This window comes from Giraffa tippelskirchi, chromosome 9, assembly GCF_054371585.1.
Source record: "Giraffa tippelskirchi isolate mGirTip1 chromosome 9, T2T-mGirTip1v1.2.pri, whole genome shotgun sequence".
In the NCBI taxonomy this organism is placed as follows: domain Eukaryota; kingdom Metazoa; phylum Chordata; class Mammalia; order Artiodactyla; family Giraffidae; genus Giraffa; species Giraffa tippelskirchi.
This window is the reverse complement of record NC_137283.1, coordinates 127,824,970-127,969,148: the sequence shown is the minus strand read 5'-3', so window position 1 is coordinate 127,969,148 and position 144,179 is coordinate 127,824,970. Positions and strand designations below refer to the sequence as shown.

Sequence of the window (144,179 nt, the reverse complement as noted above, 5' to 3'; positions counted from 1 at the left end):
CGCCCCCAATCCTACCCAGCATTAGGGTCTTTTCCAATGACTCAACCCTTCGCATGAGGTGGCCAAAGTATTGGAGCTTCAGCTTCAACATCAGACCTTCCAATGAACACCCAGGATTGATCTCTTTTAGGATGGATTGATTGGATCTCCTTGCAGTCCAAGGGACTCTCAAGAGTCTTCTCCAACACCACAGTTCAAAAGCATCAATTCTGCGGCGCTCAGCTTTCTTCACTGTCCAACTCTCACATCCATACATGACCACTGGAAAAACCATAGTCTTGACTAGACGGACTTTTGTTGGCAAAGTAATGTCTCTGCTTTTAAACATGCTATCTAGGTTGGCCATAACCTTCCTTCGAAGGAGTAAGCGTCTTTTAATTTCATGGCTGCAGTCACCATCAGCAGTGATTCTGGAGCCCAAAAAAGTAAAGTCTGACACTGTTTCCACTGTTTCCCCATCTATTTCCCATGGAGTGATGGGACCAGATGCCATGATCTTAGTTTTCTGAACGTTGAGCTTTAAGCCAACTTTTTCACTCTCCTCGGCGCAGAAGCGAGGCGGCTGCGACGGCTCGGCGCAGAAGCGAGGCGGCTGCGACGGCTCGGCGCAGAAGCGAGGCGCCTGCGACGGCTCGGCGCAGAAGCGAGGCGCCTGCGACGGCTCGGCGCAGAAGCGAGGCGCCTGCGACGGCTCGGCGCAGAAGCGTGGCCGAGAGGAGCTAGGCCGGGCCGGGGGCCGGGGGCGGCAACCGAGAGGGGCTAGGCCGGGCCGGGGGCCGGGGCGGCGGCCGAGAGGGGCTAGGCCGGGCCGGGGGCTGGGGGCCGGGGGTGGCGGCCGACAGAGGCTAGGCCGGGCCGGGGGCTGGGGCCCGGGGGCCGGGGGCGGCGGCAGACAGGGCCTACGCCGGGCCGGGGGCCAGAGGCTGGGGGCGGCGGCCGACAGGGGCTAGGGCGGGCCGGGGCCCGGGAGCTGGGGGCGGCGGCCAACAGGCTCTAGGCCGGGCCAGGGGCCGGGAGCTGGGGGCGGCGACCGAGAGGGCCTAGGCCGGGCCGGGGGCCGGGGGCGGCGGCCGACAGGGGCTAGGTCGGGCCGGGGGCTGGGGGCAGCGGCTGACAGGGCCTAGGCCGGGCCGGGGGCTGGGGGCCGAGGGCCGGGGGCGGCAGTCGAGAGGGGCTAGGCCAGGCCGGGGGCTGGGGCCGGCGGCAGCGGTGGCGGCGGCAAGAGGAATTACCCAAGGCCCAAGGTAAGAGAAATCCAAGTAAGACGGTAAGTGTTGCGAGAGGGCATCAGAGGGCAGACACATAAAACTACAGAAAACTAGCTAATCTGATCACACGGACCACAGCCTTGTCTATCTCAATGAAACTAAGCCATGCCGTGTGGGGCCACCCAAGATGGATGGGTCATGGTGGAGAGGTCTGACAGATTGTGGTCCACTGGAGAAGGGCATGGCAAACCACTTCAGTATTCTTGCCTTGAGAACCCCATGAACAGTATGAAAAGGCAAAAGGATAGGACACTGAAAGATGAACTCCCCAGGTCAGTAGGTGCCCAATATGCTACTGGAGATCAGTGGAGAAATAACTCCAGAAAGAATGATGGGATGGAGCCAAAGCAAAAACAATACCCAACTGTGGATGTGACTGGTGATAGACGCAAAGTCCGATGCTGTAAAGAGCAATATTGCATAGGAACCTGGAATGTTAGGTTCATGAATCAAGGCAAACTGGAAGTGGTCAAACAGGAGATGGCAAGAGTGAACGTTGACATTCTAGGAATCAGCGAACTAAGATGGACTGGAATGGGTGAATTTAACTCAGATGACCATTATATCTACTACTGTGGGCAAGAATCCCTTAGAAGAAATGGAGTAGCCATCATGGTCAACAAAAGAGTCCGAAATGCAGTACTTGGATGCAATCTCAAAAACGACAGAATGATCTCTGTTCGCTTCCAAGGCAAACCATTCAATATCACGGTAATCCAAGTCTACGCCCCGACCAGTAACGCCAAAGAAGCTGAAGTTGAACGATTCTATGAAGACCTACAAGACCTTCTAGAACTAACACCCAAAAAAAAAAAAAAAAGATTCAGTTATAGGCACCCAGCAAAAGGACGCCTGCGCCTCTGCCCTCCGTTTCCACATTAGTTTTTCTTTCAGGGGACCCCATTCTTTTTTTTTTTTAATTGGAGTATAGTTTCTTTACAATGTTGCATTAGTTTCTACTGTACAGCAAACCAAATCAGCTATATGTACACATATAACCCCTCTTTTTTAATTTCCTTCCTATTTAGGACACCATAGAACTTTGAGTAGGACTTTCCTGTAGCTCAAATGGTAAAGAATCTGCCTGCAATGCAGGAGACCAGGGTTTGATCCCCGGGTCAGGAAGATCCTCTGGAGAAGGGAATCGCAATCCACTCCAGTATTCTTGCCTGGAGAATCGCATGGATAGAGGAGGCTGGTGGGCTACAGTCCGTGGGGTCGCAAAGAGTCGGACATGACTGAGCAACTAACACACACACACTGAGCTTTGAGTAGAGTTCCCTGTGCTATACAGTTTGTTCCCATTAGTTAACTATTTTATACATGGTATCAATAGTGATGGGGCTTATCAGATGGTATTAGTGGTAAAGAGTCCACCTGCCAATGCAGGAAACTGAAAACAGACATCAGTTTGATCCCTGCGTTGGGAAGATCCCCTGGAGGAGGACATGGCAGCCCACTCCAGTATTCTTGCCTGGAGAATCCCTTGGACAGAGGAGCCTGGCAGGCTACAGTCCATAGCGTTGCAAAGAGTTGAACACAACTGAAGCAACTTAGCATGCATGCACACATAAATAGTGTATATATGTCAATCCCAATCTCCCAGTCCACTCCCCCTTCCCCCTTCCCGCTGCCCTTGGTATTCATACATTTTGTTCTCTATGTCTGGGACTCCATTCTTTTTCCTTTATGCAAGTCTCTTCTGTACCTCACAGAATATGATTGCTGGTGGATCCTAAACCTCATATGTCAGAGCTTCCATTACCATAAGTGATTTTTCTCAAGTTCCAAGGGCAAAAAGGTCCAGAAGTATGCTGGCCTGACTTTGGTCATATCCTTACCCTGGATCAACTGTGACAAGTTACATAATGACCCTCTTAATAGATGCCCACATCCTGATCCCCAGAACCTGCCTTACAGGGATCTTGCAGTTGAGACTAAGTTAAGGATCTGGAAAGGATTGTCTTGGATTATCTGTGTGAGTCCAATACAATCACAAGGGTCCTTATAATAAGGAGGCAAGAGAATCAGAGAGAAACAAAGAAAGAGAGAGATGTAAAGGCAGAAGCAGAGGTCATAGAGGAGAGAAGATGCTATACTGCTGGCTTTGAAGATGGAGGAAGGGGCCACAAGTTAAGAAATGTAGACAGCCTCTGGAGGCCAGAAAAGGCAAGGAAATGCATTTTCCCCCTGAGCTTCCAGAAGGCATGCAGGTTTGCTGGCACCAGTTTTATCCCAGTGGAACAATTTTGGATTTCTGACCTCCAGAACTGTATAATAATAAATGTGGTTGGTTTTAAGCCAATATGTTTGTGATACTACCTATAGCAGCCATAGGAAATTAATATACCAATCAAATATGGCCAGGGAATGGGCTGAGCTTGAGTCCCACTTGAGTCAGATCCTGCCTCACATTGATTTCCTATGACCAATATCACCCATTAATAGTATCTGCGTTCTAGGCTACATTATAGAGCTGACAGATGTGGAATTGTTTAAGCTATTAAACTCCCTTGAGGACCCTCAACATCTAAGATTTCTTTAGGGTAACATGACCAGTTGGTAAATTAAAGGTAAAGATTCTAATATATTGACTTTCCGAGCAATTTATATATATATATATATGTATGTATTCTAAAAGAACTACTTTGTATAACATACATAAAGATATAACAGTGTAAGATTTAATTCTCTAAATTCTCTATTCAATCATTATCATTAAATGACTGCCATGTACCAGACACTATCCACCCAGGTGCTGGTGATTATAAACAAAAATTTATATGTGAACAAAATATAAGTGATCTCTGGGACTTCTATAATGGTCCAGTGATTAAGGCTCTGCACTTCCACTGCAGGGGACTCGAGTTCGATCCCTGGTTAGAAAACTAAGATCCAGCATGCCTCATGGCATGACCAAAGAGGAAAAGAACAATAATAATAAATAAATTATATATATATATATATATATACACATATAACTGAGCTCTGCTTTCACAGTGTGTATTTTGAATAGGAGCGATAAATACTAAAGAAAGTCAAATAAATATGTAATTAAAATGTAATTATAAATTATAATAATGTTCTGGCAGCAAAGAAGAGACAAATTATGAAGTAAAATTTAGAGAGAATAGAATTTAACTGGGAAACAAGTCAGAAAAATTTAGAGTTTTTATCTCCTCAGATTTCAAGGTAGAAAAAAAATCCATCAGAAGTAAAAGTGATTTAGCCACACTGACATCTTTCATTCTTAGGTAAATGTAACATATTTCCTGAATAAAGGCTCACTCTGAATTTTGGACATACACCTTCTTCTTTACATTCTTCTTTTATTTATTCCAAATAACCCATTAAGGATTGCTGGCAACTTCCTGTGGAAACTTATCTTGGGCTTTCCAGTGAGCCAGTCTTTAAGACAGAAATATATTCATCTAAAAGGAAAAATTCTCTCTAAATGTATTTAAACACAGAATCTGTGTGTGCTGAAAGGTAGCAAGTAAGATAAATTTGGAAAAAGCTTTGGCTGTATTTCTACCCTGGATATTGTTACAAAAGATATACTGTTTACTTCCTCCCTGCTTTCTCTCAAAATGAACATTTGGGCTAAAGTTTTTATTTTTACTTTGTAAAATTCCTTTTCATAGTTTACCAAGAAGCCATTTACACTTGGGATTGGATGGCAAAAATTAAGGCTGTGGAGAGGGTAAAGAGACCAGGAATCTTCCTGATTTTGTGGGTAGATTCTTGCTATCCAGTGACTTCTAAAAATCAGCACTGCTTCTTCAAAGGTGAGACTGTCCTCCTCACCTGCTGTCAGTGGACTGCTGATCACAGTCACAGGCCTGCCTCTCAGCGAACTGGGCTCTGTCCCAGAAAGGAGTTTGATCAAGATCACAGGAGTCAAAAAAGCCACAGTTACTAAGACATCTGAAACAATTTGGAAGATGCTATTGGTTCCTTATTCACTACAAATTGTTTAATCTCCTTAATCTTCTTTAAAAGGACAAAAAGAAATCATACACACACACACACACACACACAAACAGACACACAAAATCGTGGATTACAGCACAAGCAGAGTTTAAACAACAAACCAGATCTTATAATGAGGGCAGGTTCTGGGGCCAAGTTACTCAAGGTATGAATTTGTGAATTAAACTGTAGAATCTCAGATCTTGGTTAATGAAACCATCATCATTATAATCACAGTTATGAGTGATTTCTGAGGGCCGGAATCCAGACTAAATAGTTAATATACATCAGATTACCATAATTACTTCTCACAGTGACTCTGAAAGATAAAAACCTTAATCCTCATTTTACAAATAAGTGAAATGACACTTAGAAAACTAGAAACAGTAGAGCCAACATTCAAACCCAGACCAAACTTTCCACATCTCAGGATCCTCTCTGACTGCATATCAGTATTGTTTTAATTGCTAATTGACTTTAAAAGCTCAACCTAAATAAACAATAGTACATGATTTTCTAATTTTGGAATTGTTAAGCCTTAAAGCACTGTTCTGGGCTTCCCAGGTGGCTCAGTGGTAAAGAATCCACCTGCCAGGGCAGGAGACATAGGTTCCGATCGCTGGGTTGGTAAGATCCTCTGGAGAAGGAAATGGCAACCCACTCCAGTATTGCCTGGGAAATCCCATGGACAGAGGAGCTTGGCAAGCTACAGTCCATGGGGTTGCAAAAGAGTCAGACATGACTTAGTAGCTAAACAACATTAAGTACTGTTTTGAATGCATCCAAACAGTTTGCCTTCATTAACTCTACATATATAAGTCTGTCAGTTTAGATCCCAGCAATAATTTAATATTGTATTTCAAAGAACAGTTTTTTTTTTTCTTTTGAAATTTTTATTTTGTATTGAGGTATAACCGATTAACAATGTTGTGATAGTTTTAGGTGAACAGTGAAAGGACTCAACCATACATATATATGTATCATTCCCAAAGAAAAGTTCTTTAACCTACTGATTTACTACATCTTTCATCTAATGTGTATGTCAGTTCTGTTTTTTTTAAACTAATGCTGGATTTCTCAAACTGATGTTCATTGTGAAGAAAAGACATTCTTCAGAGAAAATCATTTACCTATTAACATTATTAAACGCTCATCTTGTGGAGAAATCTATTACAAAAATGCAGTCGTTCAGATATACTGGGTTATATTGTGGCAACAAATTAATCTTGAATTCTTGGTTGCTTGCTTAGCATAATGAAGATGTATTTCTTGCTCATCCTACATGTCCATCACAGGTCAGCAAGTATCTCTGCTCCATTCAAGGACCCAGGTTGCCCAAGACCCTACCAAATTTAGGCACTCCATATGGAACACATAACTTCCTCAATTAGAAAAGAAGAGAGGCTGAAAATTATACATAGGCTGCTTATTCCTTCACTCTGAAGATCTCTTTGGCTCCCATTTCACTGGCCAAAACTAGTCACATAGGCTCACAAACCATAAAGAGGCTGAGAAATGGAGGAGGACAAATGAAACATTAGGTGAGCATTACTATTTCTCCCACAATAACATAATAATTTTTTTGTCCTTCATTCATCTTTCTTGTCTTTTTTTATTGAAGGATAATTGCTTTATTTCTTATCTTTTGAGAACAGCATAAATTATTGGTCAAGCTGCACAAACTCAAATAGAAATCCTTTTTAAATCATATTGTTTTGCCTTTTGTGCTCAAATAGATCTGTATCTATTTGAACTAGCTTAAGAAGAATATGAAAAAAAAAGAGTGGTTTCTTGATGTGCCCACTAACAATTTCCATTGAGACAAAATAGGCCTCTGCAATGCCCCTCCCTGCTTTCTATTTTTACCCTTGTGATCTGATAGCACTTTATCAGCTACCATCTGATAGCTCAGATGGTAAGGAACCCACCTGCAATGCAAGAGACTTGGGTCGGGAAGATCTGCTGGAGAAGTGAATGGTACCAATTCCAGTCTTCTTGCCTGGAGCATTCCATGGACACAGGAGCCTGGTGGACTACAAAGAGTTAGATACAACTGAGTGCCTAACACTTTCACTTTTTCTATGATTTGGATACATGGTCCCACTACAAACAGAGATTAACATTCTCTTACACACAGATTACATGCCTATTCCAATAGTCCAATATTGGCTTTAAGATAGAATCAAACTTTCTATCACATGACTTCCCAAAACAAAACTAGAGAACAAGTATTCTCAAATCAAAGTCTTTATTTTTCTTCAATATCATCCAACCTTAAATGAGTTTGTAATTTAAAACACTATAAATCCATTTATCAATATCTTACAACCAGTTTAACTTAATACTTCCATCTGAATATCATATTTCTTAAAGGTATACATTTTCTGAGTCCTTTACTGAAATAGTTTTATGGCCAAGGTCAACGATTAATTATAGCTGCTCTAAAGTCTTTCTGGAATGAAATGATTGTGTATGTGGTCAGGGTAAAGAACTTTGAGAGCTCATTTGTCTGTGTTTTCGCCCTCAGCAAATATTGCTTCTTGAGAAGAATCTTGCCATGCCTAAAGATGCTGCCATAGCCATCTCTGTGCCAAAGTGAGATGACTACTTTATCAGACCCCTGCATTGTGATCCCAGCCAGTTTGGTGTGAAAAGCTAAGGCTTGTATCTCTGCACACTGAATACTCATTTGATAACTTTGAGTGAAGCCCCTCTGGGAGATTCGCAGAAATGAGAGAACTCTAAAGACAGTAACAAATACTTTGCCGGTTAGGAGGTTTCTAATTCTGTGCTTTCAACAAAATTGAAGGAGCACCTAATCAAGCTGTCAGTTGCCCTATTTTTAGCACAGAACTTAAAAGAAGTTTTAAAAATTGAGTAATATTGCCACAATAAAACTTCTTCCATTCCCATTACTTACAGGAATAAAAATTTCTCACAGGTTACATCATTAAAATTTTTTTGAAAATTGAGTAGAATTGATACTGCAAATTCCATCTTATTCTAATGATAAGTAATAGCTATCCATGAAAGTGAAACTGATGGTCGCTCAGTCGTATCCAACTCTTTGAGACCCATGGACTGTAGCCTGCTAGGCTCCTCTGTCCATGGAATTCTCCAAGCAAGAATACTGATGTGGGTTGCCATTCCCTTCTCCAGGAGTCTTCCTGACCCAGGGATCAAGTCTAGGTCTCCTGCATTGCAGGCAGATTCTTCACCCTCTGAGCTACCAGGGAATTATCCATTGATGCATGTAAAATGTGAGTAGTACGAGTCACATCATAGTACTTCTGTGAACAGTAAATAAACTAAAACAAAAATGCCGTAGACCATGAGTCACAAAAAATCACACTAATACACATAAGCTATTATTATTTTTATCATAATTACCCTTGTACTTGGCATAGAAGTAACAATCATATGAATTATAGCTGTTTCCCCATGCATTTCTAAAATGTTTAGAAATGCCTTAGTCTCTTCATCTATAAAATGTGGGTAATAACAGTACCCTCTTCATGAGGTTGCTGTGACAAGTAATGAACCCAGTTCACATAAAACAGACAATGCCAGGCACCAAAAGACTATCCTATCCATATTAGCTATTAATATTATTCTCCCTACACTTGGCATGCATGCTAAGTCACTTGAGTTGTGTCCCACTCTTTGTGGCAGCATGGACTACAGCCTGCCAGGCTCCTCTGTCCATGGGATTCTCCAGGCAATAATGCTGAAGTGAGTTGCCATGCCCTCCTCCAGGGGATCTTCCCAAGCCAGGGATTGAACCCGTGTCTCCTACAGCTTCTGCACTGCAGGTTGATTCTTAACTGCGGAGCCACTGGGGAAAATCAATAATGCAGACATGTTAGCACAAGCCTATCGTTCCTGCATGGTCCCATACTGCTTTTTCAGCTTTTTTTCTGTTAGGATCCAGCATGAAGTTATTCTGGGAGACTCTTACTTACTTTTCCTCACATTCCCTGCATTTCCTATTTTCTGTTTCTCTATTTTGTTCAGTTTATTATTTTCCTGAAACGCTCCTGCTTTGTATGTCTGGTGCTGGTGTTTATGTTTCTGCTGCTTTGTTATAGGTGCATGCTAAAATAATTGCAGACTGGGTTCCTGCAACCTCATCAAGGACAAGGAAGTTTGATAAAAATGGTGGAAAATTTGAACAAGTCCTACTGACTAGAGTCACAAGACAAGATTGTGCCAATGGCTCTGTGCATGCCTGGCAACTGTGAAAAAACCCTTCCCAGGCAACTTCCCTGGGAGATGTCCTAGGGACCCATCTACACCTTATGTTTTGTCTACCCCAGATCTATGACCTCAGCTATCCTGGAAAAAGTGTAATTTGGCACAACTCCATAGTTCTTGGCCAAAACTAAGTCTTAGGTTTTTAAAAAAGTAATATAATTTTATAATCCCACAGCCTTACCTCCGAAATCTAAAAATCTCTTAAAACTGAAATCTTATTCATTACCCTGTTGGCAGTAAAACCCGACCCAACTCAGACTCATTTGGCAGTAAATCCTGGCCCAAACTGAGGAGATCATTTACAATCTTTATTCTACTTTGTGTGAATATTTATATATTCCTGAGAAATGTCAGAGTGCTAGATTACTTGATTATGAGTTGCTTTCCTAAACTTTCTATATATGTATATAAATAATTATAATATGTATATAAAGAATATATATTATATGTAATTATTATATTATTTTTATATCTATCTATCTGGCCTCTGGTGGAGTTTGGGAAAATAGCTTATAATAGAGTAATCAAGCACTTCAGTATTTCTCAGCAAAACATGTATCTGTGTATATATACATAGATAGATAGATGTAATTTTTCTAAAATTAATACTTCAAAAAAATCTCTGAATTCTGAAACAGACTTGTGTCCAAGGGTTGCAGATGTGGGTTTGTGAACTTGAACAGATGTAAAAACACCTGTCATATACAGTCTTCCTTCCACTATGCATTTGACCAGGGTTGAAGCTGTGTGTAGAAACATTGTAAATGAGTAATAATGGGCATTGTACCATTAATTTCCATGTACCATTTCCTGTTTACTAGCAACTTCTTAGAATCTCCTTCACTTACAGTCTTAGGGAAATTCTGGTAAGCTTGTTTGACTTTTCTGGAGATAATACGCATCCTAAGTTGTGTATTATCACATGAAAAGTTATGCTTTTCATATGTCTGCTTCTTCACCCAGATGTTAAAGCTGTACTCCTTTTATCTCCCAAGACTTTTACTGGTGCCCTCAGAATTGGACTGAAGCGGGTTTCTGAGTCACCTCTTTAGGGGCATCTCAGTGTCCTTTCTTCTAGCAGACATAACAGGCTGATTCCAATATTTGTATTTTTTTCTCCCTTGTTCCTCTAGTTCAAAATTCCTAGAACCCTGTTCTCATAATTTGCCATCAATGGTATTGTCATTTTCTTCTTTTCTATTTCCAGTTCTCTCCTTTCCTAAATTACTCCAAAAATAATCATTCACCTATTTTGGAAATAAACTTTTCATGATTACTAAAATGCATACAAAAATAAAATTAAGTAGATTACAATTTCATATAAAGAGAACTTGCGTTTAGGGAGGGACTGCTGGCTTTACCATCTTTGAATATAATTTCCAGCCATTACTTTCCGTGCGGACAACCTGGGGTTCTCTATATGCACACCATGAGCCTGTTTGCGCACGCGTCCTCGGACGTGTCCGACTCTGCGGCCCTATGGACTATAACGTAGCCCGCTAGGCTCCTCTGTCCATGGGGTGTCCTAGGCAAGAGTATTAGAGTGGATTGCCATTTTCTTCTCCAGGGGGTCTTCCCCACCCAGGGATTGAACCCGCGTCTCTTGCATCTCCTGCATTGCCGGCAGATACTTCATCACTAGAGCCACCTGGGAAGCCCTCATACATGCACCATAGTCACAGTAATTCAAGGGATAATGTGACTTTTCCCAAAAGATGAGAGTGACAATTTGTGTTTCCAGCTAATAAATAGTTTAATAACTCAAGCAGTTTCTCTCTTGCACATGCCCTCACACCCAGTTTAAACTGTTGACTGGGAATTCCCTGGCCTTCCAATGGTTAGGACTGTGTGCTTTCACTGATGGGGCCCAGGTTCGACCCCTGGTTGGGGAACTAAGATCTCGCAAGTCACACTGTATGGTCAGGGTGAGGAGTGGGGAAGACAAAAAAACTGAAACTAATTTAATGGTTCAGTCTGATCATCCAGAAGTTTCTCTCCATCACACTTTTGAAGAAGCCATTGCTGCAGATTCTGGTTTTGCTGTGGTAGATGGTTCCAATCATAAGCATCAGACTCTGCTTGTTGAAGTTTATACTTGTTCAGCTAGACACACACCAAGTAAAAAATCTCTAGTTCTGTGCATGTGACAGTAATAAGGATACAAGATGATTGTTCCACAAGACTTGCAGAGCAAGTTGGTGATCTGTACAAACTATAAAAGCATGGCCCAGCAGAGGAAGATGTGAGACCCTTAACTCCTGAGGTAACATTAAGGACTTCTCTGTCATTTGTGAATAGTTCTGTTCTCTCAGCAATACTCTCTCAAGTAAGTAACAATCAGGGTCTCTTTGTCACTGGCATTTTATGATCAGACCCAGCTCCAGCTCATACATCATGACGCATAAGAGGTAAGAAGCTGCAGTTTATGTTCATCATAATACATTCCTGTAGACTAAAAGTCAATATCCCACTTGACATTCAGAAAATGTCCTCATGAGCCAGCCATGAACAAATACCATAGACTGTGGGGCTTACACAGCAGAAATTTATTTTCTCAGTTCTGAGGCTGGAAGTCTTAGATCAGGGTGCTATCATGGTCAGATCCTGGTGAGGATTCCATTCCTGGCTTGCAGATGGTCACCTTCTTGCTATATTCCAACATGGTGGAGAGAAAGAGAGAGCAAACTCTGGCATCTCTTCCTAAAGATTACTAACCCCTTCTTGAGGATCCCATCTTGATGACCTCATCTAAACTATAAAGAAGGCTGAGTACTGAAGAATTAATGCTTTTGAACAGTGGTGCTGGAGAAGACTTTTGAAAGTCCCTTGGACTGCAAGGAGATCAAATCAGTCAATCCTAACAGAAACAGAAGATATTAAGAAAAGGTGGCAAGAATACACAGAAGAACTATACAAAAAAGATCTTCATGACCCAGATAACCACAGTGGTGTGATCATTAACCCAGAGCCAGACATTCTGGAATGTGAAGTCAAGTGGGTCTTAGGAAGCATCACTATGAACAAAACTAGTGGAGGTGATGGAATTCCAGTTGAGCTATTTCAAATTCTAAAAGATGATGCTGTGAAAGTGTTGTACTCAATATGCCAGCAAATTTAAAAAACTCAGGAGTGGGCACAGGACTGGAAACGGTCAGTTTTCATTCCAATCCCAAAGAAAGGCAATGCTAAAGAATGCTCAAACTACAGCACAATTACACTCATCTCACACGCTAGTAAAGTAATACTCAAAATTCTCCAAGCCAGGCTTCAATAGTATGTGAACTGTGAACATCCAGATGTTCAAGCTAGATTTAGAAAAGGCAGAGGAACCAGAGATCAAATTGCCAACATCCACTGGATCATCAAAAAAGCAAGAGAGTTCCAAAAAAATATCTGCTTTTGCTTTATTGATTACGCCAAAGCCTTTGACTGTGTTGATCACAACAAACTGAGGAAAATTCTTCAAGATATGGTAATACCAGATCACCTGACCTGCCTCCTGAGAAATCTGTATGCAGGTCAAGGAGCAACAGTTAGAACTGGACATGGAACAACACACTCCTTCCAAATCAGGAAAGGAGTACTTCAAGGCTGTATATTGTCACCCTGCTTATTTAACTTACATGCAGAGTACATCATGCAAAATGCCATGCTGGATGAAGCACAAGCTGGAATCAAGATTGCTGGAAGAAATATCAATAACCTCAGATACACAGATGACACCACCCTTATGGCAGAAAGTGAAGAAGAACTAAAGAAAAGAGCTTCTTGATGAAAGTGAAAGAGGAGAGTGAAAAAGTTGGCTTATAACTCAATATTCAGAAAACTAAGATCATGGCCTCTGGTCCCATCACTTCATGACAAATAGATGGGGAAATAATGGAAACAGTGAGAGACTTTATTTTGGGGGGCTCCAAAATCACTGCAGATGGTGACTGCAGCCATGAAATTAAGACGCTTGCTCCTTGGAAGAAAAGTTATGACCAACCTAGACAGCATATTAAAAAGCAGAGACTACTTTACCAACAAAGGTCTGTCTAGTCAAAGCTATGGTTTTTCCTGTAGTCATATATGGATGTGAGAGTTGGACTATAAAGAAAGCTGAGCACCAAAGAATTGATGCTTTTGAACTGCGGTGTTGGAGAAGACTCTTGAGAGTCCCTTGGTCTGCAAGGAGATCCAACCAGTCTATCCTAAAGGAAATCAATCCTGAATATTCATTGGAAGGACTGACACTAAAGCTGAAATTCCAGTACTTTGGCCACCTGATGCAAAGAACTGACTCATGGGAAAAGGCTCTGATGCTGGGAAAGATTGAAGGCAGGAGGAGAAAGGGATGACAGAGGATGAGATGGTTGGATGGCATCACCAACTCAATGGACATGAGTTTGGGTGAGCTCAGGGAGTTGGTGATGGACAGGGATGCCTGGCGTGCTTCAATCCATGAGGTCGCAAATAGTCGGACATGACTGAGTGACTGAACTAACTAATCCTAAAGGAAGTCAACCCTGAATATTCACTGGAAGGACTGATATTGAAACTGAAGCTCCAGTACTTTGACCACCTGTTGAGAAGAGACCCTGATGCTGGAAAAGATTGAGGGCAAGAGGATGAGATGGTTAGATGGCATCACCGACTCAACATGTGATTGAGCAAACTTAGGGAGATAGTGAAGGACAGGGAAGCCTGGCGTGCTGCAGTCCATGGGCTCACAGAATCAGATTTGACTGAGCGACTGAACAACAACAAAACCTAATTACCTCCCAAGGATTCTATTTCCGAATACCATGACAATAGAAGTTAGGGCTTAAATGTATTAATTTCTGGGGGTGGGGGAGGAGGTGACACAATTCAGTCCATGACAGTTTCATAATGTTTTTTCTGAGCAAATAATGGAATAGTTATGCAGAGGTTAAGCTCCGTGGGAAAAGCATGTGGAAGGGGTGATGTGGCAATAGAGGTTTAAGTGCAAGATCTTCATCATGAACTTCATGCACGCACACACAAACACACAGACACACATGATTTCACAAGATGGCATGTGGGAAATTTCCCCAAACGGTAGTGCATGGTCTTAACATAAGCAGAAATTTGCTCTCCTATTTGTTTCTAGAGGGGAAATTTATGGGCTTCTCTGGTAGCTCAGACTGTAAAGAATCCACCTGCAATGCAGGAAACCCTGGTTCAATTCCTGGGTTGGGATGTTCCCCTGGAGAAAGGATAGACTACCCACTCCAGCATTCTTGGGCTTCTCTGGTGGCTCAGATGATAAAGAATCCATCTGCAATGCAGGAGACCTGGGCTGGATTCTTGTGTTGGGAAGATCCCCTGAAGGAGGACATGGCAACCCACTCCAGTATTCTTGCCTGGAGAATCCCCTTGGACAGAGGAGCCCGGCGGGCTACACATCATGGGATCACAAAGAGTCGGACACAACTGAGCGACTAAGCACAGCACAGAGAAGTTTATATTTCAGAATAATTTTTGGTGGGTTTTTTTTTTGACATTCCACCTGAAGACTAGCCAGAGAAAGAAAAGTAAAGAGCAATCATTCTCCCCTGGCCATTTTGCCTGCTGAAGGGAAGTTTCTTCATATATCTACATCCACAACTGAGCCTTTATAAAGAACACTTCTTAGCCCATTATGGGATTGAACCAGTTAAGGGGAAAAGGAGTTGTTGTCGTTTATTATTAGTTCTTAATTCTTTTTCAGTTTCTGCATGTATCCAGGCTATAGTGATTGTTTACTTTAGAGGGGATTCCAGAAATAAAAGATTATCCTTTTGAAGACCTGTTCCTTCCCTGCTTGGTTTTTGTGTTTTGTGTTTGTTTAATTTTTACTAATAACCAATATGTTTCTGGAGAAGGAAATGGCAACCCACTCCAGTATTCTTGCTGGGAAATCCCATGGACAGAAGAGCCTGGCAGGTTACAGTCCATGGGGTCACAAAAGAGTTGCACATGACTTAGCAACAAAAGCAACAGCAATATGTCTTTGCCTTCCACCCAAGTCCTTTCTCCCCCATGAATCATATTTCATTCCATTCTGAATTTTTCCTTTTTCTGGTTCTTAAAACATGCATTGTATGGGCTGCACAATCACTTCCTCAATAGTTCCTTAAGGTGATCACATATAACATTTAGTAAATATTTGATATTCTATATAAATATTTTTAGTCTATTAATTGGGCTTCCCTGGTGGCTCAGGTGGTGGGGCTTCCCAGGTGGTGTTAGTGATAAAGAACCTGCCTACCAATGCAGGAGACATAAGAAACACAGGGTTCGATCCCTGGGTCAGGAAGATCCCCTGGAGGAGGGCACAGCAACCCATACCACTATTCTTGCCTAGACAAAGGACAGAGGAGCCTGGTGGGCTATAGTCCACAGGGTCACAAAGAGTTGGACACAATTGAGGCAACTTATCATGCATACATGGTGGCTCAGTGGTAAAGAATCCACCTCCTAATGCAGAAGATGTGGGTTTGAACCCTGGTGCAGGAAGATCCCCTAGAGAAGGAAATGGCTCCCACTACAGGACTCTTGTCTGGAAAATCTCTTAGAGGAACATGGCAAAGGCTACTGTCCACGGAGTCACAAACAGTAGAACATGACTTAGTGACTGAGCACAAGCACACAAGAGTCTATTAATTATCTGTTTCCTTAAAAAGAGAGAGCTATCAGGAGAGACAGCAAGCTGTGTGCCATAGAGCTTCTTCTGGAAACCTCTTCATGGTTTATGCCATTAGGCAATGGTTTTCATTCACAGCTCTCAGGCAGGAATGAAGGGAGGTCAGGGCAGAGTGGAACTCATTTATCAAGTATTCTTTCCAATCTCTCTGCCTTATACTTGGTCCTGGAGATTCAAATTTAAAAGCAAGGAAACAATTGATCAAAAAGAAGAAGTTGCTGCCTTAAGAATTCCTCGATTCTGGTTAGGATTCTGTGCTTTCACAGCTGAGGGTCTGAGTTCAATTCCTGATCAGAGAAATACAATCTACATGGCGCGAAAGAGAAAAAAAAAAAAAAGGAAATTGCTACCTTGTTTCTCTGGTTCCATTGTCCTTGGGACATTAGGGGGCATTGGCAGCCTAACATCCATCCCATAGTACTGCTGGGAAAGGGTTAAGGAAGCAGAAGAACACAGAGGGGACCACACCCTGAACTATTTCGTATTTTAAAACCTCATTTGGGTGCAGATTATGGTGATTTGATTCAGTACCAAAGGCAGTTTAATAATTATTGAAGGACTTACTAAAAAGAATGCATTTGAGAAACAGGATTTAGTGATCAATTTAAATAATTATTTTTAAATCAATCATAAAATTATGTTTGTCCTATGTTTGTCCTGCAGGTTTCTCCAATTTTTGGCTCACACAACAACTTACCCTATCAATGACATTTTTTTCCCTACAGAAATCCATTAACAATTTTTATCTGTAAAGTGCAATTTTGATCATTTGATTGCTGTGAAAAGCAGTGATTTGCTTTCAGCAAAGGTGACATTTTGCCCCTAATCAAGTAAGAGAATAACTGTGCGTGGAGCTGTTATCTTGGTGCTAAACAATGGAGTCTGTGCATCCCAAACAAAGAACGTATTTGCAAGTTGTTGATTTCAGGAGAGATTTAGAGGAGGAAGTTAATACTTTCTTGCTAAATTCTATATCACCATAATATTTTGAATTAATTGCAAATTAATGCAAAGGTTTGTATGAATGAAAATTATAGACAAAGAGGTACAGGAAAATAAATTTAGCTGCTGAAGATATATGTGTTATAAAGCTTTTTATTAAGAAATGATTAATATTACATTCCTCTCCCAATATTTTCTACATTCTTAGTTCTGCTACTCAACTATGTTACAAGAGGAATTTATTACGTTCATTGTATTCCCATTAATCTTTTAAAAAATAAATACTGTATTGCTTTTCATTTTATTTCTCCGCTATTGTTTTTCCACTAGGCAATGATTTTTACCAGGAGGCTGAAATCAATAAACATTTAACAAGTACTATACATAGGTTTATCATCAATCAAAAACCCCAAGGACCTAACACAGCACTTATTAAAATTGAGTTGGATTTCATCCTTGCTGTTGCATTTTGTGAAACCTCTTTTACAGGTTCTGGTTTATTTTACTGAGAAAATCATGCAATTCTCAATAATAATTGACAAAAGATTAAAGGAAATGTAATTCAGAAAAAAATAATTTACTGCACATAGCTGGAACATGAAAATTTGGAACCCTTTTCTTCCACTCTCATTCTGCTTTGGTAATATAGTAGAGAAGGATATTTTGAGACTACTTTGGCTTTACCTAGTTTTTGCATAGAAAACCTCTACTTAAAAGGAGATCAGAGATAGAGTGCTTCCCAGGAAGACATAACCAAACTGATATTTTTGAGGAAAAGCTGCTTAAAATAACATGAAGTTGTCTTTGGTTATTTGATTATACTGTCTACCCTTAAGCCAAGAAACTAAAATGGGACAAGCCAAAAACTTAAAGATCAAATTATTAAAATGGTGGCAGAACTTTAGAATTAGAGTGTGGCATTAATTGTTGTTAGGAGTAGAAAGGAAAATACATAGTTAATACTAAGGAAAGCTGAAAATATGGGTACAGATGGACCTATAGAGAAAAGAGTCTAGCTAGCAATGAGAGGTCCTGGTATTGAAAACCAGACAACTCCAGATGTAACGATGCAGAGATGACAGAAATGAGCTGTCAGGCCAGGACCTCAAACTTTTCATGCATTGGTTTCCTGGTATAATCCTCCGTCATTTGGTTACTTATTCCTTTATTGCAGCCCATCACAGTCCAACCTTCAGTATTTCTTTGGGTCCTGGAACCCACTTGCTGGTTTTTCCCACCTACCAGGAAGAATTTATGGCTGAATGTTTACCAAAGAATAATTCTCACTTCTATTAACACAGCACAGCATCACCAGTGCTAGGAGCACACTCTTCCACTTCAAGAAACTTACAGCCAGTATTTTTACACATTATCTTTGCCAAATGGAACTCAGTATTGTTTGAAACAGCTGTGTTGTCTGTACATGCATGTATATGGTTATAAACGACACTTCATGGGGAATGTTTTGATAGTTAAGAAAAGGAAAAGAAAGGAAAGGTGGGAAGGTGTAAACATTTTGTGGAAAATAAAGTTTAGTAATTAGAAATAAGTCTCTGCAAGAAACTGGGAATTTTGTAAGACTAATCATAAAATCTCTGGGCTTACAAACCCTTGTAATCAATCTATCCTCCCAAAAAAAGTTCTCAGAGGGCTGTCACTCCCTTTTCTCCCACCATTTGATTTATAAATTAGACTCAGGGGTATTTTGTTGAAAATGTCCAACAAACCAAAAGAAGATAAGGCCCATTTAAAATTTGTATACTACCAGGTGTAAAATATATAGTTAGTGGGAACCTGCTACAAAGCACAAGAATCTCAGCTTGGTGCTTGGTGATGACCTAGATGGCTGGGATGAAGGGGATGTGGGAGGGAGGTCCAAGAGGGAAGGGAAATATGTATACATATAGCTGACTCACTTCATTGTACCGCAGAAACTAACAAGCATTGTAAAGCAACTATATTCTGATAAAAAAAAAAGAATATTTTCAGTTTATGAAAATGCAGGGACTCATTAGAAAAGACTCTGATGCTGGGAAAGATTGACGGCAGAGGAGAAAGGGATGACAGAGGATGAGTTGGATGGATGGCATCACCAACTCGACAGACTTGAGTTTGAGCAAGCTCCAGGGGTTGGTGAAGGACAGGGAAGCCTGGCATGCTGCAGTCCTCAGGGTTGCAAAGAGCTGGACATGACTGAGTGACAGAACAACTAGTCAGTTCAGAGATTTCTCAGCTTCTCAAAGGCTAATATTACTTTTGCAGACCATGTTACAATTTGAATGCATGGTAATCTATAAAACAGGAGAAGAAAAATCAGGGAAAGAACCATCACTCCAAGCTTTAGTTAATATTCCTTTAGAATAGGGTGATTTTTCAGAGCCTTAAATGCTTGCAACTGAAAACAGCTTTATGAATAAGAATAAGGTAAATTCTTAGCAGATCAATACCTTGTTTTCAAGGAGCCGAGGTCTCATTCTATGTAACTATGGAAATCAGATTACACAGGAAGACAATCTTTCCCAGAGAGAGCTGGTTACAGGTGAACCTTCTAATACTGCTAGTGAAATTAAAATTCCAAATCCAGCTATGTTGATTGAATTCAACACACTCTACTGGGCATATGCCTCCTTGTAGTAAGCTTTATTTTAGTAAACGGAAACAAAGTACAAATACTCTGATTGAAAGGCTTGTTTTGGCTTCTGAGTATAATGCCGCTGAACAATGTGAAAACATCCTCTGCATCAAGAATCTGGTATTAACATCCTTTACATCCAGCAGTAACACTTAGCAATTGGTTTTGATAAATTGTTTTCTAAGCCAAATCACTGTTATATTTTCTAACATCTCCAGGCTCCTCTCTCCATGGGGTTCTCTAGGCAAGAATTCTGGAGTGGGTTGCCATTTCCTTTTCCAAGGGATCTTCCAGACCCAAGGGTCAAACAGGGATCTCCTGAAACTCCTGCCTTGGTAGGCAAATTTTTCCACTACTGAGTGGGAAGCCCATTTTGTCTTAGGTATCTCTGTTTTACAAATTTCAAGTTGTTGATTCTATACTAAAATTAATCAGTTTAAAGTCTATCTTCCATCTTTTTAGGACATTAGCACTTGTGTTAGTTTCCTGTGACTACAGTAATAAATGACCACAGACTTAGTAGCTTAGAACAATACAGATTTGTTATCTCACAGTTCAGGAGGTCAGAAGTCCTAAAGGAGTCTTACTGCTAAAGTCAAGGTTTTGGCAAGGCTACATTCCTTCTAAAGGCTCTAGAAGAGAATCCATTTTCTTGCCTTTTTCAGTTTCTAGAGGCTGTTGCTCCCTTTCATCTTGAAAGCCAGCAATGGCTAATCAAGTCTTTCTCACAGTGAATCATTCTGACCTCCATACGTTATGACCAACCTAGACAGTATATTAAAAAGCAGAGACATTTCTTTACCAACAAAGGTCCGTCTAGTCAAAGCTATGGTTTTTCCAGTAGTCATGTGTGGATAACAGAGTTGGAAAGCTGAGAGCCGAAGAATTGATGTTTTTGAACTGTGGTGTTGGAGAAGACTCTTGAGAGTCCCTTGGACTGCAAGGAGATTCAACCAGTCCATCTTAAAGGAAATCAGTCCTGAATATTCATTGAAAGGACTAATGCTGAAGCTGAAACTCCAATACTTTGGCCACCTGACGCGAAGAACTGACTCGTTTAAAAAGACCCTGATGCTGGGAATGATTGAAGTGGGTAGGAGAAGGGGATGACAGAGGATGAGATGGTTGGATGGTATCACCAACTTGATGGACATGAGTTTGAGTAGGCTCTGGGAGTTGGTGATGGACAGGGAAGCCTGGCGTGCTGCAGTCCATGGGGTTGCAAAGAGTCAGACAAGCCTGAGTGACTGAACTAGACTGAACTGACCTCCATATTCATTTGTATAATTTTTTCAGATTCCACATTTATGTGATATCATGTGATATTTGTTTCTGACACTTCACTTAGCATGTTAATCTCTAGGTCCATCCATGTTGCTGCAAATTCTTTTTTATGGCTGAGTAGTGTTCCCTATACATATATATGTGCATATGGATAGATATAGCTACACACATGATATATATGTATGAGAAGCAAAAGTTGCTCAGTCGTGTCAGACCCTTTGCGACCCCATGGACTATACAGTCCATGGAATACTCTAGGCCAGAATACTGGAGTGGGTAGCCGTTCCCTTCTCCAGGGGATCTTCCCAACCCAGGAGTCGAACCCAGGTCTCCCACATTGCAGGCGGATTCTTTACCAGCTGAGCCACAAGGGAACCTCAATATATATGTATGGAGTTTTCATACATATATGTTAACTATGTTCTCCATAGTGGCTACACCAATTTACAGTCCCACCAACAGTGTAGGAAGGTCCCTTTTATCCACATCCTCTCCAGCATTTATTGTTTACTATTATTAACTTCAATTTTTTGGAATAGTTTGAGAAGTATAGTATAAGTTCTTTATATATTTGGTAGAATTCCACAGTGAAGCCCTCTACTCTTGGAATTTTGCGTGTGATGATTTTTTAAAATTATAGATTCTGTTTCACTTCTAGCAATTGGTCTGTTCAATTTGTCTGTTTCTTCTTTTTTAAAAAATTTGAGTAGAGTTGATTTACAATGTCAGGTTAGTTTCAGCTATAAGCAGCATTATTCAATTATATGTATAAATGTATTAATTCTTTTTCAGATTCTTTTCTCATTTAGGTTATTACAGAATACTGAGTAGGGTTTCCTGTGCTATACAGCAGGTCCTTGTTGGTTATTTGTTTTATATATAGTAGTGTGTGTATGTTAATTCCAAGCTCCTAATTTATCCTTCTCCCCCACTTCCCCTTTGGTAACTATAAGCTTGTTTTCAAAATCTGAGTCTGTTTCTGTTTTTTAATGAGTTCATTTGTATCACTTTTTAAAAAAAATTAGATTCCACATGTAAGTGATATTATTGTGTGCTTCTTCTTGACTCAGTCTTGGCAAGCTGCATATTTCTAGAAATTTGCCCATTTCTTCTAAGCTCTCCAATTTATTGGCATATAACTGTTCCTCTTATGATTTGTTATATTTTATAGTATTGTTTTTTATTTCTCGTCTTTCATTTCTTATTTTGTTTATTCAATTAAATGAGACTCAATTTTAAGCAATTATTATGCTGTGTAATATTAGTAAGAAATTCCATGAATATACCATGCTTGAAACTGTTTAGTAACTTAGATGTTAAAATATCCCCTTAAGGGGAAAACTTATTCTCTTACATCAGTAAAGGAATATTAAGAGTGAGCTAATGTTTCTTTCTCATTTGATATTTCTGCTGATAGGCTTTCTGGTATATCATTTCTGTTTTGTATTAGTGAGAGGTGGCAAATGGCTTGATTTCTAGTAAGAATTACTTATTTTATATAAAATATTTAGTGAACCAAGGAGGCAACTTCTTTTAACTTTGCTTCAGGAAGCCCAAGTCTTGCTGTTACTTACATTCCACTGTAGGATTTCCTTCTTTAGTGCTCTGCCCTATTTCAAGTACAGAAAGTAACACAACACTTACAAGCACTCAACTGTCTACAGCTTTGGTGCATCATTTAGAAAGTAAGAATCATTTTTTACTGAGTGCTGACTGGCACAACACAGCAGAGGAGTAAAGCCGAAAAGAGAAACCAGGAGAAACTTATGTGTTCTCTATGCTTGGGTTTCCTGTCAAACGAGTAAAAGCAGGAATTATAAAATGAATCGAATGTGCTTCAAATAAACTTTCAAGATTAAAGTCAAAACATCAGGTTTTAACTTCCAAGTGATTGATATGTATCACTCCTCGCAGAATTATTAGAAACTACTGTGTACATATTTATTTGAGGTTGTAGATCTATAACTATCAAAACTAGTTTTTTGACAAACAAGATGTTGGAGTATTTTGTATTGTTAATTTACTCGAGCTATATATATATATATATATATATAACTCAAAAGTTTACTTTTTAAGGGTAACCAATCACCATTACTATCCTGTATAAAGTTTTTGCACTAAGAATTTTCCGTTACTCCAAATACTTTCCCTTTAAAACACAGCACACCTAAAGTCCCCAGTTGTGTTAAAGATGACTGCATACACGTGCCTTGTAGCGTGTCATGCAGGATGCCCAGAATATCTGTAATGATGACCTTTGTGAATTGAAGCCTAAGCCCTCCATTTCCACCTCTGAACTCAAAAAGCCATTTTTTGGTACAATTATTTTGGAAAATAACTTCCTTTGACACACTTGCCACTGTTAAGTTTCTATTTGGGGTGGGGGGGTGCATATCTTCTCAGATCCCCAAAATTTGAACTTGTGTCTTAGTTGCTCTTGATGTTGAGAGATTACTATTTTTTTTTGTTTTGTTTCGCTTCCAGTGACATAACATGCTTCTATTATATTGGATCTTTGATCTCTTTAGAAACCCCCTTCGGGCTACTAAATATTTTTCTAAGTTTTGGCCATCAGCTTTCTCATTGTATCCTCTACTTTGGCCATCTCATCCATTTTCATGGCTTTAATTTTTATTTTAATTTTTATAAACCTGACTCCCAAATCAATATCTCCAAACTGAACTTTTCTCTTCACACATCCACCTGCCTGATAGACAGCATCACCTAGATGTTGTGCTGGCATCTCCATCCCAAAATGAACCCATCAAGATCCCCTCCCACACTTGCTCTCACCCAGGTTAAGCTTTCTCTTGCTTTCTTATTTCTGTTCAGGGTATTACTGTCCTTTCAAGTTTTGGCTTCCAAACCTTGAGTTCAGCTTTGACCTTTTGCTTCCCCTCTCCTGTCTGTCCCACAGCTGTTCAGACTTGCCTACGAAATCTTTCCATCACTTCTCTTCTCCCTTCCCAATGTTGTGTCCCAGCAGCTCTCATAAATCTCTCCTAGGAAAAAGTTTCTTAAGTATCCTCTTTGCCTTCTGTCTCTCCTATTTTGTCCTAAAGATTTCCAGCTAGAGCTGCTCTTGTAAAGGACAACTCTGATTTTAAGGCAACGCAAAGTGTCTCAATGGTAAAGAATCTGATACAATGCAGGAGACACGTGGAAGATGTGGGTTCGATTCCTGGGTCAGGAAGATCTCCTGGAGGTCAGTGGCAACATACTCCAGTATTCTTGCCTCGGAAATTCCATGGACAGAGAAGCTTGGCAGGCTATAGTCCAAGGGGTCGCAAAAGGGTCAGACAAGACTTAGCAACTAAACAACAACATCAGATCTGAGCCCCCAAATCTGGAGTAAGCTAAGGGTGGAGGATTAGTTAAGCCACTTTATCTTTAATTCACGAGTTCTTATTTGTATTGTGGATAATAATAATTTCTATAAGCTATCATTATAGTTGCAATTACATGAAAATATGCACATAAGATGATTTTCCCTGGCATTTTTGGTCTTCCCAGGTGGTACAGTGATAAAGAATCCACCTAACAATGCAAAAGATGCAGGAGACAGAGCTTTGATCCCTGGATTGGGAAGATCCCCTAGAGAAGAAAATGGCAACTCACTCCAGGAATTCTTGCCTGGCATTTTATTATTAATAGCACTCAGTAGATGGTAAGTTATTATTATCATGTCACTTTGCTGGTCAAAATTGTCAATAGACTGGCAGTCCAGTGGTTAGGACTCTATGCTGTCACTGCCAGTGGAGCTTGGATCCCTGGTCAGAGAAGTAAGATTTCTCAAGCCGTGAGGTGTGGTCAAACAAAAAATAGTCAATGGTGCTGTAATAGTCACAGCTCTAATCTACCTTTCTAGTGCTGAATCCCACTTACTGGACCTTCACAAACTATTTTCAGTTGTACGTGCTGAACTGTTCTCTACATGTTTCATTTACCTAATATGTTTTTTAGTTTCTCGTTTGTCTCACGGCTGTTTATTTAATTTCCCCGATCTGAATCAACATTCTGTTAATTATAACTGATTTATATACTTTTCACAGTGAAGTTAAGTAAAAGGGGATATTATTAATTCAGCCATGGGAGTCAATCAGGGACTACAAGGATGTCAGGCTTCATGGAAAGTACCCCCTTGGTCACTGGCTTTTTGGGACCCCATGGGCTCCACTTCTTTCTACACGTCAGCTTCATTTCCTGCCCAGCAAGTTGGCTTTCTTTGCCTCTTTTTCTACCTGCAGGAACTCACCTCACGGATGTATGCCTCACTATTTCCATCCACTCAGTTTCACACACAGATCAAATGACTCTGCATTCCAACTGCAAATTTCTGAGTCAAAGAGTCATCACAATCCAATCAGGTACAGCATGAGGGCAGATTGCCTCAAACAATCCAAGTGGCCAGGGCCCATTCTGTGTATGCCAGGCAGTTCTCACAGCAAATCCATTCAGGGTAAGATGTTCCAAAGACAGTTTATATCTCAGAAAATAAGATCATTAGGGTATGAGTAGTGAGTTCTTATCTTTACATTTTCTCATGATTCTTACAAATTGTGACATCCATAGACCCTTTCAATAAATGCTTGTAGAAAGATCTGAAATTTTCTATTGTGAGTTCGCTAAAAGCAATACCAATATTAAGAGTAAAGTTAAATTTATAATTTACTTAGTCTGCACAGAAAGATATAGACTTGAATGGGAGCTCCAAGACCTCATAATGCAATGGAAATTTTTGCCAAAAAGTGAAGGCCATATGAAAAGAGGCTCAGTGTCACCAATTATTAGAGAAGGCAAATCAAAACCACAATGAAGTATCACCTCACACTTGTCAGAATAGTCATCATCAAAAAGCCAACAAATAACAAATGCTGGAGAAGGTTTTGGGAAAAGGGAACCCCCCCTTTGGTGGGGATGTAAATTGGTACAGCCACTATGGAAAACAATGGAACTTCCTTCCAAAAACTTAAAGAAGAACTATCATATGATCCAACAATTCCATTCCTGAGTATACATCTTGAAAAGGAGAAAATTCTAATTTGAAAAGATACATGTATCCCTATGTTCATAGCAGCACTATTTACCATAGCCAAGACACAGAGCAACCCAAATGCTCATTAATAGATGACTGGCTTAAGATGTGGTATGAATACACACACACATACACAGGCGCACACACACAATGGAATGTTACTCAGCCATAAAAAAGAATGAAATGTTGCCATTTGCAGCAACATGGATGGACCTAGAGAATATTATATTTAGTAAAGTAAGTCAGACAAAGACAAATACTATATGATATCTCTCATATGTGGCATCTAAAAAATAATACAAATGAATGTATATACAAACCAGAAACAGACTCACAGACTTATGGTTACCAAACGTGGGGAGAACAACTGAGAGACACAAAATTAACATATACAAACTACCATAAGTAGAACAGATAAGTAACAAGGATTTATTGTTATCACACAGGGAAGTATACCCAAAATCTTGTTACAACCTATGCTGCTGCTAAGTCGCTTCAGTTGTGTCCGACTCTGTGTGACCCCATAGACGGCAGCCCACCAGGCTCCCCCATCCCTGGGATTTTCCAGGCAAGAGTACTGGAGTGGGCTGCCATTGCCTTCTCCGGTTACAACCTATAATGGAATATAATTTGAAAAAATACTGAATGCTTGTGCTATACAACTGAAACTAACACAATATTGTCAATTGACTATACTTCAACTTGAAAAAAGATGCTCAATTTGACCCAAAGTTTAACAAATGCTCATCAAAATATGGTAATATTTTTAAATGATGAGATAGTTTTAAAGTCTTGACAAAACATAGTTCTACTAAGGATTCCTTGAAAATGGGTTCTTTCCAACACCTTTCTAAAGTGTTGATGGGACTGTACCTGGTCCAACATTTTGGAAGCACAATTTAGCAACATCTGACTAAATTAAAATCACAATTTATTTTGATTTAACAATTCTTCATTGGGGAAATTATCCCATTCATATTTACCTATTCAAATAATCAAATATATGCATAAGGAAGGTCACTGCAGCATTTTTATATTTAAAAAAAAATAAAAAATAACCTAATTGCCCATCAGATAAATGATCAATTAAATTACCTTCATTTATACCATGGACTATCATATGCCCATTAAAAAGAATGCGATATGGAAAACTTGTAAATATATTATTGAGAGAAAAAAGCAAAATGGAAAACCATCCAACTAAGTGGCATGAATAGATTTGTTAAGAAAATAAGAGTGGTAATAAGCATACATTGCTTACATATACAGAAGAAAATTCTTTTTTTTTTTTTTTGACCACTGCATGGCTTGCAGGATCTTAGTTCTCCAACCAGGGATTGAACCTCAGTTCCTGGCAGTGAGAGTGTGGAGTTCTAAACACTGGATCACCAGGGAAAATAAAGTTTTAAGACTAAGTAAACCATTGCTGGTCCCATCACTTCATGGCAAATAGATGGGGAAACAGTGGAAACAGTGTCAGGCTTTATTTTTTGGGGCTCCAAAATCACTGCTGATGGTGGTTGCAGCCATGAAATTAAAAGACACTTACTCCTTGGAAGGAAGGTTATGACCAACCTAGATAGCACATTTAAAAGCAGAGACATTGCTTTGCCAACAAAGGTCTGTCTAATCAAGGCTATGGTTTTTCCAGTGGTCATGTGTGGATGTGAGAGTTGGACAGTAAAGAGAGCTGAGCAGCGAAGAATTGATGCTTTTGAACTGTGGGGTTGGAGAAGACTCTTGAGAGTCCCTTGGACTCCAAGGAGATCCAACCAGTCCATCCTAAAGGAGCTCAGTTCTGGGTGTTCATTGGAAGGACTGATGTTGAAGCTGAAACTCCAATACTTTGGCCACCTCATGCGAAGGGTTGACTCATTGGAAAAGTCCCTAATGCTGGGAAGGATTGGGGGCAGGAGGAGAAGGGGACGACAGAGGATGAGATGGTTGGATGGCATCACCGACTCAATGGACATGGGTTTGGGTAAACTCTGGGAGTTGGTGATGGACAGGGAGGCCTGGCGTGCTGCGATTCATGGGGTCGCAAAGAGTCGGACACAACTGAGCGACTGAACTGAACTGAACTGAAACCATTGCTGAGCCAAGTAACAGGGTGGGACTTGATCTTGGAGGTCAGGAATGGAGGAAGATGTTTATTTTTTATCATATCTTTATTTGCTGTTTGAAAATTTTATGCAAACACAAATTATATCTATAATTTTAAAATTAATGACACCTAATTAACAATTATAGGAAGTCTCAGAACCATGGATATTTGGAATTTACAAATCAAATTTAAGTCTTTCTTCCCTGTCCACTTACCCTTATATGTATAAAAAGATGCATTTTAATAAGACTGATAAATATAGGGAAATTTTTGAACTCTCTTCTCCTACCCCTTCACACCACTTCTCATAGGGCTGTTAAGAAGTAATTGTGTTCTTCTCCTTAACAAAAAGCTTTTCTGGGGATGCATGAGGAAGAGGTTCAAAAATGCATGTTTATTAAAAAACACACCTCCCACAAGCTTCACATTGAACTAGGAGCTTAGGAGTTAAGTGATTTACAAAACAAAGACTTTGAATAATAGGATGATTAGAGTAAATTTAGAGGAGTTGGCTATAACTTTTTTGAAACCGTGATTTGTGCCCACTGATGGGTGGGGCAAGAAAGAGGTTATTTAGGCTTTTTTTCTTTTTTACAAAATAGGTAAAATGGCCATGACTCAGAGGGAAGGAGGGGAAGGTAGAAATTCGGTAACTCTAGGTCTGGAACCTTATTATTTGAAGGATCCCGAAGTAATGGTTAGAAATGCAGATTTCTAGAGCCCAACTTCAGTCTACTTAATCTGACTTTCTAGAGGTGTGGCCTGAGAACTTGCATTTAAGTCAAAAATTTCAAGTGAATTTATGCACACTAAAGTTTTAGAGGTTCTCCTGTAAGATAATTCAGATACTGAAGAATAAACCCTATCGGGAGTCAGAGGTAATCTTCTTACATTTATTTTTCTCTTTAGAATTCTAGGAAGGTGGTAAGGTCCCATATCAAGCATTGCACTAGATGACAGTGAGTAAACTCATGGTGAAGAAATTGAGAAAAGGTTTGATTATGTTAAACAATTGGACTGGAAATTTAGAATCTCTTGAGCAGATGATTAAAAAAAACAATATTGTGACAAAATGTAAGAGCAAAGACAAAATTAAATTAGATCTAAAGCACAATTTGTGAAAGAGAAAGCTAGAGCCTGCGTTTTTGCAGTTCATCTGATATAGTGTAACAACTGAACATCTATCTTGCCATCTTTCGACTCTACTTGCCATAACTTTTGATTATAGATAATTTGGTTGATAAAACACGGATTCCCCAAAATATTTGAAAGGCAGCTGTAAATAGGTTCCTGGAGGTGTGCTGTGATAAGTCGCTCAGTTGTGCCTGACTCTTTGCGACCCCATGGACTGTAGCCTGCCAGGCTCCTCTGTCTATGGGGATTCCCCAGGCAAGTATACAGGAATGGGTTGCCATACCCTCTTTGAGGGGATCTTCCCAACCCAGTGATTGAACCCAGGTCTTCCGCATTGCAGGCAGATTCTTTACCATCTGGAGAAGAGCATGACAACCCACTCCAATATTCTTACCTCAGTTCAGTTCAGTTCAGTTTCTTAGTCGTGTCCGACTCTTTGTGACTCCATGGACTGCAGCACGCCAGGCCTCCCTGTCCTTCACCAACACCCGGAGCTTGCTCAAACTCATATACATCAAGTCGGTGATGCCATCCAACCATCTCATCCTCTGTCATCCCCTTCTCCTCCTGCCTTCAGTCTTTCCCAGCATCAGAGTCTTTTCAAATGAGTCAGTTCTTTACATCAGGTGGCCAAAGTATTGGAGCTTCAGCTTCAGCATCAGTCCTTCCAATGAATATTCAGGACTGATTTACTTTAAGATGGACTGGTTGGATCTCCTTGCAGTCCAAGGGACTCTCAAGAGTCTTCTCCAACACCACAGTTCAAAAGCGGCAATTCTTCAGTGCTCGGCTTTCTTTACAGTCCAACTCTCGCATCCATACATGACTACTGGAAAAACCATAGCTTTGACTAGATGGACCTATGTTGGTAAAATAATGTCTCTGCTTTTTAACATGCTGTCTAGGTTGGTCATAACTTTTCTTCCAAGGAGCAAGTATCTTTTAATTTCATGGCTGCAGTCACCATCTTCAGTGATTTTGGAGCCTCCAAAAATAAAGTCTCTCACTGTTTCCCCATCTATTTGTCATGAAGTGATGGGACTGGATGCCATGATGGTAGTTTTCTGAATATTGAGTTTTAAGCTAACTTTTCCACTCTCCTCTTTCACTTTCATCAAGAGGCTCTTTAGCTCTTCTTCATTTTATTTTTTATTTTATGTTTTTTGTTTTTTTTGTTGTTTGTTTGTTTTGACAGGAAATAGAATTTATTGGTGAGTATGATTAAGGAGGGGACAATGCTGATGCTCATGACTGCAGGGCCTGCCATTTGTCCAAGGGACCACGATTAGGGGTGTATTTGACCCCACAGCCATTTGGGATGAGTCGCTTTTCTGCCACCATGTTTTCAAATTCATCTGTGTTGAACTTGATAAATCCCCACTTCTTGGAGATGTGGATCTTCTGGCAGCCAGGGAACTTGAACTTGGCCCGGCAGAGGGCTTCAATCACATGCTCCTTGTTCTGCAGCTTGGTGCGGATGGACGTTATGACCTGGCCAGTGTGGACCCTGGCCACTGTGCCCAGGGGCTTTCCAAAGGCACCGCGCATACCTGTCTGGAGTCTATCAGCTCCAGCGTAAGACAACATCTTGTTGATGCAGATGACATGGAAGGGGTGGAGCCACACTCGGATGTGAAAACATCTTTGCCACAGCTTTTCACCATGTACTTGTTGGCACAAATATGGGCAGCCTCCAGGGCTTCAGAGGAGAGCTGCTCATACTCATCTGACACCATGCGGCCACAGAGTGGGAACCCATCCACTCTGGCCTTTCTTATGCCCCAAGTCGAAGATGAGGATCTTAGCATCAGGGACACCTCAACAGAAGAGGGACTTTGCGTTCAGCTTGTTCTTACAATACCAGTAACACTGGGCAGGGCAGTGGCCCATGGCGATACCAGGATCTTCAGTGGCTTGGCCGAAGGGAAAGAGCTCTTCTTCACTTTCTGCCATAAGGGTGGCGTCATATCCGTATCTGAGGTTATTGATATTTCTCCTGGAAATCTTGATTCCAGCTAATGCCTCATCCAGCCCAGCATTTCTCATGATGTACTCTGCATATAAGTTAAATAAGCAGGGTGACAATATACAGCCTTGATGTACTCCTTTCCCTATTTAGAACCAGTGTGTTGTTCCATGTCCAGTTCTAACTGTTTCGTCTTGACCTGCATAAACATTTCTCAGGAGGCAGGTTAGGTGGTCTGGTATTTCCATCTCTTTAAGAATTTTCCAGTTTGTTGTGATCCACACAGTCAAAGGCTTTGGTATAGTCAATAAAGCAGAGGTAGATGTTTTTCTGGAACTCTCTTGCTTTTTCGATGATCCAACAGATGTTGGCAATTTGATCTCTGGTTCCTCTGCCTTTTCTAAAGCCAGCTTGAACATCTGGAAGTTCTCGGTTCATGTACTGTTGAAGCCTGGCTTGGAGAATTTTGAGCATTACTTGACTAGTATGTGAGATGAGTGCAATTGTGTGGTAGTTTGAGCATTTTTTGGCATTGCCTTTCTTTGGGATTGGGATGAAAACTGACCTTTTCCAGTCGTGTGCCCACTGCTGAGTTTTCCAACTTTGCTGGCATATTGAGTGCAGCCCTTTCACAGCATCATCTTTTAGGATTTGAAATAGCTCAACTGGAATTCCATCACCTCCACTAGCTTTGTTCATAGTGATGCTTCCTAAGGCCCACTTGACTTCGCATTCCAGGATGTCTGGCTCTAGGTGAGTGATCACATCATCACAATGTGGTTATCTGGGTCATGAAGACCTTTTTTGTACAGTTCTTCTGTGTATTCTTGCCACCTCTTCTTAATATCTTCTGTTTCTGTTAGGTCTATACCATTTCTGTCCTTTATTGTGTCCATCTTTGCATGAAATGTTCCCTTGGTATCTCTAATTTTCTTGAAGAGATCTCTTCTAGTCTTCCCCATTCTATTATTTTCCTCTATTCTGTGCATTGATCACTGAGGAAGGCTTTTTTTTCTCCTTGCTATTCTTTGGAACTCTGGATTTAAGTGGGTATATCTTTCCTTTTCTCCTTTGCCTTTCACTTCTCTTCTCTCAGCTATTTGTAAGGCCTCCTCAGAGAACCATTTTGCCTTTTTGCCTTTCTTTTTCTTGGGAATGGTCGTGATCACTGCCTCTGGTACAATGCCATGAACCCCCATCCAAAGTTCTTCAGGGACTCTGTCTATCAGATCGAATCCCTTGAATCTATTTGTCACTTCCACTGTATAATGATAAGGGATTTTGTTTAGGTCATATCTGAATGCCTAGATAATCCTATTCTTGCCTAGAGAATGGACAGAGGAGCCTGGTGGGCTATAGTCCATAGGGTTGCAAAGAGCTGGACACGACTGAAGCAACTTAGCACACACACAGTGTTTAGAGAGGATCATTACTCACTCTGTAAAGTCTAGGATATTTTTGATAATATAAGGATAAGTATAGATCCATTATCTATGACTGCCCAAAACAAATTGAATTGAATTTAGTTCAACGGGCATTTATTGACTACTCATTTTCACCTTGAAATGTGTCAAGGAGTATTAGAGAAGGGAGACACAATCTCTACCCCCAAAGGGCTTACAGGCTCATGAGCATAGACTGTAATAAAAGGCAAGATAAGGGATTTCAAATCAAAATGTAGTAAATAATAGATTGAAGCTACAGAAGTTTTGAAGGGTGGTTATTTCTGTATGGAAAGCGGGGGTGAGGGGAGGGGGGCAGCATGTGAGCTAAGGGAAAGCAGAACAAATCAGTCAACTCTATTTTGGTGACAGATATATTCAGACTTTACTCCACTACCAAGAGAAAGGAAGATTTATCAGAGGAGCCCTGATTACAGAGGGTGTGGTCAAGAGAGTGAGGATGTGGAGAGAGGAATCATGAGTAAATGAACATTTTTGTAAAGGTGTGATAGAGGGTAAGCACCTAGTGGGACTGATCTGGTCCAGTGTATGAACTGAATACTAAACACGTTATTATTATTATTGACGTTATTATTATTATTGTTTTTGTTGTTATATTGAAGAATGTACCTGTACAAATCACAGAAATCAGCAAAACTCCCTAGAAGCTGATGTTCTAAAATAGTAAAAGAAACCTGTGCATTTCCAAGCTCATCACACTTTGACAGTCCTGTTTTTAAAAATCCAGATACCACAAAAGTGATATTATTTGATGGATTTCCAATGAAGTAAAGGAAATGCAATGACTAATACTTAGAAATAAGAAAAAGGCCCTTTTTATATTGCTTTTCTAAAAGGCAATTTCTATATTTCTTCTCCGGACAGAGTCTGTGAATCAACACAAGCATTCCCTGAGACAGCATAGGCCACATTTATGATTTCAAGATTTTATTTTGCTTTATCTTGCAATGCTTTTCACCTAGGTTAGTATGTTTGAATACTTGAGGCTCTATTAAAAGTATTTTTCCTTAGAATGCTATTACTCGTTCTCACCTGCACTTGGCTTTTCCTCAGGGAGAGAAAGACAAACCCAAATAGGCAATACAAATATCCCTCTTCACTTAACTACTTTTTCGTTTAAATATATCCCCTGGAGAGGGAATGGCTACCCACTCCAGCATTCTTGCCTGGAGAATCCCATGGACAGAGGAGCCTGGTGGGCTACAGTTCATGGGGTCGCAAAGAGTCTGACAGGACTGAGCAACTAACACTTTCACTTTTTCACTTTCATTTAAATATATATATTTTCTTTCTGGGAAGAATTAAAGGACTCGAAGTCATCCTTTTAAATGCGGGTGCAGCGTTTCCGGTGCCTTTGGCATCATTTCAGTATGTGGCACAGCACCTGCCTCTTGTTTTCAACTTTGGACTCCATTCTTTGCTCGTCTCATGAAAAATGTTTTCCTCGGCAAAGTGTGGTGTGTTTTTAACCGATTCCAATAGACCTTCAACCCAGGCTCCTTCTTTGTGTCTGCAGACAATGAGTGATTCCCAGACTCCGGGCGGCGTGGGGTGGGGAGCGGGGGGATACTTTCTACCGGACCGATCCCCAGACAGACTCCGTCCCTCACCTCAGAGATTCAGAAGGCGGCCTGTCTGGGGCCTGGCGGCCCAGCCCCTCGGAGAAGAGCAGGTAGAGCCCGCCCGAGACCCAGCAGCCGTGCCCGCGTCGGGGCCTCCGCACGACAGACTCTAGCATCCCCGCCGCTCCCTTGAGAGGCTCCAGCATCCCTCGGCCTGGAGGTCCCAGGCGGCCGCGACTCCTGAGCCAGGATCCACAGTGGTTCCGCGGCCTCGATCCGCAGGGCTGGGTGGAAGAGCCGCGCCGGCGCCAGATGTCAGGGCTGCGGCTGCTATGCGCTGGCCTCCAGGCAGCGAGCGCCCAGCCGCGCCCCGGGAGCCCAGCCCCGCCCGAGTGGGGACCCGAGGACGCGGCTAGCCGAGCGGATCGGAGGCAACCTCAGCCCGGCTCCAGCCCCATGCACCTTCCCGGTCGCCCCAGGAGAAAGCCTGGGCAGGGAGAAAGGGTGGCGGGAGGGCGGCGAGCCCTCCGCCCTCTGCGGCCCGCGGGCTCTCCCAGAGAGCCGGGGTTGCTCTGCGCCCTGGGGGCCTCTGCCCTAAGCCATCCGCCGCGCCCGCCGCAGCCCGGGCGCGGCCTTCTGGCTCTGTTAGCAGGCACAGCCCCGCGCCCTTCCGGCTCCCAGGCTCTGCTATTTCAAGAATTTTAGGAGGAAAAATGTGCACTGGCGAGGTGCGGGGCCCACTCAGCCTGGGAAACTCGTGAAGCAGGCTGGCAGGAGCGGCCTGGATGAAGTGACCGCTGTCCCCTAAGGGTCTCCCCAGCTTTGCTGATCGCAGGGGTGGAGTGGGGGCTTTTTCTGTCTCCCAAATTTACTCTGAAATCGAGTCTCTTGGGAGTGAAGGTCCACATGATTATATCACGTCCATAGCAGTCGCGCTGTGTCCTATATGTGTACCGGGTACTCGCGACGCAGACACTGAGGTCCCCAGAGACACTGCGTCTCTTGGCCCCAGGGCTTATGCTTGTTTTCCGGATGGAACAGGCCTCCGAATTTCCCCAGGAACGTCTCAGTAAGTAGGGGTGTGTGTGCGTGTGTGTGCAATGATTCCCATGACCTGACAGGTGTGTTATTAATATAAGACCAAATAGACTTAAGTGCAATAATACATTGTGTACTTGTAGATACACCTTTTTAAATAGATAATGAAATTTCTGCGATCTTGAAGATCAACTTGTCAAAGCATAGTATTTCCACTACTCCTTTAGTTAAAAAACCTGCACTTCTGTAGAGATTCGAAGGACAAGTCTAGCTAGCACTTTTGGAGTTCCAAATTGAATCTACATTCATTCTCATAATAGAACAATTGTCAGAGGAACTGCCATTGCAGGTCACTCTTCCTCAAAACTGTAAGCTGCCTCGAGGCAGGGATAGTTTTCATTCACCTTTGATACTCCCCTGCTTAAAAGTACTCAATAAATGATTGTTAAATGATTACACCACTCGCTCCAATCGTTACATTTTCTATAAATTCTAAAGGAGGAATGTAGAAAGGGGGCGGTGGCGATGAAAGATACCAAATAAAAGTGAACGACTTAGTAGTCCAAGCTGAGGCACATTTGCAAGACAGTGATAATGCTTAGAATCAATTTGTTAATCAAATCTTTTTGGTTTTAGGGCTATCATGGGCAGGAAGTGGAAACGATTGACATTCTCCGGCTTTTTTTTGAAACCAATAAGTGGATACATGTCTTCTGGATATATTTTGCTTTCTTTTTTCCTTTTTTTTTTTCCCTTTCTTTCTATATATTAGGTGTGGTGTAAGCCATTATACTTGAAAATATGCCTTGCTGGCCTTTGACACCTTAGATGTTTTGGATTTACTGGTGGCTAATCTCGTATTTCTCATTTTTTATATTTTCACTGGCATCCTAGGATAACATACATTGGAGAAATCTGGTTTAGATACCTAAAATACTTCACTTGGGAACTTGAGCTACAAATACTAAAATCCATTGCTGCTGCTGCTGCTAAGTCGCTTTTGTCGTGTCCGACTCTGTGCGACCCCACAGACGGCAGCCCACCAGGCTCCTTCGTCCCTGGGATTCTCCAGGCAAGAATATTGGAGTGGGTTGCCATTTCCTTCTCCAGTGCATGAAAGTGAAAAGAGAAAGTGAAGTCGCTCAGTCGTGTCTGACTCTTCACGACCCCATGGGCTGTAGCCTACCAGGCTCCTCCGTCCATGGGGTTTCCCAGGCAAGAGTACTGGAGTGGGGTGCCATTGCCTTCTCCAACTAAAATCCATTAGCTACCTTAATTGTTGGTTTTTAGCTCTCAATGATACTTTTGTATCTTTGTTCCTTAGCCTTTGAGTGTACTCCACAGACTCTTCTATTCATAAATATTTGAAGAACCTGTGTTGTTAATAGGTAATATCAGCACACACATGCTGTATTATTATTTAGCTGATAATCGTTTTCATAAAGGGTTCATTTTGTGCCCACTCATATAATGGCAGTTAAACACTGCCATCACTGATGCATTACAAAACATTCATTCTGGACAACATATTGACTAGAACGTTTTCTACTAATACTAGAAATCTCTAGATACCTCATCACTATCATTGTTTCTGATTTTCTGTAGACCAGTTGTAAGGAAGATAAGCCTTTTGTCTTATTTTAGACTACTAAAAAATATTTGTTTTAGTCTGAACTTTAGGCTTAAGCACTTGAATTTTTGTATTACTTTCACTGTTTTTGTTCAAGTGCCAAGTATCCATTCTTTTCAGGTTGTAAATAAAATATGGTTCAGAATACCATCTCTATTTACAGCGCCAGGAAAAAATGCTGTTAAACGCATAACTCTAGATAACCTTGTTCTTTTATTTTAGCAATTTTACCTCCGTTGTGATTTTTAATGAAGTGCTTATTGCTGTCTTTTTTTTCTTGACCTACTTTCAAGAGCTTTCATATACAACGTGTTTTCAGTGGTGGTGATTTCTGTAGTGTGTAGGAGAGTCTTAAATCGCGGTGGAACAGATTAGCTGGCTATCATTGATTCCAGAAATGTCTTCGTGGTTTCAAATCACCTGGTTCCAACGTCCACAATTTCAGTCTGAAATCTTTTAAGCTCTGCTTTTCAAGGGTTTGCTCCGTTCTCCAGACTGAGGACTGACTGGACTTCATTCTGCTGTGATCCATCCAATTGTTATTTTTCTTTGTTGCCTCCAGCCCCTAGAGATTGTATTTCCAAGGGAGAGGCGTTCTTGGGGCTGCAGAGGAGAGTGGGACGAGATCTGGTACCTTAGGCAGTAGGAGGAGATCCCTCCTCCCCATCCCGGTAAGAAGTTGGGGACAATTTTGACAGTTCAGAGTCTCGCTTTGGCTCTCGGGCTTGTGGTCCATGGGTAGGTTTTACCTGCTCCCACTTCCCCTGCCTCTGGCCTGCCTTCGGGCCAATCGCAAATGTAGCCCTTACCCCACCCCACCCCACCCAGAGCGCTCCCTCACCCGTTCTCTTGGGGAACTGGGGCATGTGTCCGTAGAAGACTTCGGGGACTGGGGAAAGCCACCCCGGGATCCGGACGCTCGAAAGGGCAGCCCCTCCCTAGGCTTTTCCCCGCGTCGCGGCGCCCACGTGACCGAGAACAGGCCTCCACCGGCCCGCCCCTTTCGTCCGCTGCTGCCCACTTCCCGCTCGCGGTAAGTAAACCGCGGTTTTCCGCACCGCCCAACCCCGCCCTCCTCCTTTCCCCTTCCCTTCACCTCCCTCGGGCTCCCTCGCGTCACTCTACCCGCCCCCCATCCTCCCCACCGGGCCCTTTGTACGTGCTCGGCGGCGTGCGAGCGCGCCCGGCACGTGACCTCGCCGAACGTGGCATTGTGTTATCACGTGACCCAGGTGCGTACGCGACGGAGCGGGGTGTGAAGATGGCGGACGAAGAGGCCGAGCAGGAGAGGTTGAGTCGCGGCGGAGGCGGCTGCGCCGCGGAGCTGCAGCGCCTAGGCGAGCGGCTCCAGGAGTTGGAGCGGCAGCTGCGGGAGAGCCGGGTGCCGGCCGTGGAGGCGGCCACGGAGTACTGTCAGCAGCTGTGCCAGGTGAGGGCGCCTGGGGTCCCCTCCCCCTTTCCCTCTGCTAGAGGGGGAAGAGGGCGAGCGAGCGCCTGGCGGCCGAGCGCGGTGGTCGGCGCTGCCTTGGCATCGTCGGCGCCGCCGCCCGGGCGGGAGCGGCGAGTACCAGGAAGGCGCCTTTGTGTGGCTGCCGTTGTGGCGGTTGTTGTCGGCTGCTCCCGGCTGGGGGAAGGGAGTTGTGGTCAGGATGGAAAATCCCCCCTCCCCTTTCCTTCCCCGAGCTCGGGACTGCGCGGTCCCCGAGACCGAGAGATGCAGACTGCGAGGTCTGCAGACCTCCCCGCTGTGGGAGAGGGTAAGCGAGGAATGGAGGCCAGGTTCGCTTCCTCCTCTTATTGTGCACTGGGGATTACCGCGCCCCGCGCCTCTGCGCCCCTGCTTCCCACTCCGACGGGCCTGCGCCCCCACTGGTTTGATTCCTTTGCCTCCGCTAGCTTGCTTTCATCCGTCCCGCCCCCCGGTCCCGTTCTCGCTGTCTCCCGGCCTTTGTTGTTCGAGTTTCGCCTTAGGACTGAAGAGGCCTTTGTTGATGTTCCTAGGAGCAGTCCCCGCCGACCCCTTCTAGCCGGCAAGACGTTCGGGGGTAGGGGGGCGGAGGTTGTCCCCTCCTGCCTTTACTTGCTAGGAGCCCCGCTTCCATGGTAAAGGTTGCTTTACTCGGCAGAGGGAAGCTGTGTGTGTATCCTAGGGTCGAATGTCCCTGTGGGGTGGCTTCTCCAGAGTCCGCTTCTCTTTTGCTTTCACCCTTGGAGGAGTGTGTTTTCCTCTCTGCCCTTCCTCCCCCTTCTACTCACCCCCCTATTACTTGGAGCCGCCCCTGTTTGGCCTCCCGCTGGAACGGAGAAGATTATGTGGACCCGTGTTCAGGTCAGTTTCAGGCCTTACTCTCCTGTTTTTGCAACAAGGACACTGCTTTCCAGTAACTGCGTTCTAACCAGGATATGGAATGTTAATAGCACTGTTTGTTTGATAGAAATCGGGGAGTTTGTGTCTACATTTGGATTTGATTACATACCCTCTAGTTAAGTTTGAAATTTCGAGGTGCTGCTGCTGGCTATGGTGAAGATTTTGGTTAGATTATCTTCTTGAGGAAGCAAAAGAATTTATACAGGTTGCATTTCGAGTTGGCTTGTGAACATATTATAGAGAAGTTGTTTCGGAAAGATACTGAACTTAAGGTGGAACAATGGTGGGCCGTTTTAGCATATCAGTCGATCACATTTTCACTTAATTTTTAGCCTCCACGTTCTGAAATCTTTACAAGATCAGGGATACTTGATCCCGTACTCAAAATTCTCCATTGTTGTTTGCACCTTATTGTCACAGATTATTTGATAGTGGTTCATTTTCTTGAAACAAGCAAACCAAAAACAAATTTGTGAAACCGCAAGGTGACTTTCTGGGAATAAATGCAATGTGAAAGCCACCCACTTAAGGTAATATAGGTCTGGTGAATACCTATGGCATAATTAGAGATTATGTCATTCCTTTGAATCCTAGGTTTAAAGAATTGTTGAAATTTACTAATCTCACTATCCTGACTGTAACCACTCATTCTTAATTGGCCTTGTAGATATTAAAGTTTATCTTAGATTTTTTTTTTAAAGCCACAAAACTTTAGTAAGATACGGATAAAAGGAGCTCTTTCATTTATAAGTGAAGTTAAGCTTTTTAGTCCGCGAAAAGTGTATCTCTGCTGAAAGACATTTTTCAGGTAGCAGTTTCCACTGATGGATTTAAGGCTGATTACTGTAAATACTCTTGACCAGCTGTCATTATAAGCAGAATTAATAATTCTGGGAAAGTAAAATCTCATACAGGTTGGGCTTCATCTGGAGGGTGTGCAACATAGATAGTTGTCACTTTAAAATGATCTTTAAGGTATGAAGCAGTCTTCCTTTTTGTCAGCATGAAAGAAATTTCCTGTATCAGTTTTGAGTGTTTAGTCTTACAACATGTACATTGTTTTTACTGACCATTGCTACTTGAAATAGTAATGAAACAAATGCTGGGCTTGTGAATTTCAAAAATAATGAAGTATTGCAGGCACTAAAATCCCACAATAATGTAACTGCATTTAAAAGTGATCTCCATTATTTGAATATGAGGATGTATCTAATGTTTCAGATCCGCTATAGAACATTTTCTATATGTGTGTGTGTATATATATTTGGTTACCTATTTGGTCTTGCCAGATGGGAGGTAACTGGAAACAATTGTTTCTTTAAAATTGTATCATAGCCATTGTTACTCAAGTTTCAGATAGGAATTGAGCAGAGCAATGGTTAACAATTACAGAATTTATTAGAGTAGTCTAAAAACAGTGCTAGAAATACTAGGAGCTAGAAATTACATCTGCCTTTATTATTTAGCTTTTTCTATCTGAGGTTTCCTTGTAAAACTGGGATATTCACATGCTTCAGGAAGGCAAAGATGAATAAATATTTGTCAGAGTTGGTGTGTTTCAGAGTTAACATTCTGTAAGTGTTGATGCTTAGTGCTTGTGTAATCCTCATGGTTGCATTTATTTTAAAATATGACTTAGTTTATTACCTCAACAAAACGTGAATTTCTGGAGAATGTAGTGAAACCAACAGAAATGAAGTTGCTTACTCTTTTCTGTTCTAGATTTTTCTTTCTTTTTGAATGAGGTATAGGAGAGTAACAGATTTCTTGAGCTCTGAGAAGTAAAATAGAAATGAAAAATGTTTAACTTTTTCTTATTATTAACAGTATTGTTTTGCTCTTTATATTGGGCTGCTTCCTGGAAGCATGCCCCACTTTTACGTGAGCATTTGCTTTAAGCTTAAAAGTAAAAGGAGGGGAAGGTGGTAGAGGATGGGCACGTGCGAGTGTCTGTAAAGAAAAATCAGATTTCTTTGTAAGCTAGTTGTAATCTGGATAATGCTTACTTTTTTAAAAACCAAATTAGAATAAAAATACCTGTATCATCATATATAAAAACTGATTGTAGCTGGGACTTGGGACTCTTTATTGTATTAGACTAGACCAACATTCACTCACTCATTCAGCATTGTTATTGAGTACCTGCACCGTGGACGAGGCAACCATGAGTGTGGTCCTTGGCCACAAGGATTCTACAGTCTCTGGAGAAAGATAGACAAATAATTGCAGCAAAGTGTGATTTATATCTATTATACGGAACACTGTTTATTTGGAAGTTTCAGCAGGGACATTCCAGTAGAAGAATTGTTCTGAAAGGATTTTAAAATGATTGTTCATTTAAAAACTTATGCTGTTGTAATAGTTGAAGAATGAGTTGTTGGAGCATGGTGTTTGTTGACAGCTTTATATACTGGACTGGATGACTGCTTGATGAATGAGTAATGACTGTTTTTTGGTTATTATCAAAACTGACAACCATTTTATTTATTTTTAAAAAAATTTTATTTATTTGGCTGTGCCAGGTTCAGTTGTGACACGAGATCTTCAATCTTCGTTGCTACATGTGGGATACTTAGTTGTGGCATGCAGGATCTAGTTCTTGAATTGGGAGTGTGGAATCTTAGCCAGCGGACCACCAGGGAAGTCCCTAATAATTATTTTAAAAGGTGGAATTGTTGTTGTGGAAGTTCAGTTGCATATCATACACACACACACACCCCCCTCATACCTTTGTTCATACCATAATTCATATAAGCAGTGCTTCTCAAGTAGGCATAGTGCTTTTTCCCACTGCATTTCTCTCTTCAAGGATATTTGGAAATATGTGGGGTCAGTTGTTTGGTTATTCCAGTGACTGGGGTTGTGATAACTGGCATTTAGTGCTCATGGGCCATGGATGCTGCATTTTCTGAAGTCACCAGGATGGTTGCATACCATTGAAATGTACCACTCTGCCTGAAGACCCGCTGTGCCCTTTTGAGAAACAGTGGCAAGAAAGAAAAGGAATATATTAGTGTTTTTTGTTGTTACGTTCTTTTTACATTAATATAGGTATATTGGGCTTCCCTGCTGGCTCAGACAATAAAGAAACCACCTGCAGTGCTGGAGACCTGGATTTGATCCCTGGGTTGGGAAGATCCCCTGAAGGAGGGCATGGCAACCCACTCCAGTATTCTTGCTTGTAGAATTCCCCGTGGACAGAGGAGCCTGGCAGGCTACAGTCCATGGGGTCCCAGAGTCAGATACGACTGAGCAACTAGGCACATAGGTATATTAAGAAATGTAGTTAATCTGGAACAGATCCAGGCCAGTGCTTTTTGACCATTGTGTAAATGCACACTGAACTTCAGTGCACATTGAACTTGAGCATTTCTACTTTCTTAGCAGAAATTACAAACAATTACTTAAACAATTACTCAAACAATTCACTTTTACTAGGTTAAAAAGGGTGGCAAATTCAGCATAGTTGACCTGATTAAAGCAGAGATTTGACCTTTTGATATCACTGAAATTCTGTTATTATAAGATACAGGAGACTCTAGTAAAGGAATAAGATTAAGATTTAAGTATCACTTTAGGTACATCCTTGGCGGTCCAGTGGTTAGATCCGTGCTTCCACTGCAGGGGGCGTGAGTGTCAATCCCTGGTCCCAGGTGAGCTAGGATCTCACATGCCAAGTGACAAAGCATCGTTCCCGCCCCACCCCACCTCCCAAAACAGAAAAGATTTAAATGGCACTTCAAGATGACAGTTGGAGAGAGTCAGAAGGCTGTTTATCACTAACATACTTGCTTTATTTTTTATTCTTTTTAAATTGAAAATGTGGTATGTTAAAATGATTTTTTAAATGAGAAACACTGAAAACTCGCTCTCCTTCCCACCCTAGGTGTCCAGTCACCTTCCACAAAGACAGTCCCTTAATAGTATTTTATGGATCTTCCCAGAAATGCCATTTACTCTTATAAGAAAAAATTTTTAAATGAGCACATAGTGTACAGTGCATCTTTGTTTCACCAAAAAAAAAGATATCTGAGACCATTTTGTAGCTGCACGTGTAAACTTGTGGCTTTCTGTTTTAAATTGTATATTGATTCTAGTCTGTGTCTTAATCAGTTAATTGTTGGCAATTATTTAGAAGAATATTTTAATTTCATGTGCAGTAGTTTAAGTAGAATTCAAAATAGGTAGTAAGCACATCAGCCTGGGGTATCAGAAGGCTTTATTGAAGAGGTGGAATTTGACTTAAGCCTTAATGCCTTTATTAACTATGTTTAGTGCCTTATTGGTGTAAGAAACAAAAATGAAATTAAAACTTGAGAGCTACTAAGTTAAAATTGTGCAGTTACAATGTATCTTTGTATATATTTCTTTCATCTATTTGATACAAGTTGATTCTTTTGTCTGCATGTTTTGCTTCTTTTTAATTGTAGTGGCAAGAATTTTGAAAATTCTTAAACATTCTCCTTGAGAAACTAGACTTGATTGTTAGAGACTATCTTAAGTTAATTTCTAGGTCACTTCAAATCAGAAAAAAAGATGGCTTACTTGTTAATTAGTGATAATTACTTTAGGTATTGAGGGAGTAATAAGTCATTTAAACTTCAAAAGTTTAGGTAATGCTCAGGGGAAATAATTTAAGTGTTCATAATTAGAATGATTGCGTGCTAGAGACATTAAATTCTGCTTTCCAGAATATACTTTTACCAGTTTTAGCAAAGGAAAGCTTTACCAAATTTTGCTTGTCTCCTTCTTAACACTTCTTGGTCCTAATTTAAAATGGGGGAAGGGAAGATGTGTTCTGTAATTGCCATTCATAATATTTTATATTAGTAACCTGCAAAACCAAGGATTTTTGAAAATACATGGTCTTAACTGTGAAACTGCTGCTGTACTTATTTTCCTTGAGATTCTGTCAAAGTTGAGAAATTACCTTATTTTTCTCAACTCCCACACATAAATTCAGTTCATAAAATTAACCAACCGATATGTGAGTAGCCTTGCTTCTAAAATGGAAAGTTTACTTATTATTAATGTGTTTGTCAGATACCCTGTGTAACTTTTAACTATGTATTTTCCAGGAGAGTATCTTAATTCATTGTTTCTCTTTTAGCCTTTAGAGTTTCACAGTGCACCTCATTAGAAAAAATGTTACCTTTCCCACCTTACCTATATTTAGCCAAGATTTGTTAAAATTCAATCAATTACATATATATTTTAAAATTTATTTTAAACAAATATTTAAATTCCTCTTATGTGGGAGCACTGAGAGCTATGGAGACTTGTAGCATAGAGTTTACAAAGTCTGGCACATATATTCATAGTTAGGCAAGTAATACTCAGTTCAGTTCAGTCGCTCAGTTGTGTCCGACTCTTTGCTACCCCATGAATCGCAGCACACCAGGCCTCCCTGTCCATCACCAACTCTTGGAGTTTACCCAAACCCATGTCCATCGAGTTAGTGATGCCATCCAACCATCTCATCCTCTGTCGTCCCCTTCTCCTCCTGCCCCCAATCCATCCCAGCATTAGGGTCTTTTCCAATGAGTCAACTCTTCGCACGAGGTGGCCAAAGTATTGGAGTTTCAGCTTCAACATCAGTCCTTCCAATGAACACCCAGGACTGATCTCCTTTAGGATGGACTGGTTGGATCTCCTTGCAGTCCAAGGGACTCTCAAGAGTCTTCTCCAACACCACAGTTCAAAAGCATCAATTCTGCGGCGCTCAGCTTTCTTCACCATCCAACTCTCACATCCATACATGACCCCTGGAAAAACCATAGCCTTGACTAGACGGACCTTTGTTGGCAAAGTAATGTCTCTGCTTTTAAATGTGCTATCTAGGTTGGTCATAACCTTCCTTCCAAGGAGTAAGCGTCTTTTAATTTCATGGCTGCGGTCACCATCAGCAGTGATTTTGGAGCCCAAAAAAATAAAGTCTGACACTGTTTCCACTGTTTCCCCATCTATTTCCCATGAAGTGGTGGGACCAGATACTATTAGATAGTAAAGTACTGGTGATAGAGTAAATGGAGTGTGAATTAAGAAAACTAGAGCATTTTGAAATTACTTAAATCAGCTAAAAATTGAACAGGAAAGGAAAACACTGTTTACATTGGGTCTTAAATGAGGGTAACTAATGTTAGAAGTATGGGAATAAACCTCAGAGAACTGGAACAACTTTTCAAACTGGCATCTTGGAGAAAACGTCAGGGACTGAGATGAAAAATAGGATAGAAAAGGTAGATTAGAACCAGCTTAAGGGTGTAAGATCCAAACCAAGGAATTTTAACTAATCTTGTAAGAGTAGATGATACATGCTTACCATTTCCTGAAGCCTTGCACTTCCAAGTTTGAGGTCCTGGCATATTTAGAAGTTCAGAATCTTCCAGCCTTTGTTTTTTCTTGAAATATCCTGTATCAGTTAATGCCAGGTAACTACTCAACCACAGTGGCTCTAAAAGAGTAGCCCTTTTTTATTACTGTTATCAAGTTTATGGGTCTGATGGATAGTTCTGCAGTCAGCTGATTGGTTGTCTGAACTGAATGATCCCAGATGATCCCACTCATGTCTTGTGGTTGGTGGTTTGGTTGAGGAGCCCCAGTTAAGTTGACTCGTCTCTGCTCTGCTCTTACCCTCTACCCTCTAGTGAGGTAGCCTGAATTTCTTCCCTTTACAGTAAGAATGCCAGTTCCCTCTAACAGCTGCTTTCCAAGCTACTGCTTGTGTCGTGACCCATTGGCTCAACAAGTAGTCAAAATGGGGCTCTTTATGGGTATAGGGAGATGTGATTCTTCAGGGACCAATTTTATAACAATCTATGACATATCCCGATTGTGTAATCACTCACCTAGAGCCAGACATCCTGGAATGTGAAGTCAAGTGGACCTTAGGAAGCATCACTACAAACAAAGCTAGTGGAAGGGATGGAATTCCAGTTGAGCTATTTCAAATCCTAAAAGATGATGCTGTGAAAGGGCTGCACTCAGTATGCCAGCAAACTGGCATACTGGAAAACTCAGCAGTGGCCACCAGGACTGGAAAAGGTCAGTTTTCTTTCCAATCCCAAAGAAAGGCAATGCCAAAAAATGTTCAAACTACCACACAATTGCACTCATCTCACACACTAGCAAAGTGATGCTCAAAATTCTCCAAGCCAGGCTTCAACACTAACTATGTGAACCATGAACTTCCAGATGTTCAAGCTGGTTTTAGAATAGGCAGAGGAACCAGAGATCAAATTGCAAATATCTGTTGGATCATCAAAAAAACTAGAGAGTTCAAGAAAAAACATCTATTTCTGCTTTATTGACTATGCCAAAGCTTTTGACTGTGTGGATCACAATAAACTGTGGAAAATTCTTTAAGAAATGGGAATACCAGATCACCTGACCTGCCTCCTGAGAAATGTTTATGCAGGTCAAGAAGCAACAGTTAGAACTGGACATAGATCAACAGGTTCCAAATCGGGAAAGGAGTACGTCAAGGCTGTATATTGTCACCCTGCTTATTTAACTTATATGCAGAGCACATCATGAGAAATGCTGGACTGGATAAAGCGCAAGCTGGAATCAAGATTGCAGGGAGAAATATCAGTAACCTTAGATGTGCAGATGACACCACCCTTATGGCAGAAAGCAAAGAAGAACTAAAGAAAAGAGCTTCTTGATGAAAGTGAAAGAGGAGAGTGAAAAAGTTGGCTTAAAACTCAGTATTCAGAAAACTAAGATCATGGCATCTGGCCCCATCACTTCATGGCAAATAGATGGGGAAACAGTGACAGATTTTATTTTGGGGGGCTCCAAAATCACTGCAGATGGTGATTGTAGCCATGAAAAGACACTTGCTCCTTGGAAGAAAAGTTATGACCAACCTAGACAGCGTACTAAAAAACAGAGACATTACTTTGCCAACAAAGGTCCATCTAGTCAAAGCTATGGTTTTTCCAGTAGTCATGTATGGATGTGAGAGTTGAACTATAAAGAAAGCTGAGTGCCGAAGAATTGATGCTTTTAAACTGTGGTGTTGGAGAAGACTCTTGAGAGTCCCTTGGACAGCAAGGAGATCAGCCAGTCCATCCGAAAGGAACTCAGTTCTGAATGTTCACTGGAACGACTGATGCTGAAGCTGAAACTCCAGTACTTTGGCCACCTGAGGTGAAGAACTGACTCATTTGAAAAAAGCCTGATGCTGGGAAAGATTGAAGGCAGGAGGAGAAGGGGATGACAGAGGATGAGATGGTTGGATGGCATCACTGACTCAGTGGACATGAATTTTAGTAAACTCCAGGTGTTGGTAATGGACAGGGAAGCCTGGTGTACTGCAGTCCATGGGGTCGCAAAGAGTTGGACATAACTGAGTGACTGAACTGAACTGAATGACATATGGCACTTGCATTTATTCTCCACTGCAATTCTGGGCACTTTTATGGGTCAGATTTTTATTTTTCTTCTCTGTAGCCCCACCTCTGCTTTCTTCTCACATATATTCTGCAATTTTCAAAGATATTCAAAGATAATTAGATTTTCAAAGCATATCTAATTGCCCCTTTTCTCTCTGGTTGGCAAAAGGCATTTCATTCCTGCTTTCTAATCTCAGTCTCCAAATAGAAAGGCATCCCACCCCATCATTGGACCTTTGGAAGATTTATGAAACAATCTCTTATTTCCCATGGTTCTTTACCTTAATGTTAAACCTAGTCTGTATTTCGGAGAAGGCAATGGCACCCCACTCCAGTACTCTTGCCTGGAAAACCCCATGGATGGAGGAGCCTGGTGGGCTGCAGTCCATGGGGTCGCTAGGAGTCGGAGACGACTGAGCGACTTCACTTTCACTTTTCACTTCCATGCATTGGAGAAGGAAATGGCAACCCACTCCAGTGTTCTTGCCTGGAGAATCCCAGGGACGGGGGAGCCTGTTGGGCTGCTGTCTATGGGGTCACGCAGAGTCGGACACGACTGAAGCAACTTAGCAGCAGCAGTCTGTATTTAGTGTTTTGTGTTGTCTCTCTGCCTTACACAATTTTAATAATAATATAGTTCTTGTCCTAATGTTTGAACTTATTTTTTCTTAACTGATAAATTTCTTTTAACCTGTCATTCAGTTTGTGAAATTCTCCCAACATCCTGCTTTTAACCTTCTGCCTCAGTGACAGTCCAGGACTCATGACAGTTTTTCTCAAGTTTGTGTTTGCAGAAACTTAAGAGTCGGTAGATTTTAGAGTTACTCAGCTCAGAGTAAGATGTAACTTTTTTTACTTCACCACTTAGTTGTCCACTGAAACAAGATTATCAGACAGAAATACTTACCTTTACTATGTGTGATGTATTCTATATTCATCTATTATTTTTTGAAAGCTGCTGTTGATTTTGTGATCCATTAATACATCATAATCAACAAATTGGAAAACACTACTTTCAGGAAATTACTGGGCACAATTCACTAATAAGCACAAACCCAGGTAGTCCTTTGTTGTAAGGTGGCCTTCTAGTCTAGTTGATTCAGAACATGCATACATTTTTATTTATGAGGAGCTTCAAAATTAAAATATAATTTTAAATTTCTTATAATGAATGCTAAAAACCCAGCATATGTCCAGGGAATTGGTTTGAGAAATGCTGGTACATAGGATCAAATCCACATTGAAGCTTTAGCCCAGTGATTTCCATGCTTTGTTACTACTTTTTTTCATACTTGCACTATTCAGCAGAAATTTTCTGCTCCATCTAAATTGTTCATTCCTCATTTTACTGCTTTTGTGACTTTGTTCAAAGGAGCAGTGTTATGCAGTGAAAAGTCAGATGTCTTTGAGTTCAAATAGGAGGTCTCCAACAATCCACACAAGGTTTTAGCTCATACTTTGTCTGGGGTGAGGGTGAAGCTCGGAGTTAGAGACTAGACTGAACAGATTGAAGAGGGAAAGAATTAATGTTCAAAGCAGGCACTATTAGATGCTTTACTAACAGTGAATTGTTTAATCTGAAGACCTATGAGGTCATAGGATTAACAGTTGTTTAGTCTGTTTAAATGTCTGTTTACCCAAATTGCCTCTTAAGATCTCATCTTTGCTATATAATGCTTTTTCAGTATGACATTGATTTATCAGAAAATGTTCAGTGTTATCAGACATTTGTTTAGAAAGACTGAGCTATGTGGTTAAATGGTCAAAATGAAACAATTCTTTAAAACATGAATTTCAAATATATGATAATGTATTCGTGTGGAAGATTTGGCATCCTTATTGATGCCTGACATATAGGCAATGTTACAGTGTGTGTTCAGGTACCTAGTCATGTCCACCTCTGCAACCCCATGGACTGCAGCACGCCAGGCCTCCCTTTCACCTCATCATCTCCAGAAGTTTGGTAGGCAATGTTATTTATGTTCTAAGTTTATCACTCCTAGCTACAAGCTTTATTTACCTTTTTTTCTTTTTTTTTACTATTATTTATTTATTTGGCTGGGTCGGGTCTTAGTTGTAGCATGTGGGATCTTAGGGCATTTGGGCTCAGTAGCTGTCATGCGGCCTTCATTGCTCTGGGGCATGTAGGATCCTAGATTGAATCTGAGTCTCCTGCATTAGAAGTGCAGAGTGTTAACCACTGGGCTGCTAGGGAAGTCCCCGATTTTACATTTAGAGAGAGGTAATCTAAATTTAAAAATAATAATTAATTGATTTGGTTGTCATCCCAATTAGTTTTGGGGTGTGTTTTTTTTTTTTTTTTTTGGCCTCTTAGCTGCCTGACCAGGGATTGAACCCACATGCCCCAGTCGGTAGCCCCTCCCACCCTGCTATGAAAGTGCCGAACCCTGACCACTGGACTGCCAGGGAACTCCCCTAATCAATTCTGTAGAGCTACTGGAAAGCTAGCATAACCCAATGTTTAAATTAAGTCCTGTAGTAATTTTGACTTACCAAAGTTAATGAAGCAGATATTTGTGATTTTGAGAAAATTTATTTCCAGTAAATCAGGATGATGGTGTTTGCTTCTTCTTTTAGATGAGCCGCCATTGTCAAAAGCAGGCATTTAGAATTTTTATTTGTATAAAATAAATAGCTTACATTTTGTGTTTTCTAGATAAACATTTGTTCATATTCTTGATCATTTCCTAATTTCTGTAAATATAAGAAATCCCATTTAACATAAAAAACTTGAAAACATCATTATACACTTAATTCAAAAGCATGAGTATTTTTGTCAGTTTATATTCTGAAAAGTGTAGATTTTTATCTTCTGAACAAAACTTGCACAAGATGATATTTCAAAAGAATAAAACAAGCTTAATAAAATACCTATTAAAAATTAATGGGCTTTCCAATTGGCTCAGTGGTAAAGAATCCACTGGTCAGTGCTGGAGAGGCAGATTCAATCCCTGGGTTGGGAAGATCCCCTCAGTTGTTGTTCAGTCGCTCATTCATGTCTGACTCTTTGTGACCCCATGATCTGCAGCATGGCAGGCTTCCCTGTTCTTCACCAGCTCCCAGAGGTTGCTCAAACTAATGTCCATTGAGTCAGTGATGCCATTGAACCATCTCGTCCTCTGTTGTTCCCTTCTCCTCCTGCTTTCTATCTTTCCCAGCATCAGGGTCTTTTCCAATGAGTTGAGTCTTCACATCAGGTGCCCAAAGTATTGGAGCTTCAGCCTCAGCATCCATCCCTCCAGTGAATATTCAGGATTGATTTCCTTTAGGATTGACTGGTTTGATCTCCTTGCAGTCTAAGGGACTCTCAAGTGTCTCCTCCAACACCACAGTTCAAAAGTACCAATTCTTTGGCACTCAGCTTTCTTTATGGTCCAACTCTCACATCCATACATGACTACTGGAAAAACCATAACTTTGACTAGACAGACCTTTGTTGCTCCCCTGAGTAGGAAGTGGCAACTCACTACAGTTGCCTGGAGAATTCTTGCCTGGAGAATCCCCATGGACAGAGGAGCCTGGCACGCTACAGTCCATGGGGTTGCAAAGAGTTGGACACGAGTGAGCACGAACATGACTTACTTAAAATTGATGCTTAAGAGGTTTGTGTCTGTAACTTGCCATGACTTATCCACAACATATTTATATAACTGTAGTTTGAATCTTTATAGGGAAAAATTTTTTTTAAACTGCCAGACTAAAATGGGATATTGCAGATAGCATAATAGTGTGAATAAAATTTACATCCTCAAACAAATTGATCATGAAGTTCATCATCAGCATGAAGATATTTTATAGGGAGAGTATCTGAGTGCTTGTAGGGAGAGTATCTGAGTGTTTGTCATAAACTACTGCTTCTTTGTAATTCAGGATTAACCCTAGTAGTATGTAAAATTGAATATGTTGGCAAGAAATGAGTCAGACTTAATATATTTAGTATTGTGACCTGTTTAGTATTTCTGAAAAGGCAACCTGATATTGTACATGCTGCCTAAAGAGAAATTATTAACACCCAAATAGACCTTTGAGGATTTACCTATCTTGAATAAAAACATTTGTAGTGTTTGGTACTCCCCTCCCCCCAGGATCATCTTTTGTTTTACTTGATAGAAAAATCTACCCTCTAGATTCTTTCACATATACCTTGCTTGACAGCCCATTATATACTGTGAATTAAAGTATTGGAATTCTAAGGATGTTGATTTTAATTTTCATAAAAATTGTTTATTGTGACCCTTGACATGCTACCTGTGGCTTCCCTGTTTCTTCATCCTTGAAATTGAGATGCTACAGACTTTTGTTGGTTGTTACAAGAATTGATCAAAAGTATGATTATGTAAAGTGATTGTTGTCATATAAAGTAACATTTTCATTTACACTTAGAGACTACTTTGGAAACACCTTTGATGTTTTATATATGATAATGATCTAGCATAATTTTCTTGCATTAATACTATCATTTTCAAGTCATCTATTATCACTCTGAAAAATAGCATTAGATTACTGATTTGCCAACTTGGTTGAAGCCTACATTTTAGAGAACGCAGGATTAGATTTTATAATAACTTATGAAAGATCTTTTTGTCTTTGGAGAAGAGGTACATATTACTCAATGTGTGTGAATATGCCAGGAGATTATTGGCTTTGCAGTTAAAATCTTTCCTTTGTCCAAAATTGTAAAACTGAGATTTGAGAGGCTGGGATGAGAGAATCTAGTATTACCTGGTAACCAAAAGTATAGATTTTGAACTATGATTTGAATTCCAGCTCTCTTACTTCTGTGGGACTTCAAGCTTGGTTTTGTACCTGTGTCCTCATCTCTAGACTAGAAGAAGAATATCTGCCTTAAAGCTGCTGTGATTAAGATATAATATATGTTGGGCGCTTTGCATATCATGATGCTGAAAGCACACAGCAAACGTTAGCTATTATTAATAATAAATTTACAAGGACGAGATCTGAAACTTTCCCTCATGAAAATATTTTTCTGTCACCAAGTCAGGTCTGACTCTTTGCGACCCCATAAGAGAATATTAATCTTATTAAAATACTGTTTAGCTTCTGCTCTAGTGGTTTTCAAACTTAAAAAAAAAAGAAATGAGGGAACTCCCTTTTCCTTCCCCTCCCCCTGCAAAGTCTGACTTGAAATCTTGATGAGTAAAACAGAAAAGTTACAGCGGCAGAACAGTTTGGTAAGTATCAGACTAATGTAGAAAATTAATAACACTGTTGCCAGAGGTTGTAAAGGGAGTTCAAGCATTGTTCTCTTCAGATGTTATTTTCTTCTCAGATGGTTCTTTTTTCTTTCCCTTCATTCTACTGCTGCTCTACACTCTCCCAAAAGAGAATGAATGATCTTGTCTTAGAGGCAATAACAAAGCCATCAATGAAGTAATATATTGTATTTAATTTTTCCACACTAAATAAACTCATTTTTTGGTACTTCAGATTTAAAATGTATTTACTTCTCTAGAAGCATGGCACTGATGTAAATATGTCTAAATAGGAAAACTGTATCTTATCAAAGAAACAGGAAATGTTAATAGTGAAACTAACACATGAAACAGTCCCACAAGTATACTCAGTGTTTATGTTTAATTCTTTCTGAAAATTTATTGAGAGGACCTAGACCATCTTATATATTCCCTCAAATTTCATGTTTTTCTCTAAATCATTTCTTTTCTTCCTTGGGTTTGCAAAGAAGTGACTGTTACCTGGCAAGTGGATCTTTTTTTCTGTGGCCTTCTCAGAGAACCTTTCCACTAACCCTAATCCTTGCTCCAGACTGGATAGTCTTTTCACCTGTGCATCTTTGCAGAGAACCTTTCCACTTTCCTATTCCTTTACATTTTTCTTTCCATCACTTCTCTCCTTTAGCTTATAGAGATGTGTGTGTCTTTCCTGTCTTGTTGCTTTGTTGATCATGTCTTCAGATTTTCTTCCTTTTTTCTGATCCCTTCTCTCCACATATGAGATGTCTCCTATCCTAAAAAAAATTTTTTTTTTTTATTTTTAACTGGAGGGTAATTGCTTTATAATGTTGCGTTGGTTTCTGCCATACAACAGTGCGTATTAGCCATAAGCGTGTATGTATGTGTGTATATATATATATATAAAAATATAACCCCTCCCTCTTGAGCCTCCCCCGCCACCTCCCCGCACCCACCACCATCCCATCCCTCTAGGTCATCACAGAGTGCTGGGCGGGGCTCCCTGTGTTATATAGAAGATTCCCACTAGCTATCTGCTTTGTACCTTGTAATGTATGTATGTCAATGCCACTTGATTCTCATCTCACTCTCTCATTCCCCTGCTGTGTCCACAAGTCCATTCTCTATGTTTGTGTCTCTATTCCTGCCCTGCAAATAGGTTCATCAGTAGCATTTTAAAATGTTTTTCTTTAACTCTTGTTTTCTAGTTTTTCTTGCCAGACTTCTTTGGAAAAGTACCCCATATGTTGTCTTTTGAAAATGCTCTTTTGAAGGTCATTTGCTTGGCAATACTTTATTAAAGTTAATACTTTATTAACTTTAGGCCCAAGTAGCAATCCAGCAACTTAGACTATTTCATATGGCTGCACATTGTGTTTAATAAAATTTAATTGTCAACATTTTAAAAATCATAAGCTTTCATGTTGAAATGAGAGTGTTTGATTTCTCCTGGAAAATCAGAAAATTGGGTAATATTGGACTCATTCATGGCTACAAGCTGAAGTGATGCTTGCTCAGCCTCTGTTAGCATTTAAAAATGTTTGACCCCATCTTGTTACTCTCCCTTCAATTTATTTACACTGCTCTTCCGATTCTCCTACCTTTGTGACTGCTCCTTAGTTGTCTTCACTGACTTTTCTTTTCACCTGCTGGAAATGTGTGGTCATTATTAGCTAATATTAATAAATTAGTATTTAAGAGGACTAGACCCAACATTTCTGAAAATTTTTGTGGCATTTCTTCAGTGTTCTTTCCTTCCTTTCACTCTTCATTGGTGACCCTCAACCATTTTTCCCACCTCCTCATCATGCCTGAGACAGGACACTAATCAGAAGGTGGCTTGTGAGCCCTGGTTGATAATCCGTGCTTTACATACATGCTCATCTTCAGCAGGTGTCCACTCTGACAGCATCCCCTGTCACTCTGGATGCGATTTCCAGGGGGTCCCTTCTCTTAAGCCTTGCCACTCTTCTTAGCTCTTGCTTTCTGTTCCCAACCACCTGTGGAACCCTTCCTCATGGGAGTTCAGTAGGTACTTTTTTCTGTTATTTTCATTTTTATTTATTTATTTATTTTTGGCAGTGCTCAGTCTTTGCTGCAGCACTGGCTTTTCTCTAGTTGCAAAGAATGGGGGCTTCTCTCTAGTTGCGGTGCTCGGGCTTCTCATTGTGGTGGCTTCTCTTGTTGCAGAGCATGGGCTCTGGGGTGCCTGAGCTTCAATAGTTGTGGCTCCCACACTCGGAGCACAGGCTCAGTAGTTGTGGTGCACGGGCTTAGTTGCTCCTTGGCATGTGGGATCTATCCTGATCAGGGATTGAACCCAGGTCTCCCGCATTGGCAGGTGGATTCTTTATCACTGAGCCACCAGGGAGGCCCCAAGTAGATATTTCTAATTAAACAAGTCTGAAGTTGAACCCATCCATGCTCCTCTCCACTCCCCCACCCCCTACCAAAAGAAAGACGGATGGTATTGGTGTCACTACTCCCCTCCCCCTCAAACTTAGGTTTTGAAACCTTGAGTCATTTTTAGCTCCTCCTTTCACCTCCGCAGCCCAGTCACTGAGTTCTGTCAATTTTATACATGCACCGTTTTTTGTATCCTTCTCTGGTTATGTCTGATATACTATTAGTAACCACTTAGTTTATTATAACAAAAAAAACCCAACAGAGGTTTTTTTCATGAAGGTACTTTTCTGCCCATTTACTTCGCTAATCTGTCTTCTGCATTATCACTAAGATTATGTTATCCTTTCAAAGCATGGATATCATATTTATAAAGACTTTTAGAAGGGTAACACAGTGTGGAAGAGTTCAGACACCGTGAATTGAAATCCCAGCTCCACTGTTTACTGGCTACGGGCTCAGTTTCTTAACCTGTTAAATGAGGAGAGTTGTATTGTGAGGTAACTGAGGCATCAGCACAGCACTCATCACATTAATAAGCACCACATAAAAAGCTCTTCCATGAAAAATAAAATTCAAGCTCATTAGCCTTGCACTCAAGGACTGTCATGACCTGGCACCTAGCATGCCAGCCTGACTGATTGGCAGCCATATCTCTTATTTATTTTTTAGGTAAAGCCTGAAGAGTTTATAGTCTGTTCTTGTACTACAGTTTACATAGCTTCCCTCACCTCTGTGCTTTGGCTTTAGCTTTCCCCTTTAGTGTATCCTTCTTTTATCAACTCCATTTCTCCATATTTTTTCTCTTCAATCTGATCAGATTGTTAGTTATTATTACATTTTTTCATGGGGCTTTCCTGTACTTCTAAATGGATTTAATGATATATTCCCTATCCTTTTTTAATGAAATGTGTGTGCTTTTCTGACTTTTTATCATAGTTTTTCCATATTAAGATTGTGGTTGTCTCTTCATCCTCTCCCCAAATTGGAGCTCCTTAAAAGCAGGGGCCATGCCTTATTTTACTGAAGCAGAAGTGGTTAAATCTGTTGAATGATTGTCTCCTCTTTTTTTTCTTGAATAGGTTGGTTTAAATTGTGGGTTGAATTTTGTGCTTCATTACCTACTGAAATTAGGTTTCTTCGACCACTCTTGTTTCATCTCAATTCTGACGTTAGTTTTCTATGTTCAAGGCAAGGGTTCAATTTGATCAAATGTTTTTATAAAGCAAACTTGAGTGTATGATGAGTAGTAGCTGTCTTAATATCCTGCATTTATTAAGTGCTGATTGTGTGCAAGGCACTGGTGTCTGTGTGTGTATGTGTGAGAGAGAGACAGATGGCGTGAAGCACTGAGAGAGATGGACTCGTAATTCTCAGTCATCCTCTTAGGTGGGTGGCTACTATCCCTATTTATATGTGAGACTGCTGAGGCACAGATAAGTAAAGTAACTTGCCCAAGTCAATAAATCATTTAATTAAAAAAAAAAAGCAAAACCCAAACAAAGTTAAACATTTTTTTTTCTTTTTGGGTATTAAAATTTGTTTTACATACAAAGAGAGCTTACAATAATAACCTTAAATTATTTGAAACTAAACTTCAGGAAAGCAGAGCAATGAATATAGGTATTTATTGTGATCAAATTTGAGTAATAGTCTTACTTAAGAATGTCTTGATTTCTTTGTTTAGCAGTAGTGGGAATTTCATTAGTTTTGAATTTCTTTGAGTAATGTTCCAAATTGGGAAAGGAGTATGTCAAGGTTGTATATCGTCACCCTGCTTATTTAACTTATATGCAGAGTACATATGCGAAATGCTGGGCTGGATGAAGCACAAGCTGGAATCAAGATTACAGGGAGAAATATCAGTAACCTCAGATATACAGATGACACCACCCTAATGGCAGACAGCGAAGAGGAACTAAAGAGCCTCTTGTTGAAGGTGAAAGAGGAGAGGGAAAAAGCTGGCTTAAAACTCAACATTCAAAAAATGAAGATCATGGCATCCGGTCCCATCACTTCGTGGCAAATAGATGGGGAAACAGTGGAAACAGGGAGAGACTTATTTTCTTGGGCTCCAAAATCACAGCAGATGGTGGCTGCAGCCATGAAATTAAAAGACGCTTACTCCTTGGAAGAAAAGCTGTGACCAACCTAGACAGCATATTCAAAAGCAGAGACATTACGTTGCCAACAAAGGTCCGTCTAGTCAAAGCTGTGGTTTTTGCAGTAGTCATGTATGGATGTGAGGGTTGGACCGTAAAGAAGGCTGAGTGCCGAAGAATTGATGCTTTTGAACTGTGGTGTTGGAGGAGACTCTTGAGAATCCTTTGGACTGCAAGGAGATCAAACCAGTCATTCCTAAAGGAAATCAATCCTGAATATTCATTGGAAGGACTGACGCTGAAGCTGAAGCTCCAATACTTTGGGCACCTGACGTAAAGAGCTGACTTAATGGAAAAGACTCTGATGCTGGGAAAGATTGAAGGCAGGAAGAAAAGGGGATGACAGAGGACGAGATGGTTGAATGGCATCACCAACTCAGTGGACACAAGTTTGAGCAACCTCTGGAAGATGGTGAAGGACAGGGAAGCCTGGCATGCTGCAGTCCTTGGGATCTCTCAACAACAATTTATAGGTCTTTTAAGGGTATAATCAATACATATTTATAAATTACAATGAGGGCAACTTGTTGAAGAAATCTGTTTCTAATTGCCTAATATAACTAAGATCAATTCTTTATTGGATTAAAAAAAAAAAAACTGCGTTTGTGTTGTGTTTGGCCTCTTTATATGGTGCAAAGAAGTACCTGAAGTCCATGGGGAAAAGTAGGTCATCAGTAGTCTTTAAAGCTGCTTTTAGTTGGGTATCCCGTGAACATTTGAATATGAAACCTCAGTATAGGGATGTCTCATTATAAACTTCACACATGTGCATGCATATTACTTCAGCTTATATTGCTATTTGAATCTGTTTATTAAGTAATAAAGTTTGTATTTTAGATAGCTTTCATAGGAAAAGTTTTTTCCCTCTCCTGTACTGTATTTTATACTCTGTTTGGAAACCACTGGTTTATAGTGCTACAAGTAGCTGATGTTTCTGAGATACATTGTTAAATAACTGCTGGGTTTATTTTCCCCATTTTCATAGTGTACTGGAGAAGTGACAGTAGTGACCCAATCAGATTTTGTTTTTCATTCTGCCTTTTAGTCACGTTTAATATAATGTGTATTTCCAGTTTATTGTTTCTGTCATGCTTTGCCCTTTATGAAGATCCTGAGCATTGAGTGTGCCTGTTATATCAGATTCCCTCTCAGCTCTGAATCAACTTGCTCTGATATTGGAGCTTGGTTGTTTAAGTGTTTCTCCATTGAGTGATATTAAGTTTGTCAGTAGAGGATCTGAAGGGACTTTACACAAAGAGGGGCTTCTTGTTTCTTGCTGCTGCTGCATGACCATGAGTGGCACAGATATAGGGACATCCAGTGGTTCTCTGCCCCAGCTAAGTGCTCAGAGTGGACAGAGTCTTGTTGAGCTCACAGCCCCAGCCCCAAATTTGTGACCACCTCTCCAAGGCAATGGCAACCCACTCCAGTACTCTTGCCTGGAAAATCCCATGGACAAAGGAGCCTGGTAGGCTGCAGTCCATGGGGTTGCTAAGAGTTGGACATGACTGAGCGACTTCACTTTCACTTTTCACTTTCATGCATTGGAGAAGGAAATGGCAACCCACTCTGATGTTCTTGCCTGGAGAATCCCAGGGACGGGGGAGCCTGGTGGGCTGCCATCTGTGGGGTCACTCAGGGTCGGACACAACTGAAACGACTTAGCAGCAGCAGCAGCTCCGTGTCCTGACACGGACATTGCACACGCCAGCTCCAGTACCCCACCTTTCGCTGTGTGGCTGCTTGCTCCATAGGTTGTTTCCCGTGACCCTCTCCTTGCAGATGCTGCTGGCAAGCAGGTTCTCACCTCCCAGCCACTTAGGCCCAGGAAACCCAACCTGACAGACTTCTTTACCATCCAGTAGGGTGCAACCATATCTTCTCCAACAAAGTTCAAGCCCTAGCTTTGAGTGGAAGGGCCTTCTACCTGGTTTGTTTTTTTGCTTCTGGTACTGTCTCAGCTCTTGAGTATTTTTTTAGAGTGCTCTTGATCTGTATTTCTCCCTGTTATGATCATTCTTTATGTGAAACTTTCCCTGTTCAAATCCCCAGTTTTTTGGTTTGACCCTGTTGCAGTGGGCTAAAATGAGGTAAATTACATACTAAACGTAAAAACTGTATGCAGATTAGTATCAGTACTTTCCGCCTCATACACTTTGCATATTTGGCTCATCAGCTAGTTCATGGAAACTGGCTTTGGTATTAAAGGAATATATATATATATACCATTTTTGTAAATTCAATTTTTCATTCTGGTAGGATTATAATTATGTAGGAGTGGTCCTGAAAAGTCATTGTTCCCCAAAGTTGTTTAGATGAGGGAATGGAGCAATTGCGTGTGTTTTCATAGTTTAATATCTCATACTTTAAACAATCAGGAAGCGTCAAATGAGAACTTTTCAGTCTTACAAAGTTATTAGCATATTTATTGCTCAAAAAATTTCCACCTGGTCAGTTTTTGGAATAAATTAGCAAATGACAGGCAGGAGTTATCTTTAAAAAAAATTCCCCAAGTAGGAGGTTGGGTTAAGAAAAAAGCACACCCACACTCCCAGAGGATGTGGCACTGGTGAGGCAGGGAGACAGAAATGTTATTTTGACTAACTTAGTAGTAGTAGTAACTTCTTAAATGGTTTATTTGTAGACCTCTAAATTTGATTCTGTTTAACATTTTCATATTTGAGGTCTCTTGTGGATGTTTAAAATCAGTAGCTTTGCTAATTTTAAGAGTCGTCTCATATCTTTAGTAACACCACATACCTGCAGTTATTGCTATACAGTTGACTAAAATACTATATTACTAAATACTACATTCATTCCCAGGAATTTTTCTCAATTCACTGGTTACTGGATTTCTGACTTCACTATGGTTGTGTGAACCCTAGTTCCAGCTTTTCTTTGAAGCTTAAAATGGATGAAGATAATGTTTCCAGAAGTTGAAGAAGAAAATAATAAAAATAATAGATTATTGATTCTGTAGCCAATAATTTTGTGGTATCCAATAGCCCTTACACTGGCATGAAAGTAACGAATCTACATAGTGTATTAAATAAATTATGTATTTTTAATTAATAAAAGGACACCAGAATCTGATTTGTGTTTAACTTCACTATTTGTGGCAACTTTGGTAGAGAGATTATTGAAGCTGATAATCCTGACTTTGTAGATGATTATTTTCCCAGTGGAACATTTATCCAGTTAGTATTTTAAGTAAAATTTTAAAAGCAAATGACATTTCCTGTGAAGGAGCCCATTAAAAAAAAAAAAAAACCTAGCTTATAATTACTGTGTACACCGTGAGTGCTTTTGAAAAGGAAAAATGTATTTTTTAATAAAGTTACAAGTAGAAATTTTTCTCCCTGCAGTGGAAAGAAGGGTACTTTATGTAAGTCTTTAAGTCTTTGACATATGAGATTGATTCAGTAAGGGTGTGATGTACTTGAGAAAGAGTATAATTACAAAGAGATGAGTCTAATCATCTTAAAGAAAAATAGAATTCTTTGCAATAGTAAAAGTAATCGGGAGGAAAATAATTTTGTAGTGTGTGTGTGTGTATTAGTCACTCAGTCGTGTCCAGCTCTTTGTGACCCCCTGAGAAGGAGCCCACCAGGCTTCTCTATCCATGGATTTTTCCAGGCAAGAATACTGTAGTGGGTTGCCATTTCCTTCTCCAGGGGATCTTCCAACCCAGGGATTGAACCCAGGTCTCCTGCATTGCAGGCAGATTGTTTACTGTCTGAGCCACCAGGGAAGCCCAATTTATAGTATGTATTACTATTAAATACATTTTTTTCTTGTTGGTTGTCTTCTGCAAGAAAATATAACATGAAATTGATGTGGCATATGTTGTATCTTACTAAAATAAAATTCAAGTATATTATACAGTGTTGTAACTTAAAAGTTGTATTTTTTAAAAGCTTCCTTTGGTTGACGCAGTATGGCAGTTAACACAGTAATTTTAATTTTCTTCGTGTACTCTTTGTATTCTTTTAGAACTTTAAGCATACTTTTCTGGAGGTGAATTCCCAGGCTAATCACAAGTCTTTTTATTCACAGAGTAAGCCTTAATATTATTTTGTATTCTAGGAACAGGATGCCATGGAGGAAAGAAGGGTTTCCTACTATTTTTCTGAATATTAGGCAAGCTTACTCTGCAGTTTAGAATTAATAGTTGTGGGTGTTTTTTTGTTTTTTTTTTGAAAAGGTGGGGAGGTTCCTTAAAACTTCATTTCTTCTCCTTTCCCCTGCCCTTTTTTCCCAAGTAGTCACTGTTTTCATATTTCTGAGTCCCACTTTGCATCCTCACTCACACCCCCTATTGCATCAGTGTTGGAGAATCCAACTACCTGTTAAGGAAGATCTAGACTAATTTATGATGTCTTAAGTAGATAAAATATTGAGTAGATAAAAAAAATATGGATAATTTGGGGAAGGGTAAGTTGGAATAGAAGAGTCTTCAAAGAGAAAAACCACTCTATTGCTGTTACCTGAGTGCAACCTTTTTTTTTTTTTTAAGGAGTTGTTTCTGTACTCCTAAAGTCATAGTTTCTCTGAAAACTTGAACTCAAAACATTTCCCTAACTACTCTTGTTACATTACAGCAAGTGTTCATGGGGTAGATGAATAGGAAGATGGGAGCCTTAGGTATAGTATGGATCTGTATGTTCAGGATTCCAGTTATGTCATCATCACTTTAATCTTTTCCAGTTATGTGGGCAAATAAGTTACCTTCTTTTTCCCTTTTTCACTTAAGTGACTTTGTGTTGAATTTCTAATCCTAATAAGAATATAATCCAGATTTTAAGGGGAAATTAAGTACAAAAATGTAACAAGTTGTCGGTCCTCTCTGACATAAAACATACAATAATCATGGGTTCAGATAAATTATGATATGTGTCAGTGAACTTTAAAGAAAAAAATCACTTTGTCCAATAACTCACTTGACTACACCTCTGGATTGCAAGGCCTTGGCACTTAATACTGGAAAATATACATGTCCTTAGCCGGATCTTTAGCTGATGGCCTGTTGAGTGAACCTATTTTGTGGACAAATGTTTGATATTTACTGATGACCTAATGTAGTTTGGTGCTTCTGTGTTAAAACTGCTTTTATTACGTAACTGTTTGTGCTGGCGGTGAGAACACTGAATGCCTGTAAATACCAGGAATGTGAAATAAATGAATCGCTTGGGTAGGGAAAGAGCACTGAAGAACCAGAAAGCTCCTCCATGATTCCTCAGGTGCTCCCTTCTTGGTTATTACTGCCATGGGGAGTTCTGGACCCATTATTGCTAGATCTTCTGGTTTTTCCAAGAACTAGAAATCATATGTGAATTGTCCCAATTTTGAAATATTGGCACCTAACTCAAAATGTCTGGGAGGATCCCCAAAACACATTGTGTCAGCCAAATAAAACATGTCTGGAAAATTTAAATTTATTCCTGGATATTTTGAGCAGTCTACAGTTTGCCAGAAACAGTACATGGAAAAACTCCTCCCCCAGAGTGAGATTTGGTTATGATTCCATCACTGTTAATGTGTTTCCCTTCTTCATTTGCATCTCTGAGAATAGTACTCTCCTGAAGGCATCTGGAAAGAGGTGTGTACAAATGGCTAATATGGTGGGAGGAAGGAAACAAGTCAGTCTGCTTTGGCACCTTCTTTAGAATAGAGAGCTCCTGAGGTAACGAGTCCTGTTGGCAGATACCTAAGAAATCTCTTAGCATCCTTCAAGTCTTGTATTTCTGCTATAGGACTCTATGCATTGTTTAATTTATCCTGAGGCCTGACAGATTTTTAACCAGTATTCTAAGTTTCAGGAACTGTTTAAACGTTGTGTATATCCAAGGGTGATTGTATATCATTGGAAAGACAGAGGAGAGCAAATCAGATAATATTAGCTTGCAACCCTGTTAATTTGGTTTGGGTGATTATTTTAAGAGTTAAAAATATACCTCTGTTAAAATTAGGTTTTAGAATGTCAGTATTCTTATGTAATTTTTTTGCATTATCTAAGAAGAATTCTTAAGTTTAGAATTAGCTGTATTAGCTTTTGTAACAAATAGCCAAATACTAAGTTTGAAAATTAAAGAAAGATTTTAACAAGTAAATAATCTTTTAAAAATAAATTTCTTTTTTTTAAAAAGTATTTATTTATTTGGCTGCATTGGGCTCAGTAGTTGCAGTGTGGGCTTAGTTGCTCCAAGGCGTGTGGAATCTTAGTTCCCCAACCAGGGATTGAACTTGCATCCCCTGCACTGCAACGCAGATTCTTAGCCACGGGACCATCAGGGAAGTCCCTAAAAATAAATTTCTTGTTAGGATAGTTTTAGATTTACAAAAACATTGTGAAGACAGGACAGTGAATTCCCATTTACCCCATGACCTGTTTCCCACATTAGTCACATCTTGCATTTGTGTAGTAAGTTTGTTATAGTTAATGAACCTATATTGATACAGTATCACTAACTGAAGTCATACTTTATTTGCATTTTTAGCTTTTTATCTTAATGTTTATTGTTGTTTCAGAATCCCATCTAGAACACTTTACACTTAGTTGTCATATCTCCTTAGGTTTCTTTGTGCTGTAATAAACTTTCAGACTTCTTGTATTTGATGACCTTAAGTTTTGAGCAGTTCAGTTCAGTCGCTCAGTCATGTCTGACTCTTTGCGACCCCGCGGAGTGCAGCACGCCAGGCCTCCCTATCCATCACCAACTCCCAGAGTTTACCCAAATTCATGTCCATTGAGTCGCTGATGCCATCGAACCATCTCATCCTCTGTCGTCCCCTTTTTCTCCTGCCTTCAATCTTTCCCAGCATCAGGGTCTTTTCCAATGAGTCAGTTCATCTCATCAGGTGGCCAGAGTATTGGAGTTTCAGCTTCAACATCAGTCCTTCCAGTGAACACTCAGGACTGATCCCCTTTCGGATGGACTGGTTGGATCTCCTTGCAGTCCAAGGGACTCTCAAGAGTCTTCTCCAACACCACAGTTCAAAAGCATCAATTCTGCGGCACTCAGCTTTCTTTATAGTCCAACTCTCACATCCATACATGACCACTGGAAAAACCATAGCCTTGACTAGACGGACCTTTGTTGGCAAAATAATGTCTCTCTTTTTTAATATGCTGTCTAGGTTGCTCATAATTTTCCTTCCAAGGAGTAAACGTCTTTTAATTTCCTGGCCGCAGTCACCATCTGGGGTGATTTTGGAGCCCCGAAAAGTATAAAGTCAGCCACTGTTTCCCCATCTATTTGCCACGAAGTGATGGGACCAGATGCCATGATCTTAGTTTTCTGAATGTTGAGCTTTAAGCCAACTTTTTCACTCTCCTCTTTGACTTTCATCAAGAGTCTCTTTAGTTCTTCTTCACTTTCTGCCATAAGGGTGGTGTCATCTGCAAATCTAAGGTTACTTATATTTCTCCCAGCAATCTTGATTCCAGCTCGTGAACTTCATCCAGTCCAGCATTTCTCATGATGTACTCTGCATATATGTTAAATAAGCAGGGTGACAATATACAGCCTTCGCGTACTCCTTTCCCGATTTGGAACCAGTCTGCTGTTCCATGTCCAATTCTAACTGTTGCTTCCTGACCTACGTACAGATTTCTCAAGAGACAAGGTCAGGTGGTCTGGTATTTCCATCTCTTTCAGAATTTTCCACAGTTTGTTGTGATCTACACAGTCAAAGGCTTTGGCATAGTCATTAAAGCAGAAATAGATGTTTTTCTGGAACTCTCTTGCTTTTTTGATGATCCAGTGGATGTTGGCAGTTTGATCTCTGGTTCCTCTTCTTTTTCTAAAACCAACTTGAACATCTGGAAGTTCACGGTTCATGTACTGTTAAAGCCTGGCTTGGAGAATTTTGAGCATTACTTTATTAGCATGTGAGATGAGTGCAATTGTGTGGTAGTTTGAGCATTCTTTGGCATTGCCTTTCTTTGGGATTGGAATGAAAACTGACCTTTTCCAGTCCTGTGCCCACTGCTGAATTTTCCAAATTTGCTGTCATATTGAGTGCAGCCCTTTCACAGCATCGACTTCTAGGAATTGAAATAGCTCAACTGGAATTCCATCACCTCCACTAGCTTTGTTTATAATGATGCTTCCTAAGGCCCACTTGACTTCACATTCCAGGATGTCTGGGACTAAGTGAGTGTGAGTGATCACGCCATCGTGATTATCTGGGTCGTGAAGATCTTTTTTGTACAGTTCTGTGTATTCTTGCCACTGCTTCTTATCTTCTGCTTCTGTTTTGAGAAGTGCTGGTGAGGTATTGTGAAAATCTCTCAATTGGAATTTGCGTAATGATTTTTTTCTTGATTAGACTGAAGTTACAGTTTTTTTGGCAGGAAGACCAAGCATGTAAAGTGCTGTTGTCATCACAGTCATGTTACAGGTACATATTAACGATATGATCTAACACTTTGATGTTGACCTTGATTACCTGGCTCAGTAGTGTTTGTAGGCTTCTCCAATGTAATGTCACTCTTTTTTTCACCCTTCCCATGATGTACTCTTTGGAAGGAAATCACTATGGTTAAGATGTGGGAAGGTAGGTTCTACCTCGATTGTGCTGTCTGGATAAATTATTTGTAGTTTTTTTTTAAAGAAATTAATAACCTTTTATAGTCATTTAAAAATATTTATTTTTGGTTACTTAGAGCATGGGCTCTAAGTTCATGGGCTTCAGTAGTTGTGGCTGGAGGACTCTAGAGGGAGGGCTTAGAAGTTGTGGCACATGGGGTTAGTTGCTCTGCAGCATGTGGGATCTTCCCTGATCAGAGATTTGAATCTGTGTTGCCTGCATTGGTAGGCAGATTCTTATCCACTGTACCACCAGGGAAGTCCTTGTAATTTTTTTATAATGGTAAGTTTGTCTCTTTTGCCACATTTATTTACATCAATATGGATTCATGGCTATGTTTTATACCTTGGGTTATAATTTAATACTATTGTACTTTGTTGCTCAAATTGTTCCAGTTTGGGGCATTGGCAGCTCTTTCATTTGACTCATGTGTCCCTTTGGATTACTTCCTCTCCCTACCATTTCTGTGTGTCTGTGTGTTAGCACAATAAGTCTTTCTATCTAGAAAAAAAATTGTTTTTAAATAGAGGTTAAGTTTTAAACGCAGGTAATCTTCCTATTTTTACTCTCTTGCTAACCCTAAAACTCCATAGTAACTAGCAAAATTCCGCTATTATGATTATGCCCTATTCTCGGCTTTCTTTATTCTGGTACTTTCACAGGCATTGGTGAATATTATCTTGGAAGTGAATATTGTCAAGATAGAAAATCCTAGAAGATTTTGAAGTTCTTGAAGCAGTGAAAAATGCCTATGCTTGCTACAGGAAAATTTAGCAGAAAAAGGAGTTCTTAGGCCCATGAATATATTTTTTAAGAATAGTGCAGAAAAATTCCTTCAAAGAAATATTTAAATATCTAAAAAACATCTTTGAAACATATATTTATTTTACTTTTGATCAACTTTAATAGTTTTTGGTGATGTAAAACTCATTTCCAGGGATTGGACCCTAATATATAATCTGTCTGTAGAGTTTGATTTATTAGGAGCCAGTGAAGTCATTGTTTGGAGTGAGGTTACTCACTGATGGTAATTAGTCATAGAAATGTAGTAGTCATTAGCATCCTCTGAAAGTCGGTTCTAACACGGTTATCTATGTAGTTGAACCATTCTTTAAGTCAGATAAAATGCTTCTGTGTTCCTAGTTTTTCTTAGCTCTCCAGTACATAATATTAATAGTCTCTTTCCATTTTTTAACTACTCCCTTTAAGTTAAAAATGACATCCTTGTTATTTAAAAATCTGAGCAATGCAAAAGTGTCATCCTCCCTATCCTGTTCTACTCTTCACTCCAGAGATAACTAGTTACAAAATTGTATCTTTGTAGACATTTTCCTATGCATTCATTTAAATGTAATTCTTTATATGTTTCTATTTAAATAGTGAGATAAGATAATAAATATTGTTCTGTGCTGTACATTTTTTTTCACCTAATAATATATACTGATCATTTCATGTCAGTAAATTCAAAACTACTTCATTCTTTTTAAATAAAACATTTTATAATGAGCACATCCTATAATTCAGGGCTTCCCTGGTGATTCAGACGGTAAAGCATCTGGCTGCAATGCAGGAAGACCTGGGTTCGATCCCTGGGTCGGGAAGATCCCCTGGAGAAGGAAATAGCAACCCACTCCAGTATTCTTGCTTGGAGAATCCCATGGACAGAGGAGCCTGGTGGGCTACAGTCTGTGGGGTCACAAAGAGTCAGACACGAGTGAGTGACTTCACTATACCTATACCATAATTTATTAAACAATCTATTACTGACATTTAAGTTTTATAATTTTTGTCATTTTGCAAAGTGAAATGGTGGCTCCTTGCTGCTTTTAGTCTTATATTCCTGACAGCTGGGTTGGTATGAAAATTTCTTTTTCATAGACTATGCTTTCGAATGGAGAAGCCTTTCAGAAGGTTTTATTTTCCATCTCTGATTCAAGGTTATAAAGGAGCTACAGCTGAAATGGTTTTCAGATAGTTTCTGTTTTAGGAGTATTTTTTTAAATCTTTGTATCAGGTGCCTCTGAATTGATAGTTAATATTTTCTGGAAAAAATATGATTTCAAACCATTAATGTTTTAAGCAATGTTAAATATATTGATCAGTATTTCCCATTAGTTTCAAATTGATTCTATGACTATGATGCGTTAAAATCAGGAAATTCAAACAGCTAGAGATCTATGTCTTATATGATGCTGATCTGTTTAAAATTTAAATTCTAAAATAATTAAGTCATATTACATAGTACACATTGTCTTTGTGCTTCATGTTCAGTCATTTAAAAATATCAAAATAAGGACTAATTGTAGTTGGGAAACGGATGATGCTTAATATAGGTTATTATATGATACAGAATACTTGAATGTGTTAGAAGGGCTTGAGAAAGTTATTCATTCTCTCTAAATTCACCAATCCTTATTTGAAACCACTGAAGCCAGATGTGATTCAGAATTCAAAATTTTATGACTTTTCAAAAAGTTATATGATACATGTACTGTGTTTTACACAATACCTTCAGAGGGGCTTTGAGTTGCCCATAGACCCATAGCAGGATATATGAATATTCTCAGTAAGTGGGATAAAAGCTGTGAAGTATTTCATTTCTTTTTATTTTTTTATGGGATAATATTCAACTATATGGATATAATACATTTTATTTGCCCATCCACTCCATCTAATGGACATTTGACTTGTTGCCAGTTAGTGTTGCTATGAACATTCATATACATTTCTTTCTGTCAACATGTTTATATTTGTTGGGGTCCTTTGCAAGTAGAATTGCTGGTTTAGATAGTGAATTTATGTTTACCGTTTTATGAAACTGCCAGATTATTTGTCACAAGTGGTTGTATGTACCATTTTACATTCTTCACAGCACAGCATGAGGGTTCTAGTATCTCTAGATTCTCACCAAAACTAGGTATTGTCTGTCTTTAATTACAGCTATTCTAGTGGATTTATAGTGGTATCTTGTGGTTTAATTTGCATTTCCCTAGTGACTAACGATATTAAACATCATTTCACGTGCTTTTTAAGTCATTTGTTAATCTTTGGTGGACTGACCATGTAAAACTTTTGCCCATTTATTTTGGGAGGGGGTGGTCATTTTTCTTTTTATTATAGAGTTGTAATAGTTCTTTATGTATTCTGGATACAAGTCCTGTATCAGGTACGTTATTTGCAAAAATTTTCTCCCAGCCTAAGCCTTGTCTTTTCATTTTCTTTCTTTTTTTTTTTTAATAAATGCTTTCAATTTTTTCCAGGTCTCTTGAGGTGCAATTAATAAATAAAATTGTATTTATTTAGGGTGTGCATGATGATGATTTGATATACATACACATTATGAAATTATTACAGTCAAATTAATTTAGCCTATCCATCACCTCACATAGTTACCATGTTTATGTGTGTGTGTGTGGTGAGAACACTGGGATTTACTGTCAGAGCAAATTTGAAATTAACTCTAGTCACTGTACTGTACATTAGATTCTTAAAGCCTGTTTTAACTGAATGTTTGTATCCTTGGGTCACATTTCTACATTTCTTCCCACACTCTAGTCTCTGGCAGTCACCATTCTACTCTCTGCTTCTACGATTTTGACTTAATTTTTTTTTTTTTAATTCTGTGTATCAGTGAGATCATATAGTGTCTGGTTTTCTGTCTGGCTTATTTCACTTTGCATAATGTCCTCTAGGTTCATCCAAGATGTAGCAAATAACAGGATTTTTTTTTTTTCTTTTTTTGTGACTGAATAGTCTATTGTGTATATATACAACATTTTCATTATTTGTCAGTAGACAATTGAGCTGTTTCCATATTTTGGCGATTGTGAAAAATGCTGCATGAACATGGGGTTCCAGATATCTTTTCAAGATACTAATTTAGTTTCTTTGGGTATATATTCATGAAGTAGAATTGCTGGATCATACAGTAGTTCCATTTTTAATTTTTTGAGGATCCTCCATACTGTTTTCCATAATGGTTGTACACTTTACACTCCCACCAACAGTTCACAAGGGTTCCCTTTCCTCCATATCTTCTCCAGTACTAATTTCGTCTTTTTGATGACAGATACCCTAAGAGATCTGAGTTGATACTTTGTCATGGTTTTGATTTGCATTTCCCTGATGATTAGCAAAAAGAAGATAAGGAGGACTACATCAAACTAAAAGGCTTCTGTACAGCAAAGGAGGTTTTTTCCTACATTTTATTCTAGAAGATCTACAGTCTCCAGTCTTCCTTACTTTTACCTCTGCAGTCTATTTTGAGTTAATTTTTATGAGTGGTTTAAGATAGAGGTTTAGATTTGAAGAATTGATCACTTTTTAAGCTGGACTTTCTGCTGTAATATTTCATGTTCTACTAAAGTAGGTGTATTAGTTCATTTGACCTGCTATAAGCTAAATAACATACAAACTTGGATGGCTTAAAAGCAATAGAAGTTCATTTCTCACAGTTCTGGGGGCTGGGGAGTCCAAGATCAAGGCACAAACAGAATCTGGTCTGGTGACAGCCCACTTTCTAGTTCATAGACAACACTTTTTCACTTTGAGCCACATAATAGAAGAGGCAGGGGAGCTTTCTAGGACCTCTTCTATAACAGCACTAACCAGATGTATTTTGTGTTTTTAGAATATAATTCTCAGCGTTAGAAATATTGTGGAGACAAAACTGCAGTCACAAATGTCATTTTTAGGGTATATTTCCTGTATGCAAAAAGAGTTATATAGTGTTGTAAGAGTTAATTGGATGGAATCTAAAAACACTTCCTTTCTAGGTTATGTGCTAGACATTGTTACTTAATCTCTGTTACATCAAGTTTCTTAGGAAATTAAAGAGTCACTTATGGGCATTGTGTCTCAGCTGGTAAAGAATCTGCCTGCGATGCAGGAGACCTGGGTTCGATCCCTGTGTTGGGAAGATTCCCTGGAGAAGGAAAAGGCTACCCACTCCAGTATTCTGGCCTGGAGAATTCCAAGGACTGTTTAGTCCATGGGGTCGCAAAGAGCTGGACACGTCTGGGCCACTTTCACTTTCATGGGCTTTGTGAACAGGTTAGTGTCAAACATTTTCATATTAGTCTAAAATTGAGACTCTCTACACCAAGGAACTCATTTGACTGCTATTGTAAACCTTGCTTATGTTATTTGTTCGTTTGCTAAGTCTTGTGTCCAACTCTGCAACCCCGTGAACTGTAGCAAAGCAGGCTTCTCTGTCCTCTGCCATCTACGAGTTTCCTCCAATTCATGTCCGTTGAGTTGGTTATGCTATCTAACCATCTCATCCTTTGCCACCACCTTCTCCTTTTGCTTTCAGTCATTCCCAGCATCAGGGTCTTTTCCAGTGAGTCACCTCTTCACATCAGGTGGCCAAAGTATTGGAGCTTCTGCTTCAACATCAGTCCTTCCAGTGAATATTCAGGATTGATTTCCTTTAGGATTGACTGGCTTGATCTCTAGCAGTCCAAGAGACTCTCAAGAGTCTTCTCCAGCTCCACAATTCAAAAGCATCAATTCTTATCAGCCTTCTTTATGGTCCATCTCTCACATCCATGCATGGCTACTGGAAAAACCATAGCTTTGACTGTATGGATCTTTATTGGGAAAGGAATGTCTCTGCTTTTTGATATGCTCTCTAGGTTTATCATAGCTTTCCTTCCAAGGAGCCAAGTGTCTTTTACTTTCATGGCTGCTCTCACTGTCCACAGTGACTTTGGAGCCCAAGAAAATAAAGTCTGTCACTGCTTCCACTTTTTCCTCTTCTATTTGCCTTGAAGTGATGGGACGAGATGCTGTGATCTTTGGTTTTCGAATGTTGAGTTTCACAGCTTTTACATGCTCCTCTTTGACCTTCATCAAGAGGCTCTTTTGTTCCTCTTTGCTTTTTGCCATTAGAGTGGTGTCATCTGTGTGTCTGTTGTTGTTCAGTCCCTCAGTTGTGTGCAACTCTGTGACCCCATGGACTGCAGCAGGCCAGGCTTCCCTGTCCTTCACCATTTCCCAGAGCTTGCTCAAACTTATATTGGTTGAGTCAGTGATGCCATCCAACCATCTCGTCTTAAGTCATCCCCTTCTCCTCCTGCCTTTAGTCTTTCCCAGCATCAGGGTCTTTTCCACTGAGTCGGCTCTTTCCATCAGGTGGCCAAAGTATTTGGAGTTTCAGCTTCAGCATCAGTCCTTCCAGTGAATATTCAGGATTGATTTCTTTTAGGATTGACTGGTTTGATCTCCTTGCAGTCCAAGGGACTCTAGAGTCTTCTCCAACACCACAGTTCAAAAGCATCAATTCTTTGGTGCTCAGCTTTCTTTATAGTCCAACTGTCACATCCATACATGACTACTGGAGAAACTGTAGCTTTGACTGGAGGGATCTTTGTTGGCAAAGTGATGTCTCTGCTTTTTGGTAATGCTGTCTAGGTTGGTCATAGCTTTTCTTCCAAGGAGCGTCTTTTAATTTCATGGCTGCAGTCACCATCTGCAGTGATTTTTGAGCCCCCAAAAATAAACCTGCATATCTGAGGTTGATATTTCTCCCGGCAATCTTGATTCCAGCATGTGATTCATCCAGCCTGGCATTTTGTATGATGTACTCTGCATGGAAGTTAAATAAGCAGGGTGACAATATATAGCCTTGTCATACTCCTTTCCCAGTTTTGAACCAGTAATTTGTTCCATGTCTGGTTGTAATTGTTGCTTCTTGACCTGCCTGCCGGTTTCTCAGGAGACAGGTTAAGTGATCTGGTATTCCCATCTCTTTAAGGATTTTCCACGGTTTGTGTGATCCACACAGTCAATTTAGTGTAGTTGGTGAAGCAGGAGTAGATGTTTTTCTAGAATTCTCTTGCTTTTTCTATATTCCAGCAAATGTTGGCAATTTGATCCCTGCCTCTTCAAAACCCAGCTTGTACATCTGGAAGTTCTCTGTTCACATATTTCTAAAGCCTTGCTTGAAGGATTTTGAACATTATCTTGCCAGCATGTGAAGTGAGCACCTTTGTATGGTAGTTTGAACATTCTTTGGCATTGCCCTTCTCTAGGATTGGAAGGATATATTGGGATGGCTAAAAGAGTTTTCCATAAGATGGTATGGTAAAACCAAACTTTTTGGCCAAGCCAATACTATTAGAACTAGAGGAATGAATGGGCCACACCGTGGCAAGGTAGGGAATAGAAAATTTGGGGGTTGCAATGTTCGTACCATGAAAATGCTGCAAGGAATTAGGCCTTGGATTCTTGGAAATATTGTAAAGTGAGTGTTTATAGCATCCATATTAGAAATTATTTAGGATTTAAAGCTGTCAGAAGCTCAGGTTCTGAATGGTTACTTCACCTCCTAGAATGAGTGTATGGGCATGTGAATTATGTGAAGTTCATAATTGATTTTCTTTGAAAATGCTGAAGTGCTACTGAAATAGCTACAAGAGTGGGCCATTTGTCAAGGACAGTCGACTGTGGTATTGGGAAACAACTATCTGCACCAGAATAATATGGAAGTAAAATTATGAAATAATCTTGGATTTCATCAGAAGTAAGAGAGACTCATTCAGTTCTCACTGTTTAGGAGAAAGATGATACAAAAATAGCACCAGCACTAAGGGACAAGCTCCAACCTGAGATGCTGAGGAAGACTTGGGAGTTGCCAATTGATGCAGATAAGTGTCAGTCGATTCTTTGAAGTCAGACTTCTGACTAGCTTGGTAGTTGGGAATAACTTCCTTTATCAGTTCTATTCACAGGAACTTTTTATTATGGATATGTTAATATGTATTCCTGGGAATATGGGTTTCAAATACTTCTTGCCAGTTGTAGCTTTTTATTTTATGTGGGGTTTTGGTGACTAAATACTAAGTTCTAGTGGAACTATAGCTGTCAGCATCTTCCTTTATGGTTGTGTGTTTTGCGTCTTGTTTAAGAAATCCTTCATTGTCCTTTGAAATACTCTCAAGATCTTGAGATCTTCTCCTCCTGTATTCCTAATGTTTTGAAGTATTGCTTTTCACATTTAGATTTTTAGATATTTAATCCATTTGGAATATAATTCTGTTATATACTGAGAATTGTAATTTTTTTCTCCTGAGGAGCTGGTTGTTTCAGCATTATCTGTGGAATGGTCTGTGTATTTCTCACTGATTACTAATGGCACATCTGCTATATACCCAAATTTCCATATATGCTTAACTCTGTTAAAGCGCTCTAGTTCTCCTCTGTCATCTGTACCTGTATGGATATCATGCGCTCTCAATTTCCATCCCTTTAAGATGTCTTGCTATCTGATTAGGGGATATAATCCCACCTGGCTCTTTCAGAATTGGTTTGGCATTTTGTTTGAATTTTAGAATCAACTTGTCAGGTTATATGAAAAATCCTTATGGGGAATTTCTTCTGCATTCCTTTTACTTTTTATATTAAATTTGGGACATATTGCTATTTAAAAATTTTGTCTTCTGATATTCATGAATGCAGTATCTCCGTTTATGCAGGCCTTCTTTTATGTCTTTAAATGAAGTTTAATAATTTTTCCTGGAAAGATCTTATATATTTTGTTAGATTTATTCTTAAGTACCTCATGAGTTTAGTTACTGTGAATGGTGTCTTTTTAACAGATATTTGCTACTTGCTTGTTTGCGAATAGAGTTGATTTTTTTTTTTTATCAGTTTTATATCCTCCAACTAATCTGAATGCTCTTGGACTTCTTATGTATGCATTTTCTGCAGTAATGACATTTTTGTTTTTCCTTTTCAGTCTTTATTATGTTCATTTATTTTTCTCATTGCTCTGATGAGGCCTACAGAGTTGAGTAGAAGCAGTGATAGCAGGCGTTTGTTTTGTTTCTGACTTTAAAGAGAAATGCTGTTAACATTTCACCCTTAAGTATGAGGTTTACCCTGGCTTTTTTACTAAATACATTTTATCAAGTTAAAGAGCTCTCCTTCTATTCATCGTTTCAGAAAGGTTTTGTATTATTCTTTACCTTGAATGGGTTGTATTTTTATCCTGTCCTTTTTTGGTAGTTATTGAGATAATCATATAGGTTCCCTTTAAATCTATTACTGTGATAAATTAGTTTAAAATTAGAGAAATGTGTTTACTGTATTGGAAAGATAAATCCTCCTGAGTCCAAAATACATTTAAAGAATACATTGCAGTCCTTCTGTTTCCTTTCTTGAACAATTCAGTCCTTGATTCCTTATGTACAGGAGAGCAAAGTAGGTGTCTGTGGTGGGAGCAGGGTGTTGCATTGGCCCAGGGTGAGTGTCACACCCCAGGTTGGGTGAGTAGCAGCTCTGTGGGGCAGGAGTCACAGCCCAGTTAGGGTGAGGAGGACTCCACAGGGAGTTTGCAGGGGTGGCTGCATGTGGGGGTTTAGAGTTCAAGTAAGATGAGTATAGGTGGGGAAGGGCAGAGCAGCCTGGTTTGGGGCTTCACAAGGGGGGCATTTCCACATAGGGGCAACCTGGCAGGGAATATCAGTGTCCAAGAAGAGGGAGAAGGAAGAACGTCGTGGATACACAGCCAGTTGCAGCATGCTGAGCCCGAGTAGTGATGAGGGCAGGCCCTAAATTAATCAAGTGACCAACATAAACATCATCCGTAGTGGGACAGATTGAAATCATGTGTTGCTTGATAGGATCCAGTGGGCAGAAATCATCATGCTTCTGTGGTAGTTCTGCCAAAATGCATAACATGGGTATAATTATGAGAAAACACTGAATCCAATTTGACAGCTTTTCCACAAGAAGAACTGGCCTCTAATCTTTGATAGTGTAAGGGTCCTAAATGAGTCTTTAAGATTCCACTTAGGACTTAGAGATTGAAGGGACCATGCCAACTAAATGCATAGCATGGTTCTGAACTACATCCTTTTCCGTCCAAGATGACATCAGAATAATTGGCACACTTGAGTGGTGTCTGAGAGTTAAATGGTAGTAGTGTACTACTGTTTATTTCCTGATTCTCATGGTCTTACTCTGATCATGTAGGAAGTCCTTGTGTATAGGAAATACACATCAAATACTCGAAAGCCATGGAGCACCAGGTTGGCAACTTATTCCCAAATAGTTCTGGAAAAAAACTTCTTTGTACTGTGTTTTCAACTTTCTATAACTTTGTGATTGTTTCAAAATTTTTTTTTTTTTTTTTTAATTTTTGAGAGTTTATTGCAGGATTTGGTTGGGTAATCAGTTCAGTTCAGTTGCTCAGTCGTGTCCGACTCTTTGCGACCCCATGAACTGCAGCACGCCAGGCCTCCCTGTCCATTACTAACTCCCTGAGTCCACCCAAATCCATGTCCATCGAGTCGATGATGCCATCCAGCCATCTCATCCTCTGTCGTCCCCTTCTCCTCCTGCCTTCAGTCTTTCCCAGCATCAGGGTCTTTTCCAATGAGTCAGTTCTTCGCATCAGGTGGCCAAAGTATTGGAGTTTCAGCTTCACCATCTGTCCTTCCAATGAATATTCAGGACTGATTTCCTTTAGGATGGACTCGTTGGATCTCCTTGCAGTCCAGAGGACTCTCACGAGTCTTCTCCAACACCACAGTTCAAAAGCATCAATTCTTCGGCACTCAGCTTTCTTTATAGTCCACCTCTCACATCCATACATGACCACTGGAAAAACCATAGCCTTGACTAGGCGGACGTTTGGGTAGTATTTGGGATTTTAAAATCTGTTTACTAAGTGCGATTGGTCTGTGATTTTCCTTTCTCATATCATATTTATCCAGTTTTTAAGTTTATAGCCTCAAACAATATTTTGGGGAACTTTTATTCCCTCCTTTTTTCCCTTCCTTTCTTCCAAAGGTTTCTTTAATAGACAGTCTGTTTCTTAAAGGATCAGTTCCTGGATTTTCCTATAGAAAACCAACTTGATTCTTTTTTAAAAAAATGGATTCAGTTTCTTTAGTGAGTAAAGGACTTTATTGTTGAGATAGTTTTAGTAACTTTTTCTAAAACACCTCCCGTTTCATTCAGATCTTTAAGCTGTTTCATTAAAAAACAAATAGTTTAAAAAAAGATTGTTAAAGCTGTTTCAAATAAGAAATAACAGTGTATTAAGATTTAAAAAAAAAACCTATATTCTATAGTTTTGGTCCCTTTCTCATTCCTAAGTCTATTTATTTGTACCTTCTCTTTTTTTCTTGATTATTTTTGCCTGAGGATTTTTTTTTTTAAGTCTTTTCAGATGACCATTGTTTGGTTTTGTTGATCCTCTCTGTTGTATTTTTATTTTCTATTTCTTATATGTCTGCTCTTATTTTTTATTACTTTAAAATTTTTATCTTTTCTTTGAATTTATTCTCTTTTTCTAACTTAACTACTTAGTTGTTTTGACAACATTCTGTGTAATAACCACAAAACCCTAGTCTCATAGTGACTGTATATTGCTCATTTATCTGAAGTCAGGGCAGGGTTGGCTAGGCGATCTGCTGGCCTTGGCTGGAGTCATTAAACACAGGTTTAAGGTTGACTGGATGTCAGCTGATAGAGGGTGGTCTCAACTAGAGCAGCAGGGATGACATCGTCTCATCTTCCTGGGAAGAGCAGGCTAATTTGGACACACCTCCTTTTGATGGTAGAAGCATACAAAGGAGCAAGATTCTTAAACTCATACATAACCTACTATCACTTCTGCCACATTCTGTCAAAACAAGTCACATGGGGTAGGAAAATATTCTCTGCCATTCTGAGAAGTATTCCAAAGTCATGTGGAAAAGTGTGAATACAAAGAGTGAGGAATTCAGTCTGCCACACTTGCCATCCCCAATATTTTGCTTTTCCAAGCTTTTTATTATAGAAGAAGTACAAGGATAGTACACTGAATACCCAGTGTTAGCATTCTGCTGTATGTATTTTGTCTCATGCTTTAATTCTCTTTTTTTCCCCTAAATTCCTTAGAGTTAGGCATCATGACATTGCCCTCTTGTGTTCATCTCTTAAGTCCAAAAAATGCAATCATAGTAAATTTAACACTGACACAATAATATTGTCTGATTACAATATATGTTCCGATTTCCCTGTCTCAATAATATTCTCTGACTTTTCATTTTGTCTTTTTCTAATGCAGCCAGTTTAGCTTTATCACAGTGTAAGTATTACTGCCAATCACTTTGGTGTGCACAATTGCACAACAAAAATCACAAGGCTTATGGGGAAAATGGGGTTAAAGGTACAACACTCAAAACTTCATCAGTGTCACCCATGGAGTCTTGTAAGAACTGCAGTACAATTTTATATCTATTTAGTGGTTAAGATGTACATAACTAAGATAAATGCGGTGCTTTACCTTGAAAAAGACCTATACTTTGTAGAAGTGGGTGTCAGAAGGGTTGCAGTTTGTGAGTTAAGGTGAGGTGGTGGGAAGACAGTTCTCTGAAATTGGACAGGAAGTTGAAACCATGTGTGGATAGATATGGCTCATCACACACCTGGCGAACTGACATAGCTGGTGCATGTTTGAGTTGTCTGCATTTTCTGTTTTCCTACACAGCTTAGTTCAGCCGGGTGTAGTTTTCTGGTTTCACCTAATGTTTCTCACTAAAAAATCACACATAGGCAAATAGAAAATTAATGTTTTGCTCATACTGTGTTGGAACAAATTTGCGTTTTTTTAAGCTGTAGCATAACTTAAAGTACAAACATTTGCATCTATAAATTTCCCTCTTAAGATTGCTTTAGCTGCATCCTGCAGATTTTTATATATTTTGGCTATAATTCAAATCTGAATAGTCTCTGATTTCTATTATGATTTCTTCCACCCATGATTTAGAAATACACACAAAGGAGGGAGGGATAAATTTGGAATTCAGGATTAACATGTACACACTCCTATATTTTAAATAGATAACCAACAAGGACCTAGCACGAGGAACTCTTCTCAATATTCTGTAATAACCTAAATGGGAAAAGAATTTGAAAAAAGAGTAGATAGCATGTATAACTGAATCACTTTACTGTACACCTGAAACCTAACACAGCTTTGTTACTCAACTGTACTCCAATATAAAATAAAAATTCTTTAAAAAAAAAATGTGCTTAAAAATTTTTCAAATTTGTAGTTTTCTTTGTAGGGGTATCTTGTTAATATTTTCTAGCTTTATTGCTTTGTGTTCAAAGAATGTGAAATGTATAATATTCTTTGTCATTTTTGTGACTGTGGCCTAGTGTGGAGTCAGTCTTTGTAAATGTTTTGCATTTTTAAAGAATGTGCATTCTCTAATTGCTGAGTACAGGTTAATGTACTTAAATTACCTTATTTTCTTAGCTGAAGATTCTATGTTTATCTCACTAGTTCAATCCAGACTCTCCCTCAATTGTATAAATCTCCTCTCGGCTTATTCAGGCACGTTAGGTAGTCTGTTAAGTTCATCTTGAGGAAATTTGTCATAGAGTCATCTGATATGTGGTAGTTATTTTTCAGGCCCATTGTCTTCTTGGGATGTTTCTTCTTTACCTCTCTCCTGTTTCCCTTTTTCCTAGATGTCATTTTCATTTCCTTCCTTGGTTTATCTCCCCTCATTTTGATGAAATTCTCTCTTCAGTAGCATTGTGAAAAAAATATGCCTACAAGTTGAACTTTTTGAGAACTTGCATGTCTGAAAATGACTCTTCTGTCTTAATACTTGTGGTAGTTGGGCAGAAATGATTCCCCTTCAGTTTTTAATGGAGTGCTTCGTTTTCCTTTGGCTCCAGTGTTGCTATTGAGAAGTCTGCTCTGCCCCCAGTCTTGTCTGAAGCCGCTTTTGAGCCTCTCTGTCTTTGAGTGCCAGAATTTTATGAAGTAGTTCCTTGATACAGGTCTAATTTAAGTGATTGTGCTGCGCACTCAGTGGGTCTTTCAATTCTTAGAATTTGTATCCTTGGATTCTAGGAAATTAACTCGAATTAGTCCTTTGATTTCTTCCCCTCCATTTTTCTCCTCTAATTTCTGGAATTCTTGTTGTTGATATTGAGATCTGTAGCGCTCTTCTCCAGATCTTCTTATCTTTTCTTTCCTATGCCTTTTAATTTCTGGGTAAATTTCTTCAACTTATCTTCCAACTCTTTGATTGAGGTTTTCATTTCTGCTATTATATTTTTAATTTAAATCTTTTTTCTATAAATATTCCTTTATGATATGGTATTATTATTCGTAGGTCTAATACATTTTGTGACCCCTAGATATTAATGATAATTTCTTGGAATTTTGTCTTCTTGTATACTGCAAGTTTCCTTTTAAACTAATTTGTTTTGACCTCTTGAGTGGTCCTTGGCTACCATTGTTTAAAGGTGTGTAAGTGTGTGTACATGTGTGCTCAGTCATGTCCAACTCTGCAACACCATGGACTGTAGCCCACTAGGCTCCTCTGTCCATGGGATTTTCTAGGCAGGAATAATGGAGTGGGTTCCCATTTCCTTCTCCAGGAATCTTCCTAACCAGGGAAAATTGCATTGGCAGGTAAATTCTTTCCACTGAGTCACCTGGGAAGCCCCATTTAAAGATATACTACCAAAACACCGACTGAGAACTCCAAGCCCATGAGTGGGATTTGTTGTGACCTTCACCATAAGGGGATTCAGCTGTTTTCTTTTCATGGTGGAAGACTTCGTTTCAGAATCTTTAGGTCTTTTCTCTTGAATTTCCTGAGAATGACTCAGCTAAGGAGGTTTTGGCAATTTTGACGAGAAAGGAACTCAAGAAGGGAAGTTGTCTCTATAGTCAGTATTTGGAAAACTTAGCAGTGGCCACAGGACTGGAAAAGGTCAGTTTTCATTCCAGTCCCAAAGAATAGCAATGCCAAAGAGTGCTTAAACTACCACACAGTTGCACTCATCTCACACGCTAGTAAAGTAATGCTCAAAATTCTCCAAGCCAGGCTTCAACAGTACGTGAACCGTGAACTGCCACATCTTCAAGCTGGATTTAGAAAAGGCAGAGGAACCAGAGATCAAATTGCCAACATCCACTGGATTATCGAGAAAGCAAGAGAGTTCCAGAAAAACATTATTTCTGCTTTATTGACTACACCAAAGCCTTTGATTGTATGGATCACAACAAACTGTGGAAACTTTTGAAAGAGATGGGAATACCAGACCACCTGACCTACCTCTTGAGAAACCTGTATGCAGGTCAGGAAGCAACAGTTAGAACTGGACGTGAAACAACAGACTGGTTCCAAATAGGGAAAAGAGTATGTCAAGGCTGCATATTGCCACCCTGCTTATTTAACTTATATGCGGAGTACATCGTGAGAAACGCTGGGCTGGAGGAAGCACAAGCTTGGAATCAAGATTGCCGGGAGAAATATCAATAACCTCAGATATGCAGATGACACCACCCTTATTGGCAGAAAGTGAAGAAGAACTAAAGAGCCTCTTGATGAAAGTGAAAGAGGAGAGTGAAAAAGTTGGCTTAAAACTCAACATTCAGAAAACTAAGATCATGGCATCTGGTTCCATCACTTCATGGCAAATAGATGGGGAAACAGTGGAAACAGTTACCGACTTTATATTTGGGGGCTCTAAAATCACTGCAGGTGGTGACTGCAGCCATGAAATTAAAAGATGCTTGCTCCTTCGAAGAAAAGTTATGACCAACCTAGACAGCATATTAAAAAGCAGAGACATTACTTTGCCAACAAAAGTCCATCTAGTCAAGGCTGTGGTTTTTCCAGTAGTCATGTATGGATGTGAGATGGACTATAAAGAAAGCTGAGTGGCGAAGAATTGATGCTTTTGAACAGTGGTGTTGGAGAAGACTCTTGAAGTCCCATGGACTGCAAGGAGATACAACCAGTCCATCCCAAAGGAAATCAGTCCTGAATATTCATTGGAAGGACTGATGCTGAAGCTGAAACTCCAAATACTTTGGCCACCTGATGCGAAAAACGGACTCATTTGAAAAGATGTTGATGCTGGGAAAGATTGAAGACAGGAGGAGAAGGGGACGACAGAGGATGAGATGGTTGGATGGCATCACCGACTCAATGGCCATGAGTTTGAGTAGGCTCCCGGAGTTGGTGATGGACAGGGAAGCCTGGCATGCTGCAGTCCATGGGGTTGCAAAGAGTCGGACACGACTGAGCGACTGAACTGAACTGAACTAAATGCTCCCCTCATCTCATGCAGGTATCTTTTTTTCCCTCTACTTCACTCTAGAATAAATACTGGGGATTGTGGTGGTGCCCAGCTTGGGTCACCTAACTGTAGAGAGGGATGCTGAAATCAGGGTCGAGCTGCCTACACAGTCCTGTCATTCTCAGTCTCACCTTTGCCCCATTGTCAGAGGCACCAAATGCTCTGGTTTTTGAGCCCTTTGATGATTCCGAAAATTAGCTTTTTACCTAAAGCCTGCTTACGTAGGAGTCATTTTTCTCAGAGTGCCAATCTTCCATATGCTTTCCATTGTTTAAAATTTTGTTTCTCTTTCCCCTATTCCTGTTTTCTTAGTCCTTGTGAGTTTATGTAACTTAAATTACTCTTGGTTTAGTGAGGTTTGAAGGGAGGAAAGTACAAATTGTATGTGTCTAGATCCACCGTTTTCACACAAAACCTTAAAGTAACGTTAGCAGTTTTGAAATTCTGAAAGAGTATCACTCACACTCAGGCTCAGTGGGTACAAAAAAGTGAAAACCCTGTTAGTTATTTCACTTCTGTCCAGTGGAGTTTTTCTGGAGGTTACGTGATGTGTGATATTGCTGCAGATTAAATGTAGAGATAGATATGAGACTCCTCCTCTTTTCTATTAAGTCAAACATTGAAGAGATTTGAAAAATGTAAAAAATGCCACTCTTCTAATTTTTGAAAAAATTTTTTCATTAAAATTACCGTATTGATAGTAACATAGGATGAATTTCTTGTTATTTTAAATCCATTTATAAGTATATAATTAAACATCTCAGTTTTCATTTCTAATTCTCACGTGGTGAAAATCATTAGTTACAGCCTCCATGAACAAACACTTTGGACTTCTCAGTAATTTTTAAGAAAGTAAAGGGTTATGAGGTCAAAACTTTTGAAAGCATCCACTCTAGAGAATCATAGATGTAAACTGAAATTGGACCATGCATGTAACAGTATAAACATATCCAACACTCCAGTCTTACCTTTACATAGGACAATAGTGTAATTTAATCCTCATGCTCATTAGATTGAACACTCCTGTGGTTTTGTTCCTCTTTTGTTTTTCCTCCTAATAATCTTGAGAGGAACTAAAGGAAGCTTCTGGAAGTTACAATCTATACTGTCTATATCCCTGTAGATATTCCAGTCTCTGCTGATTTAGATAATAATAAATCAGCTTAGCCATAATATTAAATGTGCATTTTTATTCCCAAGGGAACAAAATTGGTTCTCAGGGAGTAAAAAGATTTAGATTTATAATAGTTTGTGGTCCATAAACAGATACATAGTACATTTGTGGTATTACGATTTCACTGGGGGTGGGGGCCAGTTAGGAAAAAAAGTCAAGTCTCCATAGGAGCAGATGAGAATGAAAAAGAGGTTGAGAAACACTGTTTAAGAGATCCTGCTGTAATATGACCCTTTAACCTTTCTTTTGCTTGTATTTCTTTCTCAGATCCCAGGCTTGCTACCTAATACACACTATAGAACTGAGGTGATGACAACAGTTTACTTGTGGGAATCCAATAGGTCCCTTCAAGAGGGAGACAGCTAGGTGAGGATTCCAGCAACCAGAGAACTTAAGTGCCTCAGCTTCAACCAGTTGTTGCAGTGCTGGAATATTTCCAAATTGTCCAAATTTAAAAAAAGTTAGAAATCCAAATTCTCTGTAAACTTATGATTTCTAAATGTTAGAGACTAAAATAATTTTTAAGCAATATGCCCACCAGTCAAAACCTCTGTGAATCACCAGTTTAGGGACTCCCCCCATCCCCACTAGTGTAGTCTCTTTTGGCGTGATGGAGTCTGTCTCCTAAGTGTGACTCCTTTATTTATTGAATTCTAAACTCAGAGCCATTTTGCTCCTGCTTGAGTAACTTCAGTGATAGATCCACCTGTCCCAGGAGGCCAACCTGTTCAGTTTTTGCTTAATTCTGTTGCATGGTCAGTCTGATAGGAACCAGAGATTTATCTTAAAACTTTAACCCAGTGGTTCCTTTATCCTGTGAGACCACAAAGAATAAGACTAGAACTCTTGTTTTGTGCGACAAGTCTTCAGATTTGTTACTTTGGCTCTGAATCGGCACTTTATTTTTCTGGAAATGTAGAGCATAGTATTTGAGAATTTGGGCTCTGAAGTCAGACTATTAAGGTTTGAATCTCCTCTCTGTGTCTAGTTCTGTGATCTTAGGACTTATTTATTTTATACCTTTGTCCATTTTAATGTCAGCATATGACTGTAATTTATCTAATTGGTAATAGGTATTACATGTAAAACTTGAAGAACAGTGTCTAGTGTATAGTAAATATTCAGTATATGTTGTTTGTTGTCCACATTTAAGCATCTCATCCTTAGTTTCATCAGTCATTCTTCAAGCGGTGCTATGCTTAGTTGTTCAGTTGTGTCTGACTCTTTGCAACCCTATGGACTGTAGCCCCCCAGGCTCTTCTGTCCGTGGGGATTCTCCAGGCAAGAATATTGGAGTAGATTCCCATGCCCTCCTCCAGGGGATCTTCCCAACCCAGGGGTCGAACCCAGGTCTCCCACATTTCAGGCGGACTCTTTACTGTCTGAGCCACCAAGGAAGCCATTCTTCATAGACCACAGGTTTAAATTTGCTTACTAAACTTAGTTTATAGTTTACTAATTAATAGAAGCAGTCTAGTGCCTTGTAGGAAGACTTATAGATTTCTTTTCCTGTCTGTTCTATACTATCTCCTCCCATATGCCTCTCCAAACCAGTTCACGATGACTTTTATCTTTGTTCATTTCTGTATGTATATATAAATATAAAAGCACCACACACAGACTTACTCATTCTTGAACACAAGATCATTGGAGGGACAACCAAAGTGTGAGGCTTAGGCCCTCCCCACTTTCTGATAGAACCCTGATGTTGCTCACACATTTTTATTTTAAAATAGGAACCTTGGAGAGTGCCATTTGATTGGTTTAAAAGTCAACCATGGAGTTCCTTTATACTGTGTGATTTTTTTTAACTTTTTATTTTGCATTGGAGTATAGCAGATTAACAATGTTGTGATAGTTTCAGGTGGACAGCAAAGGGACTCAATTGTACGTATACGTGTATCCATTTTCTCTCAATGGCTGTGTGGTTTTTGGCATACGCATGTAATGAAATTCTGGTCGTTGAGACCTGAGGAAAAATTTACTGATAGAATTGGGCTTGTGGTATCTGGAAAAGGTTTCTTTGTTCCTTAAAAAGATGCACATGAAGCGGTGGTCTCATCTTCTGGTTATTGCTGAGACCTAGAGATTGGGTGGTGGAGAAGGCAATGGCACCCCAGTACTCTTGCCTGGAAAATCCCATGGAGAGAGGAGCCTGGTAGGCTGCAGTCCATGGGGTCGCTAAGAGTCGGACATGAGTGAGCGACTTCCCTTTCACTTTTCACTTTCATGCATTGGAGAAGGAAATGGCAACCCACTCCAATGTTCTTGCCTGGAGAATCCCAGGGACAGGGGAGCCTGGTGGGCTGCCGTCTATGGGGTCGCACAGAGTCGGACACGACTGAAGTGACTTAGCAGCAGCAGCAGCAGCAGAGATTGGGTTGGGAGTACCACCTGAGAGGATGGCAGAGTGAAGGCAGAGATGGGTCCTTGGAGACATTGTTGAGCTGCTAAACTAACCAGTCCCGCAACCTGTCCTTCTTCTTAATTTCTTATTATGTGGGAAACCTTTAATACTGATTCTGCTGCTTTGAGTTGGATTTTCTTACTTTCACCTGAAATATGGCTGGAAAATTGGATAAAATAGTCCATAACCTCATAAAGTTAGGAGGAATAATTGAAATAATAAAATAATCTACAGATTTATGGTTCTGTGACATTGCCACAAACAGTATGTGTAATGGACAGATTTCATAGAGAGTGAGTCTACCTGGCTTTGCTAGTTACTAATTCAGTTAAATGTTTGAATTGCAGATCACTCAACTTCATAAAACAAAATTAAGTGATCTTTAAGATCTATTCTGAGTCTGCGCAAAGAATATGAGTGATTATTCTGGAATTCCTGCCTGAAACGGAAGGTTTTGTATAGATTAAGGCAGTAGATATAAATAACTTTTTTAGTTGAAGAAAGCATAATTTATTAGCCAGTCATGTTGGGAATGCTTCCAGTTCCACAGTGGTTCTACTAATTTTAGTGTCTTGAGAGACAAGGGAAGCTCTACTATCAGTACACTAACGAGTTTGAATATCAACTGATAGTTTTGTAAAAATAGATATTTGTGTTTTAACCCAACTGTGAAACTTATTCCCCTGTAAGTGTCAATACGAGCGTGTCGTTAGTTTTCTTTTTCATACCGTCTCTTCATCTGCTGTGATCCTTTTCTTCTACCCTTTCCCCAGTTATTAATACACTTAGTTCCAGACCATTAAGCAGCCACCTAAGAGCTCTCTGCTTTTCACCAGAATCTGCTTTCTCTCTCTCTTTCTTCATCTATAAATGAGGTGAAAGTGTATAATTTTTAAGGTGCTTTATGGTTCTAGCATTCTGTGATTTGTCAGTTATTTTTCTCATCAGTTCAGACCCTGTTATACCTAAAATAACTCATCTTTGGTAATAACTAAAGTTAAGAAATTTTTCACCTGAGGACAGTAGAACTCAGTTATGCAAAGGAAAAAAGGTAATATATAAGTACCCTGTGCAGAGCCAGATACATCAAGAAATGTAGAGCCTGGGCAAAATGTGTATATATATATATAGACATAGATATATAGTTTTTTAAGGGTTTTTTTGGAAGAGGATTGATTGGGAGACAAGAAAAGGAAGAAACTTATAATTTCAAAACTTTTGGGAAGTCAGTACATTATTTTCTTTTCCAGGAAACGTTAAAGCTATTAGAAGATTGATTCATTACTGTAAGAGAACTAATAGGAGAAACCTAAGTGTTTGATCAAACCCATATTAAGATTTGCCAGGCATGAAATTCCCTAGACATCTAAACTTTTTTCAGAAAAAGGAAAATAATATTTAATGATCTTCAGTAGAGAGACTGGTGCTAGGTGAAGTAAGAATTATATGCATTAGTTCAGTTTAGTTGCTCAGTCGTGTCTGACTCTTTGCAACCCCATAGACTGCAGCACTCCCGGCCTCCCTGTCCATTACCAACTCCCAGAGTTTACTCAAACTCTTGTCCATTGAGTCGGTGATGCCTTCCAACCATCTCATCCTCTGTCATCCCCTTCGCCTCCTGCCTTCAATCTTTCCCAGCACCAAGGTCTTTTCCAATGAGTCAGTTCATCATATCAGGTGGCCAAAGTATTGGAGTTTCAGCTTCAGTCGTCCAATGAATCAGTCCTTCCAGTGAATATTCAGGACTGATCTCCTTTAGGATGGACTGGTTGGATCTCCTTGCAGTCCAAGGGACTCTCAGGAGTCTTCTCCAACACACAGTTCAAAAGCATCAATTCTTCTGTGCCAGTTTCTTCCATTTCTTCTGTAGGATAAACAGCATTTTATTTTTCCTTTTAATAATTTTGATGAGGTGAAATATTTGAACTCTTTACTTCATTAAGGAAGGAAGAGTGTTCTTTTAAAAAATAAGCACTTAAAAAAAATAAAAAATAAGCACTTTATTATAAAAATTTCTTGAACTTATAATTATTCTTAAAGTCTTTAATAGTGATTTTATGTATGTTGAACATCTTTAGATTGATTTTTTTAATGATAAAACTTGTCATAAAACTAATATGCAAATAATATTTTTAAAACTGAAAATACTTCATGTCTTTTCTGGCCATAATGTGATTTATTTATTGTTAGATGTTGAATTTTATGTTCCTTGCATGAAAAATAGAAAACATAAATATTTGAAATTCTTCACTGCATGCCTGCTCAGATATAACTTGCCGACACATCTCCTTTTTAAAATAACTTTTAAATCTCAGAAATTTGGGGGTGAAAGATGGCATTTTGACTCGGAAAGATAGAAGAGAATGCGTACACTATTTAAAACCAGACTTCATGAAATGATGCTATTTTTGGATGAATTAACACTATTATTTTCTCCTACAAAGAGCTGCTCGTTTATTGCTTTACTACTTTTAATATGTTAATCAGTATAAACTGCTTTTTGTTTTTACAAAATAAAGTTATTTTTCAAAATTTCCTAGGGAGGAAAGAAAAACAAAAAACAGTTGACTTGTCAATCTGTATTTTGATTTACATTGAATACTTTTTATTATTCCTTCCAAACAGACACTCCTTGAATATGCAGAGAAATGGAAAACTTCAGAAGATCCTTTACCTTTATTGGAGGTATACACAGTGGCTATCCAAAGTTACGTTAAAGCCCGACCTTATCTTACCTCTGAATGTGAAAATGTAGCTTTGGTTCTGGAGCGCTTGGCATTGTGAGTAAACTTTTGAGTAAATAAAAAACTTAGATTAAGCTTTTTGTTTTAACTCTGCATCTCAGGTCTTATGATAGTTTAATTTTAAATAGATTAGTTATGGAGAGTCTACTGATAATGTTAGAATTATTTATCTTATTTTACTTTAAATTTTAATAATTATTTGTATCCTTACAATTTTTTGTTTTTTTAGAAGCTGTGTTGAACTTTTGCTGTGTCTGCCTGTTGAATTATCTGATAAGCAGTGGGGGCAATTTCAGACACTGGTGCAGGTGAGAATATTTACCTACTAGATTTAACATAGGTATATTTTATGGTGATTTTCTTTATTCTGAATAAATTATTTAGTTAAAATTTAAAAGATTTAAGTGATGACAAACATTAATTGCTGTTCTTCTTAACAGTGATGACTTGCACATAGTCAGTACTCAGGATATTTATTAAATGAATATATACACTTAAGTAGATTGATTGAATATTGCACAGTTCTTTAAAATCAAATAATTAGAACTTTGCCACAGCAGTAAGAGAACACAAAAGAAAATGCCCTCATTTGTGTTTAGAAACAGTGTAATCACTGAAAATTGTGGTGTGCTTTATAAGAATTTAACATACCTCATTTAATCCTTATGAAAACTTTGTGGGGGTAGGTATATTTTTCCCATTTTAAAGGTGAGGAAACTGAGGCTCAATTCTACAGTATTTATTGGCCGATACTTAAACAGCTAATATCAGAGTAGTAATATGAACCAAGATTCTTTATTCCATAGCCCATACTTTTTCTCTTATATCTGAAAACACATGCTTTATCTCTTTTACTTAGTGCTGTTATTCTGATTATAAAAGTACTACATAGTTTAGCACTTAGTTGTTTTGGAATATTTCAAGAATATTAAATTTTGTTTAAGCACTAGATTGTGCTGGATATATTATAGCTTCAAGTAAATTTTGATTAATTGGTTAGTTTAAAAGAATGTTCCTGCCAGCTAATCTCAGAAAGTATAGTTGTCTCTCTATTCCTCTAGCCAGAGTTCTTAAAATACCTTTTGGCCTTATGTTTTTCCATAGAAGAAATATTAAAAGTAGATTAGTCTCAGATTTTAGAAGCATGTGAAATAAACTATAGTTAGGCAGAAAAGTCAACTTTTCTATTTTAATATTAAACATTAAAATCTATGTCGAGTGCAAAATTCTTGAAGATAGGATTCATGTCTTTATACCATAGGATTTCACATAGTATTTTACACATAGTAGATACTTAATAACTGTTGGAAGTGTCTTGTCCTGTTTGTCACATTGCAACTAACTTTTTGATCATGCAGTTGCTACTTCAGCATATCAATAACTTGTGTCTCAGGTTTTTTTCCCCAGCAAGTGGTTATTTTTAGGTAAATGATTGTTTCAGAACTATTTTCATAGTTTGGTACTCACATACACTCTACCACAGAATTAATTAAGTAGATAGTTTATATGCAAATATAATACTGAATTCCTCATACTAATTTTGTTTGTCAACATCAGGTAAACTTTGAAACTTTCTTTTTGAAACAATAGCACTGCTTGATACTTTTTCATGTGGGTTAATAAGAAGGAAATAACTAAATCCCAGTATGGTAGCTCTCAGCAGTTGCTCAAAAAAAAAAAATCTTAAGGCACTTGAACTTGTTTCAGTGAGATTTTTATGGTTTTGAGGAATAGATTTTTAATACAAACATAGCATGAGCTTTAAGAGTTTCCATGACATTTTGCTTTCATTTCAGAGCTTCTTCGGGCTTATTTTATACCAGCTTAACTACATTTATTTTATTTTGCCTGTGTTTTAACTAAACATTTCTCTACCCCACTAGAGGATAAGCCCCATATTCGCAGGGACTAGCTGCTCTTCCCTGGTACTTTGCCCACAGAAATTCTCAGTAAACATTTTCTGAATTGAATTAAAATTGTTGGTCTTTTGTGGCCTGAAAAATACGCCAGTTGCACGAACACTTGGAAACAAGTAAGCAAGGTTCAGTGTCAGCTTTAATAGAATATTGCTAAGACTATGCAGTCTTACAAATGTATGAAAAGTCATACATATAGTTGTTTTCATAAGTCCCTTTTATTGAAATACGTGTATAGAAGTTGTCATTTAGGCATTGATGTAAATTTGTCATCTGTTAATGGTAGAAGTTTTTTGGAAAATTTTTTTACTAACAGAGGATATAAAATGTATAAATAAGGTCTTTCATGCTATGGATATTCTGATAGCTTCCTCGAGAAATAACTTTGCTGTTGGTTTAGATCTTGGGGAAAAATAATATGAACTTATTTCTAGAAATATATTTTATTTATTTAAAATTTATAATTAGTAAAATTCTTATTCTTGAGATTCATCTTTAAAAGTCAGAAGGATGCAGCACTTTGTAATGTGACATGAAAATTTTAAGATTAAAGTCTTATTTTTCAGAAGTTTAGTATTATATTTAAAGGCTGATAAGCTTGCTTTTGAAAATCTGTTGTAATTCTTTGGATGTTTATTTAATATTTATAGGTAGCTCATGAAAAGCTGATGGAGAATGGCAGCTGTGAATTGCATTTTTTAGCTACTCTAGCTCAAGAGACTGGGGTGTGGAAAAACCCGGTACTGTGCACTATTCTTTCCCAGGAACCATTGGATAAGGATAAAGGTAAATTTTCTAGAGAGAAGAGAGAAAGAAAAAAGAATCATTAGACTAGAGAAAATAAGTACTTAAAATTGTTTTGATATAATCCCAGAATATTTCAGGAAGGACCATTTTATTTAAATTTTATATGAGGTGCTTGAGGCCCTTCACCTTTTTTTTAATTGGGGGAAGATGTATTTATAGGATTATGTAATCTTAGGGTAACAGAGAAACTCAGTTTTTTTCTCAACATTATTTCATCAGAGGAATCCCCTCTGTAACATCCTGACAGGTGGCAATCGAGCTTATATTTGATAACTTATTTGACAGATGAAGAAGCAAAAGTAGGGTAGTGAAATGATTTTTCTCAAAATAGGTAAGAAATTAATGCTAGTAACTCGAAAGTCTTCTATCTCTAAGATTAGTACTCTTTCTCAACCATTTTGTTTTCAGACTTATTTTATCCTGCTTTGTTATTATTATATGAGCTTGGGCAATAAAGATCCCAGTTAAACTCAAACTGACAGGTATCCTACTAGAAGTAGATGGCTAAATCACTAATATGTATAACACTTAATGTTCAGAGTTCAAAAACTGTATGTGCTGTGAAGAAGAGCGCATATTATTATCTTTGGTATTTTCTTGAGATTATTTAGGAAAGTGCTCAGATTTCACCCTTAGTTTTCCCAAGGTATTTAACTAGAGAAATAAATAAGCTTCTTCCATTGTTTATTGTCGCTTTTCTTGTTGGTTGATGGCAAAGCTTAGGCATTTTGCTATGTGGTAGCAATTTCTGAAGGCTCTGAGAAAGGAATAAATTCATGTTTGTTAACTCTTTTGGTACTTTGATATTTACCAAAAGACTTCTCAGCTAATCTCCAAACTTCTCATCTAGCTGATTGTTCCTACCTGACTCCTCTCTTAACATTTCCCCACCTTTCTGGATAGTTTTAGCAATGTTATCTGTTTCTTGGCTTTCACTGAAAGTTTATTGTATTACTGCCCTTTGTGTATTTTCACAGATTAGTTACATTATTCTTAGACCTTAGAGAAATAGATCCTCCTCATTTAAAATAATAAGAACAACATTTAAAGGTTGAGAGTCTTAGGGGCTTTTTGCCTTTGGTGTTTTATTTTTTTATACCCAGTATATTACCACCACTATGTTTTTATTTCTATAATTAAATTCTACTTTTTACTCTTCTCAGCTTTAGAAATATTGGATATATTAATAATAATACCAAATTACATTGTATAGTTATTGCAGTTTGAAATGTGCTTTTACATTCATGGTTTCTTTTAATCTTCACAATGATCCTGTGGAAAAGTAGGATCTCTTTTTGTCCCTGTTTTACAGGTGAGAAAATACAGGCTCAGAAAGATGAGTTGTCTTTTCTGTATCACATTGCCAGTGATGTGAAGTAGAGCTGGGAATCGAAGTGAGGTCCCCAGCTCTGTCCTTTTTATACTATGCCATGTTACACCCAGCCTAATAAAATAAAATCACAACTAGCTTAAATAAAGATTTAACTCCTTTTTTCTGTTGTCAGTTTCTGAAGAGCATCTTTGCCAAACTCACACATTATCCTAATGCAGAAAAAATAGAACCTTTACCTTAGCAGAGATTTAAAATTTACCTTAAAAGAATATGTGCTCAGTGTCCTTTCTTGTTTCAATGTGCCTAACATTGTTTCTGTAACAAATGTCTTTGCCCATCTTTGTGCTACTTTATTTCATGATCCTCACCTGGCATAGCTACTGGAATAATTTGGGTTATGAAGCAAGAGAAGTTCCTGCAGTAGCAGATAGACTGTAGGTAGCCAGATTTTAATATGACTCGTGAAATAACCAGAGAGATGTTACATGACTGAGAGACTGTGCAGCTGTAATCTTTATTTGGCCCATTATTTAGACTATTTCTCTGACAGGAGTTACTCTGTGGGTGATCACATAGCTCGAAGTATATGTTGAAGTAATTAACATTTTACACATACACTAATTTATTTACATTTTCAAATTGGGCAATTGTACAGCATGTGGAACTTTCAGCTTTTTATATGATATATCCAAACCCTCGGTTTAACCTACACTGGCCTATGGCAAATTTGATAAGAAGAGCTAGAGCTCTGCCAGTAATAGGTACACTGTAATAGGCTATGTTCGTTAGTTTGTTTATAGCAAAGCGTTTGAAGTTTTGATGTAGTATTTGAACAATGGATAATCGACTTAATTCTAATTTATTTAAAATAACTAATTTTTATTGACCAATTTTAGAACTGCTAAAGCCAGGTGGCTCAGTGGTAAAGAATCCACCTGCAGTGCAGGAGATCTGGGTTTGATTTCTGGTTCGAGACGATCCCCTAGAGAAGGGAATGGCAACCCACTCCAGTATTCTTGCCTGGAGAATCCCCATGGACAGAGGAGGCTGGCAGCCTGTAGTTTGTGGGATTGCAGTGTTGGTTGTGACAGCACATATGCAAAGCCCAGCTAAAGCAAAAAATGTCCTTTGATTTAGGGATTGAGGGTGTATGGGACTCAATTAAAAATAATGGTCTCACTTTAAGGTTTTAGCATCCTAGAATAATGTAACTCTAATAATTAAACCAATGTAATTCAAGTAGATGTCCTTTGAATATCACAGGAACTTTTAGGCTTACATGTTACTTGTGCCTTTCTTTAGTTATCATTTCAGAATTGGAAAGGGGTCGCACAGAGTCGGACACGACTGAAGCGACTTAGCAGCAGCAGCATGATCTACTTGTCACAATTAATAAACCAATATCAGTACTTTGCTATTAACTAAAGTCTATACCTTATTCACATTTCCCTGGTTTTTACCTAATATCCTCTTTCTGTTCCAGGATCCCATCCAGGATATCACATTACATTTAGTCGTCATGTCTCCTTAGATTCCTCTTGGCTGTGATAGTATTTTCAGACTTTCCTTGTTTTTGATGATCTTGGCATTTTTGAAGAGTATTGTAGAATTTCCCTCAGTTGGAATCTGTCTGATGTTGCTCGCATGAATAGCACTTGGCTTATGGGTTTAGGGGAGGAAGATCACTGAGGTATGGTGCCATTGTCATCATATCAAAGGTACCTATAATCAACATGACTTCTTCACTGTTGGTGTTAACCTTGGTCACTTGGCTGAGGTAATGTGTTTTTCAGGTTTTTCCACTGTGAAATTACTCTCTTTCCACCTTTCCATGCTGTACTCTTTGGAAAGAAGTTACCATATGCAGCCCACACTTACGAGTTGGAGAATTAAGCTCTACCTCCTTGAGGAGGCAGTATCTACACAGATTGCTTGGAGTTCTCCACAGGCAATTTGTTGTTTCTTTTTTAAAGATTACTTATTTTTTGGCTGTGGTAGGTCTTTGTTATATGTGCTGCCAAAGCAAGCACTGTGGTGGGTCTTCATTACTGCACTCGGGCTTTCTCTTAGTTACGGTGAGTGGGGGCTACTGTTTGTTGTGATGTGTGGGCTTCTCATTTCTGTGGCTTCTCTTGTTGCAGACCACTGGCTGTAGGCTTGCCAGCTCCAGTAGTTGCGGTGCTGGGCTCAGTAGTTGCGGCTCATGGGCTCTAGAGTACTGGTTCAGTAGTTGTGGCACCTGGACTTAATTGTGGGATCTTCCCAGACCAAAGATCGAACTGGAATTGCTTGCATTGCAAGGCAGATTCTTAACCACTGTACCACCAAGGAAGCCCGAGATTATCTATTTGTTTAAAAAGAATGGACTCACTGATATTTACTTTATGCTTTGGTGATAATCCAACACTATTTTGGTGATAATCCAACACTATTTTGTTGATCAAATTATTCAGCTTTGGCCACTGGGAACTCTTCAAGTTAACTTCTCTGTCCCTTTGACATGTCCCCATGGTTGTGGGTTATGTTTTTATTTGAGTACTTCCTTGTTTTCTTTTCTACAAGATGCTCCAGGTTTATTCTGCGTGTTTCTTGCCCCAATCCTAGAATCAGCTGTTTCTCCACAGAACCTTAGTTCCTTTTGTTGGAGAATAGCGTTAGGAACCAAGCCCTGGTGACTGGTTGTGCTGATTGCTGCTGAGGTGTCACTGCCTCCAGGAACTCTCAGCAGACAGAGTAAAAAATATATGTAGGTATAATTAATCTGTGTATGTACACATATTTATAAATGTTTGTATATGTAACCAGTTGTATCTATAGTAAACTAAATGTGAGAGTTTATACAGATGTCTCCAACTCTAGTCTATAGCACCTGGATCATTCTGACCTTCTCTTGCTTATCTATAACCTGTCATTTCAAAAGAATGTCATAAAATTAGAATCATACAGTATGTAGCGTTTCAGACTTGCTTCTTTTACCGCAGACCATCCATATATTACTTAATCATCCATATATTACTGCTTACTTACTCCTAGTATATGTATGGTGATTTCAGAATTGATAACCTGTACCCTTGTGAAAAACAACTTTTATCAGTGTACACAGTTCCTCTTTCCATATTCGTACTGACTCCTCTCATCCCAAGTTAGGTGAGCAGCCCGTTCTCCCATCTCTTTCAGTGAAGTTCTTTCATTACATTTACAAGACAGAATCCTTTGCCATATTTGACAGTCTGTCCTGGGCTTCACAATCTCCTAAATCATATTTTCAAATTTGCCTACCTTTGGAGTCCTTCTTCATGCCGTAAAGTTGTTTGGGTTTTGACCAATGCATATTGTTCTGTACCCTCCAATATAGTATCACACAGGACCGTTTCATTGCCCTACAAAAGGTTAACTGCGCTTCACCTATTCAGCCCTCTCCTGAACAGATGGCAACTACTTATCCACGTTTGTAGACTTTTCAGTCTGCCTTTGTTCATTTAACAATATGCACGTAACATTTATCTATGGATTAGAGTGACTTAATAGCTCATTCAAAAAAAGTTGCTGTATTCCATTGTAAGAATGTACCACAGTTTATCCATTCACCTATTAAAAGACATCTTGTTTTCTACCAGTTTTTGGCATTTATGACTATAACTGCTGTAAATATTTGCATACAAGTTTTTGTGGATAAATTTTCAGATCAGTTGGGTAAATACCTAGGAGAAAGAATGCTAGGTCATATGGTTAAGAGTATATTTTGCTTTGTGAGAAGCTGCGAAACTATACCATTCTGCATGCTGTTCTAGATTCTCACTGGTAGTTGGTTTTATCTATTTTGGGAATTTTAGCCATTCTAATAGGTGTGTCATGATATCCCATTGCTTTAATTTGTGTTTCTGTACAGACAGATGATACCGAACATCTTTTCACATGAATATTTGCCATCTGTTTATCTTCTTGGGAGAAGGATCTGTTTATATTTTTTGCTTTTTAGTTGAATTTTTTTTTTTAATTTTTTACTGGCATATAGTTGATTTACAGTGTTGTGTTTCTGCTATACAGGAAAGTGAATCATTCATACATATACATATAGCCACCTTTTTTAGCTTCTGTTCCCATGTAGGTCATTAGAGAGCATTGAGTAGAGTTCCCTGTGCTATACAGTAGGTTCTTTTTAACTTATCTATTTTATGTGTAATAGAGTGTATATGTCTATCCCAGTCTCCCAGTTTATCTTCCCGTCTTCCCCCTTGGTAACTGTAAGTTTGTCTTCTACATCTGTGACTATTCCAGTTTTGTAAATAGGTTTATTTGTACTCTATTTTTTTAGATTCCACATATAAGCAATATCATGATTTGTCTTTCTCTGACTTACTCAGTATGCCAATCTCTAGGTCATCCACTATTCCTTTTTGTTGTTTTAGTTTGATACAGGTCCTTTAGCAGATAGGAGTTTGGCAAATATTTTCATTTACTCTGTGGCTTGTTGTTTTTCTTTACGGTGCCTTGCAGAGGGCAGAAGTTTTAAATTTTAATAAAGTCCAACTTATTTTTTTTTCTTTCATAGATTGTGCTTTTGTTGTTTTATCTAAAAATACCAAACCCAAGATCATATAGATTTTTCTCCTCTTATCTCCTGGACCCTGGAAAAGGAAATGGCAACACACTCCAATGTTCTTGCCTCGAAAACCCCATGGGCAGAGAAGCCTGGCAGGCTACAGTCCATGGGGTTGCAAAGAGTCGGACACGACTAAGCGACTTTGCTTTACTTTATCTCCTGGAAGCATCATTTTAATAGTTTTGCGTTATATATTTTGGTCTGTGATACATTTTGAGATAATTTTTGTAGAAGTGTAACCTAATTTATGTTCGGTGAATCTTTTTTGGTTCTTAACAGTCACTTTTTTTTCCTGAACACTCACAAGTCATATTTTTAATGTATTAATTTTAAGACTTTTAGGAATATATTTATTCCTCTAGTCTACAGTTTGCAAAATGTACCTCAAATCCCATTTTGAAAATTATATTTTCCCATCTGTTTCCATTTGCTCCATTTTTCTATCTTTTTCAGTCTGAAGGTTATTATCAGACCCACCATTCTCTCTGTCATCATAAATAATGAGTAATCAAACCCAAAGAGCAGAGACCCTTCTCAAGAGGTTACCCACCTCCACCAATTTGATTATATTCAGCTTATTTATGGCACGCTTGTTGTTTAGTTGCTACATTCTTTCCGACACTTTTTTGACCCCATGGACTATACAATGCCAGGTGCCTCTGTCCATGGGATTTCCCTGGCAAGAATACTAGAGTGAGTTGCCATTTACTTTTCTGGGAGATTGCATCACAAGCAGATTCTTTAACACTGAGCCACCAGGGCAGTCCAGTTGGTAAGCTAAGGGTCATCTTTTTAATAACAGTTTGCATAGGTTAGTACCAGGTGCTGACATTCATGGTGTATGCATCCTTGGTCCTGAGCATGCTGTTTTTTCTTTTTTTGTATATGTCATTTTTGTAAAAGCGAAACTCTGAAAGAGCTCCCTACTAACAGTTACACTGAATTCCTTCAGCCCTTTCCCTTCTATTTTGGAATAATTTGCAATTGCATAAATTGTATTTTTATCAGCTTGCCAGTTCTTTGTTCAATCCTAAGCCCTGTGGTTCATTTTTTTGTTTTTTGAACTCCTTGGTTTTCAAAGGAAATTTCTAAAGCTTAAGATTTTCCACAGTACTTGTAAATCCTTCAGAGCTTTGTGAGAAAATAAGTCTTTATTTCAGTAATAAACTTTGCATTTTAAAATAAACAGGAAAAACATGCTGCTTGGTTTACCAGATATTAGCATACCTACGATGTAATAATATTTTAAAGGAAGAGATGGGAGGAGAGAACAGATGAAATGAGGCCAGATCTGATTACATGCAGCTGAATTTGTTTTCGGATAGAAATCTCTAGTTCTTTGACTTGTTGAAACTTTTCTTGTATTTTTTATGGGCCTGTGTATATCTTCACCTGTATATTCTATGTATAGAATACCAAAATGGGTGATTCTGAAACCTACACTTAAATATGTTGACAGTTTTTTTGAGTGTTAAAACATTTCTTATACAAAGTCACTAAAAAGAACATCTTGTAGATTATACATTAAGTAAGCTTAAGAAATACAGTTCTCCTACCATTTCTATTTGGTTATCTTTTTTTTTTAGTTAAGAAAATGTTTTTGCCTTCTCTTTCTTTTGCTCTTACTGACCTTGTCTTGTTATAAAAAATAAATAAATGGAACATTTTGGATTTTATTTTTAAAAATCACTGCTAAATTAGATTGCCCTGTGTTTAGGTTTTACTTAGATCATTGAGGATCAGTGACTCTGGATAGAATTAAGCTGATGGAATTTAACTGCAGTAAAATTGTAGAAGTGTTCACTTTCCCATTTCAGACTGATGTTTTATTTTGCATTTTGTTAACCTGAATTATATTCTGCTGTTACATAACTAGATATGTGGTGACCACCAAGATTTTATTTTTAGTAGTAATGATTTTAAAACATAAACTTACTGGCTTTTCTAAACATCCTAGAAAAATTCATTGTTTCTGTTCTAATGAGTCTGATTTCATTATCATGTTACATGGATAAAGATGTGAGAATTTAATTAAATGTAATAGTAATAATTTAATCTTATTCCACAAGAAAATTTTAGGGTTACATACTTACTTTTGTTGTTGTTGTTCAGTTGCTAAGTTGTGTCTGACTCTTTGCGGCCCCATGGACTGTAGCACGCCAGGCTCCTCTGTCTTCCACTATCTCCCAGAGACTTACTAGGTTCATCTATAACATGGAATTTCAAAAATTTATATAAATTCTGTTTTATATCAATCATGTCAAAAATCAGTTATGATCATAAAGTTTCAGGCTTAATGACAAAGCAGGCAATTTAAGCAATTCTGAAATCTTCAATGAAAATGCTATTTCTTGAGATTTAGCTTGTTCTCCCAGGAAAGGGTGAGAGGTTGGGTAAAGAAAGTGTTAAGCTTTATTAAATTTCTGAATTTGAATTTTTTGGACTAATAATGCTGAATTGATTTTTTTATTGCATTTTTTTCTTGTCGTAAAAACAAAATAAAATGTATCATTTAGTCATTTTTAAGCGTACAGTTCAGTAAGAGTTCAGTAGTGTTTTGTATGTTCTTACTATTTTGAAACAGATCTGCAGAACTTTTTTAATCTTGCAAAAAGATTTTATCACTTGCAAAAGTGGTTTTAAACAATAGCTCCCTCCTTTTCCCATACTCCACTCCCAGTGCCTGGTTAGTCAACATTCTGCTTTTTGTGTCTATGACTTTGACTACTTTAGATACCTCACATAAGTGGAATCATACCACATATTTACCTTTTTTTGACTGGCTTATTTCACTTGGCATAATGTCCTCAAAATACAACTGTTGTTAGCATGTGACAGAATTTCCTTCTGTTTTAAAGGTGACTAATACTACATTATATGTATATGCCACATTTATTTATCCATTCACCTGTTGATGGACATTTGGATTACTTCTACCTCTTGGCCCTTGTGAGGAGTGCTGCTGTGAACGTGGGAGTGCAGATGTCTGTTTGAGACCCTCCTTTGACTTCTCTTGTGACATCCAGAAGTGGGATAGCTGCACCGCATGGTAGCTCTGTTTCTGATTTTTTGAGGAACTTCTAGACTGTTTTCCTTAGAGCTTGTATCATTTTATAGTGCTATCAATAGGACACAAAGGTTACAATTCCTCTACATCTTCAACCGACATTTATTTTCTCTCTTTGTTTTGTTGTTGTGTTTTTGAAAATAGCCATTCTGAGACAGGTGTGAAGTGATATCTCACTGTAGTTTTGATTTGTACTTCTCTGATGGTTAATGATGTTGCGCATCTTTTTATGTGCTTGTTGGCCATTTGTATATCATTTTTGGAGAAGTGTCTCTTCAAGTCCTTTGCCTGTATTCAGTTGGATTATTTGATTTTTGTTGTTGTGGAGTTACAGGAGTTCTTTATATATTCTGAACGTTAACCTCTTATCACATGTGTAATTTGCAGATATTCTCTCCCGTTGTGTAAGTTGCCTTTTTCCTCTGTTGATTCTGTCCTTTGATGTAGTCTTATTTTTTTGTTGTTGTTCTTGGCTAACCCTTGGTATCATATCTAATAAATCATTGCCAAGTCCAGTTCTTGGAGCTTTTCCCCATTGTTTTCTTCTAGAAATTTTATAGTTGTGGGTATTATATTTAGGTCTTGAATTCATTTCAAATTTATTTTTTTATGTGGTATAAGGGTTTAATTTTATTCTTTTGCATGTGGATATCCAGTTTACCCAGCACCATTTGTTGAAGAGACTTAACATTTCCTATTGTGAGTGGTCTTGCCACCTAGTTGAAGATTATTTGATCATTCAGTGAGGGTTTGTTTCTGAGCTTGTTCTATTCTGTTGCATTGCCTGTGTTCCTGTCTGTTATGCCACTTTTGATTGTTTTGTAGTCCATTTGAAGTGAGGAAGTGTGAGACCTCCAGCTTTGTTCCTTTTCAAAATTGTTTTGGCTGTTTGGGATTCCTTGAGATTGCATATCAGTTTTAGAGTCAATTTTTCTATCTCTTCAAAATAGCCATTCCAGTTTTGTTGGTATTACATTGAATCCATAGCTTGCTTTGGGTTATTGGACATCTTAACCACATTGTCTTCAAATCCATGAACATGGGGTTCCTCGCACTTCCCTGTGTCTTCTTTAATTTCTTTCAGTAATGTTTAATTTCTTTCAGAGCTTCCCTGGTGGCTCAGACAGTAAAGAATCTGCCTGCAGTGTGGAAGACCTGGGTTCAGTCCCTGGGTCGGTAATATCCCTGGAGAAGGTAGTGGCTACCCACTCCAGTATTCTTACCTGGAGAATTCCATGGACATAGGAGTCTGGTGAGCTGTAGTCCATGGGGTTGCAAAGAGTCGAACATGACTGAGCGACATTAATTCAAATTTGTTCAGATTAGCTGTTTGCTTCCCAGGTGGCACTAGTGGTAAAGAACCCTCCTGCCAATGCAGGAGACAAAAGAGACTCGGGTTCAACCCCTGGGTTGGAAAGATTACCTGGAGGAGGGCATGGCAGCCTGTTCCAGTATTCTTGCCTGGAGAAGGCCATGGACAGAGAAGCCCAATGGGCTACACTCCGTAGAGTTGCAGAGAGTTGGAAATGCCTGAAGCAACTTAGCGCATACCCAGTGTTGGTAGGTTTCACTGTACAAATAGTTCACTCTCTTGGTCAGGTGTACTAAGTACTTTATTCTTTTTGTTGCTATTATAAATGGAATTGTTTTCTGAATTACCTTTTCAGTTTGTTCATTGTTAGCTTATAGAAATGCGTCTTGTTTTTGTGTTCTGATTTTGATATCCTGCAACTTCACTAAATTTATTTAGTGCGTGTGTGTGTGTGTGTAATCTTTAGGATTTTCTACCTATAAGATGATGCCATCTGCATTCAGATGATATTCTTTCTTCCTTTTTATTTTGGATGCCTTTTACTTCTTGCCCAAATGCTGAATCGATTTTAAGAGAAAATAAATTGTTTAATGGAATAGGTGATGCAGATTCATGAAGGTCATGATGGGAATTTTGGAATTTACCCTTTGAACACAAAGGGAAACCACTTGGAGATTTTAACTGGGGGAGGAGAGTTGAGTATGTTGTTCGGGGGGGGGGGGGGAAGCATCCTGAGTCCTAGTGGAGATGTGTTAGAAAGACTAGCAGAATGCAACAGAGTGGTCTGAGAGATTAACAGTTTGGGCTGGGAGAAGGAGGTGAATGGTAGGTGTATAATGGGATTAAGTATTTAGGAGTTGGAAGTGACAGGATTGTATGGTGGATTGTAGGTTAGGATAAGAAGGTGGAACAAGGCAGAAGAGGAAAATTTTCATACCACCTTTTAGTTCTCCTTAGTTTTATAACATATATTGTTGCATAGATATTTTTGTATGCAGAATTTGAGATGATTGTGAAACAGCTAGCTGGAGATGCTGCAAAGGGAATTATGTGCAAATCTGAGTGTGGAGATAGACACTCAGTAAATAGATTTGACTCCACTTTGGGGGGAATCCAGGACTTAGTCCTAAGTTTTGGTGTATGATACATGATCAATTAATATTTATATAATGATTTATCACAAATATTCAACTTACATATTGTAATAGTGTAAAAATTAATTATCTTTCATGTTTTTCTTTTTATTATTATGTAAGTGGCATTTTATGGAAAGAAGGCCATTATTACTTTAATTGAACTGACAAGATCACTTATTTACATTGCCATTGTAGATCATCCAGATCTCTTGATAGGCTTGAATGTAGTAAAACCTGCTTTTTCCTCCTAAGTACATAAATACACAGAAAATAGATAAAAAGGCTACCCAAGTAAAATTCAATGTATTTTATAGTTTTCTGGGATGGGGGTGGGGAAAGCAGTGTAGGGAGTGAAATTTGATGTGACTAGCTGCTCAAGGATAAAGATAAAGCTTTTTTCAAGAGTCTAATAATCTTTGATGTGCTGTTATAACTTTGTAAGGAAAACCTGTCCTGGAGTGGAGAGAAATAGAGAAACATATAGAGGAATGGGGGAAAGGAAAGCAAGTAAAAGGAAAATGGAGAAGGAGAAGGGGTAATGTGGGGAGTGAGTTTCCCTCCCCTAAGGGGGAGGTTCTGAATAGAGTATTAAATGTAATCTACTTTTGATCCATTTGAACCATGAGCTTCAGAATACATAGTTACTTTCCTCTGAAAACAAATGCTACTTCACAGCTCTTTTACTTAAAGTGCTATTGTAACAAGTAGTAGGCACACTAGCTAAAGAAGAATTTTCTTCTTCTCATTGAACCACTGTGTTAAGGTGGAAGTTTGCAAGACTGGTTTGCTTCTGTTCCTGGTTCTATTGTTAACTGGCTTTATGACCCTAGGAAGTCATTTGCCTTCTGTGAGCCTCAGTTTACTCATCTGCCAAATGATGGAGCTGGATAAAATGATCTAGAAAGCTCCTTCTGCTCTAATATTCTGTATTTCTTTGAAATCAGTTTTGCTCTAAGTGTGGCAATGGTTTCCCATTGTTTAAAAACACACAAATATGTTTTTGAAATGTATAGTAACATATTCTACTCCACTTGTGTTAGTACAGAAATTATTTTGTATAATTTGTCATTCTAACTACATGCTGCTCTTTGAGATTTTAGGGACTGTTTGAAATTCTTTTAAGATTATCATTAGTTTCATTTAAAAATTTCCACCTTTAAATAATTTCTTTGCTGTGATCTTCAGAGTTCGCTGAGTATGAGTTTTTGTGGGAGTATGTGAAGTAATTCCCAGGCTTTATACCACTAGTGTTGCCTGGAACCTCAGGCTGTTTCTGAAAGTCCATAACTTACAGCCAGAATAACTTTTTAAAAAAACTCTTATTTCCTTAATGTTTTCATTGAAAATATTTGCAGATTTTGCTTTGGCTATTGAGCTAAACTATGAAAAGATATTTGCAGTGTAATTGTCTTAACAGAATCGTGTGATATTGAAAAGAAAAGTAATGCCCTATGTATGTCAGACATACCGTCAGAGGTACCAGAGGGTTATACAGATAGTGTTATTTATCTGTGTTTAATCTTTATACTTTTGGGGGGTGGGTAGTTTAATGTGTAAAGAATAGAGAGTAGCAAGAATAAGGTCTAGACTTCAAGAAAAGGATGAAATTTGGGATCCTGTATTAAATTGCTTATATGCTCATGGTTTTAATACAGAGGAGCTTTGACCATACTATTTTATAGAAGAATATTTTCATAGTGGAGTACAGTTAGAGCTAAAGTTACTAAATGGTAGCAAAGGATATTTACAGAGAGGAAGAACATCTTTTATTTTCCATGTTCTAACCCACAAATTACTTCCTAGACATATTTTCCAGTCCTCTCACAGGTTGAGAAATCTTATGTTTTATTCATAGGGCATATAAAATTTTATCACTTGAAAGCCTTCCAAAGGTTGTCGGCTAGCCATCACGAAGTAAATTTTTAAGCACCATTTTCATCCTGGTAAAGAAGACTTAGGGAAAAGTTTAAATTTGTGTTTGTTAAATTTTAAAATCTCCTTCACAAATTAGAAGAAAAGTTAAATTCTTTCTTGTAGTTGATCAGATAAACACTCAGAAATTCAAAGTTTGAACAGAATGAATATTTATTATGCATTAGTGGGTCGTAAGCAAGTGTTGAGGTTTATTGGTTGATACTTTTAAAACCTAGAGAACTTTCAGCAGACTACCCTCCAACCCCTTATTTATTTTTCCATAGGTAATTTAAATTTATACTAAGACACCTATTAAGGCGAGATAGGGCTTCCCAGAGGCTCAGCGGTATAGAATCCACATGCAGTGTAGGAGCCGCAGAAGATGCGAGTTCCATCCCTGGGTCAGGAAGATTCCCTGGAGGAGAAAATGGCAACCTACTCCAGTATTTTTGCCTGAAAAATCTCATGGATAGAGTAGCCTGGCAGGTTACAATCCATGGGGTCACACAGAGTCAGACATGACTGAGCATGCATGCTCAGACTTCACCTTTTAAAATGAAAAATACATCAACAGAATTGAACACAATATTAGTTGAATTTCATCTTCTGGGATATCCAAACATCCTTTTGTGGTTACCCATATAAGAATCCTCCTGCCATCGCAGGAAATGCCAAGAGAGACAGGTTCAATCCCTGGGTCGCTAAGATGCCCTAGAGTAGGAAATGGCAACCACTTCAGTATTGGCTGGAATATTTCATGGGCAGAGGAAACTGGCAGGCTATAGTCCATGGGATTGCAAAAAGTCAGGCACAACGGAGGGACTGTGCATGTACACATATAAGTGTGTAATGCCCTCGCCCTGCAAATTTCTAGAAATGCTAACCCCTGATAGTCAAGAATAAAAGCTGTGGGAGAAAGAATTTAGTATAATTTTAATAACACTGACTCAGAATTCAATGCAAAATTATTTTTATAATCAGAAATTCAATTCACCTCATTGTAAATCACTATAAATGGTACTTTAAGGGGCTAAAGTATTTAATGCAACTCTAAAAAACTAACTACATGATCATCTTCTGCTTATAAGATCAAAGATTTTGTAATAGTCTGAGGATAATAGAAAATTACAACAACAACAAAAAAGTTTAGTTTCTGTGCTTTAAACAGATATTCCTTGTAAGTATTTGTATTGCAAATGAACTATTTACCAAATGTTAATAATCTATTATGTCTTGTTTTTTAAAGTGAATGAATTTTTAGCTTTTGAGGGTCCCATCTTGTTGGATATGAGAATTAAACATCTAATCAAAACAAATCAGTTAAGTCAAGCAACTGCTCTAGCAAAGCTGTGTTCTGACCATCCAGAGATTGGTACAAAAGGTAGTTTTAAGCAAACTTACCTTGTCTGTCTTTGTACATCATCACCAAATGAAAAGTTAATCGAAGAGGTGAGTATGTTTTCTTTTGTTAGTAATAATTTTTTAAAGTAAAGCTAATAACTTTTAATTATATTAGAATGTCTTTGACTTCCTTTTCTCTTAATTAGTGAAGAGCCATTGTTACCAGTGTTAAATTTTTGATGTGCTCTTAGATAGTAATTGTAAGCAGCTTTCAGGATTATATGTAAACATTTCACCTGGCTTCTACTTTAAATAAGTTGGCTTTTTTTTAATCAGAAAGATGGTGGTAGCTTAATTTTGCTAACATTTTATATTAGTGTTTGGGCTTTAATTTCAGTTTTACCTGACTTCACAATACTTGCAGATTTTATTTTAACTGACTAAGTAACTTTAAAATATTTATATGTCTTCCCCCTAAGAATACTCTCTCTCTCCCTCTGTATACATATCTATCTCTATATCTGTCTTGTCTATATACATTTTTATTTGCATAGTTTAATTTAAATTTGCATATTTAGTTTTTCTTTCTAAGGCAGGTGATTGTGTTTTTTTCACTTCTAGTTGGCATAAAGCATAGTATTCATGTATTTGTGTATTTTATACTACATATTTCTAAAAGTAGAATCATAATCCAAATGGAATTTTGCATCTTAGAGGACTCATAATTCCAAAATGAAGTTGAAGACAGGGTAGGAGAATTGAAAGTTGTTGATCCAAAAAGCAGAATATGTATATAAAGAGAATAGATAAGGAAAACTATAATACATTGGACAGTGATGTGTATATATGTCTTATATCTCTAATATAAGTATCCTTTGAATCCAGAGCAGTAACAAATGGAGAACAAAGGGATTGTGGGACAGATTTTAGGATATGCAAAGGGAGAAGCTGAAATAAAAGAGAGAGAGGACAATTAACAGAGGGTGCATGATCCCCTGAGTAGATGGAGACTGTAATCAGAATCCAGAAGAAAGATAACCTCTGACAGAAACCTAAATGCCTACATGAGGTTAAAGGTTGGAATTACAATGGTGATTGTGTGATTTTTCTTGAGAATAGAAAATAAAGAGGAAGATGATAACCTTGGACCAAGATGAGAAGCCTGTTGTGTATGTTTTGGATAATGAGGATCCTGGGAAGAGGGATGTCATGCAGTTTCTAGACCAGATGAAGTAGAGCCAAGGGCTCTGGCTTAGGAGATGTCATTAGTTTGGATATTAGCTATTTTTCTCTTTAGTGCTTCTCTTTTATCTCAGGTAGTGGCTTTTTCATCGCTGTATAATAGGAGCTAAATAGAGGACTGAAATTTTCTTATTAGTCAAGAATAACTTTGTAGACAAGTTCATTGGCAGATGTATCAAGTTTCTTGAGATACAGCCTTTGAAATGTGTGTGACGTTTTTTAGTCCTTAAATAGTTATTATGATATTGCATCCTATGTATTTTTCAGCTTCATTTAAGTTTTCATTATAAGTTCAGTCCCAGTCCTTAATTAAGTTTGTCCCTCTGCTCATCCTTCCTTCAGCAGATTTTTATTAAGTAAGTGATAGGTGTTGTCTAAACACCGAGGGGGTGTAAGTGAGTAAAGCATGGGTCCTTAGAAGCATACCTTCTTGCAGGAAACTATCTAAAGATAGGGTGGTTACCTTAACTTTTAAAGTCCTGTTTGAAGTTGAAGACTATGAATTTGTTATCTCCAGGAAAGTCTCTATTTCTAGCTATCCTGAATGGTCAAAAAAGTCTTGCAGTACTGAACCTAAATTCCTTCTTGGTTTAATTATCCGGAGTTAAGTAACAACAGCCCACCCTGCTGTGGGAGATCCTCAGGAAAATTCTCTCTTGAGGACCCTGGGTATCTGATGTCATGTGGAGTTGTTTTTTCCTTCTCATTTTAAGCAGGTGGAATTAAGATACTTCATGTTCTTTAAGCAGAGTACACAGAATCAGTTTCCCCACCCAGAAGCAAAACTAGATCACATACTGTAGAACAGAACAGGATATGTGTAAGTCTAACAACATTCCTTGTTAGAAATCCCTTTTCACTTAGAGATTGATTATTCATTTATTTTTCTATTACAAACATATTGAAACTGACTCTTCATTGTTCCAAGTGAAGTAAATTCTGTCATCGTTTCTGCCCCAAGGAAAGTAATCACTTTGGAGCAATTGCCCAAACATTGCCCCCTTCAGAAGAGGTATGCTCTCTCCCTCACATGACCCACTTCAAACATTTCCTTTACCTATCTGGTTCTTGTAAACATTTGAGGTTTTAACCCATTCCTTAGAGTAGGTGGGAATAGATATTGGAAAGAGGCAACCATGACCTAGACCTATAGTCTTTGTCCAGATGAGCCAGTAAGCAAGGAATTGACTATTTCTCAGGACCCTTCCACTGTGATAGAAATAACAGCTAGCCCTGGTGGATGGCTGAGGAATGAGGCTGAGAGAGACCAGTGTTTTTCTGGCTTCTCTATAAGGACTGGGCTTTGGCCTGGGTTCTTGGTGTCAGTATAAAAATGAAGTTAGCAGTGCTTATTTTATATTCAGTATTTCTATTGGTTTTGTTGTCAAAATAAACATAAAAGTAAAATCTACTCTATCTGTTACTTCCCATTTGACCCAAGTAATCATTAAATGTGAAATTTTTTATTTCTAATATTTTTACATATGAGCATACTTTAAACATGCACACATCCTGGCTGCTAGGCACTTTTCCTGCTCTTAGTATGGACATCTTTCCATGTCATTTTTTATACATCAACCTCATTCCTTCTCATGGCTGCATAATTCCATAGTATAGATTTGTAATTAATATTTTAGTCAAACTAGAGAACATTTAAATTGTTGCCTGGTGCTTATTGATAAATCCTTTCATTCTTCTTGGGGGTACACTGGTAGGGTAAATTTCTATAGGTAGAATTGCTGAGTCAAAGAACCTACACATCTTAAATTAAATAGAGCCATGCTACCATCCACCCCCAAAAGATATATGAGTTATACTCCCATAAACAGTATATGAAATTTTTTATTCCCTAACATTATAGATTATTTGTCTTTTAAATATAGCCTAAGATTTTGCTACTTTGAGAGTTTAAAAAAAAACAGTAGCTAATTATTTTAGTGTGATAAGTTTAACATTTAAGTCCTTTCCTGAATGGAGGAAAGCAATTTTATTTTGATAAGCAAAAATTTCTCCTGAAATGTGTTCAAGCCCATAGATTTTAAAAGTGCACTTGGTAAATGTATGTAAAATATGAAGTGTTCTATATTTTTTGAATATCTGGCAGAAAGCCATATTAAAACACAAAAGTCATTATTTGCACTTTTGAAATGATTTTTATGCTTTACAAAGAGATTTATTTAGCAAAGTATATCTTTAACAAACAGATCATGCTAATTGACTTGAAGTGTTTTATTCATATTTTAAAATTTTCTAGTGTTAAATTTTTGCTCATTTTTTCAAAGCAATACAGAATAGATATCTATAACATATAAATAGTCCCTATATTGGTCATATATTGATAATCCTTACTTTATGCTGCCTTGGATTATAAACAGTAGTTCTTGCTCATTGATGGCTAAAGTTGACCTATGTTTCACTTGCACGGTTTTAATTCAGCCATTGATTAGGTTTCATTTTCTCTGTAGTGTCTTATTTTTTTTTTCAAGTGGGGTATCTATATTAGAGAAATAAAGGCTATCAAATAGTGCATAGTAAAAATTGCTTCCTTAGCATACCAATAAAAAGTGAAGTTTTTTGTATAATTGAATATAGCAGATGTTTCAGTTAGTATGTTGTATATTTGTGGATTTATAGGGGCTACCTTTATTGTTTTTATATTTTACATAGATACAAATATATGTTTTATTATTAAGTGTAAGCTAATATAGGTAATATTGAAAAACTAATTTCTTATATATAATGTACACATTTTGCATTATTTAAGCATTCAGTAAGAACACCTTAGGTTTTTAAAAAACATGAAAATTTGATTCAAAATAAGACTTTCAAGATGTAAGAATTTTTTTAAACTTGTAAAATCAGCACTGATCTATGAAGACCCTCAATGTGCCTATGCAATATGCTTATGTAGAAGTCTAGAAAAAGCACAGACTTTGAAGGTAGATCTGGGTTGAAATCTTGACTCTGCTAGTTAAGCATGCAGCTTTGAGCAAGTAACTTAATTCTCTGAGCCTTGTCTCTGAAAAGAAATAGTATTAGTTTAAAAACAATAGTAGTAGTAGTAGTAGTATTTACCAGGCAAGCCATTGTGTTGGTTTAGCAATGCTGTTCCTGAAGAAACTGACAAATTAGTGAATAGTAGAGTAGCTGCTATTTGTTATTATTATTGACATCTTATGTATAAAATGCTACTAATACCTATCTAGTAGAAAAACTATGATTAATAATTATATACATGTATAAAATGTCTAACAATACATTTAACTTTAGGTATTTGAAAATACTAATTATGTAAATATATATTGTTCAGCCCTTTTTGTGTTTGTTTACATAGGGTTCCTTATAGATAAAGATCTGTACAAAAGAGACAGACACAGGAATAATGGAAAAAGTACTGTGCCAGGGAGTTCCAGGATTTGGGTTTTAGTCATAACTCTTATACTAACTTCATATTTACTTTAAGAAGTGATTGTTGTTAAACACATAGATTCAGAGTTGGGTCTTAGTGTTTTGTAGCTCGATTTAATGTATAAAATGGAACTTCTGAATCTGCCCCCTTGCAGTCTTTATCCTTTTTGTCAAAGATCAAACCTCAGGATTATCCCATTTCCATTCAAACACTTGTTTAATTCTAAACACCTTACATTTTATACACAGACACACACAAACACACACACTTTTCCTGTACTCAAAAATTAATGAGGAGACACAGAGATTAATGGGGAGATGTGTATATAGTTAGCTCTGTGGTACATGGGTGCTAATGGTTTGTATTGATCTTCAGTTCTTTTTGCCATTTGACAGTTGTACCATGTTAATTCTGTGGAACACCAGTGATTTGTTATTGTATGCTCTTTGCCACATCTTTATCTTAAAGCAAATAGAGATCATAGGTAAATTCTGATTGTTTTATGTAGTAAATCATTGTAGTAGAGATAATAAATTTTAATTTTTAAAAAATAAGCAATAGATGTAAGTGCATAATTAAATGAAGCAAGTTGCCTTCATCTAGGTTATACTTATGCATGCATGACTTGACAAGCTTTGAGATGGAATGAATATATATGAAAAGAAAAATAATGGAGATTTATAGAAAACTGAGGTGAGCTTCATTTAAAAGTGGTATAGCTACATAAAATGTTTCATGTATTATTTTATTCCCTTTGATGAATAGACACTTTGTTTTTTAGTCTATATCCAGTAAATGTTTCTGTCTTTTTGTTCATTCTAATGCTTTTTAAATTACTGGATAAAGGGGAAAAAATACAAGTAGCAGCTTTTCTTTTTCAGTATTATAGACCTGATTTAATGGGTAGAGGTTGCTTATAATTAGCATTAGTAATTTACACATAAATGAATAATTGTAAAGGTCTTGAAAATCATTGGTTCTCTGACTTGAAGAAAGATTCTTTCTTTAAACGGTAACCCAGTCATGACAATTTATGAATTGATAATGTATGAGTTAATGAGGTTTTACCAAAGAAAATGATCTGTACATATCTAATAAAAATTGTAAAGAATATTACTATATATTCTAACATAAAACCGTTCTATGGCATATTTCTGTATCCTTTCTCTATAGATTTCAGAAGTTGATTGCAAAGATGCCCTAGAAATGATCTGTAACTTAGAATCTGAGGGTGATGAAAAAAGTGCTCTTGTCTTATGTACTGCATTTTTATCACGTCAGCTTCAACAGGGAGATATGTACTGTGCTTGGTGAGTTGATTTTCTTTTGAAAAGAGAAGGTTGTTAAATAAGATTACAGATAGGTTATGCAGATAGCTTAAGAACATATTTTTAAAAATCTTTTTAGTGTTACCAAGACAAAAAAGCTTATTTCCAGATACTATATGCTGTGTAAACTGATTATCAAGTAGTTCATATTATAACTTTTATGTTAAGAGACCACACAATTCCTTAGTATACCAGTAATGATCATATAATGGTCAGTTATGATTAGGAAAATTTTTAAATGTTGGAAGATGAAAGAATGGCACATTTTATTTAATGCTACAATAAAAATGTTTTTAGATATGTAAGTCACCTTTAATTTAATGTATGTATTGTTCCTTTGCATATTGCACACTTTTTGCTATTAATGCATAACTAGGTGCTAGTCATTTATGTGTACAAATATAGTTCATTTACCCACTTACGAGGTGTCATTCTATTAATACTTCACTAACTTCTTCAATACACATTTCTTCATATGGTACATTTCCTAGTGTGCAAACCTGTTATATATATCATCCTTTAGGAGGATACAGATAGCAGGGATAATTACTTCAGTTAAGTCAAAAAACTTAAGATCAGCTGTCTTAAGTTAGTGTTAGCTCAAACTGACAATTTATCTGGTCAGTCAACTGTAGTATTAATCTTCAGTGTTGTGCTTGTATTGTGGAAACACAAAAGAAAATTTAGTGTACAGCATTCTGAAATTTAGGAATATTTACCTGAACTGTGAGGGTGAGCTCATGGTAGGAAGTGGCAGTACAGGGAATTGAGTTGAGATAGAAAAATCAACTAGAAAGCCTGTTGGTAGTTCAGCTGGGAAGTTACGAAAGTTTCCTGTAGATATGGGGTGAGGTGAGAGAAATGTTTGAAGAGGCTGATAGATAGGGTCAGTGATAATGATGCGTTAAATTAGAAGGGCAGTGAACCCAAAAGAATGTTAATTATCCTTTTCATGTATTAACTTTCAGGTTTCAGGAGAGATGAAAGCAGGGAAGTCTTAGAAAAAACTAGAGAGGTGAAAGTGGTTAAGACTAGAGAGACAGATTTTGAAGTCCTCAATATGCAGGTTAAAATCCAGTAGATGAGCAAGTTATTCAAGTGGATGGTGAAAAGGGCAAAGTTTCTAGGACTGGAAACTGAGAAGCTAATTGGAAAGGCCTGTATGGAGGAGAATACTTGAAGCAGCAAAGATTTGTGTGGAAGTTAACTATGGAGGGCAGAGAGAAATAGGATGATGGGTAAAAGGGTGGAAAATTTCTCACTTCAATAGGGTTATTTTCTATGAAAAATACAGTGTGATTTCATTTGGAATAAATTTCAAAGTTTATTTTTCAAAGTCTTTTATTTTTTTCACTGCAGTAGCACAGATCAGTTATTTTCTTCTGGGTTCTATGTCATCGTTGATTCTTAACATTATCTAATGATAAATTATTAGAAGATAAAAATTAAATGCTATTTAAAAATCATTTTGCCATTGATGCATTTTATATATACACACGTGTTTTTCATTTCTTATTACTTTTAAAGTTCAGATGTGGTGTGTGTATTTTGTTTAAATGTCAGGTATGTATCTTATTTAAATGTCAGGTGCTTTCCTAGTAAAAGGTAGTGAGTACTTCTTTGAGATTGAAAAATCTTAATAAAATGATAAATCATATCTTAATTTTATTTAATAAGTCTCTAGAAAATTGAGGGTCTTTTTCTTTTAAACATCATTCCACATATAGCATTAGAATCTGAAACTAGTTTTAATTTCAAATGTAATTACTAGACAGACAAAGTTCATGATTTTACATTGCACCTCCAACTTACTTTTTTACTTTTTCTTTTTCTTTTTAGGGAACTCACTCTCTTCTGGAGTAAATTACAGCAGAGAGTAGAACCATCTATTCAAGTGTACCTAGAAAGATGTCGTCAGCTTTCACTGTTAACCAAGACAGTATATCACATTTTCTTCTTGATTAAAGTTATTAATTCAGAGGTAAGAATGATTAAGGTATCTCAATTTCAGATGTGTAAATTACACGTTAAATATGTGGACTTCCAGTAACTTTTATTTCATTTAATGCTTTGAACATTGATTTTCTTATTAGTCCTTAATTTTACTTGATACAGAGAAACTTGAAAATGCAAATGAGAGCCAGGGGCTTGCTCTTAGCCTGAAGACCAGCAATGTATACATAATACTCATATTTTATCATTCCACAGTTTTTCTTCTAGATGTTACACTGTTTTGATAATTTGGTTCTATTTAGAAAGTGTAAAAAGAAATATAGCTTCCTTTGCTTGCCGTCTGACAGATTACAGTATCTAAAATTCCTTCTTCTACAAAAGACCCAGAAATACTTGATGAAATAACACATTGTTCTTAGTGCTTAGCAGCTTAATTACAAAAGCAGTGGGTAATTCCCTAGGCTCAAAAAGAAGAGGAACCTAAAAACTGGAGTAGAAACTTTGAGCTGAGGCTAGGGTTCTCCTAACATGCTGGGGAGTGGGGTGTGTTAGTACTTGGAGCAGCTAAGGGGTTTGAAGTTCTATATCCACACAGGGATAAGATAAGAGATAGGATCTTGGGCCCTTTTAAGTTGGGGATTTAGAACTGAGTTCCATGTCCCCCACTTCCTCTCCACTAACTTGTAAAGTACTATAATTTCGTTGCGAAGTGGACTAGAAACATATTACTGGAACTCAGATGATGGTCGGGAACATTGTACATGTCCAACTGAACTGTGGGTCAGAGAAGGAAAATGTTTTCCCTAATAAATTGTAACCACAGATCTGCCCTCACACAGATTTAGGGTCCACATATACCCTACGCTATAACCAGGAATCCCCACATCAAGTGAGTGTCAGGGAAGAAGACCTTTTCCTCTCCCTTCTTAGTTATGTTGGCTATTCTAAGAATTAAACAGACCTGGGGCAGATTAACAGGAGAACACCAAGCAAAAATTTAATAACATATGTACATGGGAGAGGCCCAGGAAAACTAAGTAGCTCGCCAAAATGGCCAAAATCATCACCTTAAATACCACTTTCAGTTAAAGACAAAGAGAGGATGTTGGGAGTAGCGATTTGGGCCTTCAGAGCAAAAGGAGGCAGTTCACGTGGAAATGGAAAAGCAAGTGCTTTTTGGGTCCTGCAGAGACACGGGGACACAGTGGACTCTGGTCTCCAGGCCCTGCAGAGTCTCCTCCACCATGCCCAACCAATGTTCTTTGCAGATATATCTGGGAATAGCTCTGTTACAGGAATAGGCCCTTTTTCTAAATTCTTTTAGTCAATAAAGAGGAGTTTGGGGGGGTAACAAAAAAACCTCTCAAATCTTCTGTTTCTGAAACATAATCAGCCTAAAATAATCCTCCTGTCAAAGAGACGCATTTTAGGGTGGTGGAGTTTGCTCCCCTACTTAAGTAATATTTTTAAAAGTAAGGGTGAAGTCCTGGGCTGGTAAATGCCTGGGATCCCTGGCAGGAGCAAATGAAGAACTACTTCGGAGGGGCATACCTTCAATACATGATTCTTTGATAAAGCTCTTCTCAAGATAGGTTCACCATGAAGATTTACAATGAAAATGTCAGCCATGGGCAGTTTTTGCAGAGAGAACTAACAGTAGGATTAAACTTTTTAAGGGATAAAAAGTACAAATTACATACATTTAAAGGCATAAATAAGTTAACCATCAATATCTATTAAGCATACAAAACAATCCAACGTGAATGAATTTCAGTAGACAGAATGATGGAATCGTTTGCTTAATTCTATAAATACAGTCTGATAAATCTATAAAATACATATATTTAAAGATATAAGGAATGAAAGTATAAAAAAGAGAGAGGTCCGATAAAATGACCAAGCAGATTTTAAAAAGTGAAAAGAACTTTTAGAAATAGAAAAACATAATCATAGACATGAAAGCATTTAATAGATGGATTAAACAGTAGATTAGACAAAATTCTAAAGGGAAGTGATAACAGAGATTGCATATGTGTTTCCATTCATTTACTAGCAAAAATCAGAATCTGGCTTTTACAAAATTAATTTCTTTTGTTATAGTAATCCTTGTAGGAGTGCATTTGGTTTCCACTTTAAAAGTACACAAAAGACAGTTTCCAAAGGTGCTACCACTGCATGGGATTGGATGCCAAACAGGTCTTAGGGATCCTTGATAGCTAGGATGTAGCATGACATGAAATATTTGTATGTATAATTTTGTTTTTGAAAGTAGGGACCAAAAGACATTCTTACTGTCTTTGATCTTTTAAGATCTCTATTTGGTCAGTAAATCTTACACGTATCTTTTGTTTTTTTTTCTCCTGAAATAATTTCTCTTCACTTTGAGGAGTAAACAACAGGAATGAACAGTAAAGGAAAGAACAGTAAAGAACAGGAATGTTTATCTGGTGTGCCCCTTTCCCCTTTTCACCTCAGAACTCCAGGAATTGTTGAGAATTGTTACCCAGCTACTCACTTAATGACTTAAAATAATTATTTCCTTCTTAAACTGTAATTGAGATCTGTAAAGGAAATGGAGCAGATAACTTGGTTCATCATTTTATTTTTTGCTAGACCCCTGCAGTCAAAGAGTTGAAAAAATAAAGCCCTACCCTTAAGGATCTCATATTTGCTGAGACACATTACCAGTTGCTTTGTAATATGTCTTTCTTTAATAGTGGACTATCAAGACCCCTGAGAGGGAAAGAGCACATGGCTTAGCACAGTCCCTGGTAATAGAGTAGGTGCTGAGTGAAGAAAGAAGAGGGCCCTCTAACCCATTTACCTGTTAGAATCTCAAGTAGTGTTGGCCAAACAAAGTTCCTAGTAACCAAAAAAGCATGAAAAGTAGTATAAAGAAAAAACTGTTTTCTCCTCTGTTCACTACTCACTAAGTGCTTCTGAGCACCACATGTGTGATTTTTTTTCTACACTAAGCACTCCTCTGATTCTCCAAACACCAGTTCAGTGTTCTGTAATTTAACTCAGTTCTGACACTGTTCACCTAACTCACTCTTGACTCAACTCTAAAGATAGTTGTCACATAACCAGTTTATGAATTGAATATGACCTGTAAACTTAATCTTCAGTCACACATACATACACAGAACTATAAAAAAACTCACAAGAACAAAAATTTTGACATTGTTTTGTTGGCCTTATTTGTTAAGGTTTCAAACTGATTTACAACATTAAGATGGCCAGTTCAGTTTCTCAGCCTGTTTCACTCACTCTCCTTTTGGCCCACAAATCTAAGCTTCCCTTTTAGTAAAATATTTTGTTTTCTTCCTAACCTGTGAAAATACAAATCCTCTCAGTTCTTTTGAACTTCTTTTGACTTCTTGCCCTTTGGTCTAAAGCACACATGTTTCATTCCCTTGAATGTGGCCACATCTTGTGACTGGCTTATTTCTCATTTATTTGTTCTCTTTTAGCCTTTTAAAACCCATTTTATCTCTTCATATACCTTTCAAATGACTCTTACCTTTATTACTGCTATATTATCATAATAGTTCAAGATGCTAATTCAAAAGGATAAAAAGTTTGTTGTGTCTCCTGCTACTCCTAATTCTTAGGATGTTCCAGTCATGAGGTAGGTGATTTGGCATTCAATTTTGGGCTTCTCTGTGGCTCAGCTGGTAAAGAATCCTGCAATGCAGAAGACCTGGGTTTGATCCCTGGGTTGGGAAGCTCCCCTGGAGAAGGGAAAGGCTACCCACTCCAGTATACTAGCCTGGAGAATTCCACGGACTGTATAGTCCATGGGGTCGCAAAGAGTCGGACATGACTGAGCAACTTTCACTTCACTTTATGATCAAATTAGGATTCCTAGTATTAAAAAAAAAGAACTTTATTCTCAAATGTGAGAATCTCTTTTCATTGCTAATGAGTTAGGAAGTATGGGGACATTCTGAGTTTTATAACTGAACTTAGAGGGTGGTTGTTTCAGAAGGATTGTAAATACAAACTTAGGAAATGAAATTTGTGATAAAGTTAATGACATTTCTTGATCTCTTACTGTGTGCCAGACATGATACTTTAGATGCATGATATCTATTAATGTTCACAGCAGTTTCATTAAGTTTAAGTGCTGTTTTGATCTCTTATTTTATATTGTGATATGAAAGATCAGAGAAGTTAAGTAACATCCAAGTTTGCCTGGCCATTACATGATTTTATACTCATGTCTTAGCTACCAATGTTTATGTTTTTTCTGCTATTCTCTACAGCTCTTTTCTCACACACACACACACACACACAGCCACAATGCTTGGGAGGGGTTATCTTCATAGGTGGACTGTTGCAAAATTTGAGAAAACAAACCTCAGTTTTAAAATTACTGAATTCACAAATCTGCATTGATGAGTGTAAATTAAGGTAACATTTCTTGCTTGCTTCTTCACAGACCGAAGGAGCTGGACTTGCCACTTGTATAGAGCTATGTGTAAAAGCTCTTCGCCTGGAATCTACAGAAAATACTGAAGTGAAAATATCTATCTGCAAGACCATTTCATGCTTGTTGCCTGATGATCTGGAAGTTAAACGTGCTTGTCAACTGAGTGAATTTCTTATTGAGCCTACAGTAGATGCATATTATGCTGTGGAAATGTTATATAACCAGCCAGACCAGAAATATGATGAAGAGAATCTTCCAATACCAAATTCCCTACGCTGTGAGCTCTTACTTGTATTGAAAACTCAGTGGCCCTTTGATCCAGAATTCTGGGATTGGAAAACTTTGAAACGACAATGTCTTGCATTAATGGGAGAAGAGGCATCAATCGTGTCTTCAATAGATGAGTTAAATGACAGTGAGGTTTATGAGAAAGTAGCAGACTACCAGGAAGATAGTAAAGACACTTCCATGAATGGTGGAATTGGTGCTAATTCTGGCCTTCTTAGAGACATTTGTGATGAAAAGCAGAAAAAGAGAGAGATAAAACAGTTAAGAGAAAGGGGATTTATATCGGCTCGGTTCAGGAATTGGCAAGCCTACATGCAGTATTGTGTGCTATGTGACAAAGAGTTCCTTGGTCATCGAATAGTACGACATGCTCAAAAACATTACAAAGATGGGATTTACAGTTGCCCCATATGTGCAAAGAACTTTAATTCTAAAGAAACTTTTGTCCCTCACGTCACATTGCATGTTAAGCAATCAAGTAAAGAGAGACTGGCGGCTATGAAACCATTAAGAAGGTTGGGAAGGCCTCCTAAGATCACAACTACCAATGAGAATCAAAAGACAAATGCTGTGGCCAAGCAGGAGCAGCGGCCGATCAAGAAGAACAGTCTCTATTCCACAGACTTCATAGTGTTTAATGACAATGATGGCTCAGATGATGAAACTGATGACAAAGACAAATCTTACGAGCCAGAGGTGATCCCAGTCCAGAAACCAGTACCTGTTAATGAGTTCAACTGCCCTGTCACTTTTTGTAAAAAAGGCTTTAAGTACTTTAAAAATTTAATTGCTCACGTAAAGGGACATAAGGATAATGAAGATGCCAAACGCTTTCTTGAAATGCAAAGCAAAAAAGTTATCTGCCAGTACTGTAGGCGGCACTTTGTAAGTGTCACTCATCTCAACGATCACTTGCAGATGCACTGTGGCAGCAAGCCGTACATCTGCATACAGATGAGGTGTAAGGCCGGCTTTAACAGCTACGCAGAGCTCTTAACCCACCGAAAGGAGCATCCGGTCTTCAGGGCGAAGTGCATGTTTCCAAAGTGTGGCCGGGTGTTTTCAGAAGCTTATTTACTGTATGACCATGAAGCACAGCATTATAATACCTACACGTGTAAGTTCACAGGTTGTGGTAAAGTTTACCGTTCTCAGAGTGAGCTTGAAAAGCATCTTGAAGATCACAGTACTCCTGAAAAAGTACTGCCTCCTGAAGACCAACTTAATTCAGCCAGAGATTCTGTTCAGCCTTCCAGAGTGAATCAGAGTGCAGAAGGGAACACCGAGAAAGAAGGACCCATGCTTCCTTCAGAAAATAGTGTTGAAAACACCGTCCCAGCTGATAGAAGTGATGCTTGGGATAAAAGCAAGGCAGAATCACCTGTGGCCAAACAAGACCAGACTTCTGCTTCAGAGCTCGGGCAGGGTGATGGACCACTGCCAAATGGTTTAGGAAACACTGCTCCCACTCCTCTACTTCAGGCCAGTGAAGTAGCCGTGTCCATTAAGGTGTCCCTCAATCAGGGGATCGAGGAGAACTTTGGAAAGCAAGAAAACTCAACTGTGGAAAGTGCTGGTGAATCACTGGTCACAAACTTACATACACCAGTTGAAAATGCTTGTAATGATTTGTGTCACACAGATTTCCAAGAGAGAAAGGAACAGGATTGTTTTAATGAAACCCAGATTACTCAGAATTCTTTAGTGGCCTCAGAATCCCTCAAGATAGATGGCATGACCACACAAAACTTAGAAAGACAAGTGAGCAACCTGATGACCTTTTCTGTGCAAAACCAGGCAGGGTTTCAAAACAATTTACCAACTCCCAAGTTTGAATGTGGAGGTAATGTTAAAACGTCATCCAGTCTTTATAATTTACCTCTGAAGACGCTGGAAAGTATCACATTTGTTCCACCACAGCCCAACCTCAGTAATTCTTTAGGAACTCCATCAGTGCCTCCAAAAGCGCCAATTCAGAAATTCAGTTGCCAGGTTGAGGGATGTACTCGAACCTACAACTCTTCACAGAGTATTGGGAAACACATGAAGACAGCACACCCCGACCAGTATGCAGCATTCAAAATGCAACGCAAAAGCAAAAGGGGTCAGAAAGCTAACAATTTAAATACACCAAATAATGGAAAGTTTGTTTATTTTTTGCCATCGCAGGTGAGCAGCTCTAATAATGCATTTTTTACACCACAGACCAAAGCTAATGGGACTCCTACTTGTTCTAATCAGTTGCAACACGTCTCATCATCCATTTTCCCGGCTCATTTAGCAAGTGTGTCAGCTCCACTGTTGGCCGCAGTGGAAAGTGTCATAAATCCAAATATACCTTCTCAGGATAAAAATGAACAAGGTGGTGGTCTGTTATGTTCCCAGATGGAGAATTTATCTAGCACCACCTTGCCAGCACAAATGGAAGACCTAACCAAAACGGTTTTGCCTTTGAATATCGACAGCGGCTCAGATCCTTTCCTTCCGTTGCCTGCAGAAAGCAGCTCCGTGTCTCTATTCCCTTCACCAGCAGACAGTGGGACTAACTCTGTTTTCTCCCAACTGGAAAATAATACAAATCATTTTTCTTCACAGATCGAAGGAAATACCAATTCCTCCTTTCTAAAGGGAGGGAACGGTGAGAATGCAGTTTTTCCTTCACAGGTCAGTGTTGCAAATGACTTCAGTGGCACTGGTGCCCAACAGCCTGGACCGGAAAAAGTGAAAAAAGACCGTGGGCGGGGCCCAAATGGGAAGGAAAGAAAACCCAAGCACAACAAAAGGGCTAAATGGCCAGCAATCATCAGAGATGGGAAATTTATCTGTAGCAGGTGTTACAGGGCTTTCACTAACCCCAGATCTCTGGGTGGACACTTGTCTAAGCGATCTTACTGTAAACCACTGGATGGAGCAGAAATTGCTCAAGAACTTCTACAGAATAATGGGCAGCCTTCTCTTCTTGCCAGCATGATTCTCTCCACAAATGCAGTAAACTTGCAGCAGCCACAACAGGCTACATTCAGTCCAGAAGCTTGTTTTAAAGATCCATCATTCCTGCAACTTCTTGCTGCTGAAAACCGCTCCTCAACATTTTTACCAAATACGTTTCCTCGGACTGGTGTGACTAGCTTTCATACAAGTGTTAGTCAAGAGGGGAGCGAAATCATCAAACAAGCTTTGGAAACTGCTGGCATTCCCAGTACATTTGAGGGTGCTGATGTGCTCTCTCACGTCCCCACAGGTTGTGTCTCCGACGCAGCACAAGTAAATGCAACAGTGATGCCAAATCCACCTGTGCCAACCTTGCTGCAGACAGTGTGCCACCCAAGCCCCATGCTGACAGACCAGAATGGGACACCAAACCCCAAAACTTCCTCCATTGAGGAATGTAGCAGTTTGCCTGTTTTTCCAACAAACGACTTACTACTGAAGACTGTTGAAAATGGTTTGTGTTCTAGTTCATTCCCTAATTCTAGCGGGCCATCACAAAATTTTACCGGTAGCAGTTCACGTGTTTCAGTTATAAGTGGTCCTCAGAACACAAGGTCTAGTCATTTAAATAAAAAGGGAAGCAGTGCTTCTAAGAGAAGAAAGAAAGTTACTCCTCCACTAATTGCCCCTAATACTCCCCAAAACTTGGTAACGAGTGACTTAACAGCAATGGGACTTATAGCAAAGAGTATTGAGATACCAACTACTAACCTTCATTCCACTGTAATTCCCAATTGTGAACCTCAGGGTTTGGTGGAAAATCTAACACAGAAATTAAATAATGTTGACAATCAGTTGTTTATGACTGATGTGAAAGAAAACTTCAAAACCAGTCTTGAGTCCCATACAGTGTTAGCTCCTTTAACATTAAAAACTGAAAATGGTGATTCCCAAATGATGGCTTTGAATTCATGCACACCTTCAATAAATTCTGATTTGCAGATCTCTGAAGACAATGTCATACAAAACTTTGAAAAGACTCTTGAAATTATTAAAAGTGCTATGAATTCTCAAATACTTGAGGTAAAAAATGGATCTCAGGGTATTGGTGAAACATCACAGAATGCTCAAATAAATTATAACATTCAGCTTCCTTCAGTAAACACTGTACAAAATAACAAATTATCTGAGTCATCTCAGTTTTCCTCCTTCATAGGTGTCATGCCAACAAAAAGTAACATTCCTCAGTCTGAAGTATTACATAAGGAGGATCAAATACAGGAGATTTTAGAAGGCTTACAGAAATTAAAATTAGAAAATGACCTGTCCACTCCAGCACCCCAGTGTGTCCTGATAAATACATCAGTGACACTGACTCCCACTCCTGTGAAATCAATTCCAAATGTCACAGTTGTTCCAGTTTCTGAAATTATAAGCAACATTCAGTTTAATGACAGAGTTAATAAACCCTTTGTGTGTCAAAACCAAGGCTGTAATTACAGTGCTATGACAAAAGATGCACTGTTTAAGCACTATGGAAAAATTCATCAGTACACTCCAGAGATGATTCTTGAGATTAAGAAGAATCAGTTGAAATTTGCTCCATTTAAATGTGTAGTACCTACATGTACGAAGACATTTACAAGAAATTCTAATCTTCGGGCACACTGTCAGTTGGTACATCATTTTACAACAGAAGAAATGGTCAAATTAAAAATAAAAAGACCTTATGGAAGAAAATCTCAGAGTGAAAATTCATCAGCCCCACGAATTACACAAGTAAAAAGACAGCTAGCTCTGACAGAAGAAAATAAAAGGGAATTCCAGCCTGCTTTAGAGTTGGGAGCAATGAAAGAAAACATCCTCAGTAATATAGCAGTGATCCCAGAAAAACAACTTCTAGAAAAAAAAAGTCCTGAAAAAACAGAAAGTTCTTCTCAAGTGATTGCAATTACTTCAGAACAATGTAATACAAATCCTCTCACAAATGCGCAAACCAAAGGACGGAAAGTTAGGAGACATAAAAAAGAAAAGGAGGAGAGGAAACGCAAGAAGCCAGTTTCTCAGTCTCCTGAGTTTCCCACAAGGTACAGTCCCTACAGACCTTATCGCTGTGTTCATCAGGGTTGCTTTGCTGCTTTCACGATACAGCAGAACTTAATTCTGCATTACCAGGCTGTGCACAAATCAGATCTGCCTGCATTTTCTGCAGAAGTTGAAGAGGAGAGTGAAGCTGGTAAAGAGAGTGAAGAAATTGAAACGAAACAAACTGTGAAAGAATTTCGATGTCAGGTGAGTGACTGTTCTCGAATTTTCCAAGCAATTACTGGCCTAATACAACACTACATGAAGCTTCATGAGATGTCACCTGAAGAAATTGAAAGTATGACCGCTTCTGTGGATGTTGGGAAATTTCCATGTGATCAGTCAGAGTGTAAATCTTCATTTACCACATACTTGAACTATGTTGTTCATCTTGAGGCAGACCATGGAATCGGGGCCAGGGGAAGTAAAACTGAAGAAGATGGCATATACAAGTGTGACTGTGAAGGCTGTGACCGAATATATGCAACTCGGTCTAATCTCCTCCGACACATTTTTAATAAGCATAATGACAAACATAAAGCTCATCTCATTCGGCCACGAAGATTAACACCTGGTCAGGAAAATATGTCAAGCAAAGCAAACCAAGAAAAGACAAAGTCTAAACACCGGGGGACAAAATACAAATCTGGAAGGGAAGGAGTCAAAATGCCTAAGACCAAACGAAAGAAAAAAAATAATTTGGAAAACAAGACTGCAAAGATTGTGCAGATTGAAGAAAATAAGCCTTACTCTCTGAAACGTGGAAAGCATGTATATTCTATAAAGGCTAGAAATGATGCCTTGTCTGAATGTACGAGCAGATTTGTCACCCAGTATCCATGTATGATAAAGGGGTGTACATCGGTTGTTACAAGTGAAAGCAATATAATCAGACATTATAAATGCCATAAATTATCTAAGGCATTTACATCACAACACCGCAACCTCCTCATTGTCTTCAAACGGTGTTGCAGCTCACAATTAAAGGAAACTTCTGACCAAGAAGTTGAAAAGAGTAGTGCGAAGGATTCTGACACAGGTGTATCAGAGAGCAATGGTAATGCAAGAACAGCTGTAGTTCCACAGAAGGAAATTGTAAAAAGTGAAAAAGATGAAGTGGATGAACTAACAGAATTATTTATTACTAAATTAATAAATGAAGACAACACAAGTGTGGAGACCCAACCTCAGACCTCTTCAAATGTAAGTAATGATTTTAAGGAAAATAACCCCTGCCAGTCAGAAAAACAAAAAGCAAGTAATTTGAAGAGAGTTAATAAAGAAAAAAATGTCTCCCAAAATAAAAAGAGAAAAGTTGAAAAAGCCGAACCAGCAGCAGCAGTTGAATTAAGTAGTATACATAAGGAAGAAGAAACTGCTGTTGCAATTCAAACCACTGAGGAGCACCCTGCATCTTTTGACTGGAGCTCATTTAAACCAATGGGGTTTGAGGTATCATTTCTCAAATTCCTGGAGGAGTCTGCAGTGAAACAGAAGAAAAATACCGACAAAGATCATCCCAATAGCGGGAATAAAAAAGGATCCCATTCAAATTCAAGAAAAAATGTCGACAAGACTGCTGTGACTAGTGGAAATCATATATGTTCTTGTAAAGAAAGTGAAACTTTTGTACAGTTTGCCAATCCAACACAGCTTCAGTGCAGTGATAATGTAAAAATTGTTTTAGACAAGACTCTGAAAGATTGCACTGAGCTTGTCTTAAAGCAGCTTCAGGAAATGAAACCTACCGTCAGTCTGAAAAAACTTGAAGTACATTCAAACGATCCAGATGGGTCTGTTATGAAAGACATCAGTATGGGCAAAGCCACAGGGAGAGGGCAGTACTGATAACTGATGTGCTATAAATACATTATTTACAGTTTTCTTTTAAATAGGAAGCCATCAAGCATGCTAAAATTGTGAAACTTTTTCGTTATTTTTTGTTGTTGCTGACATGAATTAACCTGGCCAAAAAAAGAAAAAAAAAAAAACAAAAAACATGACATTTTGTCATGTAGAACTTTTTTTTATCCCTATGGGACTTGAGGAACAGAATCCATACTTCAGTTACTGTAAATAGTTGAGCTAAACCTCAAATTTCTATCAGCCAGTTGCCCTTTTCATGAACTAAACTGAGTTATCTGTGTGATTGATTTGTCTCACCAGGTCACTGCTCATGTGTAACAGTACTCTTTGTTTGTAGATACCTTTTTTTGTATATATTTATTATTGTAAATCATTTGCTGCCACCAGCAGTGTGTAAGTCTAAACTATTAAATGACACATTTATATTTGGAATTTTAATTTTTAACCAAGTGATCAAGTTTTTAAAACTGTCCTTTTATTGTTTTAAATTAAGAATTTTTTGAACTAAAAACTAGAAACTCTGCCATAGTTCATTGATTTTTTTTTTACATAAAACATTTATTTACAAGATGATCTCCAAAAAAAATTTACTTTTCACAAAGTAGGCACATTATATCAACAACTTGCTCTGCTTTGTAAATTTTCCTTCCAGGATTTTTTGGGTGGTATACATGTGAAATTAAAGCAGATTCTTTAGCAATTTCCTATAGCTACAATTTTTTTTCAAAGCTTTCAATTGGATATAGTTACTATGATTCCATGAAATATAATGGAAATGTGAATAAAGGATTTCCTACATCAAAGATTTTAAACATTTGGTATTTAAAAAAAAAATCCTTTGTGAATGTGATAGAAACTAGTAGTGTGGAGCAGTGTAAATATTTGAGGTGGTGATTTGTGAAGTAGCCCAGTATTGCCTTAAATAAAATCACATTTCATTTCTTGTTTTATACATGTGATCTTATAAAGGTTTTGTTTCCTCCCCACCCCCATTTTCTGAGATTTATAGATTGGTGTATAGCTTTAAACTGTATAAACTTTTGTGGAAAAATTTTTTTAAACATTTTTATAAATCTTAAAATTGGTATCATCAAAGTGAGCCCATCTTGTGTTTATAAAATGCAAGAGTTCCTTAAACATTTATAATTACATAGATAAAACACTTTCTATAAGGAAGTTGGATGTTTTGATTTTACTGTTTATAGATGTTAGATTGTACAGATTTGTCTGTATTTTCCTGCCATATCTAATGATACTTTTTTCATTAGAATGGTCTTCCAGAGCAGTATTAGTTGTTATAATTGATTATTTTGATTATTCAGTATATAGTTAGCTCTTATAGTTTAGCTTTATTCACCATATTTATACTGTGGATTTACAGCCAGAGGTAGAGGTTATTTCAGGAGAGTTTATGAACCTTCCTTTGAAGTCCAACTAAAATCCATACTGGAAACAAAAGAAAACATCCTCTCAGACTTACTTTTGTTTCTGTTTGCCATGAATAGTAGCATTGATTTTTGACTTTGTTTGTTATAAACCAGTTATATTCACAATATTATTTGTCTGAGATATTGATATTGTGATATGAAAATGTATATATTCCCTGTGCAACATCAGACTTGCAGGAAAAATGAAGCACTTAATATTAACTGAAATTGCTGGTACTCTGAATAAATAAGCATGGTCAAGGAGTGAATTATTTTCTTTTGGGAAATATTTTTTTAAGTTTTATTATTAAAGTATTATAGTTTTATTTTTAGGGCCGAATGGGGTATATGGAATAGTTGGTTTCACCTCCTTAAGGTTTATTACCAATATGCATAAAACTTGACACATTAAAATCTCTACCCTTTGGTAAGCCCACTGTTATTTATTAAAATAAAAATTGTTCTTATGGGTGATTAATACATGCTTTTTTTCTAAATTAATAATAACTTAACTTTGAGTAATTTTAATATTAAATTTTTGTCAACAACTGAATGTTTCCGTACAGTTTTCTTAGAAGTTGACCTAACTGTTAAAGGTAGGCATTTGGCAAACTGCTCTATAGTACAGCAGCAGATAGGTTTATTTCTGATGAATGTAGTGATGAGCCTGTTAAGGGAAAATGCCAATGTATTGGGGCTTTTCTTTTGCCCATTAGCTTAAGAAAATTAACCACTAGATGTTTCTGTAATTGTTCTCCTACGTGTCAGGGGGAAAGATTTGCCAACATTGAGTTAATTTTTTTTATATTCCAGGTACTGTATGCTAAAAGCAATTATGGAATAGTGGGCTTTTTAGCATGGAACAGAAAAATCAAATTATGGTATAAAATACATAATGAATTTATAGAACAACAGCATGTTGGTAAAATTTGATACGGAATGTAATGCCTAAGTATTAAAAAAGAATCAAAAAGTATATATTTTTCATGGTATACTTTTCCTCAATCCCTTGTCTTTGAGATATTTTCTTACCACAGTGTAAATTTGCCTAAGGTTTCATCGTTTGAAAAATGGATTTTTTTCCCCCTCCTCTAAACCCAGAGAATTTAAATCTTACCAGTCAGAACATATTATTCAAAATACATCGAGTTAAGTGAAATGTAATGTTTTGAGAATTTTTCAGCAATGTCAAGTTGAGTCAGCATAAGTAAATTATTTTTTTAAACTGCTGGACAGAGAGAGTTTAACAAGGCAAATTTTGATCAGGTAAGCAAACACAGTTGCTATAGCTATTAAAAACTGCATAAAAGCTAGAGTTATTAAGGAGGAAATGCTCTGTTTTCAGGGAGAAAGATAAGTGGTTATGAGTGTTTATAGAAAGATGAGTCTTGAAAGATGAATGAGAGGTCAGCAAGTGGTCAGAGGGGAAAAGGGAATTCTAGGCTGTAGGTAGCGAGTAGCATAGTGCATTTGCAGTATTAATAAGGTGGTCAGTGTGGAAAGATAGGGAGTTGGAGAAGCTGAACCGAAGAGGCAGATGGGCCAGGTCATGAAGGTTCTCGCATGCCATGTTATCTTCACTATGTTTTGATTTTTTAAGTGGTTACTGAGTGCATTTATGTTGAGCAATCTAATCAGGTACCAATTTTAGGCAGTTGGCACAGTATAGAGGATAGGTAGGATAAGTTGGAAGTTAAAAGTTGGGAAACTTGAAATAGTTCAGGCAAAATTTAGTGGGTAGGGTGTGTGATGTCAGTGGGTGGGAAGGTGATGGCAGTGATCAGAGAAGTTTTCTAAACTATTAGAGCTCCCTTGAAAGAACCCAGTGTGTCTTAGCATGTGAAACTTCTGTACAGAAAAGATGTTAAATGTTAAAGTGGGAATTTTTCAGACTTCAATGATGGTGAACTATAAGATTGACTATAGTTCCCTATGCTACACAGTAAACCTTTGTTGCATATCTATTTTTTAATTAGAAATCTAACATTCTATTCATAGTCTAGTGAAATCAAAATGTCATAATTTTTTAGGCAAAAATTCATTATTTTCCTAATATATATAATGCATTTTTATATATATATGCAAAAGCTTTCCTATTACACTTGATAAAGACTTGAGAAAGATCCTAAAAAACAAGAGATGGAGAAGTTGGAAAACAAACTAAATGAAATGGGAGCACTGAATATGAAATAGAAAAAGTAAAACATACTAGATAAAAGTAAAAGATCATTGTGTAGTCCAGTTGTTTTTAAACATGACTGCTCATTAGAAACATCTGGAGCTCTGGAGAAAAAAGCAATGCCTGAGCATTTGTATTTTTCAAAAAATTTCAAGATAATTCTGATATGCATCTGATTTTAAAAGGTGATAACAGATTTTTCTATTAGATCCTAGTTTGGGTGAAAATGTGCTGTGGTTAGTCGCTCAGTCGTGTTTGACTCTTTGCAGCCCCATGGACTGTAGCCTGCCAGGCTCCTCTGTCCGTGGGATTCTCCAGGCAAGTACACTGGAGTGGGTTGCCATGCCCTCCTCCAGGGGATCTTCCCAACCAAGGGATTGAACTCAGGTCTCCTGCATTGTAGGCAAGTTCGTTACCATTTGAGCCACCATGGAGGCATTTCGGTGAAAATAGAGTTTTATTCTTTTTCTGTTGACCAATCATACAATGATATTAAGTGAGTAATAGTTACATAATTCACTAGAGTAAAAGACGTTTACTTCAGATGTTTACTTACTGACGTTTACGTCACAATCAATAGCCAGACAAAAAAAGATAATTGTAAGCCATGATGGGAACATGATTAACTTAATATAAAATAATTGCATATAATTTGGGGAGTCTCAAACAGAGTCATGTGGTAAGTGGAAGTGCATACATGCACGTGTGTTTTCATCCACCCAGCCAGTCTGTGTCTTTTGGTTGATGCATTTAATCCATTTACATTTAAGGTAATTATCCATATGTATGATCCTATTACCGTTTTGTTAATTGTTTTGGGTTTACTTTCTGTAGGTCTTTTCCTTCTCTTTTGTTTCCTGCCTGCCTAGAGAAGTTCCTTTAGCATTTGTTTGTAAAGCTGGTTTGGTGGTGCTGAACTCTCTTTAATATTTGCTTGTCAGAGTCTTGCTGGGTAGAATATTCTTGACTGTAGGTTCTTCCCTTTCATCACTTTAAATATATCATACCATTCCCTTCTGGCTTGTAGAGTTTCTGTTGAAAAATCAGCTGATAGCTGGATGGGAGTTCCCTTGTATGTCATTTGTCATTTTCCCCTTGTTTATTATTTGTTGCTTTTAATATTTAATATTTTATCTGTCTTTAATTTTTGTCAGTTTGATTATTATATATGTCTCTATGTGTTCCTCCTTGGATCTATCCTGCCTGGGACTCTGTGCTTTCTGGACTTGGTTGATTATTTCCTTTTCTGTGTTCGGAAAGTTTTCAGCTATTCAGTCAGTTGAGTTCAGTTCAGTTGCTCAGCCATGTCTGACTCTCTGTGACCCCATGGACTGCAGCAACCAGGCTTCCCTGTCCATCACCAATTCTTGGAGCTTGCTCAAACTCATGTCCACCAAGTCGGTGATGCCATCCAACCATCTCATCCTCTGTCAACCCATTCTCCTCCTACCTTCAGTCTTCCACAGCATCAGGGTCTTTTCAAATGAATCAGCTCTTCACATCAGATGGCCAAAGTATTGGAGTTTCAGCTTCAGCATCAGTCCTTCCAATGAATATTCAGAATTGATTTCCTTTAGGATTGACTGGTTTGATCTCCTTGCAGTTCAAGGGACTTGCAAGAGTCTTCTCCAACACCACAGTTAAAAAGCATCAATTCTTTGGTGCTTAGCTTTCTTTAGAGTCCAACACACACCCATACATGACCACTGGAAAAACCATAGCCTTGACTAGATGGAACTTTGTTGGCAAAAGAATGTCTCTGCTTTTTAATAGGCTGTCTAAGTTGGTCATAACTTTTCTTCTGAGGAGCAAATGGCTGCAGTCACTATCTGCATTGATTATGGAGCCCCAAAAATAAAGTCTGCCACTGTTTCCACTATTTGCCATGAAGTGATGGGACCAGATGCCATAATCTTAGGTTTCTAAATGTTGAGTTTTAAGCTAGCTTTTTCACTGTCCTCTTTCACTTTCATCAAGAGCAGCCCACTCCAGTACTCTTGCCTGGAAAATCCCATGGATGGAGAAGCCTGGTAGACTACAGTCCATGGGACCGCAAAGAGTCCGACTAGACTGAGTGACTTCACTTTCACTTTCAGTGTTGTTGAGAGGTCTCTTAAGCTGTCTTCATTTCTTTTCATCCTTTTTTCTGTATTCTGTTCTACAGCAGTGATTTCCACTATTCTGTCCTCCGGGTCATTTATCTGTTCTGCTTCAGTTATTCTGCTTTTGATTGCTTCTAGTGTATTTTACTCATCTCTTGTCTGTTCGTTCGTTCTTCTAGGTCTTTGGTAAACATTGCTTGCATCTTCTCAAGTCTTTGCCTCCATTGTTTCCCCGAGATCCTGGATTGTCTTCACTACCATGATTCTGAATTCTTTTGGAAGATTGCCTCTCTACTTCTTTAGTTGTTTTTCTCGGGTTTTATCTTGTCCCTTCATCTGGGACATAACTTTCTGCTTTTTATTGTGATTAATTTTCTCTAATTTGATTTTTGTTTTAGCCGCTGTAAGACTGCTCCTTCTTCTGTCTGCCTTCTGATGGATGAGGCTAAGAGTCTTGTGTAAGCTTCCTGATGAGAGGGACTGGTGATGGGAAAAACTGGGTCTTGCTCTGGTGGGCAGGACCTTGCTCAGTAAAGCTTTAATACAATTATCTGCTGATTGGTGAGGTTGCACTCCCTCCCTTGTAGTTGTTTGGCCTGAGGCGACCCAGCCCTGGGGCCTGCAGACTCTATGGTAGGGTTATTGGCGAGCTCCAAGAGGGTTTACAGCAAGGGTGACCATCCAGTTCTCCCATCCCTGTGGTGAGCCTTGCCAACCCACATCTCCACAGGAGGCCCTCCAACACTAGCAGGTAGTTTCGGTTCAGTTTCCAATGGGGTCTCCTCTGGGGTGCGCATAACATTTTTTTGTGCCCTCCAAGACGCGTCTGTTTTCCCTAGTCCTCTGGAAGTCCTATAATCAAATCCCGCTGGCCCTCAAGGCAAGATTCCCTGAGGATTCCCAGTTCTTTTGTTGGATCCCCAGGCTGGGGAGCCTGGGGTTAAGAACTTTCACAACAGTGCAAGAACAACTTCAGTATTCTTGTTCTCCAGCCTGTGGGTCACCCACCTGGCAGGTATGGGATTTGATTTTATCGTGATTGTGTCCCTCCTGCCATCTCCCTGCAGCCTTTGTCTTTGGATATGGGCTATCGTTTTTTGGTGGGTTCTAGCATCCTCCTGTCGATGGTGGTTCAGCAGCTAGTTGCAATTTTGGTGCTCTCGCAGAAGATGAGCGCACCTCCTTCTGCTCCACCATCTTGAACTGGAAGCTTTCCAGACACCCATCTGATTTCCCATTTTCCTGATGCTTCCACATCCTCGAACACTTTGTAAGCTTACCCACCCCCACCACCTCAAGCCTTTACACATTTTCTTTGGAATGCTTATTCCTCTATAAGCTCAGCTTAAATGGCAGCTCCTCAGAGGGTCACCCAGATCACTCTGTACTGAAGTTTCATGTGTTCATTTTGTATACCAGTGTGTTTAATTTTTGTATTTGTTGTTTATTATCTGCCTCCCAACCTACCACTCAGTGATCAAATTATTTCCTAATGACCTTGCTCATTAAGGGTACCTCTTATTGCAGTGATCTTCCCATAAATGGGAGCACTGTGCTTTGACAAAATCAAAACCTGTATCACTTCCAGGTCTGGAATTAAAATTCCATTTCTCCACCCACAAACTTTCCAGCTCATCTGCTTGAGCTCCCTCCACTAAAATATATTTCTACGTCATCACAACTAACAGTTAATCCCACCGCTTGATCACTCTTTACCAGTTCACTCCTGTCTTCATCTGGTTTGGCTTAGAGGCTAGATTCCACTTTACCGATAACCTCAGACCATACCCCTGCACCTCCCTTTAAATCATGATCTGGAAAATGTTTTCTGTCTACTCTTGAGCAGTTGAATGGGAGAAAATTATTACAAAAGGCAGGTTAATAGGTTCAAAGCTACTTGGCAATTTTTAAATTTTCTGAGAAAAATACAAAAATTTGATAGGAACTTTCTCAGCTTTTCATCCCTAAATTTACAAACCCATCTATACCTGCACTCTTTTCTACTTAGGAAAAGTCAGTCCCTCCTCACCTTCTCAAAGTTTCATCAGTCTTACTAGATTCTTCCCAGCAGCTCATAATATGCCCCTAATGGCTACTGTTCTTTAAAGAAAGAGGTGAAGGAGAGGGGTCTTTTGATCCCATCCAACTATAACCTCTTTTATTTAGTTCCCATCATAACTAATTTGAGTTACCTCTATTTTTCATGTACTAGCACCTTGTATATCCCTACAACTTTTCTAAAATTGCTTTCATTAGGATCTGCAGTCTCCCATGCTGTCATAGCTGTTGGTTCTTTTTCTTCTCTCATGTACTACCTCAGGAGCATTCAGTAGGGTTGATGACTTCCTCTTTAAAGTATTCTCTTGGTTTTCGTGGCGTTTTCTCTTGGTTTCTCCTTATCTTTAGCTTTTCTGGCCCCTGCATCACTGGATCCAATCCTAGTTCTCCCAGGACCTGACCTTTGGCTCCGTGTGAGTCTACACTCTTTGGATGATGCAGTCCATTCTGTGGAGTTCAGTGTTACCAGTGTGCCTGTTAACACATAAATTCATAACCCAAAGACCAAACTTTTTATAGCTTCAGGCTTTCATGTTCAGCTGCCTACATCACAGTTAAGCATGTCACGTCCAACCAAAATCATTATCTTTCCCGCTTTACCTTCAACCTATTCCTCTCCCAATTCTCTCTATCCAAAGTCACTACCTAGGTTTCTCAAGTTAGGCTCTGTAGCCCCAGTTGTAACATGGCCAGTTACAGTGTTACAACACTCAATTTCCTTGATAACACTCATCTTCAGTTGTAATTGCTTTTTTTCTACCTTGCTAAAATCTCACACCACCCATGCCACAAAACCAACCTATAGGTTGCACAAGGGCAGAAATCTTGCTAAGTACCTAGTCCAGTACCTTGAACATAATAACAGAACATACTTAACAGAAGTAAAATTTTATTGAATTCTTAAATGGAAGATGATTCAAACTCTCATGGAGCTCAGAATTACACAATTACTGTAATTTCCTAGTTCTAGGGATACTGTAAGATTAATAGGGTGAGAACATGATACTGTATGGTCTGTAGTGAGGGGAAGCAATTAAAGGTTTAACTGAAGAGGGAGATATTGAGGGAGGGAAAGCAGAAAAGCTCCAGGCTACAGGGAAACATGAAAAGCTGTGGTAAGAATAACTTCTGAGGAGATGGTAAAAAGCTGATAAGAGTTTAAAGTGAACAAGGAAAGAAGCAAAGGCCACATCACACAGTGTCTTAAACCTAATTATATTTGAGTTTATCCTCGGTTCACATTTGGGTTTCAAAATGAATGAAATTCTTAACATGTTTAAAAATTCACTGTAATGAGAGCATTTCACTGGGGAATTCCAGTAGACCAATTAAGAAGGCTTTCCAGGACTTCCCTGGTGGTCTGGTGGCTAAAACTCTGTGCTCCCAATGCAGGGGTCTGGGGTTTGATCCCTGGTCAGGGAACTAGATCCCATGTGCTGCAACTAACACCTGGTGCAGTCAAATAAATAAATAAAAATATTAAAAAAAAAAAAAAAAAAAAAGAAGGCTTTCCAACTCATCTGGGGGAGAGAGGATACTGTTGGTGTGGAATGGTGATGGCTGGAGGAGAATAGTGAATGGACTTGAGAGATCTAGAATATTGGGTAGGACTTAAATAATTATGAGTTATGGAAAAGGAAGAGAAGGGGGAAGTAGAGAAGATTTCCAGGGTTTTGGCTTAAATGGTTGAAGAAATACCATTTATTCAGGTAGATGAGACTGGAAGAGGAGCAGTTTTGTGAATGGGTGATAGGCTAGAGAAGTGTATACAAAAGGGCCTAGGGCTGAACTCTGAGGTGAGTTAACCGAATATTTTAAAGTAGATTAAGAGAAATAAAAATCATAAGACTAGAAGCAAAATATCCTTTGGATTTAGTAGTAAGAAAGTAATTGGTGACCTTGGCAGTTTGTAGCTTGACTGGAAAAACCTGTTTTTGAAAAGTTTGGTTGTGAAGGAGAAGATAGAATGGTAGCTGGAATCCCATGGACAGAGGAGCCTGGCTGGCTACAGTGCCTGGGGTCACAGAGTCGGACAGGACTGAGTGAGGGAGCACGCACACACTGGGGAGGTACCCATTAAAGAGGCAAAAGTTGACAGATTAGTAGATGGAACCTCGCCTCAAGAATAGATGGCCAAGGTCAGCATTACCAAATAGAAAGGATGTCTAGATTAAGTCTGTTAAGTAGGAATGATTATCTAGGAAACAGCATTCCTGCCCCACAGCAAGCCTTGAAAAAGTAGGCAGTCGACTTTTAAATATTAAAGTTTGAGGTGAAGAATAGAAGGCTATATATAAAAGCATAACTGGTAGAGCATTCAAAACCCAGCTAAGTTAGGAGAACATAATCTTGTAGTATTTCCAGTAGTGCTGCTCAGTTTGAATAGAGGACAAATAGGGAAGAGGTTGCATAGTCCCAGGACAGGTATTTCATCAGTGAGTCGAGCCTGGTTAGGGTAGGAAACAAAAGCTAAGAGGACAAAAGAAAATTGAACAGTCAAGGGACTGGAGGTCTGTCTTGGGGTGAGTGGGAGGGTTAGAAGACTCAATATTTTTTATTTTTATACAGTTTAAATTTTTTTAAATTTTATGTTGCAGTATAGTTGATTAACAGTGTTTCACGTGTACAGTAAAGTGATTGAGTTGTGCATATTCCCATTCCCTTTTTCAGATTCTTTTCCCATTTAGGTTTTTGCGGAGTTCCCTGTGCTATACAGTAGGTCCTTGTTGGTCATCTGTTTTAAATATAGCAGTGTGTGCATGTCAATCCCAAACTCCCAATCTGTCCCTCCCTCTCATCTTTCCCCCACCCTGGTAACCATAAGTTCTTTCTCCAGGTCTTTGAGTCTGTTTTGTTAATAAGTTCATTTGTTTTATTGTTTTTATTTATTTAAATTTAAAAAATTTTTAAAGTTTTTTTGTTTTATTTCTTGGCCACACGTGGAATCTTAGTTCCCTGACCAGGAATTGAACCCTTGCCCCATGCACTGGAAGTATGGAGTCTTAACCACTGGACCACCAGGGAAGTCCCTGTTTTATTGTTTTCAGATTCCACAGATAAGCAGTATGGGACTGGAGGTCTTAACGGTGCTGAAGAGAGGGTATTGTGGGAATAAGGCTGAGAATTAGGTATGAAAGACTAGAGTGTTGAAACGTAAGATTGTAGGAGTAATGCAGTGTCTGGAAATGACCGTAGAAGTATATTACTGAATTAGAATGTCGATGAACGCTAAATTAGAATGTTGATGAGTTGAGAAATTGAAACAGATTTTGGTCTGATTTATTGGATGGACTGTACACAGAAGATGCTGTTAGTAGGAACTGATGTAAGAGCTTGAGTCCAGTGCTGCAGTCTTGCTTTTAGAGATTTGGTGGGGAGCATGCTTCCTTCCAAACTATGTGGTACATGTAGGAGTTTTGGAAAATAGCTTCTTCGTGGTATCATCTTGGCCCCAAAGCCTTGAGAGATCCAGGTTCAATGAAGATAAAGTTCCAGAATATAAAGATGAGCTTTGAATTCTTTCTTCAAGACCAAGGATACAGTCTAATAAGAATCTGCTGTATCTAGCTTTCCTAGGCCTAGGCTCCATGTTCAGATCTTCCATTGATAGTAAAACAGTTATATTGTGTGTGCATAGTCACTTAGTCATGTCCCACTCCTTGCAACTCCCTGGACTGTTGCCCACCAGGCTGCTCTGTCCATGGGGATTCTCTCCAGGCAAGACTACTACTGTGGGTAGCTTCCAGGGGATCTTCCCAACCCAAGGATCCAACCTAGGTCTCCCATATTGCAGGCAGATTCTTTACCAGTTGAGCCACCAGGGAAGCCCAAGAATACTAGCGTGGGTAGCCTATCCCTTCTCCAGAGGATCTTTCCAACCCAGGAATCAAACTGAGGTCTCCTGCATTGCAGCTGGGTTTTTTTTTTTTTTTTTTTATCAGCTGAGCTACCAGGGAAGCCCAAAACAGTTTTATTATTTGACTATCACCGTGTGCCAGGCACTGTGCTAACAATGTACCTTATATTTCCATTTATTCTTTTACCAACTCAAAGAGCTTGGTGCTCTCATTCTCATTTTAGGATGAGGAAGTCTAGGTGTCTTGCCTAATGATTACACGGCTAGTATGTGGCAGAGCTGAGGGCTGAAAACAGGCAGACTGACTCGAGTTTGCGTATCCCTTGATTTGGAGAACACAGGCAGCAAAGGAGCTGACAGCTTGCTCAGTGTCTTTAGCTGGGATGATGCTGTGAAAATTGTCCTGGTAGCTGGAGGGAATTTTCCCCAAATGATTAGGAATCAGTATTAGGAGATGATTTGTAAATGATACTCTTCTTTTAGGGCTTCCCTGGTGGCTCAGCTGGTAAAGAATCTGCCTGCAATGTGGGAGACCTGGGTTTGATCCCTGGATTGGGAAGATCCCCTGGAGAAGAGAACAGCTACCCACTCCAGTATTCTGATGTGGAGCATTCCCAGGACTGTATAGTTCCTTGGGGTCACAAAGAGTTGGACATGACTGAGCAACTTTCACTCTTTTAAGACCTACATCTACTAAATTTTTTCGTCTGTAGTTTAATAGTGATTCCAAAGGAGGGGAAACCCTTTCTGGAACCCAATCTAGAGTTGTGACGGAGGTGACAGTGATCTTAAAAGTAGGGAACCTGGAGGAGCAGAGTTCCCCCCATTAGAGGTCTGCACTTGGAAACCAAAGAAGCTAAGAGAGAGAAGGAAGTGAGAAGCAGCTGTGGAGGACTGGAGTGGACTCTGTCTCACTCTCTACTCTAGTTAGTATATGTTGGAAGCCCTATACTTGAAACTGTAGTCTGGAGTTTTGTTCACTGCCACCTTGGCTACCAGGTTCTTGTGTGTTCCGCAGAATAGCTATGGGCACAGCAAAAGAACATTCATCCTGCACGCCCCTAAAGCTTTAGTGCTACAAGTGCTGGGCCCCCCAAGTGTCCTGTTCCACAGGAGAGGTTGGAGAAGAGGAACCAGGAATAAGGGTGGTGACAGTAACCCTCGTATGCCAAGGTCCCTGTGAAGCAATGAGGTGTTGAAGTCGCAGGGGGTTTAAGGACGCAGGGTGGGTTTCAAACTATTCAGGAGCAGATCCCACCAGGAATAATTCTTAGGAATCAGGTACCTAGGAGTCATTCTGACCAAGGGTTGGCCCCTCTTTCTTACCAAGTCCAAGTCCTTTCTTTTATACAGAGACTTCACAGTGTTTATCAACACCTAGACACTTAGGGATGGAAAGGGGGTTGGGGTTATACAGAGAGTCTTACATGTTTCCAGAACACTTCTGTAATCAATACAACTCAGACGTTCAAACAACTGAGTCATTTTGGCAATTCTTGCTTGTTTCCTCCAACTCTCCAGAAAACCACTTAGCTGGTGAACTCAGTGCATTTCTTTACTTGAAAATTTCAAAAGCATCCTTAATGTATTTATTAAACCTGTTAATACTTATAGCTACTTTAAACTGAAGCGTATCAAAGTTTTTTTCTCAAGTATATCTGCCCTCAAAGGGAAATTTTCTAATCCATGATGGTGGCTGGGTGGTATTCTAGCCTGAATTGTACAATTTAAAATGTAATTCTCAACCACAGGAAAGTTAGCAGCCTTGTTTTATGGAAAGTTCTTGTTGATAATATGGGAGACAGTGCACTATGCTTATTTTAATAATACAATTTTTTCAAGTCACATGCCATGGCATACGTTGGTGTCTTACACCTCAAAAATAGTTTTTTGAAAAAGTAGTCTACATGTTACCAGTATAAAACAAGAAACTAAAGCAATTCTCATTTCTTCCAACAAAACCTTGATCCCACACCAGTCCTCCAGCCAAAGTAGATGAGCCAGAAGTATGAAAGGCAACAGTTGCTCTGCTAGAAGTGAGGCAATCAGAAACATCCAGAATGTTCTGTGTGATGACACTGCACCTTTCCAACACAGAATAATGGTTGTGTGTAGTCACTGAGTGTTTAGCTTGTGTTATAGCTCTTTTGCTCTCCTCTCTAAGCATATATCCCTAACAACAAGAGAAAATCTTAATTTCTATTTTAAAACTACTGCCTGGCTCTATGTTTTCCTTTACACTGACCAAGCTATAACACGTAGGCAGCTTTTCTCAGAAGTACATCAAGGACACAAAGGGCAGACATGCTCCAGCAGAGCTTTCAAGTCTGATGATGCTTTGAATCAAGCATTCAGTGGAGCAGCAGTTACAAAGCACTGAGCTCAGAGATCCTGGGGGGCAGGCTTGGGAACCCAAGACTGAAGTCTGGCTCTATCTAAGTGAATAGTGGATAATAGTTAATAAACAATCATGTCAGACACTGTTCTGAGTTCCTGATGTGCTCAGTTGCTCAGTAGTGTCAGACTCTGCAACCCCATGGACTGGATCCCACCAGGCTCCTCCACCCGTAGTACTTCCCAGGCAAGAATACTGGAGTCGGGTGCCATAGGGGGTCTTCCCAACCCAGGGATCAAACCCCTGTCTCTTGCATCTCCTACATTGGCAGACAGATTCTTTACCACTAGCACCACCTGAGCACAAAGCTCCTGACAGTGTCCACTCATTTAATCACAACCATAGGAAGAAGCTGGCATTGGACTTAATTGTCACAGAATTTTTATTTGTGTCACCACCAGACTCATCTATTCCAGGAGACCTATGTGTTCTTACTGAGGTTACCAATCCTAGAGTACTGCTTGAAGGGAATTTATATAGTAGTTATAATAGTATATATGTGCATGTACACACAACGTTTGTATGTATACCTTCAACAGAGAAAGCAGACATTGCAGTAGATTTTATAATCCTGTCAGAAGGGGAAGAGAGGCCTTGCCACCATTTGGATTTGGTAAAAATCTGTATTTAAATCCTGTTATCACTTTGCTTTCCCATCTTTAGTAGAGACCATGTTCATATTGTCTTCCCAGGATAAGTTACATACACGCCTTTTCAGCAATCATGTATGCATGTTGTATTCCATCAATACTTAAATGGTTTATGTGCGCTTGTCTTAGTGCAGGTTTAGCTGCCAGCCCCTGTCTCTCTAACTTAAAGTTTGTAAGCCTTTGCTGGAATGAAGTTGGTCTGGAGGTGAAATTTGTGGTGTGGCTCGTTTACATGCATATAAATATGTTTAAAGTGGATGTGCATGTGTGAAGTCATGGATACCAGAGGCCTTACCATGTGTGATGGTCAGACACTGAGTTGCACAAGAGTGAGACGCCACAAGATGGCAAGCTAATACTGGAAAGCATGTGTGTAGTTAGGGTCCAAAACTTGAACAAGAAATTACATTTTCATTGTTTTTATTTCTTTTTATTTATACTTTGTAAAGGGCATGGGCTGATATGTGGTGGTCATTTATATTTTTGAATACTTATGATTGGAATAACTATTGAAACAGTTTTAAAAATTGGGAGATGACTATGATAGATTAGCTGTTGATTCATTTTAGGATGAGTAGGCCACTGTTTACAATAGAAACACTAGAGTCACCTTGCACAGATTATGCGTATTTTTAACTTTTCCTAAAGCACCAGTCAAAAAATCTTGTTTTGATAAAAAGATAGTGCTTCCTGTATATGCAAGGGAGACTTGGAAATGTGACTTTTGAACTGAGCATGTTGCCATTCCCAACAAAATCAGAATGAGCAAAATCAGAATTCTTTGCCTAACAAAGTAGAAAAACAAAAATAACTGGATGTAGCGCAGTTGGTTGTTACATGGAATACCAATATTCCAAAGATCTTTGAAACTTTGTACAGGAAGACTCTGGAAAGCTAGATTTGGAGTTTTTTATTTTTTATTTTTTTTAAGTTTAAGAAAAAAGCCTTTAAATTTTTTTTGATACACTTCCAGACCCAATTTCCGACCTTAAAATGCTATTTCCCCCCAACCAGTGATTCTCAAATCTACATTTCAGTATATCCCCCCAGAAGTGAAGTTCAAGTTTTTAAGTCTATCAGAACTGATTTGGAGTTGTAAATAGAATTCTTGCTCTGTCATTTCATTTAACATTAGGCAAGTCACTTTATGATTCTGAGTTATCAGTTTCTCATTTGTAAGTATTTTTAAGATTTCCTCTGATTCCAGAATACTATAATTTTTTTTTTAGTTTATACAATGTAAATATGCTGTGAATTTCATGAATACATTAATTGATGCCAGCAACTACTATGAATTAAGCCCTTAAGGTATGATGATGAAGGCCTTGACTCTTGCCTGCATTCAGTATACTTCTAATTTAGAGTAGGGTTAAGAAAACAAGAAAATAATACAGGAAGAAGTGATATAATAAAGCCATGTGCTAATTACAATATCTAACATTTAAGAAAGTAACCTCTATGTGCTGATGCTTTGCGTGGATCATCTCATTTAATTTGTTCAACAACTCTATGAGATAGGTATTATCTATCCCCTTTTTACAGCAAAAATTTGCTCTCTAGTAGAAATACTTGATCTAAGCTTTGAAGTGAAATTAGAATTTCTTGGAGAAAAGAAGAATGGAATAATACAAAATATTGATTAACTTACATGTCACTATAATTTAGCCATGATTTTAAAGAAGATAAATCTTATAATCATTTCTGTGGAACTACCTAAATTGTTTGTTATAACAAGGGGGTCTTGTTATTATTGTACATGCCATTTCTTTGTTAACGTGATTCTCTTAATTATCAGAGATCTTTCTACGATATCAGGTTTATATAGTAATACAGTCAATATAATGTCTCACTTTGCATCCACATAATATATATTCTGGGTACAAGAACCATAATCTGGACCTTGGGGAGTTCAAAGGAAATATGGAACTCATCTAGCTATACCTCCCATTTAGTCCAGCAGTATTCTTGATCATCTCTTTCAGTGTTATTTAGGAATCTCACTGCTTTATCAAGCAATCATTTAAATATCAGGCAGTTCAATAGAATGTCTCTATATTAGGTAAAAATCTTTATGATGTTCACCTACTGGTCCTGGTTCTCAATCTTGGAACATGAAATAAGCAATTTGTCTTCCAGGCATTGGGAAAGTCAATCTCGATCATGTTTCATTTCTGTCATTCAGTATATTGGTCATTTCTTCTGTCTTCAGTAGATAGAAGCATGCCTTCTCTCTCTTCATCCTAATCACTAATGTGAATGTAGTCAGGAACTGTTTTTGTCTGTAAATAAAAGAGGCTAACAAGTCAATGACTTCCATAAGGTGGAAGTTAAGTTCTCTCTCACATAACAACAAAAATAAAAGCATGGAGGGGCTTCCCTGGTGGTCCATTGGTTAAGAATCTGCCCTCCGATGCAAGGGAAGTGGGTTTGATCCTTGCTCGGGAAAAAAAGATCCCACATGCCACAGAGCAGCTAAACCCACACACTTTGGAGTCCATGTGCTGCAACAAAGACCCCAAGAAGCCAAATAAATAATGAAATGTTATAATAATAAAAAAACATGGAGACAGGCGGTGCAGAGCTGATGGCGATTCTATATCGCATCATCAGTGTCCCAGGAGCTATCTTTCTACTCCTTTATCCATAAGGTCCATAAGCAGCTCCAACTATGCTGTCTCAGGCAGAAAGAGGATGGGGAACAAAAAACATGCAAGGTAGTTTAGCCCCACTTTTTAATTCTCCCCAAAGCATCAGTCACAAAATCTTGTTTTGACAAGAAAGTTCTCACCCTGCTAACTGCATGCAAAGGAGACTTGGAGATGCCCTTTTCTTTTTTTAAGATGGAGACATTGCCATCCCCAAGAAAATCAGAGTTGTTTTAGGTGGAGAGGAATAAATAAATAGATAAAAGATGGAAGAGACAAGAGGAACACGTTTTTTTCCCCAGAAACACTGCTTCTCGGTACTATGGACCTAAAAAGTTGTGGCAATACAAAGATGTGAAGAGATGAATAAGATAAGATTCTCCACCTTGGTCACAGTCAGTAGTAGTAACGTCATCATCAAATTAATGTGATTAGGAGCAATCTTCTCTAGGAATATTGGCTTATCGGGTTTGCTAATCTACAGAAAGTCAAGTGTCAAGTTACTGCACTTACTCTCCTTTGAGATAAATACTTTTTAATTGAAGTCACTTGGCTAACCTAATGACTCCTACTTCTTTTAGTAACAAGATTGACGATCATCAATTTAGTTAATGACATTCTTATAGCAAGAATGTGGAAATTGTGTTGCTTATTATTTATCACTAAAAATATAAAAATTTGTGTCCTCTGCCTCACTCTACTGCAGTTTTAACAGTGAGCTTTTCCTGAGGGTCAGGACCCTGCAATCCACTTCTTCAACTTCCTGTTACTCTGCACAGACTCGTTGAGTCTACCTCAATTCTATACCATACTTGTCCTGTCAATCTGTACGCTGATAGGAGGCATTAACATCTGAAAAAAATTTTAAGATAAAAGTAAGTTAACAGAAATTACATATATTACTTTGATCTGGACATGTTTTCTTTTTCCTTTTAATAGAACATTAGATCTCCATAGCTGGGGAAGGATCTAATACTTCACCTGTAAGTAGAGGGACTGTTGACTTACTTGGGTAACATACGAACTCATTTCCCTTTGCTTTCAGACACAGTATGTGGGTACATTATAGAATTTTGAAAGCTCATCTTTGTCTTCTCAGAGTTGGAACGTTGTTTACTAGACTCTCTGGCACAAGAAGGACTTCCCCGGTGGCTCAGAAAGGAAAGAATCTGCCTGCAATGCAGGAGACCTGGGTTAGATCCCTGGGTCAGGAAGATCCCCTGGAGAAAGCAATGGCAACCCACTCCGGTATTCTTGCCTGGAGAATTCCATGAACAGAGGAGCTTGGCAGGCAGGATAGCTCTGTGGAAAATTCTCAGAACTCACCACAATCACCAAT

At 38.6% G+C, this 144,179-nt stretch overlaps 1 protein-coding gene, 3 long non-coding RNA genes and 1 pseudogene across 8 annotated transcripts; 1 reads left to right on the top strand and 4 right to left on the bottom strand.

The window, feature by feature from the left end:
* Positions 1 to 30,558: 30,558 nt before the first annotated feature.
* Positions 30,559 to 31,203, bottom strand: LOC145521010 (large ribosomal subunit protein uL16-like; annotated as a pseudogene).
* A 5,963-nt stretch (positions 31,204 to 37,166) lies between these two features.
* LOC145521007 (uncharacterized) lies at positions 37,167 to 38,099 on the bottom strand. The gene is made up of 2 exons (XR_014064978.1): positions 37,814 to 38,099; positions 37,167 to 37,575 (listed from the first exon to the last, which is right to left on the bottom strand). It is a non-coding gene; the product is annotated as an uncharacterized LOC145521007 (long non-coding RNA).
* A 118-nt stretch (positions 38,100 to 38,217) lies between these two features.
* Positions 38,218 to 127,433, top strand: ZNF292 (zinc finger protein 292). Of its 5 annotated transcripts, none has more exons than XM_081528629.1 (9): positions 38,218 to 38,401; positions 80,977 to 82,228; positions 88,444 to 88,598; positions 88,792 to 88,870; positions 91,129 to 91,264; positions 105,897 to 106,099; positions 111,816 to 111,952; positions 113,810 to 113,951; positions 118,368 to 127,433. In XM_081528629.1, exons 2-9 carry the CDS (start codon positions 82,223 to 82,225, stop codon positions 125,508 to 125,510), a joined length of 8,001 nt encoding a protein of 2,666 aa, XP_081384755.1. In that variant the 5' UTR covers positions 38,218 to 38,401; positions 80,977 to 82,222; the 3' UTR covers positions 125,511 to 127,433. The 5 variants fall into 5 exon arrangements, with proteins under 5 accessions (XP_081384755.1, XP_081384753.1, XP_081384757.1 ...); XM_081528630.1 differs by lacking the exon at positions 38,218 to 38,401 and adding an exon at positions 38,596 to 38,729 and having other exon boundaries at positions 80,559 to 82,228; XM_081528627.1 differs by lacking the exon at positions 80,977 to 82,228.
* On the bottom strand, positions 58,165 to 60,806 carry LOC145521008 (uncharacterized). Its single transcript, XR_014064979.1, has 2 exons — positions 59,104 to 60,806; positions 58,165 to 58,959 (listed from the first exon to the last, which is right to left on the bottom strand). It is a non-coding gene; the product is annotated as an uncharacterized LOC145521008 (long non-coding RNA).
* A 4,566-nt stretch (positions 127,434 to 131,999) lies between the features above and the next one.
* LOC145521009 (uncharacterized) lies at positions 132,000 to 136,107 on the bottom strand. The gene is made up of 2 exons (XR_014064980.1): positions 134,811 to 136,107; positions 132,000 to 134,641 (listed from the first exon to the last, which is right to left on the bottom strand). It is a non-coding gene; the product is annotated as an uncharacterized LOC145521009 (long non-coding RNA).
* Positions 136,108 to 144,179: the final 8,072 nt, after the last annotated feature.

Bases quoted from the DNA above. Each gene is read 5' to 3' on its own strand.
- ZNF292 (XM_081528627.1), top strand. From the start codon at position 38,234: ATGGCGGACGAAGAGGCCGAGCAGGAGAGGTTGAGTCGCGGCGGAGGC. The intron at 106,100-111,815 runs GTGAGTATGTTT...CTTTCTCTATAG, and splicing joins ATGAAAAGTTAATCGAAGAG to ATTTCAGAAGTTGATTGCAA. The intron at 111,953-113,809 runs GTGAGTTGATTT...TTTTCTTTTTAG, and splicing joins GGAGATATGTACTGTGCTTG to GGAACTCACTCTCTTCTGGA.